Source organism: Dipodomys spectabilis, unplaced genomic scaffold (genome assembly GCF_019054845.1).
Source record: "Dipodomys spectabilis isolate Male_0828 unplaced genomic scaffold, ASM1905484v1 ptg000319l, whole genome shotgun sequence".
NCBI classification, from domain to species: domain Eukaryota; kingdom Metazoa; phylum Chordata; class Mammalia; order Rodentia; family Heteromyidae; genus Dipodomys; species Dipodomys spectabilis.
Genome location: NW_024870996.1, coordinates 2,141,140 through 2,285,318, shown reverse-complemented (window position 1 = coordinate 2,285,318; position 144,179 = coordinate 2,141,140). Strand labels below are relative to the sequence as shown.

General features: G+C 35.7%; 1 protein-coding gene across 1 annotated transcript; it reads right to left on the bottom strand.

The window, feature by feature from the left end:
- Positions 1-28,441: 28,441 nt before the first annotated feature.
- LOC122127995 (gametocyte-specific factor 1-like) lies at positions 28,442-126,421 on the bottom strand. The gene is made up of 6 exons (XM_042702299.1): positions 126,412-126,421; positions 125,869-125,969; positions 117,140-117,266; positions 116,421-116,456; positions 95,184-95,240; positions 28,442-28,599 (listed from the first exon to the last, which is right to left on the bottom strand). The coding sequence occupies exons 1-6, from the start codon at positions 126,419-126,421 to the stop codon at positions 28,442-28,444; spliced, it is 489 nt and encodes a 162-aa protein (XP_042558233.1).
- Positions 126,422-144,179: the final 17,758 nt, after the last annotated feature.

Sequence of the window (144,179 nt, the reverse complement as noted above, 5' to 3'; positions counted from 1 at the left end):
TGTAGAAAACTAAAGCTAGATGCCCATATAGCACTCTGCAATATAAGCAACTGCAAATAGTCAAAGACCATGAAGTCAAAGCAAACACTCGAAAATATTACAGAATGGAATAGGAGAAGCCTAGGTCTCTTTGGCACAGGCTGAAATTTTCTTTATAGAGACACAGAAAAACAACAAATCAAAGAAATTTTGGACAAATGGGATTGCATGAATTTGCAGAGCTTTTGCATGGCAAAGGTCATAGCTAGCAAGATCAATAGAAAGCCCACGAATTAGGAGAAGATCTTCACTAGCCTTATATGGACAAGGGTCTCATATCTAAAATATACTGGGAACTCAAAAAATTAAATCCCCCAACAACAAATCTTCAAAGAAACGACTGCTCAATAAATAAGTAGGCTAAAGACTTAAAGAGAAACTCCTCTGAAGCGGAAAGAAGGATGGCCAATAGACAGATGAAGAAATGCTCAACCTCCCTAGCCATAAAAGAAACTCAAATCAAAACCACATTGAGATACCACCTCAAACCATTTAGAATGGCTAAGAAAGCTAAGAACAAAAGACAGTGGAGGGGATATGGACAAAAGGGAACCTTACTGCATTGTTGGTGGGAGTGTAAACTTGTTAAACCACTTTGGAAAGCAGTATGGAGTTTCCTTAAAAGACTCCATATATAGCTCCCCTATGACCCAGCAATCCTGCTTTTGAGCATTTACCCAAATGTTCACAAACAAGACCACACTAAAACTACCAACACGAGTAGGTTTACTGCAGCAATATTTACCATAGCTAAGACATGGAACCAACCCAGATGCCCATCAGTAGATCAATGGATCAAGAAAATGTGGGATATATACACACTGGAATTCCATACCTCCACCAGAAAGAATGGCATTGCCCCATTTGTTAGGAAATGGATACACTTGGAAAAAATTATGTTAAGTGAAGTAAGCCAGGCCCAAAGAAACATAGGTCCCATGTTTCCCTTATTTGCAATATCTAGTATGAGTCACGTAGAAAAGGTCAGATAATGTGATGTTAGGGAAAGAAACCCTAAGATATGTATTCAATTTTTTTTCTTTCATGTGATTGTTTCTAACACATTTATAAGCTTATTTCTTTGTTGCTTTGCATGTCCCTCCCCACATATAACCCCTGCTTTCACTGTATTTGATGGCGGTATAATTTGCGGAGGGGAAGGGGGAAAAAAATCGTTTAAATAGGGATACAGGGGGACCCATTGCAACAATGAGAAGTATAAGCCCTTATGTCGAAAACGAACTTTACAACTTTGGTGGGTTGGGGGAGGGGAGTATGGGAGGAGTATGGGGGGAGGGACGGGAGGAAGATGTGGAAGCTGTGGCAAGGGGAAACAAAGGAGGAGTCTAAAATTCTTGATAAGAAATGTATTCATTATCTTGCCCATGTAATTGTAACACCTCTGTACAATATTTTCACAATAAAAAATAAAAATTAAAAAAAAAGAATATTGTAATTTTCCCTCACATAAACTTTATAATTTAAGCAGCTAACCATATTCAGTATGAGGTTTAAAGCATGAGTTATCATAGAGTAATGGAATGGTGTAGCCTAAGCTTATAACTTGAAGAATATTGCAATATTACCTCAGGATATTCCAAGATTAAAACTACTAAATTTATTGGAAGTCATATTTTAGCTATGAAGAATTCACAGTATTTCTTCAATATATATTTGATCTTAAAATTGTGTAGTGTTACCAGAAATAATCCAATGCTATTGTATATATGAAGGATAAGCAAACAAATTCACAGAAATATTAAGATGGCATTTACAAGCAAATTTTTATAAAATTTATTTCTATGTATGTATTTTGTTTATTGAATTTCATTGTGGATCACAGTTCAAAATAATGCCTGAAAATTCTCTGGAAGGAATTGAAAATATATTTTTTATGGGAAAGTTCATTGGACCGGATCATGTCATTTTTCCAAAGTATACTTGAATACTTTCCTGCCTTCTATTAAGCACTGCTAGGAAATAGTGGTAAGAGCATCCTAGAAAAGACTACAGTGTAAATTTTGTGAGTTGATAGAATATTCAGACAGAATTTAGTGATTAGTTCTATCATTCCATGATACAAAAAATGCTTCAGAGAATAGTGTCCTGGCATTTCAATTGAACCTGGAAAACTCGATATGACAATAAACTTGAAGGAAGACAACAGCTGATATTCAGAAAAGCTCTGAATATGAGTAATGCTTAGATCTATAATAAAACCATTGACATAAACGGGAAGAGTGAAAGAATTGTGTGCACATTAAAGTATCTGCTAAAGATAAATAGACCCACCGAAGACAATAGGAAGCCCTTCCATCGAATAGACATATCATTTGCAGTGGTCACTTCCATTGTCTCCTCTGTTTGGTTCCATACTTAATGTAACAATGACATAATCATTTCACGTTAAGGATTTCAGTTACTTTATCATCATGCGAGCTGTCTCAATTGAAATGCTTCCTTCTGACCCAAAGACAGAAAGGAAGATTCCATTAATGAGTGCTAGGATTTTCATGAAAGAATTCACTGGAATTGTGCTAGGCTTTGATAGAAGTATAATGCTGGTGTCTTCTTAGCATCTAATCACCAGAACTATGATCTTACTTTTTATAATTATATATGAGTTACTTTATATGACACTTGTTTCAATGGTCTGTTTGATCTAAGGAAATATATATATATCTCTGTGCTCAAAATATTCCCAGCAAAAAATAACAACTGCATTACATTTCAGCCACTGAAATAGGGCTAATGGAGGGCAGTGTATTTTTCTCCTCAATGAAGTTTATCCAGCAAGAAATGAAATAACTGCTTACAAATAAAAATATCTGAAAGTTCGTTTTACCTAAGAAATATGTTACACTCTGTAATGTATTAAACAAGCAGTGAATCCTGTGTCTTAGAGTGTGACATGAGGGAAAACATCCAAGACCTGTGGTCTGGGATTTTCTCACAGGTACTACTGAATAAGCATATTTAAAAACAGGAAAGAAGAAAGCACTCAATATAGGTTTTTATTAAATAGTAAGTCAAACAAAAATAGATATGAAGTGGCCATTACTTTTTATATATTTCCAGGCCTAGAATGTGTTACCCATAGTTTTAGTGATTGTCTTGATAACATATGACATGAAGGATCAATTCACAATTTTAGTTCAAATTTTTAGAAACCTTTTGTGAAATATTCAGTTATGTTAAATATCTGTTAGCAGTTAACAATAATAATCTTTTATTATTCCCTTCTTTGCAACTAGTTCTTTTGATGAATACCAGAAAGTCTTTTGGATAGGTTAATTTACTTGAATTCAGGCCCCTCCCTATATCTCTAAGGTCTTTTTGTTCAAAGCAGGAGCTCTCCTAGTTTGAACCATTGTGATGCTTCTGGTATTCTAGAATGCTCGAGTTCCACTTGAGTGGGTCTGATAGACTAAGCAAAAGTCTCAGCCACCTCAGATTGGAGGTATGAACCACCAACATTTAGGTATGAAATTTTGCACAAGAATACCATAATAGGAGTTCCGGGAAGATGGCGGAGGAGAAGCTGGAATCTGAACAAGCTCTTGCATAGAAAACAGTTTCAGAGTTCCAGTAAACAGTCCCAAGCCAGAGAATCACACCAAGTGTGCCATCACAGGACAGAGAGTTAGTCAAGACAGGGGAAGCCAAGCAGACACATCTGAGCAGCTGCCGCTGCGGTGGCAGGGTCGCAGCGGCGACCACCACCACGGAGGCATACCTGAGACGCAGTCCGGGACGAAGGAGCCAGACTCAGCAGACGAGCGGATTCTACTCAACACCAGCAAGAACCGACAAGGAATGGACAACTTCATCCTGCACTTTGCAGACCAGAGACGACCCGGGATCCAAGACTCCGCGTGAGTAGAAGCCCCGCTTCCTCACTCCTTCTCTGGGAGCAGAGGAGGGAAGGCCACCCCTCCCCCCCCAGCACCAGTGATCTCCATCTTGGATACCGACAAAGCTCGGAGGAGCGGCTAGCTCCAGCTCAGGCCTTGGAATAAAACGAGTCATTTAGCAGGTCACAAGAATTTAACGGCGAAGTGACCTCACAGACTCAGTTCCATCCAGGGAAAAGTCACCCAGCTCAGGCGCCAGCCATTGGAGTTGCTCTCCTCACTGGGTAACCAGAGCCAGAGGCTGCCCCTCCCTCTAGCAGCCACCACAATCAATTGAAAAACAGAAACCCTGAGAATGGCTCCAGGCTGGGTGCTGTGAGTTTTTTTTTCACAAAATAGCCCCAGGGAAAAGCTACTGTTCGTTGAAAGGCCTCAACTCTACCCAGAACCTAGCCTCATCACTGCATCCCCCTCTTTTGTGATTCTCAAAGCAGATCACCCTCCCAGTAAACTAACCTGGGAGGGGGATCTCAAAATCTTGGGTAAAGCAGAGCATTTTTCTGCCTGTTCCAACAAACTGACTTAAGAAACCAATCAAGCCACAGGACCTCAAGCTGACCAGAGACTCCAACCAGACTCTGGTTACAGACAAAAGGGAGATACAGGACTCTTCCCACCCCTCCCAAAAAAAAAAAAATCAAAGAACTTTTTTTTTCTTCTTCCTCTTTTCTTCTTTTTTTCTTTTTCTTGTTTTGTTTTTTTTCATTTTTTGTTACCTTATATATATATATAAAATTTTTTTTTGCTTTTCTAAAACTTTTATTAATCTTTAATTTTTGCCTCTTCTGAAAAAATAATTGTTTTCCATTAACTTTTTTTTTTTTCTCCTCTTATAATTTTTATTTTAGGAATACGTGAATGTGTGTTTTCTTTTCTTTTCTTGTCTTCTTTCTCTTTTTCTTTCATTCTTAATTATCTTTTTGTTTTTTTTTCTAGCTCTACTGAACTTCTGATCTTTTCTTCTCACTTTCCTATCCTTTCCATCTTTTCCTCTTTGTTCATCTTTATGTGACTTAACTCTTGTCCTGCACATCCTCAGATAAACCCGTAGTTAACCAGTAGACCCTATCCCCCATTGTGTACACACTTAATCCACAAACTCATTACTCAATTCAAAACCTCTGAGACTTAAATTCATTAATAGCAGTACTACCTCCTTATACCTATATAATATTTTAAGCATTTTTTTAAAGTTTTTCTCATCTCCTCTATGTCCCTCCCTTTCTCTCAACATATTCATATTCCTCTATAAATAGATGGTCTTTTAATCTCTAAAATAACATTAATTTTTACGTTTCTTTTTTTTTCTGGTCTCTTTTCATTCCCCTTTCCCTTTCTTCTTTTTCTCTCTCTCTCTACTTACATCCTACCCAACCTATTTCCTGCATTGTGATTAGGACATAGTTAACCCTCCCTGTGCCTCCCCACACCAATCTATTCCTATTTTTTACCCACATCTCTCCCTAACACTAATAATTTCTGGTTTTCCAAATTCTTCTCTGCGGTTCGAAGTCCTTTAACATATAGTTGTTTGATGTAGAATAGATGTATCTGTTGAACTAGATTGTATCTGTAGACTATTGACTGTACAAATGCAAACTTTGGTTGATGGTTGCCTTAAGATAGTGTTCTAGCACAAAACTGGTGCTATCTTCATCTCAAATGGGCAGAGTAAGCCGGAAAAACACAAGAAAAATGGCAAATTCAGGTATCTCAATTCCCAATCCTGATAATCAGGGGTTAGAACAGATAATGAATAATCCAGAGGAGAGTTCCCAAACAGCTCTACAAACACTGCTGGCAAACATGATAAATGAAAAGTTTGACAACGTACAAAGGACTCTGTATTAGCGTGATAGGGAGAGAGAGGAGGCATCCCAGAAGTTTATACAGGAATATCATAAGCGTGAGAAAGTTACTCAAAAACTGATACAGGATTTGCGTGAACAACTTGAGAATACTCAAAGAGAAAGGGAGGAATGGCGTGAGCAGGCTGAGAACACTCAAAGAGATCTGCAGGAATCCCACGAACGGGAGGAAGCTAATCAAAGAGTAATACAGGAATTGAGAGACCAGGTAGAGTACACACAAAGATCACTAAAGGCATTCATGGAATCCATTAACAAAGAGCTGAAGGAAGTCAGGGAGACCACAAAGGGAATGCTGAATGTAACCCAACAGAAGAAATGGGAGCCCAAAGAAACCATAACCAATCAACTAAGTGATTTGAGGACAAACACTGAACAAAAAATTAAGGAAGTAAAGAAATTCATACAAGACCTAAACAGAGCTTCAACAAAGAACTTGAAGCCATCAAAGCTGACCAACTAGAAGGAAAAGAGATAAAAAACAAAGTAGAGAGTCTTGACAGCAGGTTAGACCATGCAGAAGATCGAATCTCAGGGATTGAAGACAGCCTAGATATTATAGAGAAAGAACATACAACCATCCAAGACAAGTCCAAAAAATATGATAGATCTATCCAACACCTGGAAGACACCATCAGAAGGCCTAATCTAAGGATAATGGGTGTAGAGGAACACCTAGAAACAGAAGTTAATGGTCTAGGAAATCTGTTTAACAGGATCCTAGCAGAGAACTTCACAAACATGCAAAATACAAGATACAAGATAGCCTTTAGATAGCCTGGATAGCCTGTCCAGATACAAGAAGCCTTTAGAACCCCAAATAGACCAGACCAGAATAGGATATCCCACCGTCACATTATAATCCACACAGGATCACCTCAGACCAAGGAAAAGATCCTTAAAGTTGTCAGAGAGAAAAGGGTAATCACTTATAAAGGGAAACCAATTAGAATCACCTCAGATTTCTCAGCAGAGACAATCAAAGCAAGAAGAGCCTGGAATGATGTATGCCATGCCCTAAAAAAAAACAACTATCAACCAAGAATACTGTACCCAGCTAAACTCTCCTTCATAACTGAAGGCCAAATAAAAACCTTCCATAGCAAAGAAAAATTGAAACAATACATCTCCACCAAACCAGCCCTACAAAAGATTCTTAAAGATGTCCTACACATAGAAAACCAACAAGACCGCAATAAAGGCCAAGAAACTGCACCCAAACTGAGAATCCAAGAACCATAGGAAGAACCCAGTTTTCGCATCCCCCAAGGAGGTAGATAACATGGCAGGAACTCCCAAATACCTCTCAGTCCTATCTCTTAATGTTAACGGACTGAACTCTCCAATTAAGCGACATAGACTGTCTAGTTGGATTAAAAAACAAGACCCTTCTATCTGCTGCCTGCAGGAGTCACATCTTGCCCGTAAAAACAAACACATTTTCAATGTTAAAGGCTGGAACAAAATCTACCAAGCAAACGGACCGCATAAACAGGCGGGAGTTGCAATCCTAATATCAGATAAAATAGACTTCAAATTAAAATTCGTGAAAAGAGATAAAGTAGGTCGCTACATACTAATTAAAGGATCTCTCCTTCAGGAGGATATTACAATTCTAAATATCTATTCGTCAAAAAATGGAGCATCCAAATTTATCCAAGAAACACTACTTTCCCTCAAATCCCAGATAGATACAAAGACATGAATTGTTGGGGATTTTAACACACCACTCTCCCCAGTAGATAGATCAACTCGACAAAAACTCAAGAGAGAAACCGCAGATCTAAACAGCTGCATAGATCAACTAGATTTAAGAGACATCGACTGAATATTTCACCCAACAGCATTAGAATACACATTTTTCTACACAGCACATGGAACATTTTCGAAATTAGACCATATTTTAGGCCACAAAGCATACTTGTCCAAATTCAGAAACATTGAAGTTATACCTTGCATTCTCTCTGACCACAAGGGAATAAAATTAGAACTCAACACCAAAAACCACCAAAGAAAGTCCGGTAACACATGGAGGCTGAACAACACACTGCTGAATCATGAGTGGTTCATGGAAGAGATAAGAAAGGAAATTCAAATGTTCATGCTATTCAACAAAAATGAGCACACAAATTACGAGTTCCTCTGGGACACAGGAAAGGCAGTACTCAGAGGCAAGTTTATAGCTCTGAGCTCCTACATCAACAAATTGGAGAGACCTAAAACCAACAATTTAATGAGACATCTGAACCTCCTTGAAAAAGAGCAGCAAAATAAATCCCGATCCAGTAGATGGAAAGAAATAATTAAAATTATATCAGAATTAAATGAATTAGAATCCAAAAAAACTATAGAAAGAATCAACAAAACAAAGAGTTGGTTCTTCGAAAAAATTAACAAAATTGACAGACTCTTTGCAAATCTTATCAGAAAAAGAAGAGAACACACCCAAATTAATAAACTCAGAGATGAGAATGGAAACATCACCACGGAAACAACCAAGATTCAGAACATTATAAGGGAATATTTCTCAAAACTTTATGCTAATAAGTTTGAGAACTTGACAGAAATGGACTTTTTCCTAGCAAATATTGACATGCAAAAATTAAACAAGATAAGTTAAAGCAGCTTAACAGGCCCATATCAAGCATTGAAATGGAAACAGCAATAAGACACCTCCGAGCTAAGAAAAGTCCAGGGCCAGATGGTTTTACAGCATAATTCTACACAGCCTTCAAAACAGAGCTCACCCAATACTCCTCCAACACTTCAATGAAATTAAACGAGAAAGTTCACTACCGAACACATTCTATGAAGCAATCATTACCCTCATCCCAAAACCAGGTAGGGACTCATCAAAGAAAGAGAACTATAGACCCATTTCTTTGATGAACATTGATGCAAAACTTTTCAACAAACTTTTGGCCAATCAAATTCAACAATACATCTAAAAAATCATAAAACCATGATCAACCCGGATTCATTACAGGGATGCGAAGCTGTTTCAATATACACAAATCAATTAATATTATTCATTTTATCAACAGGTGCAAGGATAAGAAGCACATGGTTATCTCAATAGATGCAGAAAAAGCATTCGACAAGATCCAACATCCATTTATGATGAAGGTTTTGGAAAAATTAGGAATCCATGGAACATTCCTCAATACAATAAAGGCTGTATATGACAAACCTACAGACAGCATTATACTTAATGGTGAAAAACTAAAGCCATTTCCTCTTAACTCAGGAACAAGACAAGGATGTCCACTCTCTCCACTTCTCTTCAACCTAGTATTAGAAAGCGTAGCTACAGCAATAAGACAAGATGCAGACATAAAGGGGATCCAAATAGGGAAAGAAGAAATAAAACTCTCTCTTTGCACATGACATGATCTTGTATTTAAAGAATCCCACAGACTCCACTCCCAAATTACTCAAGCTGATTCAAAATTTTGACAAAGTAGCAGGGTATAAAATTAACCACCAAAATTCAATGGCTTTTCTGTATGCCAGCAATGAGAAAAGTGTGGCTGAAACTAGGAAAGTAACTCCATTTGTAATAGCCCCTCAAAAATTAAAGTTCCTAGGAATTAACTTAACAAAAGAAGTGAAGGACCTCTACGATGAAAACTTTAAAATCTTGAAAAAGGAAATCCAAACAGAACTTAGAAAATGGCAAAACCTCCCATGCTCCTGGATTGGAAAGATTAACATTGTGAAAATGGCAATACTTCCCAAGGCTATCTACAAATTCAATGCAATACCCATCAAAATTCCAACCTCATTCTTCAAGGAAATAGAAGAGGCAATCCAAAAATTCATATGGAACAATAAAAGACCCCGAATAGCAAAAACGCTCTTCAACGGAAAGAACACTGCTGGTGGAATATCAATACCAAATTTCAAACTCTACTATAAAGCCATAGTAATCAAAACAGCTTGGTACTGGCATAAGAACAGACCTCAGGACCAGTGGAATAGAATTGAAAACTCAGAAATGAACCTACAGACCTATAGCCAAATATACTGGAAGAAAGACAGCCTCTTCAGTAAATGGTGTTGGCAAAATTGGTTAACTACTTGTAGAAAACTAAAACTAGATCCTTATATATCACCCTGCACCAGAATCAACTCCAAATGGTACAAAGACCTCGGAGTCAAAGCAGACACTCTGAAAACATTACAGGATGGAATAGGATAAACCCAAGGCCTCCTTGGCTCAGGCAGAAGTTTTCTTAATAGAGACCTAGAAACACAACAAATCAAAGAAAGGTAGGACAAATGGGATTGCATGGCGTTGCAGAGCTTCTGCATGGCAAAGGACGTACCTAGCAAGATCAATAGATTGGGAAGCCCATAGTTTGGGAAAAGATCTTCACTAGCCATACCACGTCCAAGGGTCTCATATCTGAAATATCCTTGGAGCTGAAAAAACTAAATCCCCAACAATTAATGTCTTTGGATCTATGTGGGATTTGAGGGAAAGTAGCATTTCTTGGATAAATTTGGGTGCTCCATTGTTTGTTGAATAGATAGTTAGAATTGTAATATCCTTCTGAAGGAGAGATCCCTTAATTAGTATGTAGGGACCTTCTTTATCTCTTCTCACGAATTTTAATTTGAAGTCTATTTTAGCTGATATTAGGATTGCAACTCCTGCCTGTTTATGGGGGCCATTTGCTTGGTAGATTTTGTTCCAGCCTTTAATATTGAAACTGTGTTTGTTTTTACGGGCAAGATGTGACTCCTGAAGGCAGCAGATAGAAGGATCTTGTTTTTTAATCCAACTAGACAGTCTATGTTGCTTAATTGGAGAGTTAAGACTGTTTATGTTAAGAGATAGGACTGAGAGGTATTTGGGAGTTTCTGCCATGTTATCCACCTTCTTGGGGGTTGCAAACACTGGGTTCTTCCTATGGTTCTTGTATTCTCAGTTTGGGTGCAGTTTCTTGGCCTTTATTTTGGTCTTGTTGGTTTTCTATGTGTAGGACATCTTTAAGAATCTTTTATAGGCCTCGTTTGGTGAAGATGTATTGTTTCAATTTTTCTTTGCTATGGAAGGTTTTTATTTGGCCTTCAGTTATGAAGGAGAGTTTAGCTGGGTACAGTATTCTTGGTTGATAGTTGTTTGTTTTTAGGGCTTGGCATACATCATTCCAGGCTCTTCTTGCTTTGATTGTTTCTGCTGAGAAATGTGAGGTGATTCTAATTGGTTTCCCTTTATAGGTGATTAATCTTTTCTCCTTCACAGCTTTAAGGATCTTTTCCTTGGTCTGAGGTGATCCTGTGTGGATTATAACGTGACTCTGGGATATTCTATTCTGATCTGCTCTGTTTGGAGTTCTAAAAGCTTCTTGAATCTGAATAGGCCTATCTTTTTGCATGTTTGGGAAGTTCTCTGGTAGGATCCTGTGACACAAATTTCCTAGACCATTAACTTCTGTTTCTAGTTGCTTTTCTACACTCATTATCCTTAGATTAAGCCTTCTGATGGTGTCTTCCAAGTATTGGATAGATCTATCATATATCTTGGACTTATCTTGGATGGTTGTATGTTCTTTCTCTCTAATATCTAGGCTGTCTTCAATCCCTGAGATTCGATCTTCTGCATGGTCTAACCTGCTGTCAATACTTTCTACTTTGTTTTTTATTTCTTTACCTTCTAATTGGTCAGCTTCGTTGGCTTCAAATTCTTTGTTGAAGCTTTATTTTAAATCTTGTATGGACTTCTTTACTTCCTTAATTTGGTGTTGAGTGTTTATTCTCAAATCACTTAGTTGATTCTTATGGTTTCCTTGGACTCCCATTCCTTCTGTTGGATTCCATTCAGCATTTCCTTTGTGGTCTCCCTGACTTCCTCAGCTCTTTGTTAATGGATCCCATGAATACCTTTAGTGATCTTTGTCTATTCTCATCCTGCTCTCTCAATTCCTGTATTACTCTTTGCTTAGCTTCCTCCCATTCATGCCATTCTCATAGTTCTCTTTGAGTGTTTCAGACTGTTCAAGCCATTCCTGTGTTTCTCTTTGAGTATTCTGAAGCTGCTCACGTAAATCCTGTATCAGTTTTTGAATAGTTTCCTCACTCTCATGATATTCCTGTATAAACTTTTGGATTGCCTCCTCTCTCTCACTCTCACGTTCATACAGAGTCCTTTGTAGGTTGTAAATCTTTTCCTGCATTGACCTTTTGTTTGCCTCCTCTCTCTCCCTATCAAGCTCAAACAGAGTTCTTTGTATGTTTTCAATCTTTTCATTTATCATGTTTGCCAGCAGTGTTTCTATAGCTATTTCGGGACTCTACTCTGGATTATTCATTATCTGTTCTATCCCCTGATAATCATGAGTGGGAGTGGAGGTACCCGGACTTGCCATTTTTCTTGTGGTTTTTCTGGCATACTCTGCCCATTTAGGATGAAAGTAACACCAGTTTTGTGCTAGAACACTAACTTAAGGCAAGCATCAACCAAAGGCTGAATTTGCACAGCCAATAGACTGCAGACACAATCTATTTCAACAGATACCTGTATTCAACATCACACAACTATATATTAATGCACTACGAACCGGAAAGAAGAATTTGATAAAGCAGTAATTATTAGGGTTAGGGAGAGATGTGGGTAAAAAGTAGGAATAGAGTGTTGTGGAAGGTAGAGGGAGAGTTAACTAAGTCCTAGTCTCGAAGCATATAATAGGTTGGATAGGATGAAAGTAGAGAGAACAAAAACAAGAAGAAAAAGATAGGGAAAAAAAGAGACCAGAAAAAAATAGAAACATAAAAATTAATAATATGCAGATCGACCACAATCTATTCAAAGAACGTGAATATAATGAGAGAAGAGAAGGGATATAAAGGAGATGTGAAAAACTTAAAAATAAAAATACTTAAAATATTATATAGGTATAAAGAGGTAGAACTGCTATTAAGGAATTTAAGTCTCAGAAGTTTTGAATTGAGTAATAAATTTGTGGATTAAGTGTGTATACAATGGGGGATAGGGTCTAATAGTCAACTACGGGTTTATCTGAGGATGTGCAGAAGAACAAGTTAGTCCCATAGAGAAGAACGAAAGAGAGGAAAAGGTGAGAAGGATAAGGAAGAAAGAAAAAAAAAGATCAGAAGTTCAGTCTAGCTAAGTAAAAAACAAAAAGAAATTTTTTTTTTAACATAAGAAAAAAAAAAAAGGAAGAAAAATGCACACACGCATGTATCCCTAAAATAAAGATTATAAGGGGGAAAAAAAGTTACTAGAAAACATTTTTTTTCAAAAAAGGTAAAAATTCAAAATTAAAAAAAAGTTTTAGAAAAGAAAAAAAAATTGTAAAAGGTATAAAAAAAAGAAGAGGATAAAAACTGTTCTTTGACTTTTTGGGGGAGGGTTGGGAAAAATCCTGAATCTCCCTTATGTCTGTAATCAGCCTCTGGTTGGAGTCTCTGGTCTGCTTGTGGTCCTGTGACTTGGTTGGTTTCTTAAGTCAGTTTGTTTGGGCAGGCAAAAAAATGCTCTGCTTTACCCAGAATTTTTTGATCCTACTCCCAAGTTAGTTCAATGGGAGGGGGATGTGCTTTGAGTATCACAAAAGAGGGAGATGGCTTTTTCCTCAAGTTTTGGGGATGCTGTGATGAGGCTAGGTACTAGGTAGAGTTGAGGCCTTTCAGCAAACAGTAGCTTTTCCCAGGGTCTAGTTTGTGAGAAACTCACAGAGCCCAGCCTGGAGCCTGTATCAGGGTTTCTGTTTACTGAATTTCAATTGATTGTCCAGGCTGCTAAAGGGAGGGGCAGCCTCTGGCTCTGATTACCTGATGAAGAAAGTCACTCCTAGGACTGGTGCCCCAACTGGGTGACTTTTCCCTGGTTGGAGCTGAGTCTGGCAGGTCACGCCGTTAAGTTCTTGTGATCTGCTAAATGACCCTAGTTTTATTCCAAGGCCTGAGGCAGGTCACGCTGTTAAGTTCTTGTGATCTGCTAAATGACCCTAGTTTTATTCCAAGGCTTGAGTTGGAGCTAACAGCTCCACCAAAGTGAGCTTTGTCGGTATCCAGGATGGAGATCTCTGGTACTGGGGGTGAAGGAGTGGCCTTCCCTCCTCTGCTCCCTGAGAAGTAGTGAGGACATCAGGCTTCTACTCACGCTGAGTCTTGGTTCCTGGGTCATCTCTGGTCTGCGAACTGCAGGATGAAGATGTCTGCTCCTTGTCGGTTCTTGCTGTTGTTGAGTAGAATCCGCTCACCTGCCGCATCTGGCTCTTTGGTCCCGTAATCTCTGTTTCAGGTATGGCAGTACCGCCACCACCTCCACTGCTGCCACCGCAGCGGCAGCTGCAGACAAGCGCTCTGATCTGTCTCCTTGCCTGGATCTTCCCTCTCTGGCCAACTCTCTGTTCTGTGATGGCACACGTGGTGTGATTCTCTGGCTTAGAACAGTTTATTGGAACTCTAAAACTGCTTTCTATGGGAGAGCTTGTTTTGCCTCCAGCTTCTCCTCCGCCATCTTCCCGGAATCTTCTGGAGAAGTTTCTCTTTAAGTCTTTAGCCCACTTGTTTATTGTGCAGTTGTTTCTTTGAAGATTTGTTGTTGGGGTATTTAATTTTTTGTGTTCCAGGTATATTTTAGAAATGAGACCATTGTCCATTGTATAGCTAATGAAGATCTTCTCCCAATCCATGGGCTTTCTATTTATCTTGCTAGCTATGTCCTTTGCTATGCAGAAGCTCTGCAATTTCATGCAATCCCATTTGTCCAATCTTTCTTTGATTTGTTGTGTTTCTGGGTCTCTATTAAGAAAATTTCAGCCTGTGCCAAGGAGAGTTAGGGTCAACCCAAATTTTTTAATCCAAATATTTACCAAAAATGACCAGATCATAAAGTCCATCTTATAAAGTATGTGATCCTTGAAAATAGAGTAAGAAAATACAATATTGGTTATCTGGAAACTGTTTAGAACTATAAGAAAATAAATTTATTTAACTCACAAAACATAAAAATTAAGAAAACAATACTCAAATATTCACATGTTAAATATTTTGAAAGCAAAATAGATGTATCAAATTAATTTACATGTATTAAAATCATGCAAATTTAAATTAATTCTTCAATTTTGAAAAAATAATTACCCTTGAGAAAGAGAAGAAAATAAATAATGCAGTACAAAATTTGAAATTTATAAAACAAAATGAAATGTGCTCTTTATCTAACCTAGGTAACTGTAAACCCTTTGTACACCAATTTTATAATAAAAATAAAAGTCTATGAAAAAATAAAGCAATATTATCCATTGATCAATAGCAACAGCAAAGCATGAGCATTTTTTTTTTTGAATGTAGCAAAAATTTGAGGCAGGGGATAACAATGATCCATGAGAAATATACTCTTTATCATACTTAGTTAACTGTAACCCCTCTATACATTATCTTTATAATAAAATAATATTAAATTTAAAAATAAACCAAGTAATTTAACACGTAAGAAATTTTAGAAGCCTTTGGTTAAAAACTTTGTAAAATATTTTCCCTACGTACACAAGGAGTATACTTTAATGATAATATTAAATACTTAAACTTCAGCAGAAAAGAAAAAAGTTTTAAAGACTGTTACAAAGTGAAGTAGTAAATCAGAATATTATTAATAATAATAATCATAAGATGAATTCATAGTGTAGTCAAATATGTAAGAAAGGAGACAATTTGCCATTTGTTTGCACTTAATAAGGAGAAAGAATTCTCTATACCGTATTAAATATATCTTAGGTTTAATGAATATGATCATGAGATAAAAATATTAGAGCAAAGAGCAGATGGGATATTAATGAATATACTTATTTTTGTAATTGGAAATCATAGGGATTTTAAATTAGGGTATTGTTCTTGCTAGGCTGGCGTCATATCAATGCTTAATTTTAGAATAGGGTTCCCTTTCCACCAGAATATGCACCTGAACTGTCCTTTTAGTCTTCCCATCATCACTGACATCACAGTTGCACACCCGCTTCCTACCCTAGCTTGCCTGGATTCTGCAGTCCTTCCAATCTTAGCCTCTAAAAGAGTGCAGTATTGTGAAAATGATCCAATGTAGCCAGTTATAGATTGAGAAGGAAGTCCAATAAAATTTGGCCTTGGTTCTGTTCTCAAACCTCCTAAGTAGTGAAGCGTACAGATGTGAACCCTTGGTGACAAGCAGTGACTGTATTTTTGAAGCAATTCGACATGTATGTGACTTAAGGAATAAAAAAAAAAAGAATAGTGGAGGATAAAAACCAGACAGAATTTTAACTAGCTACACAAAGGTTGAGTAATTTGAGCTAACTACTCTGGAAGGTGATGTATGATGACCATGTTCAAAGCCAGCCCAGTTATGAAAATACTTGAGTTTATCTCCTATTAAGCACCAAAAAAGCCAGAAGTGTAGCAGTGGCTCAAGTGGTAGACCTGTAGTCTTGGGCACAGAAGCCTATGGATAGTGCTCAAACCCTTTATTCAAGCCTCAGGAATGATGTATACACGCAGGGTCACATGAACAATTGTGCACATGTGCATGTATGTGCACACAAAAAATGCATACACACATGAGTATTTCAATGCAAAGGTCTTTATTTTTTACTTTCCTGTACATTTTTTTATTTTTATTTTTTATTGTGAAACTACTGTACAAAGGGGTTACAATTACATGGGCAAGATGATGAGTACATTTTTTATTAAGCATTGTAGCCTTCTCCTTTGTTTCCTCTCCCCATCCCTTCCCATCCTCCCCCTCGCCCCCCCACCCAATCCTCCCCGCTCCCCCCCCCAAAGTTGTAAAGTTTATTTCCAGGTATTCACAAATTAACAAAATCAGGTAAAAACCTATTTGCATACATCTCATCATGTTTCTCCAATATCTAGTCGCTTTTTGGAAGCTTGCTTTTATCTGAACCAAAAGTAAATTATTCAGGAGTTCAGTTCACCTTCCCTAAACTCTTTAGTATTAGATGGTTCTTTAGGTTCTTCCTAGCAATATGATTTTGTGAAATTTTTTTAACAAGAAGCATATTTTTCACTAGAAGTAGAACCGCTGTCCAAAAATTATTATTTTTTGCCTCATGGCAAGCATCTGTACTTTTATCTTTTATTATTCCTGACCTGTCTGTGTATGACAGACTGCTATGAAACTGAAAATACTCTACTCAGCGCTTAGCATCTTTATACAATTCATAGATGTGAGGGTACTGAAATATTACTGGAATTGCTTCGCAATAAATAATGTTCATCTTGACTTTCTATAGAAAGAACAATTGGTTTCTCAGCACTTTAGATCAGAAATTAAGTGAAAGAAACAAAAAGGAATGTAAGGAACAACTCAACACATGTGTTCAAATGAACCAAATCAACCCAAGAAAACATAAATTAATTCATTACTCAAAAAACCTGCAGGAAATTCAAAGATTAAAAATTTAAAACTCAGGTATGACAAGCTTTTGAAAATCCTGACTACATGGTAAGCTATTGTTAGGATAGTGGTTAAATGCCAGATTGAAAAAAAAAAAAAAAAAAAAAGATCAGGACACAGTGCCATGCATCTGTTTTTCTAACTTCCAAGAAGACTAACATAAAGTGAACCTTGCCCAAGATCATACACAAGTAGGAAGCAGGATTCTATCTGAAAAATAATCCGGATAATTTAGGGTGGGGGATTTGACAAAGTGATAACACCCATTTAGGAAACACACGGCACTCAATTCAAACTCTAACATTATGGGTAGTAAAGAAAAATCTCTCGCTGAAAATAATTGGAATAATTGTAAGATTTGAGTATTTGAGTGAAGAAAAATCCATGAGAAAGAGAGTGAGCCTGTGTTGCAATGCTTTCTACTTAAGTGATATCTCTGGTACTCCAGAGATAACAAAGTTACCTTGCAAATGAGCATGGATGTGTGGTTGGGTGATGTAAATACTATATTTACAAAGATTTAAATTAAATTCATTTTTCAGTAGATTGTCGTTCTTGAATTCAGGGCCTGAGTGATGTCCCTGAGCTTTTATCTCTCAAGGCTATCACTCTCCTATTTTGAGCCACAGCTCCAATTCTGATTTTCTGTTGGTTGTTTGGAGATAAGAGGCTCATGGACTTTCCTCTCCAGGTTGGCTTCAAATCATAATCCTCAGATCTCAGACTCCTCAGTACCCAGGATTCCAGGAATAAGCCAGTTGATGTTTTTAATACTTTAGTAAATTGTATAGTTACAGAAGTTATAAATTATTCTTATAACCTGTAAAATATATGTATATATATATATATATATATATATATCAATGCATGCTGTTAGAAATATTTTAACATACTTTTTAACTATAGTATGTTTATAAAATCATTCTACATTAAAAATGGATATGAAAATTAATAAGGAACAAAGCAAAGAAAATTGGCACATGCTTCTTGATGTTTAATGGAATAGGAATTGCTAGAATCAGTTTAGGGACACCATTCTTATTTAGCAGAATGGATAATGACTATTAATTCCAATTCATCTATTTGCCCATATTGTGCATGCTTACACACGATTGTCAAAATCAAACCACATTTCTGTCTTTGTATTTAACTCACCTGTTATACATTATGGGATAGGGTAAGTAATCAAATAAAGGTTCAACTAATAAGTGAGGCTGTGATTTAGAGCTGAAAATGCTTTTACATAGCTAATTAAATTGCATTTTTCTTACTTTTATTGTATTGTAAGTCTCTCATTCCCATTAAATTATATGTACAATTATGAAAAAAACTGTATTGAAGCTAAGATATGGAAGCAACTTAGACTTAGATGCCCATCAGTAGATGAATGAATCAAGAGAATGTGGTATATAAACACAAAGGAATTCTATGCTTACATCAGAAAGAATGACAGTGCTCCATATGTTAGGAAATGGAAAATCTTGGAAAAAAGAATATTAAGTGAAGTAAGCCAGGCCCACAAAAACATAGATTCAATGCTTTCCCTTATTTGCTATAACTAGTATATGCCTGAGTAAAGCAGAAACAGATAAATTGATGTTAGTCCAAATGAATCCCAAGTTTTAGGACACAAATGGTTTTTGCTTTCTTGCTATTGTTTCTAACATATTTATAAGGTGGTTTTTTTTTTGTTTGTTTGTTGCTTTGTAGGTTCCTCCCCCACGGTATAACCCCTGTTTTCACTGTATTTAATGTTGGTATAAATTTGGGAGGAGAAGGGAAAAAACAAATTGTTTAAATAGGGATAAAGGTGGAACCATTGGAAAAATGAAATATACAAGACGTTCTGTTGAAAAAACGAACTTTACAACTTTGTTGGGTGGGTGTAGGGGGAGGACAGAAGGGGATTGATGAGAGGGCATTGATGGTAAGGGGCAACAAAGTAGGAGGCAACAATGCTTGATAAGAAATGTATTCATTACCTTGCTAATGTAATTGTAACCACTCTGCATGGTATTTTCACAATAAAATATAAAAAAATAATAAAAAAAGAATATGGGCACAGTGTGGTATTTGCTCATTGTGAGTTGTAGGGAGTAGTGTGTTTCTGAGGAATTGCGAAAAGTTGTGATGGAAATGAAGTGAGGGACACTTTTATTCTGGAAAGCTGGCTAGATAATTGCTTCCAGAAAGATAGTGATTATCTCTTCCAAAAGATGACAGTAAAATCACTTTCACAACCATATTCACTATTACACTGTAGCCAAGTTATTGAAACAGACCAGATGCCCTTTTTTGGAGGGAGGGTTGGAGAGTGTAGCATATATACACAATGAGTTCACACTGACTGTGACATTATTTGCAAAGATATGGATAGATCCAAAAATATGTTAAGTAAGTGAGGCCCAGAGACACAAAGGACACATGTTCTGTTGTGTATGGTGAAGCCAGACCTTTATGCAAGATTACAAAATCTTATTAACCAACAATGCTATTTCCATAGAAGTATTTAAAAGGTGTAATTTCTTATGAAATTGAATTCAAAATCCAACAAGATAAATACCAGGAAACTATCACTTGGAAGATTTGAGGGGAAGTCAAAGGGAAGGCATAAAGAAAGTTAGGGAGGAAGAGAGTGAAGTCATAATATTCAATGCTGATAGTATGAAACTAGAAATACTGAAAGTGGGGTTAGGTTTGGAAATGGTGTGGGAAAGTGCTAGAAAGATCTATTGTAATTATAATCTGATTTCTTGAATGGAAATTCCTTTGTACAACTATTGAAGATACTAAAAATATAATTAAAAAGACTGGAGAAATCTAATCTTAAATTGAGTTTTCTTAAACCATGAGCCAATATAATAATTTCCTTTTCAGAAACTGTCTTTTCAGGTATTTTTCTCACAGTGACAGAAAAATTACCAACCAAACGAATACCAATACATCACAGTGCACATCATAAAGAGACACAATATAAAAATCACAGTAAAAATGTTAGAATTAATTACATGATAAAATAAAAGGTAGAACGTATCAAATGCTGACTGATTATGTTTCCAAGTACTTTACCTATGTTATTTAATTTAATCCTCACAATATTCCTTTAAGGTGGAACTACTTCAATTTTTAATTCTCAGATGATGATATTGACATCTTCAGAGTGGAAATTACTAGTACAACCTTGCACACATGGTAAGTGGTAACCTGGGGCCCATCTCCCTCTGTATCAGATAACTTCATTCTATTTTTATAACGAAATATCAACACTTAGTCTACTAATTCTAGGAAAAATTTCCTGGAATTATTATGTAGATCTAATAATATTTCACCTTATATTTGTTAGAAAATATGTAACTAATATGAAAACTGCAAGTTCATAATCAATTTATACCTCCCTGATGAAAGGAACTGCTAAACTATAACATTCTTCATTTCTAGTTCAAAATAATAGAAATCACATTGTACTCCATGACTCAACACTGAACTGCCTGGGGACCCCATCTCTGCACAACGGAGTCTTACTGAAAGGATGTCCTGCCCAATTCCTGATGGAAATGGACTGCAGGTCTTTTGGACCAATCATTTCCACATTGTAGCTTACCTATGTTGTTTACCATTTTGATTGTTTTGTATACACAATATTTTGAGGGAAATATACTACTTTAAAATGCTGTTAAAGCAAGACTGATATAAAAAATCACCTTTGACACCAGATAAATATTTTCTCTTTCATAAACCCAAAAATGCAATCTGACCTATAATTAAATTTTCCTAGAGCTTAACAATCATAGATACCAAGATCTAAGCATGAATTAAAGATTCTCCAATTATGAATACAGTTGGTTTGGGAAAAAATGAATTGTTTAAATAGGGACACAAGTGGATCCATTGCAACAATGAGATATACAAGACATTATGTGGAAAAATGAATGAGGTGGGGGGAATCCGGAGGGGTAGCTGGGAGATGGGAAGCAATAGGAAGTTGAAATTATGGAGGAGGCAACAATGCTTAATAAGAAATATATTCATTACCTTGCCCATGTAATTGTAACCTCTCTGTATGGTATTTTCCCAATAAAAAAAGAAAAAAGAAAAGATAAAAAAGACATAAAAATTACTGACTTTAAAGAATTTCCTATGATACTGAAGATTCGATCATAAACAATAATACTTGAAGATAATTAACTTCCAGTTATCATGGGTGTTACATTTTACCTGCCTCTCGACATGTGAACAATTAATTTATTTTTATTTATTTAATTCATTCAATAATTCATTTATTTGGTGCTAATACTAGGGCTTGAACCCAGGGCCTGGTTCTGTCCCTGTTTATTTTGTTTTTGTTATTGTTTTTGTTTTCTAAGGATACTGTTTTACCACTTATACCAGAAGTCCATTTCCAGCTTTTTCTGATTACTTTCAAATCAGAATCTAATGGTATAGTTCCAAACCACAAAAGATTTCATCTTTCTGATTAGCAAGGAAGAAGAAATGAACCACCAGTGTTGCCGGAACCAGCCGGCAACGAAAGGGAATCCTGAATTAGGGGATGAGGACGGAAAAATAAAGACATAAGACAAAGGACGGGGTCGAGAGGTCTGCAGCCCAAGACTACAGCACCATTTATTTTTAACTCTCCTTATTATATAATATTAGAAGTCAAGAGGTAACCTAAGGTCACCATAGTGCAGAAAAGCAAGGAAAACTTTACTAAAAGCAAGGTGCAGATTGAAACAAGACAAGGTCAACTGATAGAAAGTGAAACAAACTCTATAGAAAGTGAAACAAACTCTACACACATAGAAAAGCAAACCCGGGCACCTGGTGTTTTTCATGAAAACCAGTTCCTTGTACGTGCCTTCAAGGGTAGAGATGACCTTGGAGTTTTACTCTTGGCTCCCAACATCTCCCCTGTCTTTGTTTGAAGAAGCAAACCCACCTGTCTTAGGTTGGGTGGATCACCTTGTCTGCTTTACCCATCATCGGGAACTTTTTTAGAGTGAAGCTGCAGGCCCTGTCTTAAGTTGGCCAGACTGGCACCCCCTCTTACTGGTCTCTGGCTACAGTTCCTCTCAGGGGGAATTCATTTATATGGAGCTTGATCTTATGTAGCTGGCTGGCTAAACTCATAAGAGAGTTTTGCAGTGCATGTATAATAGAAGGAAGGCATAGAAAAACCATCAGCAAAAGCATTTCCAGGCCAAGCAATGACATTAGCAATCCTTTAACATAAGTCAGGGAAAGGATATAGTGCTGAAATTGTTTAAACATTTTTTTTAGCAGTTTTTGCCACTTTAGAGTCCAGAGGTAGGGCTTGTGTAGTATTATGAGAAAGCTGATTAAGATAATGGGCAGTTTTAACATTTTGTGTTAGTGCCACAGCAGCTGCTGCTGCAGAGGCAGCTAATGAAATAAAGGCCAAAACATCAGCTACAAGTAGCCCAACAAATTGAGGAGGGCGCATTAGTTCTTTCAATTGTTTCAACACCTGAATACCATAATCTTCATACCAAGTTTCAGAAATATTTACAGGAAGCATAACAAAAGATGGTTATCTAACAATAAGTATGGATTCAGTTATGCCCCTATACAAGCAATTAGTAAAAGAACAGTTATAACAGGTAACATTAAAATCATTAGCTCCTACAGAGATATTAAACGGTCCATGCATAATGACATGGGGTGGTTATACACAACTCATAATATTTTTTAAAAGGGATGAATTGGGCCAGGTTATGTTGTTGAGTGCAGCCACCAGCATCCAAACATGATGTTGAGGATGCCCATTCATCCACCACAGTCCTAGTTTGAACTTATTAATAAGATTAGCTCCAGACCAGTCCATTAATTGAGAATTAGTTCCAGAAATATTGGTAACAAATGGCTGCATAAGCCTGCACCTTATTGGATGAGACTCTCCTGTAGATTCTACTACTTATGAAGAATTAATGCAACAGGGTATGCTATAGGATAGAGTAGAATTTGCATAACCTAAGTGCCCAGTTGGCAAAGATGTCATCTGCATATTGTAGATTTGAATTTTTATCTGGGATCCAAATTTTATGACTCATGGATAGCATTATAATATAGCCTGGAATGGAACCTTTAGAGCTGGTGGTAAAGCAAAAAGGAGTTCCAATGTCTGAAGCTGAGATATCTCCCATCTTTGTATATTGGATGAAAGGATAGGGGGCTGTACCATAAGCTGATCTATTGATATGAATGAGTACTCAACTCCCTCCCAAGTTGTAGGGTGCACAATCGGGGGATCCAGCATGTAAGCCCAATGTGTCAGCGTTTGTGTCATCTGAATGAGCCTCCACAATCCTAATGAAATGTTCAGTCAACCAGTGGGATTTATTTTTTTCCTGCAAAAAAACACAAACGTGTCCTCGACCACGTTAAAACTGGATTGGGCCCATGCCAATCACCTGTTAAAGGATCCTTCCACTTAACTTGGGCAAAAGCTCTTTGTTCTCTCTTTTTTTTTTCTTTTTCTTTTTTTCCAAAACCGCAATGCAGTGGAAAGGCCATTATAATCTAAACTTAAACAAATTAAAGCATGAGAAAAATATTAACAGGAGAGAAGGGGTATAATTCCCCCTTTTAATTTAAAATTTTGGTGTTTTAACAGTCCGTTGGCTTGTTTAACAAATTTTTTTTTTTTTTTAACATTTCAAAACACCTTTATTACGAACACCTCAAACATACACAATTGTTGAAATGGTTGCACTAACTTTTTCAAGTTAGCAATTGTTAATATTTTGCTAATCATTTGGGTGTATGCATCTTCTGTAGCTAAGAACATTCTTCAGTATAATCACCTCTAGCTGCGTTAACAGAATTGCTTGAGTATTAGATGATAATTACATTCTAAGTTCCCCAATTATTCCCAAAGCATTTTTATATGTTTTATTTCCTCCACCAGGATTATTTCAAGTTCATACATTGCATTTGGTGTTTCTAATCTCTTTTAATGTGACATAGATCGCACCACTTCTCAGTTCCCCCCCCCCCCATCTCACACTATTAGATGAGAGTAGGCCAGTTATTTTGTAGACCCTCGCTTATCTGGATATTTGTCAGTACTTTCTTGTGATCTAATTCAACTCCCCCGCTCCCTAGGCTAGCTTCAATGTGTTGTGTGTTCTTGTTAAGAGTTCTTCACATGTAATGTTGTACGTATGCAGCACACCAGGGAATACATATGGTTTGGATGCTCTCCTATTAATAATACTGAATTTTTAAGTTTCTTTAACTTCAGTGCTCTGTAAGAAAGAATAAGTTTATATTTTGGGCAGTGGAGAGCAGTTTTGTACTATAATCAAGGTGATTTGTAGTATGCAATATAATTGCAGACAATGGTTTGCAGAAATATTCAAAGTGATGACTCATTGTCCATTATTCTATTTTGGCAAGGGACACTCAAGCAGATGTCAAAGGGGCTTGAGAAATAGTTGAGGTCAGACTATGACTCTCACTGGATTGGCAATTCCCACATGGCCAGGTCCTGGTAGTATTACCCTGGGCCTGGTTGACAGCATGTAAAAGTTGTTTAACAAATTTTTGTCCTTGAGGAATATAGGGAATACCTGTAGAGTGAAAAATCTGGTAAGATTTACAAAAAGTTTGAAAAGCTTGTCCGACATATCCCGGACCATTATCAGTTTTACTATGTTTAGGAAATCCCATAGTGGCAAAGCAGTGTAGGGAATGTTCAATACAATGCTTGCTAGTCTCTCCGGCAAGAGGAGTAGCCATAATAAAATTAGAGTAGGTATATGGTAACATGGACAAAGCGAAGCCATCCAAAAGATGGAATCAGGCAGGAGTTTAGTCTACTTTTTCCACGGTGGAGGTGGTCAGGGTAACGATGTAGATTTTCTCCAGGTGACTGTCAGGCTGTAGCAGCAGCAGTAGCAGGATCCCCCAGTGGCTCCAAGGGACTGTTATAGCTCTTGCTGGGCTATAAATTTCTACACAGACTGGTTAAGGATACAAGTAATACATAGGCTTGGCAGACTGTGGCCCCACAGGACAATTTACTAAGATGACAACTTTTTTAACTAGATAGTGCTTTTAATAAGGCTGATTTTTAAGGCAGCTATAGAGGGCTCAGGCCTGTACTACTATTTTCCATATCGTTTTCTTTTGTCTATTTTGTCACTTTTATTTTATGACTCTGGTCCTTTGTTCTAAATAGGGGATGATGGGTGTAGATTCATCTTCTGTAACTTCTTCAAGCTGACTCAGAAGTGTTGATCCTACCTAGCCAGGAACCTCTAACCTTAGTCTATTTTACAAAGAGGTTACCAGGGTTAGATGTCATTAAGAACAATATTTTAACTTTTTACAATGTACAGACTTTTTTTTCCAGCTACAGCAATGTAGCTTTGTTTAGCACTTTGGTTTGTAAAAGCATCTTTAGGAATGTGACCTCCAGTGACCCTAACAATATCTAAGTCACCTGTGCAGGTCTTTAGACAGATGTTAACAAAAACACAAAAACACACTCTCAGGTTTACAAACCCTTTTTTTTTTTTTTTTTTTGAGCAGATAAATTTTATGTAGCTGGTGTTAGCTCAAAAGTTTTTGCCAATTAGGGCTTTTGGCACATACAGGGGTTGGGATTTAAACCATCCCCCATATTTTATAACTTTAGCTTTTTAGTACTATTACAAGTTTCTGTCCCCAGGAAGTAGATAGTCATGGAAATTAGGCATGCTTACAAACTATCTTCCCATGACCTCCTGGCTCTGACCAATTTTTGAATGGCCACACACATGACTCTAGGATCTGATATTTTTTTCATCCAAGCAGTGGCTTACTGCCTCTGGATGCTCCTCCATTGCTCTTGTCCCAGGAGTATTTTCTCTACACTGAGATAAATGCCTCATTTGCATTTCCCTTAGCTGTTCATTGGACTTGAACTCGGGCCTGAGGCTGTCCCTCAGCTCTACAGCTCAAGGCTAGCACTCTGCCACTATGAGTCCCAAAGCAACACTGCTTGCTCTTTCAGCACTCTTCTGGCTGAGTAGAGGTGACAGTCTCGTAGGGACCTTTTTCTGCCCGGGCTTGCTTTGAACTAGTTTGCAGATCAATGAGTCTTATAAAAGGCCACTTTACTCCAATTAAAAGCAACAAAGTGGTCAACACAGAAGTAGCTTTTAAGCATGCTCTTACCTGAAACTTGTTAAGAGCCAAAGTTACATCTTACAAGCTTATAAGAATCCTCTGTACTTTGCTTTTGGCTTGCTGGAAACTTAAAAAAAAACCTATAAGAGCAAACTGGAATAGCAATTAAGCAATTATTTTGGTAATCCTAATTTTTTCACTTTGAGGCAAATGTTAAGAACAATTTTACTTTTAAACTTTATATCCAAAAATCCATTCCTATTTTTTAAGCCTCCTATTAATCTCTTTTATTATTTTATATTTTAGTTTTTAGTTACATTAAAAAAAATCCCTTAAAATCTTGAGGCCAAGTGTCACTCATTGTCTCTTGGCAGCTTGTTTTAAAACAGATATACATTCAAACTTTTAAACTCAAATGACAATTTTTTTCTTAATGTAAGAATTACAATCACCATCACTGTACCAAGAAGTTAAACTTAACACATTGATGACTTTTAAAAACATCCTAATTGTAGAACATCATTGAAAGCAAGTCACATTATACAGAAAACATTTTTTTAACCCTCCTTTTAAGCCCAAGGGGCAGTTTTAGCAATATTAATCAGACCATCACATCACTAATTTTTACTATCATGTTTCTAGTATTTATCTGTAGAGAAAAAGGACAGAACAAAGCTGGGCCACTTGGCCCCTCCTGTGGAATGGACATTCACCTAATCTCACTCTTTAGATGAACTGCGTTTGTGCCAGCTTGTCCTCTTTCACCATGCGTGGACTCCTATGATGGCCCATCCCACCATGTATGACCAGCTGAACTGCACTTTTGCCTGTTTACCCATTACCCCTAAAGATAGATCTTTTATTGGCTTTTAATTTTTTCCTTTTTATCTCTTGGTTTTTGAATGAAAATACATAGTTTTAGACAGACAGAACAGGTAATGTCTTTGACATTGTTAAACAAACTATTATATTTAAACTTTAATATTTATCCCCAAATTTTAGCCAAGAGAAATAAATTCCAAACTGCCAATGCATTTTTGTTAAGCCAGATAACTTGTTTACAGTGTAAACAGCATTATGCATTTTAGAATACTAGATTTTTTAATTTTCTAAGTTAAAGAATCCTTAAAATGTCATTTAAAACAATGTGAAAATTCTTAAAAATTTTTGGTAATGTCCAAACCTCATAACCTTTTGAATTTTAAACTTAAACTCACCCAATTGTTACAGCATGCTGATAATTTTTATCTTGAACATGTTCACAAACACATACAAAACACACACAGATCTTAAAGCGCACAAAAATCAAAATCAGTTGTACATATATTTAAAGCTGGTACCAATTCTAAAACAGAATTAGACAAGACAACAACCAAAGTCTGAGTGGGCCCCCAGTTTATCCCTACTTCAGAAAACATAAGAGAAAACACACCGAAGTAAACAAGACAGACAAGTGGCCACAAAGACAAAATCAGGTCTCAGTGAATGTGTTAACATCTCACCACCATTCACAAGTGGGACTCAAATCCACTTTTAGAGGACTCGAACCCCCTATACTCACCTCCGGAAGATTTTTCTTTTAGATACCTGCAAATGTTGACCCAGGAGCTTCCAAGGTGGAGGAGAATTCCCAGTCATCTTGGGGCAAGGGAAAGAAGTCCCTAGTGGCCGTCCCCTCAGACTGACAGGTTCTCCCCTATACTCAGATCTCCTGGGCCAAGGCCCGAGGCTAAGATCTTGCTGGTGTCACTTGCAGGTGGTCAGTGGCGGTTTTATCCAGCTGCGAGTTCTCGCTGTTGGCCCTTTTAAGTTATTGTTAGATCCTCTAGGTTTTTTCACCCCCCCTTCCACTCCCCTACTTCTGGATCCAGAGAGGATGGAGGAGGTGGCAGTGAAGAATAGAAAGGGGCTAGAGAGAACCAGATATTGAGGGGGTGATAGCCAGTTTCCTCCCACTTCTCACATCAGGATGAATCTGAGAAGAGAAACATTCCAAGAATTCCAAAATACATACATACAAACATTGAGAAAAAACATATTTACAGCATGTGCAGTGTAGACTGTCAGACAGAAAGTGCTGGACTACAGACGGGCCCAAATGTCCACACTGGTGGATAGTTTACCCTGATGGGGATCCGGGGGACGTCTCCCACTGGCCCAATTGGCTGTCTTATAGCATGTCTGCCAAGATTCTTGACAACCTCAATACAGAACCTGCAGGCTACACGGATATCAAACAATTACAAAGCAGCAATGTTTTAACTTACAGGCCATTTGCATCATAGTGTCCCTGAATCCTTTTTTCCAATTTTTTTTTTTCTAAATTTTAAAACTAATGGTTCCTTCCTCCGGGAACCAGGTGTATACTTCATCAACAAAGTGAAAGAAACATTCTAACTGACTCTGTCTAACTTTCACTCCTTGAGCGTGAAGCATACCCTTGAGAGCCTGCACATATAACATGCGGCTCTTATCTTGCCCCATAATTTCTTACTCCCGACTATACTATCACCTGCTCTCTTTTTCCGGACGTGTCCTCTTACCTTAGCGGGGTCCTCTACCTTAATCCCAGGTTTTCAGGTCCATGTTTGGGCGCCACTTGCCATAACCAGCCGGCAACGAAAGGGAATCCTGAATTAGGGGATGAGGATGGAAAAATAAAGACATAAGACAAAGTATGAGGTCGGGAGGTCTGCAGCTCAAGACTACAGCACCATTTATTTTTAACTCTCCTTATTATATACTATTAGAAGTCAAGAGGTAACCTAAGGTCACCATACTGCAGAAAAGCAAGGAAAATTTTACTAAAAACAAGATGCAGATTGAAACAAGACAAGGTCAACTGATAGAAAGTGAAACAAACTCTACACACATAGCAAAGCAAACCCGGGCACCTGGTGTTTTTCATGAAAGCCAGTTCCTTGTATGTGCCTTCAAGTGAGCACAAGGGTCAAGATGACCTTGGAGCTTTACCCTCAGGTCCCAACAAGTGTGGCTTCTAGTTTTTCCTCTACACTTATCTAATGAACATACTTAGATAGTAATTTAAAGCTGAGTATAGAAGCACAATGAGCAATGATAATATTGTCCTGTCAGAAATTCGAGTTAGTAATTTAAATTCCTTCTTAAGAATAAACAGAAAAATTCCACGATATTATGAGTAATCACTATTGAAAATTTGAGCTTTTAGAGCTTTTTAATAGATCTATTATTTACTCTGCATGGCAAAGGACATAGGTAGCAATAGCAATAGAAAGCCTACAGATTGGGAGAAGATCTTCACTAGAAAAAATGTATAATGAAATGCTAGAAGTCCTTTGTGTAGCTATATAAACTGATTTTTTTGTTGTTGTTGAGATGCTCCCTTTCATCTAAAAGCAGGTAGGCCTCTCTATTGACTTCAGGTGATTTTGATGATTGAAGGTGCTTGTAAGAAGTCAAAATATATTAGTCATTTGCTGTAAATTAAATCTCACTTTTTTTGTCTTGGAGAATATAATGATCAAAGGGAGAATATGAGCAAGCAATAGTTTAGAGTCATGATTCCATTGTGAGTGGAACACTAGTCAGTACTCCTTGATACCATTTTCCACAGTCTTGTCACAAATACAATTGGCCTCCTTCTCTATCTGCTTTCCTAGCCTGGAGCTATTCGTTCATTGTGTAAGAAAATTATGATTCAACTGATTTCAGTTAGACCAGTTACTAGAATTTTGAAGGATTTATATTCTTGTCTGTAATTTGTTGAAAACTATGTCTCTGTATGAAGTCAACTAAAATCGATTTAGCAATTTTAAGTAAATCCATCAATTCTATTTCCATTAAAAAATCCTTATTATAAAAAGAAAATTCTGTTTGACCTATAAATTTATCAGAGGCATGGATTTTGTGGCTAGCTAGCTCATTGTACATCTCTCTCTTTCTCTTTCTCTCTCTCTCTCTTTCAAGGTTCTCCTAGATAATATGATTGCTCCATAATTATCCTATTTGATTTGGCTTTTATACTTTTGTTTGCATAATTTCACTTTCTGCCCTGCCTTTTCCCAAACCACGTATATAATAGGCCGTATTTCATATTTTCTCATTCCTAGAATAAGCTTCACATGCAGAGACCAATGGTCCTCATTTTTAGACTGTATATTCATCAATTCCCTAAACTCCAGTTATAATAATGGAAAATATTATTACCCTTCAAAGTCTTTCATAAATATGAATTTAGCTAGACATTATATGAAAGTACTTTGATACATTCTGAGGAGATTAATGGCAACAAAGTATAAAATATGTATTTGCCCTCCAGGTTTTTACACCCAATTTAGGGACATGTGGAAGAAAAATTACAGAAATGAATTTAAAAAATAACATCATCAGTTGGCTAACACATGTGTCAAACTGTGTGCTGCCACCAAAGTTTACCTAAGGTGCAGAAGGCTAAAGGTTGGTAAGTTGGTAACATTGTATTGGAGGATGTACATATTTCTTGTTTTTATTTATATTCTCCAAATTTGACAGTAAACAGGGTTTCTTGTGTTCTTTATTATTGTTTGCATTTAAAACTATGGATATTTATATATAGAGATAACATAATTTGTTAGAATGGTATTTGCTGCAATTTTAATACAGATTTATATGAGTATTAGGATGTTAAGTTTATTGACCATTTTTAATGAACAATTAAATAACACTCTCAATTGTAGCCAGGTGGTGGTGCTCATACCTGTAATCTGAGCTACTCAGAAGACTGAGTTCTGAGGACTGTGATTCAAAGCCAGCCTGGCCAGGAAAGTCCGTGAGACTTCATCTCCAATTAACCACCAAATAAATAAATAAATGGATAAACCAGGAAATGGTGCTGTGTCTCCAGTGGAAGAGTACTCGTCTTGAGGTGAATAGCTCAGCGATAGAACCCAGGACAAGGATTAAAGCCAAACAACTGACAAAAATAAAAGAAAAAACTTTGAGTTCCTTGTTTTTCTAAATTTTCTGTTGACATTCTTGTACCATACATTTTCTTGTATATATGATCATGTTTTAGGCTCTTTTTGCACAGTAGGTACACTAATGGAGAAAAATACATCAGTAAATCACATCCTTTTGTAGTTATTACCAAGATCAACAATGTGAAGGTGGCAAGAGAAATTCTAATAGATCATGGATAGTCTCTGTGCAGGTTAAGTAATTTAGTTTATATTGCAGTGTGGTTTGAGATGTTAGCTCACAACACAATCAGGAGCTTGTGCCAGCACATAAATGAAATCCTTGTGTTCTTCAACAAGAACATCTCATTATGGAGGGGAAAAAAGTAAATTCAACAATATATTATAGTTAATTTCACATGTGATTTACTTCTTGGCTTAAGTTCTTTGCCTTGCTGCTGACACAATTGTTCACAATTAATTGCCAGGATTCCAGAGCCATGTAGCTAGCACAAGTTATTTCATAGCATGTTTACATGAATATTTGATTTTCCCATTCTCTCCTTTCTCTCTAGAATGTCTGTTAGAAACTATGTACATATTTGTCGGTATTATATATACTAATGTATATATCTTGTTGATTTTGTGATCAGATAGAATCTACTAGGAAAAAGGTCACAACTCTTTCATTCACATCGTTTAAGATGTAATATTCTCCTATAGTCTCCAAAATATCAACTATGAAAAGAGTCGTTAATAATGAGTTGTGGGGTTATTTTTTTGGACTTAAGATTCAATTTCAACATATATACTACCAGGTAAGATATGAGTTAATCCAGAGGATGCTGTATCTTCAGTCAATTATCACCAATAGCATGCTCACTACACTAATTTGTACAATAGACAATCCAGAAGATAAGTTACCATCCCTGAATGCAAGGAGCTAGATATATGAAAACAAGAATAAGAAAGGGTAATATTGACCCAAACTTATTTATAGGATATGTTAAAAGTTATTTATAGGATATTTTAAAAGTTCTAAAAATAAAATGAATGCTACTGAAGAATTTGGGGAAAGCCAATAAAAGAAGCCAAGACTCTTAATTGTGTTAACCTGAGATTTTTTTAAAATACACATCGCTTTTTAGTTTCTCTATTTCAACATCTTTCTTAAAAGTAGATACCACAACTATCTATCTATCTATCTATCTATCTATCTATCTATCTATCTATCTATCTATCTATCTATCTATCTATATTAGTGAATTGCAGTGAATAGCATAGCAGACTAAACATTGTCTTTTCTGAGTGTATTGTTATCTCAGTCATAATCATAATAAGTAGATATTAGGGCTTGTCCTGGTGTGATAAGCCAATAATCTTAGTTATCTAAGAAGTTGACCTAGGAAGGACTGAAATTTGAGGCCAATAGTGGTAAGAATACGTCTCAACCAACAGTCCTAAAAAGGAGTCATGCCTAACACGCAAAGATAGGAGGTTTGAAACCTGAGACGCACCATAAGGTAAAATGTGAGCCTTATGTGAAAACTAATGGGAAAAAAACAAAACAAAAACGTGGCTGGAAGTGTGTTTGAGGTATTAGAGCCCTTACTTAGACAGTGCAATGCTCTGAGTTCAAATCCCAGGAAAAACTCCCTCCTTACCACACACACACACAAAATACACAAAAATATAATTTAATGTATCACCCACAATTTTTTTTCACTTTCTTATTTTATTGTAATGTTGCTGTACAGAGGGTTTACAGTTACATGAGTAAGGTAATGGATACTTTTCTTGTGGAGCATTGTTACCCACTCCTTTGTTGTACTCCCACTATCTCTTTTCTGCCTCACTCCTCCTCCCCCACCAACCCAAAGTTGTAAAGTTCATTTTCACTAAAGTGTCTTGCGGGTATCATTATTCCAGTGGGTTATCCCTGTCATTGTTTCAGTATTTTTCTTTGTTACTTTCAATATACCATGGAATATATTTCATTTCTTTTGTATGTTCTCCCCTATTTTCACTGTACTTCATTTTGTATATACATTTGTCTAATTTGGGAAGGGGTAGGCAAACCTCAAATAATTAACATAATGGTAAAAAGCATCACTCAGATCAGTAAGAACAAATTTATCTAAAAATAGCTTAGTCCTGTTACTATTCTTACTTTGTATTTGCTCATCTTATGGTACATGAGGGTATTTCTTATCTGTGTCCCTATAACAAGACTCTCAAGAAGTTATTTCTTCCCATGTCACTATATTACAATGAAGAATAATGTAAATAATGATGCATTCTTCTTCACAAACACAAACCATTCAACAATGCTGAAAAATAATGTCTATTTTGAAAATTGTTTTGAATTTCTTTCTCTTGGATTGCTTGTTTCTTTTGAACTCTTTTTCTGACTTCAGAGATACCTGTGCTTTTAATATTTAATCACCTTCACTCTTTTTTTTCTGTCACCGTTGTAAAGTCCAAATAACTTTCCTCAGAACTTTTCAGCTTTTATTGCTTTAATGTGGATTATCTTAGTCACCTTACTAACAATTTTCCTTTAGAGGGATACAATTCTAAATCCTTTCCGAGCTTTCCATCTTATCTTTACTGAAGATAAATATCTCTACTAAGTGAAACATACAAACCTTTATTACAGAAGCACTGCCATTTACAGTGAAGGTTTTTCAAAGATTTTATTTACCTATTTTAGACACTGAGTTTTAGGATAGAACCAAGACAAGAGAGGAAAATATAGACCTGTAGTCTTGAAAAGGCACAAAGACTCAACAGGTTTCAACTTTGATTACTCCCTCTTATGCTACAAAGCCACTACTATGCTACTGCCACTCAGCATGGTGTCCATTCTGAGATTCAGACTGACTGTTGGAGGTTCCCAGGGGAAGAAAATAATGTGAAAACCAGAGGACTAAAGCTCAGAAAGGACACATGTCATCACTTCTCACACATCATTTGTCAAGTAAACAGTTTTTCAGGACCAGAACAATGAGGGGAGGATATGGGATGAAAATTGTATCTGTCCTTCTTGTGGTCTGGCAATAGCTTCTCAGAATATTTGAAGAAGAAATAAGACTCCATATTGGCCTAATAAAGGAAGAGACATATACCTGCCACAGAAGCAGTGCCAATGAAGGAAAAATGGGAAAAGTCATTCAGGCTCAGAGCAAAGCAACAGGATGGATTTTTCATGCTTGGAAGAATATTATTTTCATTTTCAAAATACAGAAATGGAGCCATAGGAGAGTTGTTGTGTTTCTGAAGGCTGATGTGTAAATGACAATTGAGACTGAGCAGAAACCAGAATCCATGACTCGAATTCAATTCATAACTTACAAACACCGTGACTATACTAATATCTAAAACTATTCTGCTAGCTGGTTGACATTGGACATGTTTCTTAAAGTTGTCATATGTTGCTTTTTTCTTATAAACAGCTAAAAAATTAGTGTTTTCTAGAATTAAAGAATATAGCTTTTGTAAATTGTTATAAACGGAACATGAAACAAGAATTCAATGAATTCTGAAATTCTTTATGCATTTTTTCTTGGAAGAACCAAAATAGTGAAATTATTCACATTCCTTACATCCCAGAAAGCATTATTTAACACATTTGAGAAGAATTTCTATAACAGTCTTGCAAAGTATCAGTTTTTTTTGCCTTCTCTCTATCATCTTAATTAGGTTATTTATTATCTTTTTCATGTGTTTAACAGTTCTTTATATATTATGAATAAAAGATATTTGTCAAGACAAAAAAAGAAAAGGCATAAAGAAGTAGATAATTCCAGGTTCTAAAGGTTTGGTATTCAATAAAGAAAGTAATTACGCTCATTCCCTGAAGCTTTTTTTGTTCTTTGGTAAAGTTTTACATTTATGTTATGTGTTCAGATACATGTTTTTAATTGTGGCAATCTATAAAAAGAAGACTATGTAGTTAGACCAAGTGTAGTGAACCTAAACAGATATTTGGAAAAATAATTAATTTGAAAGTTGTTTATGTTTGGAAAAGTATACACTTTCTCTAAAAATGGCAAGAGCATGAGATATACTCTCCTTGTCTTTCAAAGTTCAACTCAACTGCTCTTTATTCTCAGACTCAGTTTTCAAAACGTAAATTACAGATATTTCTATTATTGTTAAATACATTATATTTAATCTTTTTTGTTGTTCCAAAAAAAAATGTTGAAAAATATCCAGATGCCAGTGGCTCTCACCTATAATCCTAGCTATTCAGGAAACTGAGATTTGAGTATCTTGGTTTGAAGCCAACCTGGGTAGAAAAGTCGAAGAGATTGGTATCACCAATAAACTACTCAGAAAAAGCCAGAAATGGTACTAAAGATCAAGTGGTGGGACATTAGCCTTGAACAAAAAGAGGCTCAGTGACTGCGCTCAGGCCCTGAATTGAAATCTCTTGGTGGGCAAAAATCAAGCAAACAAACAAAAACAACTTGAAACTTATGCACAATTGTGTGCATCCCATTTTACCTCAGAGATGTTTGTCAGGAGCCTGAAGCTTTTAGGGCAGAAAATTGTCATTTAACTACTATGTAATAAAATTTTCTTCTTTGTTTAAACTAACAAATTATATTAAAATTATTTTTAAAAAAGAAGTACAAGTGATTAAAATAAATATATGAACCTGTAATTGGAATACTTTTAAACAACAGAAATCTAAAAATAGTCCTAAAACATATTAAATATTAAATAAAAACATGTTGGAGTACATTGTATTATCATTTTTGAATTTCTTATCACATATCAGACTTGATGCTCATACCAATCCAGTTTACTCACAAAATTGTTAGTTGGTAAGAAATAAGATAGTCTTGTGTAATATAAGGCGTTTTCAATATATATGAAATGTATTTTGTGTAAAGTATATTTTGTAGTACTTTTGGAATCTTTTGGGAATAAAAAAGCATTAGTAAACTCCTCATGTAAGAAGTAGCCAAGAGCCTCAATGTAGCCCTCGATATGTAACGTAAAGTTTTAAGAAGGTTAACACAGAGGACTAGGGGCACATTATTAATTTGGATATAGATAATAAACCAACATAAGAAGTCAAGGTCATATATTGGACCAAATCTTGGCAAAAATATACAAACTGAAAGATAATTATCTGAGATGAAGTTGGAGACAGGGGCATGGCAGGAAGGTCATATAACTAGGAGTGTTATTCTGTGGCCAGACTTCACAACTTGAACAGAGGTCCCTTAGATCATAATCAAAATGAGGCAACACACACACTTATTAGGTTCTATAGACTTAGATGATACAGAAAAGTTAGTAATTGTAACAATTCGGGAAAGAATAAAAGGCAAAAGAGAAATCTAGAAAATTCTAGACCAAAGGAAGAAAAAAATAAAGAAAAGAAACTCCATTAAACTGATTGCTTACACATGTATATTTTATACTGTTTGTGAAGAATAAAGAGAAAGTGAAGATGAACAACATAGCTATGTACTTGGATAAGAGGACTCATCAGCCCCTTACTATATTTCACACTTTGAAATTGACAAAATGCTTTCTGAAGCCAGGGTCTTTCTTCTAACTTAGTAAATTTCAGATAATGGCAAGTCTTCTTTAGCAGTCATTTTGACCGTGTTTAGAACAGATGAAAATGACTTATGAAATGATAAAACATATGAGAAAGTATATGTATCTGTTTCCATTACTTATAAGTAACAAATGTCTGACACAATTTGAGAAAGTCAAATACATGAGCTTAGTGTGATCTCCAAAAGAACCCATGTAAATTGAGATTCTTGCTACTTTTACCTAGCAACAGAGGAGTCAAAAACTCAATGTTCTCTAATTAAAATTTTTTAAAGATTTTACTGTCTTCAGAATTGTTTCTTTGAATTCCACCTAATCTATTTGAAACGTGCAGAATTTCCCCATCCAATATGTGTAAAGTTTACAATTGCAGGTACATACATGGAGTCAAGAATGCACAGCTCAAGTCCACTGTTCTGATAAGTGGAATTCAGTGTGACTGTCTTGGGGTGCATTCTGCCTGGCAGGTTTGAAAAGATGAATAACTTGTAAGAAGAGGAAAGTAGGAAATGGATGGTAAAGGGACAAGCTGATATATATACATCCTTACTGAAATGTCTATAGTATACCTCCTTCTGTTTTGGAGATGTAAAAACAATCAGAGCAAGGACAGAAATGTAGAGCAAGGAAGATTTGGAAAAAGGGACAAAGATAACTGACACTGCCATTTGTTTATTTCTCCACTGAGGTACTATGAAACTATACAGATATCCAAATGAAATTTAACGATTAAATGACATCACATTTTCCTCAGAATATTGAGTTATATTCAATTATTTTTAGAATAGGAGTTGACAGGAAATTTCCAATAATTTATAGTCATTTTGAGACTACGTAGGGTAGGTTTTATAAACTAATTGCTTGATTGAAAATTAAGTTAAGGTGTTTTTTATAGAATAGGTTGACCCATTGTAACAATATGATGTACAAGATACTATGTTGAAAACGAACTTTACAACTTCCATGGGGGAGGCTGGTAAGATGTGGAGATGGGTGGGAAGGGATTGTGGAGGATAAACAAGGAACAAGGCAACAATGCTAGATAGGAAAGGTACTCATTACCTTGCTCATGTAACAAAACCCCTCTGTATGTCGACAGGAAATGTACTCAGAACCTTGCTCATATAACAGAAACCCCTACAGCGCTGTACAGAAACCCCTACAGCACTGTACAGAGGTGTTCCTGTTATATGAGCAAGCTAATGAGTACATTTCCTATTGAACATTGTTTCTAGCTCATGTTTATATTCTCTTCAGCTGGCCAATAAACTTCACAATCACTTTTCTGCTACTTCCAATTTTTAAGTCTAATACTGTGTCTCATCATTTGATGTACAGGTTCTATGATACTCCAAAATGTTATAGAATCTTTTACAAGAAGTCTGGCATCTGACTGGCATCTGATATTTCAAATTCTTTTTTTTTCACCATAACGTTGAAAATGAAATAATTTCAAGACTATCCTATAAGTTCCTTATGAAAAGTTTCAAAGATATATTTTAAGTGATAAGGAGAGTTATGGCAAATAGTAAGATGAATGAAATTGATTGAATTTATATTTTATTATAGAATACCTGACATATATATGCATATCTATCTATCTATAACCATATATGAAACCTAAATTTACAGAAAGGAATTGACAATATTACCATGGTAGCATTTCACATCAATCTCATGTCACCATGAAAATGACTCAAAAGAATACATTTTTATCATTTTATCTCGGATTTTACTTAATCTTTCCAAATTAATATAAGAATTATATTGTAACTCCTTTGGAAAATGGAAAATAAATCTGACCTGACCTGATAATCCACATATTAGTCACCCATTGCCAATATATAAAGCAATTAAGAAAATGTAAGAGTTTGTTATTTGCTATCTACCAGCTTAGTAAGGCTTTAATAAAAAATAAGTCTAGCATTTATTATTTAGTTGGATCTAATTTGAAATTAGATCTTAATTATAAATCGTATGGAAATTAACATTCTAAACTTGCTAAAAGTTAAAACCCAATATTCGGCTTTAAACATTAAAAATATTCACTCATGGCTTTCAATAATAGCATTCCTTCCTTTTGATATTGGGGTATAGACTTTAGAGGCTTTCTTATTTTTACTTATTTTTTTTGGTATGTAATGTCTTTGGCCCTACCCCATGGCCTAAGGTTAAGTCAAACAGAGAAGAGCTCAGGATACATGTACAAATATTAATTGGAACTTAAATTAAATACAGGTGCTGCTTTCTAAGTTTGATCCTGAAAGTGGTTCACTTTTTCTTCAGCTATGATGACATGATAAGGGTCTCAAGCAAGTGAATTTATATATTTATTCATTTTTTAATTGTTCTAATACCATACAGAAGTGTTACAATTACATGAGCAAGGTAATGAGTACATTTCTTATCAAGTATTGTTGTCTCCTCCTTTGTTTTCCCTTCCCAGCCCTTCCCATCTCCACTCCGCCAACCCCGACAGTCCCGCCCCCCCAACCTCCAGAGTTGTAAAGTTGTAAAGTTCGTTTTTCCACGTAACGTCTTGTACATCTCACTGTTGCAATGGATCCACCTGTATTCCTATTTAAACAATTTGTTTTTTCCCTTTCACTCCACAAATTATACCAACATCAGAAGCAGTGAAAACAGGGGATATACCATGGGGGAAGGACACCTATTTTCATTTAAAAAGAAAATAGAGTTTACTACTACCAGTGGACACCTCATGAAACTTGAAAAGGATATTCACAACCGAGAGTATTAGAGATAAATTTGCTTTTTTGTTACTATTTGTGTTTTTTAAATAAATTTTTATTGTGAAAATGCTGTAGAGAGTGCTTACTAATACACAAACGAATTAATGAGTATATTTCTTATCAAGCATTATTGCCTCCTCCTTTGTTTCCCAATCCCATCCCTTGTCATCCTCTCCTCCCGCCTGCACTATCTCCCTCTCTCCCTCCCCCCTGACAAAGTTGTTTGTGTTTTGACATAACGTCTTTTATATCTCATTGTTGCAATGTATCTACCAGTATCCCTATTTAAACAAATTGTTTTTTTCCCTTCTCCTCTCCAAATTATACCAACATCAAATACAGTGCAAACAAGGGTTACACACGGGGGTAAGGACATACAAAAGAATAAAATAATCATGAGTACCTTATAAATAGAAAAAATAGCAAGAAATAAAACAAAAACACTTGTGTCCTTATCTTGGAGTTCATTTTGATTAACATCATCTTATCTGACCTTTTCTGCTTGGCTCAGACATATACCAATTATTTCAAATAAGCGAAACCATGGGACCTATGTTTCTGTCAGCCTGGCTTACTTCACTTAATATATTTTTTTCCAAGCAGAAAATTTCTTAATAGAGACCCAGAAACATAACAAATCAAAGGAAGGTTGGACAAATGGGATTGCATGAAGTTGCAGAGCTTCTGCATGGCAAAGGACATAGCTGCAATATTAATAAAAAGCCCACGGATTGGGAGAAGATCTTCACTAGCCATACACCGGACATGGGTCTCATATCTACAATATACCTGGAACTCAAAATGTTAAATCCCCAAAAACAAATCCTCAAAGAAACAACTGCCCAATAAGTACGTGCTCTACAGACTTACAGATAAACTTCTCTGAAGAGGAAATGAGAATGGTCAATAGACACATGAAGAAATTCTCAACCTCTCTTGCCATAAATGAAATGCAAATCAAAAGAACACTGAGATTCTACCTCATCCCAGTTAGGATGGCTAGAATCAAGAACTCTAATAACAACAGATGCTGGAGGAGATGTAGACAGAAGCAAACCCTACTGCACTCTTAGTGGGAGGGTAAAGTTTATCAACCACTTTAGAAAGTAGTATGGCACTTCCAGCAATCCCACTTTTGGGCATTTACTCGAATGATCACAAACAAGACTATACTAAAGTAAGAACACAAATGAGTTTGTTGCAGCATTATTTCCCATAGCTAAGATACGGAACCAGCACAGATGCCTCTCAATAGATGAATGGATGAAGGAAATATTGCATATATACACAATGGAAGAAAATGCCTTCATTAGAAAGAATGACATGGCTCCATTTGTTGAAAATGGAAAGAGTATTGCTATGGTTATATCAAACATTCCTTAGGGAAGGTACACACAATGCCATAAGTCACATCTGTGAATTATTAGGAAATTGTAACTAAAATTAATATTTATTCCCTGTTGCTTTCTCTCTTCATATAAGCTTATGTTAGAACATTTGGTATTATTCCATATATTTTAGTAACTGCATACTCCACAATAATAATATAAGATTATTTTATGCAATTAAATTAACACTTTCTCAACAATCATCCACAAAGACAAAACTTGCATTTTTTCTACTACAGATTAATTTGACTAATTTCAAATTTCATATAAATGTACCATACAGAATTTTTTGCTGTCAAAATAAATTATTATTTTCATCCATGCCATTGAAACAGTTAGGAGTTTAATTATTTTACTAAGTACTAATCTAATTTATGAAAATAGCATATCATTTGTCATTTTTCTTTTGGTGTATATTTTCCACTTACTATTATAAATATACATACTATGGGAATTCATATAGAAGAGCTTCAGTGGAAGTTTATAATTTTTCTAAGCATTTTCTTTTAGTTTCTTTTGTATTTTCTTTTAGTTGCTTGTGTTTTGCATTTCAGTAGTTTCTGTTAGCTTTAGTTTATGAGTTTGTCTGATTCTAATTTCTTAGAATATGAATTGTGCTATTTTATTATTATTTTTTATTAGTCATGGGCCTGAACTCTGGGCCTGGGTGTTGTCCCTCTACTTTCCAGTTCAAGGATAGTGCTTTCCCACTTGAGCCACAGTGCCCTTTCCAGATTTTTTCTACTTATATCGTGCTGATGACCTCATGCATGCAAGACAAGCACTCTTTCACTAAGATACCTTCTGAGCTCCAAATTATGCTATTTTACTGGTTGCTCTAATATTCAAAACACAGAGTAACATATTCTAAATCCCTCTATAAATAACAGGGTGCTATTCAACGTTAGTGTCTCTAATTCATAAGAGAGTATTCCCAGTTAATCTCTCATTTCCTTAACAAAATTGCTGTCATTCATTTCCCTGAATCATAACCTCTAATCATTTTATGCATTGTTGCTATTAATATTTTTAATAACATTTTATGGATAGTCTATAACAAACAGGAGGAGAATACTTTATTTTGATATATTGTAAACACCTCAAAATAACTTTCTTTTTGCATGTAAAAAGTGTATTTTGTATATCTCCCATTTCCCTCTTTCTAAAGAAGTCCCAACATTATCTGCACTTCAAGTTCATTGTAAGAAATGGCTTGATTTTACCAGAAACACTCTCTGTCTCTGTCTCTCTGTTTCACTGTCTCTGTCTCTTTGTCTCTCTTTCTCTGTCTCTCTCTCTCCATATATACATATACATATATATATATATGAAATTTTCTGGATTGAATGGGATTTCATTTCTTCCTCTTGATTTACATAATAATCCCAGCAACTTTATAAATAATCTCTCCATTTTTTGCCATTTAATATTTTGCTATTGTAAAAAGGTAGCAAGACCTTCCTGCATGATATATAAACAGACATTTCATTTCATTTTACTTTACAACTAATATAACTGTTACATCAGTTCAGGTTACCCTTCAGATAGAATTTGAAAACAAGGTGTTGGTTTATGTTCTTAATCTAAATAGCTAGTTGCACCTGTTGCAGTAGGTGACATTTTTTGAAAACTCCAGGACCTTTGTAAACACAATAAATTTAGAAATGAAAATAGAAAGCCTCTGTACTGCAAAATTTCAAAATCTCATTGACATTGATAATGTTACCCCACTTTCTCCTATTTGCCACAGCAGAACTTGAGAATTCTAGAGGCTAAGGGTAGAGCTCAGTAGGCTTGTCCTTTTTCTTCACAGATACTAACTCCTCTGTCTATACATGCACAACCAGACTCTTCCTTGTTTGAGAGCACAGAGGTAAAAAAAAAAAAAATTCTTAGACTGATTCTGCTCTTCTGATGCTGTCGCAAACCACTCATCTTTTCCTTTACTACATTTACATTTAAATATTATTCTATGATTTATTATTGTCAAAAACATCCACACATGGTTTCTTTAAGTTGGGTGGTGATTTCTCTTGTGATTTGCCATTTGCATCTCTTTCTGTAGTCTTTGGAGAACAAACAATAACTCCAGCTCGATTAACAAAGTGAAATGGCTTCCTCTTAATGGGATCATGATAAACACACATTTTTCTTGAACAAATTCTTGTGGATGGCAGTTGCTCTCATATCCTTTTATTCTTATTAGTTTTTAAAAATTACTCATATTTTAGGAAGCTATCTATGCCACTTTTCAATTTATTATTCTCTAGATTTTATTGCATCTAAATACGAAAATAATAAATCACCCAAGTCCCATAGAATACTTACAAATATTTCGGGGAAATGTTTTAGAAACTTCTTCCCTGGGCTAATGGTGAAATGATCTCCTATTCCAAACTGTTGAGTAAGGTGAGATTCATAGACCAGTTCTTACAAGTGAATTCAAAATATTTTTTGTTACTATTGTTACTAACGTATTTATTAGGTACCATGTGATTTTTTGTTGTTTTTTATTTCATTCTCCCATGGTATAATCCCTGTTTTCACTGTATTTAATGATGATATAATTTGGGGAGGGGAAGGAGAAAACAGAATAGGGATAGAAGTTGATCCGTTGCAACAATGAGCTGTACAAGACAAATGTTGAAAAACAGAATTACAGCTTAGGTTGGGGATGTTGAGGGGAGTGTAGTTGTGGAGATGGGAGGAAAGGTATTATAGGGGGAAAACAAAGGAGGAAGCAACAATGCTTGATAAAAAAAAAAAAGTACTCATTACCTTTCTCTTATAACTGTTATTCCTCTGTACAGTATTTTCACAATAAAAAACTTATTTAAAAAATTACACCAGTATTTCAGGTCATTCAGCAGTGTGGAAATCATAGGACCACATTTCCAAGCTAGCTCAGGAGAACAGTCTGATAGACTCTAGCCAATAAAACAAGCAGAGTAGGAAGTCCTAAGTTATAATGCTAGTACCACCAAAAAAAAAAAAAAATCTCACTTTCTTTCTTTTGATTCTTTCCTAGTAATCATATTGAAATATGTTTTACATTTGTGGGCTTTGTTTGGGTTTATATTTTGAGATGACTTACAATTCCGGAATACATTTTCAAAATTCTGGTTACTATTAGCAATTCCTTTTTTGAAATTTTATTGTGAAAATGATATACAATGTGTTTACAGATAGGTATGGAGTACATTTACTTTTGAATGGTATCATCCCCTTCCTCATTCCCTCCCACCTGAGTTCTCTCCACTCCCTAGTAATATAGTTCATTTTAACATATTCTTCCATTTGATTTCTTGTTATATTCATATAATTTGTTTTTTCATTCATATACAATTTTAGTTAGAATGAATCAATTCATTTACTTATATCTATCTAAGAAATGAAATGTATCTTAGTTATACTGCTTTTTGGTGACTCTTTTATATTAGCCCATATTTATAAAAAGATATTTCATTGTAGTATTTACCTGCATTTATATAATGTTCTTTAATAAAAAGCATCTTGGTTTACATCATTCTGTTTCCATAAAACTGTACAGAATATTGTGATTCCTCCTTCAATCTACTACATTTGCCCAATGCTCTCTGTAATCTTCACTCCAAAATACTCTTTATTTAGTGTACGATATTATTTTATTTATTTATTTTTTGGGTCCAGTCGTGGGGCCAGAACTCTGGGCCCGGGCACTGTCCCTCAGCTCTTCAGCTCAAGGCTAGCACTCTACCATTTGAGCCACAGCGCCACTTCTGGCTTTCTTTAAAATCTGGTTATGTGGTGCTGAGGAATCGAACCCAGGGCCTCATGCATGCAAGGCAAGCGCTCTACCACTGAGCCAACTTCCCAGCCCTACGATATAATTTTTTAAGGTTCCAAACGCACATATAAAAATCTATGTGATAACATTAAGTAGAAAGACTTTTCTACTTAATTTTACAATGTTTGACATGGATGTGGATGACATTTGTGGAAGAATAATACACTTTCTTGATTAATTCACTGTTTGAACGGATCACCTAGCTTGATTGCATTGCCAGTGTAAATTATGCTTCCATAAATGTTGCTGTGCGCTATGTCTATTGTATCTTGATATACATTCTTTTGGATGTATGCTCAAGAGTGGAATTAAGATATCGTATGTTCTATGTTTAGTTTAATGAGAAACCTCCATTGTGATTTCCATAGTGGCTTTCCTAATTTACATTGTCATAAATAGCATAAGGATTACTACTTTCCCAACATCTTCAATAACAGGTGTTTGGGGTTTTTGTTTTGTTTTATTGCTTTGAGGATAGTTATTCTGATGACAAAGAGATAGAATCTCAGTGTCTTTTGATTTGCATTTTTCTATATAGGAAAGGATGTCAAATAGTTCTTTATATATTTGTCAACCATTTGTACTCCTTTGGAGAAATGACTATGTCACAACATAACCAGACCATATGTTCATATTTTAGTCAGGGAATATTTTTTCAACGGTTTTTGGTAAAACTAAACTTTCCTTCTCTTTCCTTTTCAAATCAGAGTCAAAATATGCTGGTATTTGAAGACTGAGGGACAATGGGACATTTAGCTTTCCTTTACTTTCTAATCCAATTTTCAATGCCTTCCATTGTAAAAGTTGTTACTCTTCACAATTAAATTTTTGTTTGAATTTTGTTCTCTCTTTCTCTTAGTTAAAATTAATAGATATTATTTAACTGGTTTACCTGTCTACTGATGTTATGATAAGTGGCTTTGTTCTGTGTTAGAATACTATCTTATAGAAAGAGATGCAAAACCTTCTACTAGTTGCTTGCCCACGTGAAAGAATATTCTGAACAGAAGCAAAGGGCAGAAAGCTCAGATTCTCATCCAAAGATATGCTTCCAAATTTAATCTTCAATATGGTTTATTAAACTACTTATTCTATACATGATATGAATTAATGGTCAGGTTTATTGTCTCCAAAACTTCCTATATTTTTCTCTGAGTTCAATTCCATTTGGAATCCTAGATTACAAAGGACAGAATGCCTCAGGCAATCACACACACACACAAACACACACACACAAATATATATCCATATGCTACATATCTTAGCTATAGTCAATAATGTGGTGATAAATATAGTTGCTATGTAGCTCTCACATGTTTCAGGGTTTTCCGACCACACATATAATGGACAGCATTTACTGATAAAAATCTTCAGTCCATCTATTTAACTGTAACATTTCTTGTTTACTAACATTGCTGTAAAATCATCCTTGCTGAACTCATTTTCCAAATTTATTCATATTAGTAACTCTACATAATAATTCTATGTGCAGGCTCCCAACTCCCCTCCTATGTTTCATTTTCTCTCAGTGGATCACTCAGATTCTAACTGGTTTGTTTATCTTGTCTTAGATATCTCTTCTTCTAAACTCTGTTAATCCAATAACCTTTATCTTTCAATGGGTTCCTTGTATCTTGTTGATACAAAGACAGTAGACAAATCACAAGAGATTTTGGAAAGGGATAGACTGTGTTAATGAATTATGCACAGGGAATGAATTGTCTGTTGAAATATGGAATATCAGGTTGAATTTGCATTTCAGATGAACATACTTTTACTAAAAATTATACAGTGTTTATCTGAAATGCAAATCCAAGTGTATATTTTGTGGGTTTTTTATTTTTTCTAAATCTACAATCCTATATATTTATTTAACAAGAATTTGGTACTTCAGTTAAACACATTTTATAACTTCCATCATTCTTTCTTTATTCATATTGTATCTAGTCGAATTTATGCCTATCAGATTAAATTCCTATGATTCCTCCATCCCCCATTTAGTTTAATGTGGTTGCTACTACAAACATTTCTCACGGGCAACACCTGCAGAAAATTAAGCTATTGATCTAATATTTAACGAAGTATTGATCTATTTGTTCATCGACCCGCACTGGAGAAACTGGTTCAAGTCCCATCAGTAAAATAGTTGTTAGGTCTTATCTCATTGCCCATTTTACATTACTTTTAAAATTTATTATACTATGGAAAATTCAAATTATTAAATGAAAGTTAATTGAAATTTAAGAAAAAAGATTTACTTAAGCTACCTAGGGTTAGGAGACTGAAAATAGAAATTATTTGTAGTTATGAATATTTCTTTACCTCAACAGAATGGTGCAGAGGCCAGGGAGACTCAAAGAGAAGTCACCAAATGATACCGGAATTAGAGGAAGATAGCGCCTTCTGACCCATTAATGCTTGTAAGAGAAAAATATGGAGAGAACAACAGACTTGTTCCCTAAGTACTAGCAGAAAATACTATGGGGACTCAAAAGGCAAGAAATCTAAGGTAATGCAGATCAAGGAGTTTGTCATACAGGGTGGAAAATTAACTATCAGTAAATAAGAAAGTATGTAAATACTTAAATCTATCCTAAGTAGTAATAGCAAAAAGTTAAAAGTAAATGTCTAATATGAGATATCAAATACATCACAACTATTTAGTAATCAACGTAAGAAATCTTTTCAACTGACAAGTTACTTTTGGATATTTGCAACATCATGATGCAACGTGTAAAAATTACCATCACAGACATACAAGTCCAAGGCACCCAGCAAAAAGCGTATGTATCTGTCCTGTCATGTACCAAATGATTTTGTAGGATATATGCAGTCATTCAATATACCCTACACCTGCCCTTTTCAATGAACTAGGCTTAGTGGTTGAAACTTGCTAAATTAAAAGATACATAAAGATAATATTATTGGGTAAGAATGAAAATAATAATCTAGTATTAATGAAAATGTTAGTGGAAGTAAAATCTTGTATAAAATTTGAAAATAACAATGATTCCGCATGCCATGAAATTTGACTAAACTATGTGCACAGAAGAATTCTTTTATAAACTTAATATAAAAAATAAAAAAATAATTACAAGAAAGTATTGCAGACTTTGTGGAGTGGTGGATAACAGTAGGTGTAAGTAGTGTCAATAGAGAGAAAAAATAAGTGTGAATTTACTTGAAATGCTTTCTATGCATGTAAGAAAATATAAAACTTTATTAGAGTACATTGAATATAAAAATGGAAATGTCACTATGAATTCCTCCCCACATAACTAACATGTATTGATATATAAAAAAATAAATATGCCCAATCAATATTCTGAAAGTTAAAATGCAAAATTTTATTCTAAAAAACAATAGACTACTGTGTTTGGTTTGTAGATATAAAAATTTATAAATGTATATAAGAATATTTATTCATGATTATAAATCCTAAAAGCAATTTAAACATGCGAATAATTATTTACATAAATATAGTGCATCTAATTTGCTCTCAAAGGGATTTTTTATATAGCCATTTATCTGCATGAAACTTACTTAAATGAAGAGATTTATAAAATAAAATATGCACTGCCAGTTAACCTTTGTTAAAAAATTATCTTGATATGCATAAAAACCCTAAAAATGACTAGAAGTAATTTTGATAGCAAGTATCTCTGAGTGTCGAAAAATAAGTGATTGCGGTTGCTTCTATATATTTTTTCTTATAAAATTTAGGTTAAGTGTATTCAGTACAATAACCCCTCTGTACATCACCTTGATAAATAAATATTTAGTTTAATATTATTTTTATTAATTTAATTAATACTTAATGTAATAAGTAAAATGTTCAATTTAATAAAATTAAATTTAAAATTAATAAAATAAAATTAAGTTTGGGTTAAAATTTATTTTTAGTAGAATACAACTTTATCACGTGCTGCAGGCACTTCTTCTGGAGTACCTAAAATCTAAGGATAGGGCTCAAAGCCTAACAAGCAAGAAAGTCCGTGAGACTCTTTCTCCAAATAACAACTGGAAAAACTGAAGTGGTGCTACGGCTAAAAATGGTAGAGCACTAGTCTTGAGCTGAAGAGCTCGAGAACAGCCCCAGAGTTGAAATCCCCTGATTAAGGAAAGAAAGGAGGAAAGAAGGAAAGAAAAGAAAGAAGGAAAGAAAGAGAGAGAGAGAGAGAGAGAAAGAAAGAAAGAAAGAAAGAAAGAAAGAAAGAAAGAAAGAAAGAAAGAAAGAAAGAAAGAAAGAAAGAAAGAAAGAAAGAAAGAAAGAAAGAAAGAAAGAAAGAAAGAAAGAAAGAAGAGAAAGCAAGGAAGGAAGGAAGGAAGGAAGGAAGGAAGGAAGGAAGGAAGGAAGGAAGGAAGGAAGGAAGGAAGGAAGGAAAAATGAATGAAACAACCAAACAAACAAATTTACCTGTTGTTGTCCATGTAAATCTTTTGAGATATAGAACAATTTTATTCTCACAATAAAGTTTGCAAATGTTCTAATGACTCTCTCACTTAATCTAGAAACTGGTGTTTAACTTTTTGTTCTTACAATTTTGACCTCCTGATTGACATTAAAATGGAATCATAGAGGTTGTAGACTTTTAGGAGTGATTGCCTAAATTTGTTTATAATTGTGTATATATTATTAGTTTTACTATCTTTTCTAATAGAGTGATATTCCATTGTATGGTTGTGTCACAAAGTATTTATCCATTCCCTATTAGGTGTAGACATTGGGTATGTTTTAAATTTGAATATTATGAACCAAACAATCATAGCTTGTGTTAGAGAGCATCTTGGTTTTTATTTAGTTTTTGCAATAATTGTTGGTGTTCTTTTTAGAGAATGTCTGCTCAGGTTGACATTAAATTTTGAGCAGTCTACAAATTCTGAGAATACAAGCATGCACTAACATATATACCTCCCTACATGATTTTTTGTGGGCAATTGTCTGTGAAATTCTTGGGTTGAAGATAAGAGTTTTCTTTCTGTGATAAAATAGTGCTGGTGTTGTTGTTTTAATTTGTAATATTATTCATAGTCATCAACATTGTAGTAAAGTTAATATTCCTTTCACTGAATCATTAAACAAGCTTTAAAAAAACCCTTTGGAGAATAAGACTAAAAACAAATATATTAAACTTATTAAAATATACCTGGTCTGCCTATGCTAAGATAAAATGGTTTTCAATAAAGACTATTAGAGTATCTTAATAATTTTTTAAAATTGAATTAATGAACTAAAACCACTCCCTTCTTAGTAGATTATACTTGATGCTCAATCCACTATGATCTCATAGATACAATGATAAATATATCTTATTAAGCATAATAAAGATCACCAGGAGCTTTTCCTAATGTCTGACCTTTAGTGAGGATTTTGTGCTTTCTCATTGTTAGATGCTTCAACTACTGACTTTTGTCTATTTTGGTTGATTTTTCTGCATCAGAAAACCCCAGACGAAGCTCAGGAAGTCTTTACACTAAATCTCTCCAATATTCATAAATTCTAATAATATATTGTCATATCTTTATTTAAGTTATTGGCCCTGCTCTTGTATTTCAAATTACATTTTCTGTCCACCACCCTTCAGAAATGATTCAGATTCGTCAAGCCCGGCACCAATGGCTCACACCTGAAATCCTAGCTACTCATGAGCCTGAGATCTGAGAATTACGGTTCAAAGTCAGCCCAGGCAGGAAACTCCAAGAGCCTCTTTATCTTCAATAAAACTCTAGAAAACGAGAAGTGGTGCTATGGCTCAAGAAGTAGAGCACGCTTCTTGAGCTGAAGAGTATAGGGAAAGCACCCAGGCCCAGAGTTCAAACACCATGACCAATAAATAAATAAATAAATAAAAGAAACGATTCAGAATTCTCATAAATAATGATGAAGTTTGTACGCTGTACACTTAAAAAGTAAAAATTTCTATTATTCTACTTTTCTATGACCTGCTAGTATACATTTCATTTTTTCAGGAGGGAGATAATGATAAATTCTGTAAGACATATTTATTATTTTGGATCTGTTCTTGTGAATATTCTTTTTTCCTAATGTTCACTTATTGATTTTGTCATCTTTTATTGATAATATTATAAACATTTCCTTTTGGACAATATCTCTCCTTTCCTTTCTCTCTACAAAATTTTCTCTCTCAACCAACCCACAGATTATATAGTTCATTTTCAACATAGTGAACAGTGAGCACTGTGGCTACATTTGTTCACTCTTTGTGCCTCCTCTTACACTCCCAAGGACATATAGACAAACTAAGAAGACAAAAATACAAGAAATTTACTCCTCTGTACAGTATTTTCAAATAAAAAACAATAAATACAATAAAATTTTTTCTTTATTTTTTTATAAAAATTTTTTTTATAAAAATATTTTTTATAAAAATATTTCTTTATAAAAAAATAAAAATAAAAGAAATTTTACAAAAAAACTTCTGTCCATTTACTGGAGGATTGTTTGATAAATATTATTTTGTGTGATCAGATGCACATAGGAGTTTTGCCAATGTATTCCTCTCTTTTAGTCTTATTGTGTATGTATGCCTAGAGAACTGTATAATTTATTATGCCCCAGTGTATTTTAGATCTAGCTTTTGCATATAAGAGATTTCTGTAATTATTTTAAATTTTATTTTATTGTAAAGATGCTCTACAAAGGGGTTACAGTTAGATTAGTAAGGTAAATCCTATAATTTTTGAACAAATATAGAATAAAAAGTACAAAAATAAACCATATTTTTATTATTTTACCTTGAATCTGCAACTTACCCTACCAGATGATATGTGTTGCTTTGAACTGTCGTATTAAAAGGTTATTGAAAGTCTTCCTAAGCCATCCTAGAGTGTCCCTGATAATTATTTAGAATAATATAACAAAAGGAATTTTTAGAAACAGATAAAGCGGTAGAGCACTAGCCTTGAGCTAAAGAGCTGAGGGACAGTGCCCAGCCCAGAGTTCAGGCCCCAGGACCAGACCCCTCCCCACAAAAAAAATAAACAGATAAAGCTATCTCATATAACCTAAAACTTAATCTCCAACCCTCAGCTAAGCTCTGGTGTTATAAACTACATTTAATAAGTAGGGTATGCTTATATACGTATATGTACATATATATGTGTATATATATATTATTAGTGCTGTTCTTATTCTGTTTTATTGAATGGGTGTGGCTAATCTATTAAGTAAAATCACTTACAGATATAAATTTTCATTACTCATTGAAGAGTCATAATACGTATGGCTTGTTAAATTTTAAAGTGGTAAATTCTTCCAAGAGCTCATCTGCACTGAATTTCATTTTTTCACCCTCACCATTTAAGGAAAGAATTCATAACATATTTGTCAAGTAAAGATTTTTAGGGACTTGTTGCTTTTACTATAGGATTGAGCAAAATAAAATTATGGTCATTAGAATTAATGTCAAAGCAATCATATTACCACCAATAACAAAGAACTACATATTCCTACCAGGAGATCACACAGAAAATGTTATAAAATGTTAGAGCTATGAATTTCTGCTATTGGTCTAAGTGGCAAATAGCTCGTTAGGTCATTATTCCAGATCTATGCTCCTCTCTATAGGGCTATCTACATTTTCTATTTTTAAAATATTTATTGTAGAAAAATATACTCTATTTTTTTTGTGTATGATAGGCACTCTTGTTCTCACAACTGCTTGTATGACAGCATAAAAATATGAAAACCAAATGAATGAAATAAGTGTCTAGAGAAAAATCTCATAAAAACTTTCAGCACTTAAGGGTCAGTTTAAGATTATCTATAGACTCTTTCAAAAACTACAGATATTTCAATCAATGATTTATATTTAAGATCCCAGATCTTAGCATGTGCATTTAAGACAAAATAGCTGTTATTCCAGACATGTCTCTGATATTTTTGTTTGCCTGTCTTGAGACTTGAACTCAGGGCAATGTCCCTGAGTCTCTTTGTGCTCAAGACTAGCACTATACCACTTGAGTCAAGGATCCACTTCTGGGTTTTTCTTTGTAGTATATTGGAGATGGGAGTCTCATGGACTTTCTTGACTGAGCCTATTTCAAACCAATATCCTCAGATATCAGCATCCTGAATATCTAGGATTACAGGTGTGAGCCTCTTGCATCCTCTATTTACATTTTTATCCCAATGTATAAGTTATGCTGAGGGTAGTTGTAACAATTTCTTTAAGATAATCAGACTATTTTCCAACGTGGCTCTCTAAACCCACTCACATTCCTGCCAAAACTGTAAGAGTTCCTTTTATACACACTATGGCCAACATTTGTTAACTTTATTTTTTTCACTTGAAAATAATATTACTATAATGTGGAAATCTCATTTTGAGATGCAAATTGAAAGGGAATATCAAGTCTCAATGATAATTGAACTAGTAAGGATATTGTATGACCTGATTTCTATGCTGTTTCTGTTTCTGTTTTAATACGGTCTAAATCACCCATACAAATTTTCAAAAGTTAACATACTTATCCCATTTCTAAATACATTTTTATTCTAAAAAGACTGTACAGAGGGGTTACAGTTACGTGAGCAAGGACATAAATATACTTCCTATCAAGCATTGTTATCTCCTCCTTTGTTTTTACCTATTCTCCCTTTCGTCCAACCTCTGCAACTACAATACTCCCTTCCCCCCTCAGCCTAATTTGTAAAGTTTGTTTTTCAACATGTTGTCTTGTACATCTCGTTGTTATAATGCGTCAACCTGTATCCCCATATAAGCATTTTAGTTTTTTTCCTTCCCCTCCCCAATTAGAGAAGTGTATGTACAAATACAGGACATTGACATAAAATCCAGTGAAAACAGGTGTTATGTCATGGGGGAGGAACATACAAAAAATCATATGGTACCTTATAAATAGGAGCAATAGCAAGAAAGAAAAAAAAAACACTTGTGTCTCTATATTGGGGTTCATTGAGCTTAACATTATTTTATATGGTCATACATAAATAGCTTTTAAACTTTTCTGCTTGTCCCAGACATATACTTCTTATTGCATATAAATGAAAACAATAGGATCTATGTTTCTTTGGACCTGACTTACTTCATTTAATAGAATTTTTCAACATTTTTCCATTTCCTAACAAATGGAGTAATGTCCCTCTTTCTGATGGAGACATAGAGTTCCATTTTATTATATATATAATAGAAAATTATCTATAATATAAGGTATATAACTATAATATATATAATGCCATTATATATATTATATAAATCATATTTTCTTAATTCATTCATCTAGATTGAATCTGTATCTTAGTATGGTAAATAATGCTGCAATAAAAATAGTTGTGCGGGTAGCTTTAGTAAGAATAGGAGAAACCCTAGGTCTACTAGGTACAGGCCAAAATGTTCTCAATACAGATCCAGAAATTCAACAAATAAACAAAGGTTGAACAAATCGGATAGTATGAAGCTGCAAAGCTTCTCCATGGCAAAGGATAGGATAGAAAAATCAATAGAAAGCTTATGGATTGGGAGATCTTCCAAATATACTTAAACTCAAAAGACTAAATCCCCCAAGAACAAATCCTCAAAGAAACAACTGCCCAATAAATAAGTGGGCTAAAGACTTAAAAAGAAACTTCTCTGAAGAATAAATAAGAATGTTCTATACACACATACAGAAATGCTCAAACTCTCTAGCCATGAATGAAATTCAGAATAAAACAACAATGAGATTCCACCTCACACGATTAGAATGGCTATAATCAAGAGATCTAATAACAAGTATTAGAAAGGATGTAGCCAGAAGGGAACCCAATCGTTTTGATGGTGGCAAGATAAACTTGTTCAACCACTTTGGAAAGCAGTATGGAGGTTCCTCATGCACTCAACATAGAGTTCCACTAAGACCCAGCAGTTCCACTTTTTGGCATTTACCTAAATAATCGCATGCTTTTATACTCCAAACAACACTCCAAATTTCCCTTTTGCTATACAATAAACTTTCTTTCAAAGTCTACCAAATTTTCCTACACAACTTTGGTTCTTTTATGTTCAAGAGTACAAGATTTGGTCTCTTTCACCTAAAACTATGAATTTTGACCGTGGAAATAAATTTTCAAGCCACTTTTGGTGGCACACACCTGTAATCTCAGCATTCAACTAGTAAAGATAAAATCATCCAAAGTTCAAGGCCAGCCTGAACTACATATAAAAAGGAAAAAAGAATTCCTTTTTCTCTGTTTTAAGTGCTTGCTTTTCCAAAGACTGCCAAATGTGCATTTGATTTCATCCCACAAAAAAAAACAAAAATGACTAGCAGGATTTTCAACATGACTATTTGAAACCAAACCTTAGTATTTGTAAACCCAAGTTTAAATATTCTGACATTTAATCTTTTAACAGTAACAAAAGCTAAACCATAAGCTCTTTCAAGGGTTATAACACCTTTATCTTATTTCACAAATTTCCAGCCGATAATAAGAAAAAATTTAATTCAAAATGGCATTCCTGTTGGTACCTACTGGAAGTTCAAAACAGTCCAAGTCTCATATGAATTAATTTATCAACTCAATGACATTATCATAATTCTTCCATTATTTCATTCTGTCAATTTTAATGCTTTCTTCATCTCAGAGTTTGCAGTAAAATGGTAGTGCCAGTTTAGTTCATGTTATTGCAAAAAGTGATAATTACAGATACAAATAAATTACCCTAGAATTTACTTAAAGACAAGAAAACCATTTATAGAATTGCCAGCTATGTTTTAAAAAAAATCACATCACTTTGAAATAGATGCCACTCTAATGGTTAAAGTTTTCAAAGGAATCAATATAAATACATTGACTTAAACACAATAACAAGAATTTTCTTGTTGCTGTGAATAGAGATAAGTGTACAGCTCCACAACAGATAATTCATGAAACCCAGGACATGTTAACAAAGAGAGAAATACAGAAGTGAGGTAGATTATTAAATATTTGCTACTGTTTCAATATGGTAAAATGTTATGTTAAAGTAATACTTACCAATAGAAACAAAGACTTGGAAAAATTATATATACATTATGTGTATGCTTAACCATTTCTATGTTGATATCAATTTATTTGGGCAATTCTTTCTTATGCATATTTTGAAGTATTTGGTTGGACATGGTGCGATTTTTTTCAACCTATACCTCCTCGGTTTCAAAAACAGAACTTTTTTCTTAATTAGGCAAGCATCCATGTTCCCAATTTTGTAATAGGAATAACCCATATGGCACCTTGCAATAACATTTATAATAAATAATACTTTTACCTAATTCCTGCCTACAGTAGTCGTCCTCAAATATACTCAGATAACCACTATGTTCTCTAATATCTGCAGAGGTTGCAAATATTGATGTCTCTTTTCAGAAGTCAATCTTCTGAAATTCCCCATATTGCCCTGTTGATTTGCTATATTCACATAGAGAGGTGGCATTCATATATTTATGAAAAATAGCTAATTGTATATCATTGTGTATCTTCTCTATTATCATTTAATATTATGGCTGGAACTAGTTTACAAACATTTGCAATGTTCACGCATCCTAAGGAAAAAAGCTTTTCTCTGATTAAACATATCTTTTGAAGATTTTTCTATTTTATCACTTCAAAATTTTGCATATGTTGTATAACTTTTCAGTCCAATTCATGTCAGTCTTCTCATCAAAAGAATACATATCTCTTCACACTTGGATGTGCAAAAGTTTGAGAAATGTGTAAAGGAGTAGGCATGTAAAATCATGAATAATGTACTTCCAAATTTAGTAAAATTCTATTGTATCATTATATCACATCCTGACATAATTTTTCAGTCTGTAATTCCTGATAGTAAACTCATGTTTACGAATGAGATGTATAAGATAAGTGTTATAGACCTTTGTGGAAGATTATTCGCCATAAGGCTAACTTTGAAAAGGTAGAACTAAACTATAGAATTTATGCAATCACTAGTTTTACAATGATATGGTAACAGCATATGTAACACCAATATGCAAAACATAATATGTTGGATATGATTTTTACAAATTGGGTGGTGGGATATTGGAGATGGAAAGAGAGAGCAATGAGGAAGAGGGTAACCTATCACAAGAATTTTATTCAGTCCCTTATTGATTTAATGATACCCCTCTGGATCTCACCTTGAGAATAAAATTGAAATTTAACAAAAGGTAGACCTAAATCATATAACTGATGAAAAGTCGAATGTCACTTATCACATACAGAACTCACTTTGAACATGATGAGAATGACAGCATCTATTAATAATTCTTTTAATTATTTTGCATTTAGTTACCTTTTTGATATACAAGAGAAAGAGAACATAAAAGTATTTTAGACAAATACACCAAGTGCTTTTATTTAAATTCTGTTTTCTACACTAATCCCTTTGATATCCTTGTTAGGTATTAAAATCAAATACAGTGACAACAAGGATCTACAATAGGAAGAAGACAATAAAATAGAAACAAAAATTCACATAGTACAGTATAAACAAGAACAACAAATATAAAAAAACCTTGTGCAAATATTTTGAGTTAATTTCATTTGTCATCATATTTTTAGTTATATATGTGTATATATGTATATATGTGTTTATGTATATATGCATACACATGCATATATGTGTTTACATACATATACATATGTATGCCTATGCATATGTATATGTTTTTGCACTTCTCTGTTCATGTGACAAGGTTACCATAAACATATACTAATTATTGAAATTAAATGACGAGTATCCTATTGATGGTGTAGAAGTCACAATCCAAATAATTCTGAACACAAGGGACATAAAAAGGATTTGAAATTTACTTCACAAGTCCACTAAAAAGAGTTAAAACCTGCCTCAAGAATTACATTCAATATAAGTTTACCTCACATAAAATTATCACCTGACCAATTACAACTGTTATGTAAGTTGGGTCAAGATTGTAAGATCATATTTTTATGCATTTTGATATTCGTTTCCTGAACTTTGGTGATGATTAAAATTGAAGACCTCAACCTTTGTTCAAATAAGTTTGGTTCGAAACTAATTAACGAAACGGACATGAAAAGTATTTGACTGATTCATTGTAGTATGAGATAATGAATGCAACACTATAATAAAAGGCAGGAATTCAAAATTAAGGATCTATATTGAAAGGTCAAATTTTTTTTCAATGATCATTTATTACATTTAATTTTAGGTGAAAGTCATCTTGCCCAATGCTTTGAGATTTTTACTACCCTAGTAATCAAATGATGAAGAAGAGATGGAAATTACTTATTGAATATTAATAACGTAAGCAAACACAATGCATGAAATATGTAGAAGAAAGTGAATCGAGGAAGATTCTGTTTCTTTCTAAATCTTTGAAAGACAGTTGGAAACACAAATATCCAATATCATATTCCTTGAGATCAATGCAATGTTGGTTTTTCAAAAATACTTCTTCAAGAGAATTTTAGAATAATGATTTTGACCATTTTTTCTTGAGTCAAAATTATATTACAATTCTCTATTATTCAATTATGATAAACGCTAAGATATCTACTTCCTGCATATTTTTAAAGTATTGATATGCTATAAGCAAATCCTGTCCAATGTATTACCAATTTTAGATATCAGTTTTACAAATGAGTACAATCATTAAGTACTATTTGTGTTGCACCTAAAATCTTGCATTGTTCATATAAACTGGTGTATTTTCCTTTCTAAAACTACAATTTAGTTTTAGATATTATTACACATGAATAAATAATACACTAACAGCATTGAAGATCTACATTGTGAAAGAAAGTTGGAATATTGTATTTAGGATATAGGTTACTTATGCGAATTCATAATATGATCACCAGCCATGGTAGTTGTAAAAACAGGTTGTTTCTGGTGACGTGCATATTCAGCAGTGTTATTTTTCCTATTGAATAATAAAAAAAATACTGATTGAAATATTTGCAGAAAACTTTTAAAATGAGTACAATTCTTGAGAATGACTCATTCGTAACAATTAATAAAATCCTGCAGAATCTATAGGTAAACTATTGCATTTCTTGCTTCATATTGCAGTATGTCTCAAAGAATCCGTATAAGGAGAAACCTCTCACAGGCATATTAAAAGGGAAAAATGTGAGAATATAGAGATTGTTTTTGCAGTTCCACACAGTGACCAACATAAACTAAGAAACAGATATTTTCTGATATATTTCAACATTTTTGCGTAAGTGTTCATGGCAGGAAATGGAAGCCTGTTTGTGCTGGGTAGAGCAGTTATCAATGACTATGGTTTCAGACTCTTGTGTTAGACTTTTTTCAGGCATACAACACCTGTTTATGGATGTAAGCCAGTATAATCATTGAGAAATAGTTACATTCATGATTTTAGAGAATCCAAATATTCCCTATTGCCAATCAGTTTATAGATGTTTACCTCAGAAAATGGTGATTTTTTTTGTATTCATTTTGTGACAGTTATTCAGATTGTTGCCTGTCATTCTGATTCTACTATTGCCACAATGGATATGTTTTATTAAATCTCTCTTGTTCAAACTGTGTGCACCATTTGACTAAATACTTTTTTTAAATTTTTTAATTTATTTTTATTGTGAAAATACTGTACAGAGGGGTTACAATTACATGGACAAGAGTTCATTTCTTATCAAGCATTGTAGCCTCCTCCTTTGTTTCCTCATCCCATCCCTTCCCATTCTTCCCCTGTCGCCCCACCCAATCCTGCCTGCCCCCCCACCAAAGTTGTAAAGTTCGTTTTCGACATAACAACTTGTTGCAACTGGTCCACCTGTATCCTTATTTAAACGACTTGTTTTTCCCCTTTCCCTCCACAAATTATACCGACATCAAATACAGTGAAAGCAGGAGTTATACTGTGGGGGAGGGACATACAAAGCAACAAAGAAATAATCTTACAAATGCGTTAGAAACAATCACATGAAAGAAAAAAATAATTTGAATACATATCTTAGGGTTCATTTTCCTAACATCACCTTATCTGACCTTTTCTGCTTGACTCATACATATACTAGATATTGCAAATAAGGGAAACCATGGGACCAATGTGTCTTTGGGCTTGGCTTACTTCACATAATATAATTTTTTCCAAGTTTTTCCATTTCCTAACAAATGGGGCAATGACATTCTTTCTGATGGGCATAGAATTCCATTGTGTACAAACATCAGGACAACCCAGAAATCAACCTCCATACCTATAGCCATCTAATCTTCGATTAGGCGGCTAAAAAAAAAAAGAATGGAAAGAAACACAGCCTCTTCAGTAAATGGTGCTGGCAAAATTGGTTAATTACTTGTAGAAAACTAAAGCTAGATCCTTATATATCACCCTGCACAGAATCAACTCCAAATGGATCGAAGACCTCGGAGTCAAAGCAGACACTCTGAAAAAATTACAGGATGGAATAGGAGAAACCCTAGGTCTCCTTGGCGCAGGCAGAAATCTTCTTAAGAGAGACCCAGAAACATAACAAATCAAAGAAAGGTTGGACAAATGGGATTGCATGAAGTTGCAGAGCTTCTGCATGGCAAAGGACATAGCTAGCAAGATCCATAGAAAGCCTATGGATTGGAAGAAGATCTTCACTAGCCATACAATGGATAAGGGTCTCTTATCTAAAATATACTTGGAACTCAAAAAATTAAATCCCCCAACAACAAATCTTCAAAGAAAGAACTGCCCAATAAATAAGTGGGCTAATGACTTAAAGAGAAACTTCTCTGAAGAAGAAAGAAGGATGGCCCATAGGCACATGAAGAAATGCTCAACCTCCCTAGCCATAAAAGAAATGCAAATCAAAACAACTTTAAGATACCACCTCTCCCCAGTTAGAATGGCAAAAATCAAGAACTCTAATAACAACAGATGCTGGAGGGGATGTGGACAGAAGGGAACCTTACTTCATTGTTGGTAGGAGTGCAAACTTGTTCAACCATTTTGGAAAGTAATATGGAGATTCCTCAAAAGACTCCACATAGGAGCTGTGGCTCAAGTGGTAGAGTGCTAGCCTTGAGCTGAAGCGCTGAGGGACAGTGCCCAGGCCTAGAGTTTAGGCCCCACAACTGGACCCCCCCCCAAAAAAAAAGACTCCACATAGAACTCCCCTATGATTCAGCAATCCCACTTTTGGGCATTTACCCAAATCTTTACAAACAAGCCCACACTAAAGCTACCAGCACGACTATGTGTATTGCAGCATAATTTACTATAGCTAAGATATGGATCCAACCCAGATGCCCCTCAGTAGATGAATGGATCAAGAAAATTTGACTAAATGTTTTTTATACAAATTCAAAATGTTCATAAATACATCAATGTTACTGACTAGACTATAACTTCAGTTATTGTTTGCTGTTTCTTTATGAGTCACTCTGTCATGTCAAGTTATATGACATGTACAATGTGCCCTAATTTTTTCTAATTGTCGCTATCAGTAGGCAACTTCTAAGAAGAAAACCAATGGAAATCTACTCGATCCGTACAATTTGAATTCTTTGAAACATTGTGTCTAAATTTATCCCTCTTACTTGTTTTACAAATAGCGTTAACAAAAGTAAATTGTAGGTAGTAGCCTATGGGAACACTAAGGAAGACAGAGAAAACATCACTGGCTTAGGATAACCAATGAGAATAAGGATCAGATTGCAGGCTGGTCAATAACAGGGAAAATCCCATCTAGAATTCAAATGAGCTGAATTTTAGTACAGTTGAAATGAATTTCAGATCATTTCTCCATAAGAAGAAGGAATTGAATACTGTGCTATACATTGACTCAATTGACTGAAGCACATATTGGACTGAAATTTCTGATATCTTGATTCTTACCTGACTTCACAAGTATAATGAACGAACCCAAAATAGAGAGTTAGAAAATCTGACCATTGCTTCTGAGAACCCTTCTGATGGGAATCATTTCCTGCTCAGCTTTGGTGTATCTGATTAATTTTTTTAGTAGATACAAAGTACTCCCATACCATCCCTTCTTTTATCAGGACCTGTGTCCATGTTATTTGGATTGTTTAGATTTGCCAGATTCTCCATTTAAAGACTAAACAGATTTCTAATTCTTCTCTCCCATATCAGTCTTGTTAAAATAGTCTCAAACCATATGCATAACAATATTGAAATGCTTCAGTTCCTTAGGATTCATAAAACAGTAATTCCAAACAGGCAGATTTGGAAACCCACAATAAGATGTCCTTATTATTGTAACACCAAACAGTTTTATTACAAATTCTTTGTTCATATACACTAGATATTTAATGAAGGAACTTGCCACTGAATAATATATACTTCCAATATCCATATTTATTTCTCTGCTCAGTATAAACCCAAAATCTTTGGTAGGAAATTTTCGTATAAAATTGCTTGGTAAATATGAAAAAATAATGATAGACAATGTACCTAATACTAGAACAGTGACATGCACTAGATAAGATCTTCTATATGTCAGTAGACATTCAACTCCCACTTTTAAAAAGCTGGATAATTACATCATATTTTACTAATTCTAATTGACTTTCATGTATTCTACAAAAACCTGTCAACAGAGGTTTTACTGAAAAATTATGCAATTATTATTTATGTTCCAGGATATTTGTAACTCATTTATAAAATTTTGATTAAATGTAATATCAATGCAAAACCTATATGTACATACATAAACCTCACATTCACTGATATATCTCTATATATTCCATGTTTATTTTTTACATTATATAGTAACATTAATATTTGTTTAATTAAATATCCCATATATACATAAAAATCCTTCTGGGGAACTTTCTCTTTCCTGCTTATTTTATTTAACATTTGCTAGTACTTGCTTTGAGAAATTATAGTCTGTTTTACTGCTACTTTGAATCAATATGAATTTAAGAGGTGAATTAAGAAGATATATACAAAGATAAAGCATATATACAACACAGGCAAAACAACATATGTCAGAAACTGGATAATTTTTAAAACTGCCTTGTCTTGAAATTACCCTCTAAGAAACATAAACATAAATGTTGACAGTCTTATAAAAAGAAAAATTCATTCTCATAAAAAGTCTATCCTTAGTAGAATGTTGTCACCTACGTATCAGAATGGGACTGAGAATGTGCATGAAAATTTTATGTAGAAACAACATAAAAATGTAACCCAAATCAATTTGGAATAGAAAATTTGCACTAGAAATATTTGTATTTGTGATGTGTTTGCATCATTGTTAAGTAGGCATTCATGAGCAGAAGAATTTTCTGAAACCCTAAAAAATACAGCCTGTTTCTTTCCCTAAGAAACCATTTTCAATTTTTTTCTAGCTATAACTATGAAATAAAGATACTAAAGAAGTGATAAAAATAATACTGAAAGATTGATTTATTGCAGCTTCTTGGGCCATAGAAAGAATGCTTATATGTAGGCAGAACAACTTAGAAAGAACGAGTAGTTGATATCTAGATGAAAATGTGTGACAAAAAATAAAATACCTAGGAGTAAACTAAAGAAGTGAGGGACCTCGATGATGAAAACTTTAAAAACCCGCAAAAGGAAATTCAATCCTGACTAAGGAAGTGGGAAAAAAACCCTCCCTTGCTCCTGGATTCAGAGGTTTAACATTGTGAAAATGGCAAAACTGTCAAAGGCTATCTACAAATTCAATGTGATACCTATCAATATGCCAACCTCATTATACAAGGAAACAGAAGAAGTAATTCAGAAATTGCTATGGAACAAGAAAAGCATACAAATAGCCAAAAGAACCCTTATCAGAAAGAAGAATGCTGGAACTATACCAATACCAAACTTCAAACTCCACTTTAAAGACATAGTAATCAAAACACCTTGGTACTGGCACAAGAACATATCTGAGGACCAATGGAATAGAACTGAAGACAAAGAAGTATACCCACTGTCCTATAGCCACCTAATCTTCGATAAGGGAGCCAAAAAAATAAAATGGAAGAAAAACAGCCTGGAAAATTTGGTTAAAGCTCTAGAAAACTACTGCTACATCTTTAGATATAACTCTGCACCAGAATCAACTCCAAATAGATCAAAGACAGGAAAGAACAGGAGAAACTCTAGGGCTTCTTAGCATGGGCCAAAATGTTCTTATTTTTTAATGGTAATTTTTCTTTTTCTTTTTGTAATAAGTTTTTTATTGTAAAAAATACTGTACATAGGGATTACAGTTACATGATCAAGGTAATGAGTACATTTCTTATCAAAAATTGAATGACTGAGAAACACAAGTCAAAGAAAGTTTTGCAAAGTGGGATTGTATGAAAATGCATAGCTTCTGCATGGCAAAAGACATAGTAAGCAAGATCTATAGAAATCCAACCGATTGAGAGAAGATCTTCACTACCCATAAAACTAACAAGGGTGCCATATCTAAAATACACTTAGAACTCAAAAAGTTAAATTCTCCAACAGCAAATCCTCAAAGAAACAACCATGATTAACAAATGGGTTAAAGACTTAAAGAGAAACTTCTCTGAAGAAGAAATAAGACTAGCCAATAGACAGGTAATAATTGGTCAATTTCTGTAGCCATAAAAAAATTGCAACACCCAATGTCACTGTATTTGATTCCATTGTCCTGCAATATGTATATACATTATTTTTTTGTAATTTCAGGAGGGGAAGAAAACAACAAAATGTTGAAATAAGTATATAGGTTGACTCATTGTTACAACCATATGTAAAAGACACTACATTGAAAATTAACTTTAAAATTTGCAAAGAAGTTGAAGGGAGGAATTGGGGAGGGTAGAGACTAAAGGAATGATAGGGAAAAACAAAGGAAGCAGGGAAAAGACTGATATGAAATAAATATACATATATATGTATGTATATATGTATGTATGTATGTATGTATGTATGTATATATATATATATATATATATATATATATATATGAACAAAAACTAAAACAGGAAAACACAACATTGAGATTACATTTTACACAGTTATATTCAATTATAATGAAGAAATGTACTACCGACAGATGCTGGAGGGGATGTGGTAAAAAGCGAACACTACTGCATTATAGATGGGAGTGTAAACTTGTTCAAACACTTTGCAAAGTATAGAGGTTCCTCAAAAATTACACATAGAGCTCCCCTATTAACGAGCAATCCCACTTTTATTCATTTACCCAAATGATCACAAATAAGCTATACTAAATCTACCAGCACAAGTATGTTTATTGCAACGTTATTCACCATAGCTAAGATATGGAACCAACTCAGATGCCCCTCAGTAGATGAGTTGATGAAGGAATATATATGAATTCTATGTCTGTATCAAAAAGAATGGCATGGTAGTATTTGTTAGGAAATGGAAAGAATTAGAAAAAAATTATATTAAATGAAATAAATCAGAACCAAAGAAAAATAGGTCCCATGGTTTCCCTTATCTAAAATAACTAGTATATGTTTAGGATAAGCAAAAGAGTTCTAAAGCTATGTAAATATCACCATATAACCTGATGCTAAGTATAATAAACCCCATAAAGAGATAGAAGTTTTTAACTTTCTTACTCTTCTTTTTAATGTACTTATAATTTACTATGTAATTTTTCTTGTTCTTTTTTCTTTGTATGTTCTTCCCCCATGGAATAACCATGGTTGTCACTGTATTTGATTTTAGTATCCTGCATTTTGTATATATATTTTTCTAATTTGGGAAGGGGATTAGAAATATCAAAATGCTGGATGACCCATTTTAACAATGAGATGTATAATACACTATGTTGAAAACGAACCATACAACATTGGGTGGTGGAGGGAAGAGTTGGGGAGGTAGGGAGGAAAGGGATGGTAATGAAAAATCAAAAAGGGTTAACAATGCTCAAGAGGAAATGGATTCATCATCTTGCTCATGTAACTGTAATCCCTCTGTACAGTATCTATACCACACACACACACCCTCACAGGAAAAGTGTTCGACTACTGAGTGCTCACGCATTTTCTCTTCCACAGAATTATAATTCAAGAATGCATACTAAGAGAAAGTGAGATGTTGTCTCTGGGTTCAGAACGACAGGAACCATTTCTGTTTTAATATACGGAAAGAGGGCTGAGTTTCCTCTGATGGTTAAAAAGAAATGAGGATTATTGGCTACATCACAGTAACCGTGACCCCACCCAGAGAAGGCTCTACTCCGGAATATCAATTGCTGTAGAAAACTACGAGTGGAATAACTTACATCATTAGGAGAAAGGGATGCTGAACTTTTTTGGTGAATCCAGTTAACTTTAGAAGACAAGAAATAGCTCCTGGCTCTCATGTCCTTCTTTCATATCTTCCATATACATGATACCTATTTGGCTCTTGGACATCACTGGGACATTCAGAAAAATAGCACTTTCCATTCTGGCAATCTTGAAATTTACTTCTATCCCCATCACATTGTGTGGGTCCTCTGTTTAAATGTCTTCTGGCTCTCCTTCATGGTCAACTAGACATTGTTCTACTGAAACTTACTACTTATTGAACAATAGCCCCAACCTCAAATTTTGTCATGATTCCCAATGATTCCTTTGCTTTGTGCTATATATCATCTCTAAGAAGCAGTTACCTGAATGATTCTTCCTACTGATCCCATAATCCTAGTAGGAATCAAGATATATGGAAAAGAATGGCAAGTCCTCCTTCAGATGAGTGTATATTTTAATAGGTGTTTGATTTTTTTAAATGGTTAATGGAATTGGTTAATTCGGACATCCATAACTTAGAAAACCTTTTCCAAATTCGCTCAAACATTGTGCTTCTACTCGTTGTTCCTTTACTGGTTGTCCATGATGAAGAAAAAAAGCCTGAAAATTATGAAACTTCTGGAGTACAAAAGCTTTAATTTCTGTTGCTTGCTATATGTGACCTTAAACTGTGAAATACAGAAATCAATGTATTTCAGTTCACATGTGTCTAGCTACAAAAAGATTTAGAAATGAAGATATTCTAATGTTAGCTTTTCTTCTCATTAAAAAATCATATTTAAGATATCTAATTTTGAACATGTAATCATGATTTTTTCTTGAAAAATTTTGCTCCCTACCAGACTTGCTGACATTTACTTGCCTGTCACAAGTAAGGAAGAAGGTACATGTTTTAAGAATTTATTTTCTTCGGACTGGAAAAGTGGCTCAGTGGTAGAGCGCTTGCCTTGCATGCGTGAGACATTGGGTTCAATTCCTCAGCACCACATAAGCAAAAATGAAAAAAGCAGGAAGTGGCACTGTGGCTCAAGTGGTAGAGCGCTAGCCTTTAGCTGAAGGGACAGCGCCCAGGCCCAAAGATCAAGCCCGATGACAGGACTCCCTCCCCCCAAAAATAATTTATTTTCTTGGTCAAGTTCACCTTATTTCTCCATTTATTGATTCACGGAATTTATATTCACAGGAGCAGGCAGTACAGGTTAGATAGTATTATTCCTGATGGACTCTGAAATTTTAAACATGGGAGAGTACATCAGAAGATAATTTCCACAGTAATACGCTGTGCCATAGTTTAATCTTCATTCTCCTCATAGGGATTCCTAAGGTCTAAAGTGAATAACAACAAAGATTTGTATTTTCCGCAATATATTGCTCTTTCTCTAATAGGGTTTTTTTTTTTTTTTCATTTTCAGAGGAATCTGTTGATCATGAGATTTTATTGCAATGTCCCTATGACCAAAATCTTAAAATTAGGTCCCGCTGGTTCTTATACCATCTGGTGAAATGTAGAAAGTTAAGGTTTCAGTGGAAAATGTTGGTATCACATAAAGTCTTCATTTCATGGATAAATTTTGGTATCTTTCAGGTAAATGCTGGAAAAGTATGTCAATTATGTGAGAGATTGTGTGGGAAGAAATATCATGGACAGATTTTTGTATATCTTCTGAAATCTTCAGAATTCAATTGAAAGTATGACAGTGGAAGTTCAACTTGTGTATTTCTAGGGAAGAGCATAGGTGAAATGCATGTGTTGGACAATTATTTTAAACTGTTTGCCTGATTTCTAAACTTTGGAGGTGCTTTTTACTCATCATTACTTAATGGAGTAAATGTAAATTACTGACATTATTAAAGGTTAAATTTTAATATGTGAAGACATCCACTCTATTATCATATGACCTGAATTTAGCCTGAAACATTTAGAGTTCAGGCCATGGTTATAAACTGATAACTTTGAAAGATTCATTATGTCTCTTTCTATATCTAGCGTAATGATTACAAAATTGCTCTTAGTTTGATTAAAAAAAAAAACTTCACAGTATTTGAAGGTACACATAACTATGTGTACAAATTATTTTTTTTTTAAATTTAGCATTGCTACAGTAATTTCTAGAGTAGTAGGAGAGACAGTTTTTGCTGTTGTGTTTTGTAAAGAAGACACCTGGTATGTCCCAACATTTTGGATTTTTTTTAAATATCCTTTTCTATCACCTTCTGCGCACATTCATAATATACATATATATATATAAATAAACATTATTTGCATAAACAGAGGCTAAAATTTTGACTATATGTATGTTTCTAAAGTCTGATAAAAAAAATTCATGGCGCTTCTCACTGGTTCTCCATGTATGAAATTATATCAGTGAAGGAGTTTGATATCCGAATATCATTTTTTTTTTTTTTTTGCCAGTTGCGGGGCCTGGGGACTGACCTCTGGGCCTGGGCACTGTCCCTCAGCTCTTCAGTTCAAGGCTGGCATTCTACAACTTGAGCCACAGTGCTACTTCCGGCTTTTTTTTCCCTTCTGTTTATGTGGTGCTGAGGAATCGAACCCAGGGCCTCATGCATGCAAGGCAAGCGCTCTACCACTGAGCCACCTTCCCAGCCCCGAATATCATTTTTTGAAACGAGCCTGGACACAAGTTTCATAGAGACTCTTATATGAGCAATCAAGTGAGAAAAAAGAGTTTCTCTTGCTAAATAACCAACCTACTAAGCGAGCTACCAACCAACCAATCATTCCAACAACCAACCAAATCAATCAACCCATCTTTTCTGAGTGAGGTCAGATCTTTGCCATAGGTCATCACAAACAGAATTTTTTACTGGGATGTGATCCAAAGCCCTAAATCTCTGTGAATGCCATCTATTTCTTAAACTCCCTACTCCCTGCATCTCCCTCCACCCTTCTTCCCCAGCGATTCTGGATACTGGTGATCCAGTTCTCTCTGGCCTACTATGGCTGAACTGGATGGTGCTATGCCTTTCCCCAATGGTAATCCAATGGTTGTCCTTGCCCTCCTTGGGGTCAAGGGAGGTAAAGGAAGAGGATGAGGAAGACAAGGAGGAGGGCAGTTGCTCTGGGTTCCCTCGTCTCACAAACATCTACCTGGGGCACCATGGATAATTTAAATGAGGCTCGAAGCGCACTGTGGAGAAGATAACCAACAAACGCTGACCACTAGCAACCTATTTCCCTTTCCTCTCCTTGGAATTTATGTAAATATAGTCTGGCCACCCTCAGACCTAGAAAGTGTGGGGGCTGGATCGAGCCCTGGCTGGGCTTGAACTGGCAGTACAGAATAGACTGGAGTTGAACATGTGATCTGTTTCCTTTCAATTCCCTAACACAAATACACAGCCAAGATAACAGTTATTTGCCATACACTAGCCCTCCCCCCTCCACTCCAAGATCAGAATCCAGGTCCCTGTACATCCTGCATGGCTAGTGAGACCCACCAAATCAGTTCAGACACCCCAGCTCTGAGGGATGTGTGAAGAAAGAGCTCCCTTCACAGTGTAACATGATCACAACTCCTCTATTTCCCTTCTTTCTTACTTTCAGCTTACCCTTATTTTCCCCTTCTTCCTCCCTTCCTTTCTTTTTCCTTCCTCACTCTTTTTTATTCCCTCCTTCCTTATCACTTACCTCTCTCCATTACTACCTTCCTTTTTCCTTTCTCTTCCTCATTCCTACCTTCCTTGTTCCTCGCTTCTTTCTTCTCTTCTTCCCGTTTTCTGTCCTCCTTTTCATACTTCTTCTCTTCTTTGCTGCCTACTTTCCTCCTTTCCTCCTTTTATCCCCTCCTTCCTCTCTCTCTTAATTCCATTCTTACTTCTTCCTCCCATCCTTTCCTCCTTCCTTCTTCTCTCTTTCCCTTCTTCCTTCTTTTCTCTCTGCCCCCCTTTCTTTATCTCGGCCTTCCTTCATTCCTTCCATGCTCCCTCCCTTCATTCCTTCTGCTTTCTCTCCGCCTACCTTTCTTCCTTGCCCTTTTCTATTCCCTTTATCCTTTCTCCCTTCCTTCCTTCCTTACCCCTTTGCCAACTCCACCTTCCTAGCCTGGTCCATACTTCCTTTCATCTTCCATTTTCCCTCCCCCTTCCCTTCCCTCTTCCTTCTCTCATTCTCTGCATCTATTTTCCCTTCAGGCCTCCTTTTTCCCCACCTTCATTGCCCCGCTCCCTCCCTTCCCTTTACCACCCTCATCCCTCCTTCCCTCCCCTCCATCCTTTCTCCCTTCATCCCTCCCCCTTCCCTTTTCATTTACTTCTTCCCTCTCTTTCCTTCAGTTCCTTTCTTCTTCTTGACTGGGTTTTTCTTTTTCTCTCCCTCAGTCTCCATTACCCTAGGAAAGAAAGGGACAACCATGCCAGGCCTGACCCATGTCCTGAAAAGGAATCTAAGATAATATAATTATCCTGCCACTATCGGTTTCCACTATTCACTCAGCTCCACTAAGGGAGGAACCTGGGTGTTACATGGAAGAAGAAAATCCTTAGGAAAACAGTTAAAATAAACAAACAAACCATCATGTTGAGGCCATTCTACCCAGAGTGCAGCAGGACAAAGAAGAAGAGGGGAAGCAGGGGAAGAGGAGGCAGAAAAAGAAGCAAAGAAAGTAGGAGATTCTTCTACTTCACAAAAGGCCTGTCTCATGGAAACCATGGTCTTTCTTGATATTGCACAAAACAGGTAACAACAACAACAAAAACAACAATATAACAAATCCTGTTGTTTAATTTTGGGAGCTGTTTGATCTCCCTACACCAGGGCAGGTTGGCCTCTGGACATGGGAAAGGTGAAGTGTATGTGGAAAAGATTTTGGGGTCAATATCAATCCCTCAACCCTAACCTGAAGGAAAAAGCAGCTGGCCTGGTATAGAACACCTTATGCAAATCCAGGTCTGGTTCTAGAAAATTCTCTCAGCTCTGTGTGTGTGCCGATGTGTGCAACTCTAATCCTATGTGGTTCATACTTTGGCCTTGCCACTATTTCTTTTTTTGTGCATGCCTGTCTCTGTACTCCATCCACCTACTTATCACCCGACAGGCTGGAAAGCCTGCTAATGCCTTCTCCTGCCTTTCTGTGGAAAGCATACAAGTGTAGACCGCCTCCCCCCACACACACATTACACACTCCTTGCCACTCAGCACAGCCCCTCTACTTTCAAATAATGGAAATATTTACACATAATGGGGAAGCAAACAAACCAAATGTGAGAAATATGGAACCAGTTGGATTGAGCACTCGTACAAAAAAAATAGATTAGTGATTCATAAACTAAACTAAAACTACAAATCCTTCTCTAGCCATGGAACAAACACAGAAAAACCATTGAGTCTTCAGTAGTTGAGCAGCATCGTTGAGCACAGAGAAGCTCAGGAACATTGTCGTGTCTCCAAATTCAAGGCCCCGGACCCATATTTATAGTTTAGGTCACTTGTTCAAGGCACAGAACTGAGTTCAAGCCCCAGGCTCCTATTCAAGACACAAGCTGTGAATTCAATTCTCAGGCCCCATATTCAGGGCCCAGGCCACAAATTGAAGGCCCAGAGATGAGTTCAAGTTCCTGGGCCAAGAGTCAAGGCATGGACAGTAGGTCATGGAACCAGCTTGGAGTTCAAGACCCAGGCTGTGAGTTGAAGGCCCAGGAACCAATTTCAAATCCCAAGCTGTGAGTTCAAGTCCCAGGCAATTAGTTCAAGGAAAGGATCCCAGTTCAGGTCCTAGATCCCGATTTCAATCCTAGGTCACAAGTTCATGTCAGGACATGAATTCAAAGCCCAAGCTGTGAGTTTAAGGCTCACATCTGACTTGAATACCAAGCTATGATTTAAATGCCTAGTATCAGAGTTCAGGTCCTAAGTGCTAGTTCTAGAAACAGGCTGTGAATTCTATTCCCAGGCTACCAAGTCAAGTGCAGGCCCTGAGTTCAAACCCCACATTGTGAATTCAAGCTCAGGTGCAGAGTTTCTGGCCCAGGATATGAGTTGAAATCCAACTCAAGAGTACAAGTCCAGGCCTTTGAGTTTAAGGCCCAGAGTATTATTAGTTCCAATCTCAACCACAATTTTAAGTCCCAGGCTATGAGTTAAACTTCAAATCTTCCTGCTTATGTGAGTCAGAGCGGGTAAGGTGAAAGTAAAGAAGGAAAGGAATGTATGTGGATGGATGCTAAGAGATAGAGTTTAAATAAGAGTAAGAAGAAGGAAGGAAGTATAGAAAATGAGAAAAAAACAGGAAGGAAGGAAGGAAGGACGAAAGGGAGGGAGGGACAGAGGGAAGGAAGGAAGGAAGGTAGGAAGGTAGGAAGGAAGGAAAAGAGGGAGAGAGGAAGGGAAGAAGGGAAAAGGGAAGAATGGGAAGAAGTAAGGCAAGAAGGAAGAATAGGAGGAGGGGGAAGAGGAGGAGAAACAGTGAAAGGAAGAAGAGGAAGAGGACTAGGAACAGGAAAAGAGTGGGAGGGTGAGGAGGAGGAGGAAGAGGAGAAGGAGAGGGATATTTTCCAGGATTTCATGTATTAGTGTTGAATCAATCCAAAGAAGTTTATTCATGTTCAAATTTTGCTGCAAAAATTGGAGGGCATTCTATTTTTTTTAGCACCCTTATCAAAGATTAGATGGCTATATGTGTGTAGTTTCATTTCTGGGTTTTCAATTCTATTCCACTGGTCCTGAGGTCTGTTCTTGTGCCAGTACCAAGCTGTTTTGAATACTATGACTTTCTAGAAGAGTTTGAAATTTGGTATTGATATTCCTCCAGCAGTGTTCTGTCTGTTGAGGATCGTTTTTGCTATTCGGAGTCTTTTGTTGTTCCATATGAATTTTTGGATTGCCTCTACTATTTTCTTGAAAAATGAGGTTGGAATGTTGATAGGTATATCATTGAATTTGTAGCCTTGGGAAGTATTGCCATTTTCATGGTATTGATCTTTCCAATGCAGGAGCATGGGAGTTTTTGCCACTTTCTAAGTTCTGTTTTGATTTCCTTGTTCAAGTTTTTAATGTTTTGATCATAGAGGTTCTTCACTTCTTCGGTTAAGTTAATTCCTAGGTATTTTATTTTTTGTGGGGCTATTACGAATGGAGTTGCTTTTCTAATTCAGCCACACTTTTTCTCATTGTTGGCATATAGAAAAGCCATTGATTTTTCAGGGTTAATTTTATACCCTGCTACGTTGCCAATGTTTTGAATCAGCTTGAGTAATTTGGGAGTGGAGTCTATGGGATTCTTTAAATACAAGATCATGTCATCTGCAAAGAGGGAGAGTTTTACTTTTTCTTTCCCTATTTGGATCCTCTTTATGTTTTCATCGTTTCTTATTGCTGTAGCTAGGCATTCTAATACTAGATTGAAGAGAAGTGGAGAGAGTGGACATCTTTGACTTGTTCCTGAATGAAGAGGAATTGGCTTTAGTTTTTTACCATTAAGTATAATGCTGGCTGTCAGCTTGTCATATACAGCCTTTATTATATTGAGGAATGTTCCATGGATTCCAAGTTTTTCCAAGACCTTCATCATAAAGGGGTGTTGGATCTTGTCAAATGCTTTTTTTTTTTTGGATCTATTGAGAACCATGTGGTTCTTATCCTTGATCCTGTTGATGTGATGAATTATATTTTTTGTGTATATTGAACCAGCTTTGCGTCCCTGAAATGAGTCCTGTTTGATCATGGTGTATGATTTTTTGAATGGATTGTTGAAGTTGACTGGCCAAAATTTTGTTGAGAAGTTTTGTATCAATTTTCATCAAAGAAATGTGGCTATAGTTCTCTTTCTTTGATGAATCCCTGCCTGGTTTTGGGATGAGGGTTATGATGGCTGCATATAATGTGTTCGATAGTGAACTTTCTCTTTCAATTTCATTGAAGAGTTGGAGGACTATATACCTGGAACTCAAAAAAAATTAAATCCCCCCAAAACAAATCTCCAAAGAATCGACAGCCCAGTAAATAAGTGGGTTAAAGACTGTCGCGACCACCTCGACCCGCAAGGATGATGCGACAACAGGTTCTTCTTTCAGGTGGTTTACTCAGGACCTTTTACAACATCTTCTCTCTCGCTTCTTCTGCCCGCTTCTTCCCGCTTCTCCTTCCCTCCACCCCGTGCTTCCATTATAAGCCTCCTGGATGGCCAATCCCGAAGCGCCACATGGCATATACCGATAGGGCTGCAAACACGGAAGCAAACTAGGAGCCAAGTCATAGCCATATAAGGAATTGTTTTTTACAGAGAGCACTCGTCACTGGGAAGACGGAAGGCGGGAACCAGCGCCATCTTTGGTCGCAGCCGCGCCATTTTTGAGGCCGCGCCTTACGGCTGCGCCGTCTTTGATCATGGCTCCCGCAGCTCTCCACAAAAGACTTCAAGAGAAACTTCTCTGAAGAAGAAAGAAGGATGGCCAATAGACACATGAAGAAATACTCAACCTCCCTAGACATAAAAGAAATGCAACTCAAAACAACATTAAGATACCACCTCACTCCAGTTAGAATGACTAAAATCAAGAAATCTAATAACAACAGATGCTGGAGGGGATGTGGACAGAAGGAAACCTTACTGCATTGTTGGTGGGAATGTAAACTTGTTCAACCACTTTGGAAAGCAGTATGGAGGTTCCTCAAAAGACTCCACAAAGAGCTCCCCTATGACCCAGCAATCCCACTTTTGGGCATTTACCCAAATGACTATGAAGAAGACCACACTAAAACTACCAGCAGGACTATGTTTATGCAGCATTATTTACAATAGCTAAGATATGGAACCAACCCAGATGCCCCTCAGTAGAGGAATGGACCACGAAAATGTGGTATATATACACAATGCAATTCTATGCCTCCACCAGAAAGAATGTCATTGCCCCACTTGTTAGGAAATGGAAAGACATGGAAAAAATTATATTTAGTGAAGTAAGCCAGGCCCAAATTAACATAGGTGCCATGGTTTCCCTTATTTGCAATAACTAGTATATGTCTGAGACAAGCAGAAAAAGTAAGTTAAGTTGTTATTAGGTGAAATGAACTCAATGATATGTATTCAATTTTTTTTTCTTTCATGTGATTGTTTCTAATATATTTATAAAATGATTTTTATTTGTTGCTTTGTATGTCCCTATCCCACGGTATAACCCCTGCTTTCACTGTATTTGATGTTGTTATAATTTGTGGAGGGGAAGGGTAAAAACAAATAATTTAAATAGGGATACAGTTGGACCCATTTCAACAATGAGAGGTAAAAGATGTTATGTTGAAAATCGAACTTCACTACTTTGGCCGGGGGCGGGAGTGACAAGGGGTACAGGGTAGAGGGGTGGGATGCTGGGAGTTGGGAAGGGATGTGAAGGGGAAACAAAGGAGGAGGCAAAAATGCTTGATAAGAAACGTACTATTATCTTGCCCAAGTAATTTTAACCCCTCTATACGGTATTTTCACAATTAAAAAAAAAGAACACAGGATGATCCATTGGAATAATGATATTCACAAGACACTATGTGGGAAATAAACTTTGCAGTTTGGGGTGGAGGAAGAGTGGTGAAGATGGATGGGGGAAAGAATAGAAGAATAAAAGAAAGAAGGAATAACAATGCTTACAAGAAATTCATTCATTAGGGGCTGGGGAGGTGGGTCAGTGGTAGAGTGCTTGCCTTTCATGCATGAGGCCCTGGGTTCGATTCCCCAGCACCACATAAGCAAAAAGAAAAAAGCCGGAAGTGGCGCTGTGGCTCAAGTGGTAGAGCGCTAGCCTTGAGCTGAAGAGCTGAGGGACAGTTCCCAGGCCCAGAGTTCAGGCCCCATGACTGGACCTCCCCCAAAAAGAAATTCACTCATTAGTGACATGAATGTAGGTTTTTTTTTATAAAGCATCTTTTGAAGAAAGTGATTTTTAAGAAAAAGAGTCAAAAATACCAATAGAAAACAAAGAAAAAAAACTGATTATGGTATCCAAATGCCCTACTAATCTGTATGAGTTAGAGATATCTTTATCACATGTGACTATCATTGCATTATGAATTTTTATTCTTTTTAAGATCTCCAAAGAAATTAGCATTTCATGAAGGATACTGAAAATATGAGCAGGAAGTAAATTTAATATAGACAATATACTGTTTGACATTATACTGTATTACTTAGTAAATGCTAATTCAACCAAACTGTGTTAAAGAATGATGATCATTTTTTATATTCTCAAGCGTGGAATTTGATATATGTAGAAAAGTGAAAAGCAAATAAGTCAAGTGTAATGTTAACTTCACCTGTACTCATATTCAGAATGACAATCCCATGAAAACTTTTTGTCAAATACATTCTGATTTGAAATACGAAAAACAAATGTTATGAAATGAGAAGATTACATTGTGGTTTGGAAACAAAAGTGCTCTAAGGCAAAGAGAAAAAATAAAAACAATAATAATACTAACAACATCAACACACTTTTATTATAGTGGAATGTTCATCCAAAATTTGGTATAGCTTATTAACTTTAATATAAGTAGTAATTCATTCAAGTGACAATAAAATGAAAGAAATTAACAGAGATTGTGTTAAAATTGTGATTCATACTTGGCTAAAGAACTTCTCAGTAACTTTGCTTTGTATACCACGTTTTTTTGGTGGTGTGTGTGGGTGGATTTTCAACTTGCATATAGATGTTTGGGTTGTAGAATATTTTCTAAAATTTATGAGTTTCACCACACAATATAATTATATGTATTGCTAGGTTCAATAGAAGTTTTGACAAATCACGATCTTAAAATATTGGACATGTTTTCTCTCTATTTGTAGCTCGTATTTTACTACAGGTAACTACTGCCAATCTAAAGCTATCATACAACTTTCACCCATTTACTCATTGGTCACCTAGGTTAGAATGATTCTGTCAAAACTCTGGCAGTAGTTTGTTCATGTTTAAAAATTGTGGTGAATGTTCTCGTTCCATTATCAGTGTGTATCCTGAGTGGAGCATATCCACATGAAATTTCTGTAGAACATCAAATTTCACAATCATTTATTGGGCACTAAAAAATAATACATAAGTGGAAGAATATTATTCACTGTTTACAAAACCATATTTTTTTGTGCAAAAGACCTTACCATAACTTTTGTAATCTGGAAATAACTGACAAGGATATTCATAGAGATTGTTATAGATACAAGAATTCAAAAAATAACGGTTCTTTTCTCCTCTGTTCATTTTGTATATGCAAAACGAAGTTAACTGCAAAATTAAAATTCAAAGAATTGATATATATTGTCATAATCATGTCTTTCAAAGTGTGAAGATATAATATGTAACACTAGTGTTTCCATCATTTCTATTACTTGCATCGAATTTTTCTTTTTTATTTAAATTTTATTGTCATAGTGACCTAGGTTGGGGTATAGTTACACAAGTAATGAGTCCAATCCTTATTGAAATTGTTACCTCCTTCCTTATTTTTCTCTCTTTCCCATTAACCCACAATCTTGTACAGATCCTATCCAATATATTGTCTTGTGAGTGTTGCTGTCATGCAGGATCCTGCACTTTTATTTATCATACAATATTATTTTCACACTTGTCATTGCATAAAATCTATGTTTTAGGTCGAACTTTTCACACTACTATCATGGTGAACACACAAGCCTCCACATAGTTTTATAAAACGTATGGAAATACATCAGATTGATAAAACTGTGTTTACTATCAGGAATTACAGACTTTCAAAAATCAGGATGTGTTGAAGAAATACAACTTTACTAACTTTGGAAGTACTTTATTCATGATTTTATGTGACTTCTGTACTCATTTGCTCATTTCCTAACCTGTTGCATATCACAGTGTGAAGTGATCTGTGTTCTTCAATAAGAAGACTAAGATGAATTCATTCAAGAGTTATATCAATATTCAAAATATTTTGAAGTAATATGATTCAAAATCTTTAAAATAATAATCAAAGATATGTCATGTAAAATGCTTCCCCTACATTTAATCATTGTAAGTGTGAAACATGAAAATTTTTTTATTTTTTTTTTATTTTTTTTAATTACTTTTGTTTATTAAGACTTATTAACTAATGATGAATCAGTATGAACTAAAATGCTTTCAAGAACTAAATCAAAGAAATGTAAACACTTTTATAATTTTGAATACTTTCTTTGGTTTGTTTTTTGTTCAGCATATAAAAAAATGTAAGAGACTAATGAGAAAATTACCCTTACTGCTATCAATTCCTAATTATTCAACTTACAACTTACTTTGAAAATATTTTTGGAGATAAATGAGAATGGTCAGATTATTCTCTTAAATTGAGTTTATAACTATCATTGTTTTAAAAAACCAAATGAACAGGATGGTAACTCCTTTGTATAACTACTTAGGGATAATAAAAATATAATTAAGAAAAATCGAATTTCCATTACTGGCAGCACATACTTTACTTAAGTACCTGTTTGCTTCCTAATTGTTCATTATTTGAGAATTAATTACAATTTACTTCTCTGCCTCTCATTATTATGATAGCCATTAATTCTTTTTTTTAATGTAATTTTATTTTATTTGTGAACATACTGTACAGAGGAGTTACAGTTACATGGGCAGGATAATGCGTACATTTCTTACCAAGCATTGCAGCCTCCTCCTTTGTTTACCCTTCACATCCCTTCCCAGCCTCCTCCTTCCCCCCCAATCCCAATCCTTCTCCTTCCCCCCCTTCCCCGCCTTCAACCCCCCCCCCGCACCAACGATGTAAAGCTCGTTTTGGACATGACAACTTGTACTTCTCATTGTTGCAACAGGTCCACCTGTATCCTTAAACAACTGGTTTTTCCCCATCTCCTCCACAAGTTATACTGACATCAAATATAGTGAAAGCAGGGGTTATACTATGGGGGAGGGACATACAAAGCAACAAAGAGATAATCTTATAAATGTGTTAGAAACACATGCATGAAAGAAAAAAACATTAAAATACACATCTAAGGTTTCATTATCCTGACACCACATTATCTGACCTTTTCCGCTTGACTCATACATATACTAGATATTACAAATAAGGGAAACCATGGGACCTACGTTTCTTTGGGCCTGGCTTACTTCACTTAATATAAGTTTTTCCAAGTTTTTCCATTTCCTAACAAATGGGGCAATGTCATTCTTTCTGATGGGCATAGAATTCCATTGTGTATATATACCACATTTTCTTGATCCATTCATCTACTGAGGGGCATTTGGGTTGGTTCCATATCTTAGCTATGGTAAATAATGCTGCAATAAACATAGTTGTGCTGGTAGCTTTAGTGTGGTCTTGTTTGTAAACATTTGGGTAAATGCCCAAAAGTGGGATTGCTGGGTCATAGGGGAGCTCTATGTGAAGTCTTTTGAGGAACCTCCATACTGCTTTCCAAAGTGGTTGAACAAGTTTACATTCCCACCAACAATGAAGTAAGGTTCCTTTCTGTCCACATCCCCTCCAGCATCTGTTGTTGTTAGAGTTCTTGTTTTTTGCCATTCTAACTGGAGTGAGGTGATATCTCAATGTTGTTTTGATTTGCATTTCTTTTATGGCTAGGGATGTTGAACATTTCTTCATGTGTCTATTGGCCATCCTTCTTTCTTCTTCAGAGAAGTTTCTCTTTAAGTCTTTCGCCCACTTATTTATTGGGCAGTTGTTTCTTTGAGGATTTGTTGTTGGGTGGTTTAATTTTTTGAGTTCCAAGTATATTTTAGATATGAGACCCTTGTCCGTTGTATGGCTAGTAAAGATCTTCTCCCAATCCGTGGGCTTTCTATTGATCTTGCTAGCTATGTCATTTGCCCTGCAGAAGCTCTGCAACCTTATGCAATCCCATTTGTCCAACCTTTCTTTGATTTGTTGTGTTTCTGGGTGTCTATTCAGAAAATTTCGGCCTGAGCCAAGGAGACCCAGGGTTTCTCCTATTCCATCCTGTAATGTTTTCAGAGTGTCTGCTTTGAGTTCAAGGTCTTTGATCCATTTGGAGTTGATTCTGGTGCAGGGTGACATATAAGGATCTAGCTTAAGTTTTCTACATGTAGTTAACCAATTTTGCCAGCACCACTTGCTGAAGAGGCTGTCTTTCTTCCATTCTATTGTTTTAGCTCCCTTATCGAAGATAAGATGGCTATAGGTCTGTGGGTTCATTTCTGGGTTTTCAGTTCTATTCCATTGGTCCTGAGGTCTGTTCTTATGCCAATACCAAGCTGTTTTTATTACTATGGCTTTATAGTAGAATTTGAAGTTTGGTATTGATATTCCTCCAGCAGTGTTCTTTCCATTCAGGAGCGTTTTTGCTATTCGGGGTCTTTTATTGTTCCACATGAAATTTTGGATTGCCTCTTCTATTTCCTTGAAGAATGAGGTTGGAATTTGGATAGGTATTGCGTTGAATTTGTAGATAGCCTTGGGAAGTATTGCCATTTTCACGATGTTAATCTTTCCAATCCAGGAGCATGGGAGGTTTTGCCATTTTTTAAGTTCTGTGTTGATTTCCTTTTTCAAGATTTTAAAGTTTTCATCATAGAGGTCCTTCACTTCTTTAGTTAAGTTAATTGCTAGGTATTTTATTTTTTGTGGGGCTATTACAAATGGAGTTGCTTTCCTAATTTCAGCCACACTTTTCTCATTGTTGGCATACAGAAAAGCCATTGATTTTTGGGGGTTAATTTTATAACCTGCTACTTTGCCAAAGTTTTGAATCAGCTTGAGTAATTTGGGAGTGGAGTCTATGGGATTCTTTAAATACAAGATCATGTCATCTGCAAAGAGGGAGAGTTTTATTTCTTCTTTCCCTATTTGGACCCCCTTTATGTCTGCATCTTGTCTTATTGCTGTAGCTAGGCATTCTAATACTAGATTGAAGAGAAGTGGAGAGAGTGGGCATCCTTGTCTTGTTCCTGAGTTAAGAGGAAATGGCTTTAGTTTTTCACCATTGAGTATAATGCTGGCTGTAGGTTTGTCATATACAGCCTTTATCGTATTGAGGAATGTTCCATGGATTCCTAATTTTTCCAAAACCTTCACCATAAAGGGGAGTTGGATCTTGTCGAATGCTTTTTCTGCGTCTATTGAGATAACCATGTGGTTCTTATTCTTGCTCCTGTTGATGTGATGAATAATATTAATTGATTTGCGTATATTGAACCAGCTTTGCATCCCTGAAATGAATCCTGTTTGTTCGTGGTGTATGATTTTTTGGATGAATTGTTGAAGTCGATTGGCCAAAACTTTGTTGAGAAGTTTTGCATCAATATTCATCAAAGAAATGGGTCTATAGTTCTCTTTCTTTGATGAGTCCCTGCCTGGTTTTGGGATGAGGGTTATGATGGCTTCATAGAATGTGTTCGGTAGTGAGCTTTCTCTTTCAATTTCATTGAAGAGTTGGAGGAGTATTGGTGTGAGCTCTGCTTTGAAGGCCTTGTAAAATTCCGCTGTAAAACCATCTGGTCCTGGACTTTTCTTAGCTGGGAGGTCTCTTATTGCTGTTTCTATTTCAATGCTTGATATGGGCCTGTTAAGCTGGTTTAACTCATCTTGGTTTGGTTTTGGCATGTCAATATTTGCTAGGAAAAGGTCCATTTCTGTGAAGTTCTCAAACTTATTAGCATAAAGTTTTGAGAAATATTCCCTTATAATGTTCTGAATCTTGGTTGTTTCCGTGGTGATGTTTCCATTCTCATCTCTGAGTTTATTAATTTGGGTGTGTTCTCTTCTTTTTCTGATAAGATTTGCTAAGGGTCTGTTAATTTTGTTAAGTTTTTCAAAGAACCAAATCTTTGTTTTGTTGATTCTGTCTATAGTTTTTTTTGATTCTAATTCATTTAATTCTGATTTAATTTTGATTATTTCTTTCCGTCTACTGGATTGGGGTTTATCTTGCTGCTCTTTTTCAAGGAGGTTTAGATGTGTCATTAAATTGCTAGTTTCAGATCTCTCCAATTTGTTGATGTAGGAGCTCAGAGCTATAAACTTGCCTCTGAGTCCTGCCTTTGCTGTGTCCCAGAGGAGCTGGTATTTTGTGTGTTCATTTTTGTTGAATAGCATGAACATTTGAATTTCCTTTCTAATCTCTTCCATGACCCACTCTTGATTCAGCAGTGTGTTGTTCAGCCTCCATGTGATACCGGACTTTCTTTGGTGGCTTTTGGTGTTGAGTTCTAATTTTATTCCCTTGTGGTCAGAGAGAATGCAAGGTATAACTTCAATGTTTCTGAATTTAGACAAGTTTATTTGTGGCCTAATATGTGGTCTATTTTAGAACACGTTCCATGTGCTGCTGAGAAAAACGTGTATTCTGATGATGCTGGGGGAAATGTTCGGTAGATGTCTGTTAAGTCTAGTTGATCTATGCAGCTGTTTAGATCTGCGGTTTCTCTGTTGAGTTTTTGCCAAGTTGATCTATCTAGTGGGGAGAGTGGTGTGTTAAAATCCCCCACAATTAATGTCTTTGGATCTATATGGGATTTGAGGGAAAGTAGTGTTTCTTTGATAAATTTGGGTGCTCCATTGTTTGGCGAATAGATATTTAGAATTGTAATATCCTCCTGAAGGAGAGATCCTTTAATTAGTATGTAGCGACCTTCTTTATCTCTTCTCACGAATTTTTATTTGAAGTCTATTTTATCTGATATTAAGATTGCAACTCCCGCCTGTTTATGGGGTCCGTTTGCTTGGTAGATTTTTTCCAGCCTTTAACATTGAAAATGTGTTTGTTTTTACGGGCTAGATGTGACTCCTGCAGGCAGCAGATAGAAGGGTCTTGTTTTTTAATCCAACTAGAGAGTCTATGTCGCTTAATTGGAGAGTTCAGTCCGTTAACGTTAAGAGATAGGACTGAGAGGTATTTGGGAGTTCCTGCCATGTTATCCACCTTTTTGGGGGCTGCGAAAACTGGGTTCTTCCTATGGTTCTTGGATTCTCAGTTTGGGTGCAGTTTCTTGGCCTTTGTTGCGGTCTTGTTGGTTTTCTATGTGTAGGACATCTTTAAGAATCTTTTGTAGGGCTGGTTTGGTGGAGATGTATTGTTTCAATTTTTCTTTGCTATGGAAGGTTTTTATTTGGCCTTCAGTTATGAAGGAGAGTTTAGCTGGGTACAGTATTCTTGGTTGATTGTTGTTTGTTTTTAGGGCATGGCATACATCATTCCAGGCTCTTCTTGCTTTGATTGTCTCTGCTGAGAAATCTGAGGTGATTCTAATTGGTTTCCCTTTATAGGTGATTAACCTTTTCTCCTTGACAGCTTTAAGGATCTTTTCCTTGTTCTGAGTTGATCCTGTGTGGATTATAATGTGACGGTGGGATGTCCTATTCTGGTCTGGTCTATTTGGGGTTCTAAAAGCTTCTTGTATCTGAATAGGCCTATCTTTTTGTATGTTTGGAAGTTCTCTGCTAGGATCCTGTTAAACAAATTTCCTAGACCATTAACTTCTGTTTCCAGGTGCTCCTCTACACCCATTATCCTTAGATTAGGCCTTCTGATGGTGTCTTCCAGGTGTTGGATAGATCTATCATACTTCTTGGACTTGTCTTGGATGGTTGTATGTTCTTTCTCTATAATATCTAGGCTGTCTTCAATCCCTGAGATTCGATCTTCTGCAATGTCTAACCTGCTGTCAAGACTCTCTACTTTGTTTTTTATCTCTTTTCCTTCTAATTGGTCAGCTTTGATGGCTTCAAGTTCTTTGTTGAAGCTCTGTTTTAGGTCTTGTATGAATTTCTTTACTTCCTTAATTTGGTGTTCAGTGTTTGTTCTCAAATCACTTAGTTGATTGGTTATGGTTTCTTTGGACTCCCATTCCTTCTGTTGGGTTCCATTCAGCATTCCCTTTGTGGTCTCCCTGACTTCCTTCAGCTCTTTGTTAATGGATTCCATGAATGCCTTTAGTGATCTTTGTGTGTTCTCTACCTGGTCTCTCAATTCCTGAATTACTCTTTGATTAGCTTCTTCCCGTTTGTGGGATTCCTGCAGTTCTCTTTCCTCCCGTTCGTGGGATTCCTGCAGTTCTCTTTGAGTGTTCTCAGCCTGCTCACGCCATTCCTCCCTTTCTCTTTGAGTATTCTCAAGTTGTTCACGCAAATCCTGTATCAGTTTTTGAGTAGCTTCCTCACGCTTATGATATTCCTGTATAAACTTTTGGGATGCCTCCTCTCTCTCCCTATCACGCTCATACAGAGTCCTTTGTAAGTTGTCAAATTTCTAATTTATCATGTTTGCCACCAGTGTTTGTTGAGCTATTTGGGAACTCTCCTCTGGATTGTTCATTATATGATCTGACCCCTGATTATCAAGATTGGGAATTGAGATACCCGGATTTGCCATATTTCTTGTGTTTTTTCGGCTTACTCTGCCCATTTGAGATGAAAATAGCACCAGTTTTGTGCTAGAACACTATCTTAAGGCAACCATCAACCAACGTTTGCATTTATACAGTCAATAGTCTACAGATACAATCTAGTTCAACAGATACATCTATTCAACATCAAACAACTATATGTTAATGGGCTTCGAACCGCAGAGAAGAATTTGGAAAACCAAAAATTTTTAGGGTTAGGGATAGATGTGGGTAAAAATTAGGAATAGATTGGTGTGGGGAGGCACAGGGAGAGTTAACTATGTCCTAATCTCAATGCAGGAAATAGGTTGGGTAGGATCCAAGTAGAGAGGGAGAGAAAAAGAAGAAAGGGAAAGGGAAATGAAATGAGACCAGAAAAAAAAATTAGAAATATAAAAATTAATATAGTTTTGGAGATTGAAAGACCATCTATTTAGAGAGGAATGTGAATATAATGAGAAAACAGGAGGGAGATAGAGGAGATGTGAAAAACTTTAAAAATCCTTAAAATATTATATAGGTATAAAGAGGTAGTACTGCTATTAAGGAATTTAAGTCTCAGAGGTTTTGGATTGAGTAATAAATTTGTGGATTAAGTGGGTACACAATGGGGGATAGGGTCTACTAGTTAACTATGGGTTTATCAGGATGTGCAGGACAAGAGTTAAGTCACATACAGAAGAACAAAAGAAAGGAAAAGGTGAAAATGATAAGAAAGGGAGAAAAAAAAAGATCAGAAGTTCAGTAGAGCGAGACAAAAAACAAAAAGATAATTACGAAAGAAAGAAAAAGAGAGAGAAGACAAGAAAAGAAAGGAAAACGTACATTCACGTATTCCTAAAATAAAAATTATAAGAGGGAAAAAAAAGTTACTGGAAAACAACTATTTTTTTCAAAAAAGGCAAAAATTAAAGATTAATAAAAGTTTTAGAAAAGGAAAAAATTTTTTTATATATATAAGGTACCAAAAAAAAAAGAAAAGAAAAGAAAAAAGAAAAGAAGAAAAAAAAGTTCTTTGATTTTTTTTTTTTTATTTTTTTGGGAGGGGTGCGAAGAATCCTGTATCTCCCTTTTGTCTGTAACCAGCCTCTTGTTGGAGTCTCTGGTCAGCTTGGGGTCCTGTGGCTTGATTGGTTTCTTAAGTCAGTTTGTTGGAACAGGCAGAAAAATGCTCTGCTTTACCCAAGATTTTGAGATCCCCCTCCCAGGTTAGTTTAATGGGAGGGTGATCTGCTTTGAGAATCACAAAAGAGGGGTGATGAGGCTAGGTTCTGGTAGAGTTGAGGCCTTTCAACAAACAGTAGCTTTTCCCTGGGGCTATTTTGTGAAAAATTCACAGAGCCCACCCTGGAGCCATTCTCAGGGTTTCTGTTTTTCAATTGATTGTGGAGGCTGCTAGAGGGAGGGGCAGCCTCTGGCTCTGGTTACCCAGTGAGGAAAGCCACTCCAATGGCTGGTGCCTGAGCTGGGTGACTTTTCCCTGGATGGAGCTGAGTCTGGCAGGTCACTTCGCCGTTTAGTTCTTGTGACCTGTTAAATGACTCGTTTTATTCCAAGGCCTGAGTTGGAGCTAGCAGCTCCTCCGAGCTTTGTCAGTATCCAAGATGGAGATCACCGGTGCTGGGGGGGGAGGGGTGGCCTTCCCTCCTCTGCTCCCTGAGAAGGAGTGAGGACGTCGGGCTTCTACTCACGCCGAGTCTTGGATCCTGGGTCGTCTCTGGTCTGCAAACTGCAGGATGAAGATGTCCGCTCCTTGTCGGTTCTTGCTGGTGTTGAGTAGAATCCTCTCGCCCGCTGCGTCTGGCTCCTTCGTCCCGGACTCTCTGTGTGAGTGCTCAGGTATGGCCGCGGCTGTGGTCGCCGCTGCGACCCTGCCGCCGCTGCGGCGGCTGCTGGCAGGCGCTCAGATGTGTCTCCTTGTCTTGGCTTCCCCTCTCTTGTCTAACTCTCTGGCCTGTGATGGCACACTTGGTGTGATTCTCTGGCTTAGGACTGTTCACTGGAACTCTGAAACTGCTTTCTATGCGAGAGCTTGTTCAGATTCCAGCTTCTCCTCCGCCATCTTCCCGGAACTCTCCGAAACATGAAAATTTTTGTAAAGTATTAACTGTCACAGTACATACTGATAATAGGGAAAGATATACAACAGTGTAGAATTAGTTTTATTTTCATAAATGTATTAGTATCTGTCGATGTGACTATCGCAATTGAACAATGAAACTTTAGGAGTTTTTAAAGACTGACTCTTGTTAAAAATTGTTTTTCACTTACCTGTATCATCAGAATTCTAGTGAAAGGGAATGCCAGTATTTGTAAGCTCTCTATATGTTAGAGAAATTAATAGCTATCCTAATTGTATGATAAGAAGTGAGGAGTATAGGCAGGAGTCATGCAAAAATGATTTATTTTAAACATTATGGCAATGTGCCAAATTACACATATATATGTTTTGGTTGATCACTTTAAAATAATGGGAACATTGATGCTTCCCTTGTTTTCCAACCAAGGAGGCCTAAGTTGAAACAAGATTGCACCATGACAAACCAAATACTTCAGAAACATGCATAAGAGAGAATTACATGAAGAAACTGACACATAGAAATCAGAAACATGCATAAGAGAGAATTACATGAAGAAACTGACACATAGAAAGGTTTGAGTATGTACACATTAACACAGTTCATCACAAAGAAACAAATCAATGATTTAAGAAATATTTGATAAAAAACAGAAAACATTAATTTGGGCTTTTTTATTTTCTCATGTTCTCTCAACACAACTATCTGAACTATTGTTATTATTCCCCCCTAAAAAATTATATTTGAGCTGCCAATTATATTCAGCAGCAGGAAAATATTTGAATTATCATGGAGTCACATTAAATGGTGGTGCCTAAGATTATCATTGGGAAATTTTATGAAAAAAATATATATGTATGATCCCCAAGCAAACTGCCTTTGGGGATTTTCTTTCTTGGAATTTCAGAGATATATTATTTCAGATTCGGCAAATGTGGTTCTGCCTCAAATTTAACAACTCTTAGAAGTTTGAATAAAATTTCATGATTAAATTTACCTTGATCTGAAAATAAAAGTAGCTGGTGATTTTGTATCCACTCATATATTGTTGTTCTTGTTAGGTCAGATGTACATAACATGTATACCTAGAGAGAGAATATGTGAGTATAATTGCTATTGACTGCATGAAATGTTGATCCTATTGGAGGACATACCGTTAATCCTTACCCATTCCCAGGGAAGAAATTAATTGAAAGGATAAATAATTCAATTGAAAAAATAGTATAGTTAATGTAAAATATCACTCATTTTCCAATATTTAGTTAACACGAGATAATTTGGGAATTTTTTTCTCATATCTTGTTTATACTTGAAGTATCTTTCTTTTTTCAGAATTGGCAGTTACTAGTTAGTTTTTGATTAAATAGTTTTTCACAAATTAGGTGATTGTGAATCCCTAGTCATTTTCAATCCTACTTGACTTTTTCTTCATTACTGTTTTTTGTGTCCTACTTTTTTGTTTTCCACTTTATTTCCCACATGATTGCCAAATAATGTGTTTGCCTTCTCTACTCCTATTCCCAGAGTTGTTACAAGCATGATAGGACTGATTATTGCAGAAGATGCTTAAATGCTATCCAGTTTTTCTCAAATCAAAGCCATGCTTAGTCTCCTCTAGGTCCATATGTTGACATGAAGAAAATTAAAATATTATCTCAGAGCACAGTGCCTATATATAGTTTTATTTTTTGAAATCCTATATTTTTGAAATCTTGTTTTAAACATGAAGATTTCCCAATATAGCTTCAGTATACATTTTGACCTAACAATTTAGTAATATTTGCTCAATTAATCCAGTGCTATTAATTGGTGCATAGCATATGATGATAAGCAGCCAAATTCACAGAAATATGAAGATGATTGACAAATTATTAACAAAAGTTTAATAGTATATTTTCTTTAGTGAATTTGGTAAAGCATTTGCACATTGTGGCACATAGTAGGAATTATACCTGAAAATTCTCAGAAAGTTACTGAAAATTCATAGTTAAAGGAAACTTCATGTGCCTGGATAATATTATTTTTCCAAAATATAATTTGATATGTATCTGCCTACTATACATAACTGCTAGGAAATATTTTTGGGGGGGTCCATTAGCAAGGCCTGAAATCTGGGCCTGTGCACTGTCCCTCAGCTCTTCAGTTCAAGGCTAGCACTCTACCACTTGAGCCACAGTGCCACTTCCAGCTTTTTTTTACTTTTTGCTTATGTGGTGCTGAAGAATTGAACCCAGGGCCTCATGCATGCAAGGCAAACACTCTACCACTGAGCCACATTCCCAGCCCTGCTAGGAAATATTTCTAAAGAGTTTCTTAGCAAAGATTAATGTTGACAAGAACTGAGAGAAATTGGGATAGAAATTTAGGTATTGTTATAATGCCATGATAGTATCAACACTACACTTCAGAGTGTAGTGGTCTGGTCTTTCAATCAAAACTAGAAAATAGGATGTGAGAATGAATTTTTAGGGGATAGCAGCTGATGTCCAGAAAAGCTCGGAATATGTTTAATGTTTAGATCCAAGGGTAAAGTGAATAACATAAATGAGTTCACATGGGAAGATTGATAACTGATGTGGGCACATTAAGTTGTGTGTGAAACATAAATAAACACTACAAAGGTAGCATGAAGCCCTTGAATCAAATAGACATGTTATTTGCACTGGTCAAATCCACTGTCTTCTCTATGTGAGGTGTTAATTATTGTCGTACTGACAAATCATTTTCCTTTTCATGATCTCAGGTATTTCATCAGCAAGCCAGCCTATGTCAAGTGAAATTACTTCTTCTGAATCAAAGAAGGAAGGGAAGATTCCACTTCTGAGTACTCTGATTTTCATCCCAAAATTCACTTGAATTCTGTTTCAACAGAAGGGTGCTGCTGGTGTTTTCTTCACCTCTAACTCATGTGAACTATGTAGAAGTGCTTTACATCATTCTTATTTCAAAGGTTTCTTTGTTCTCAAGAATTAATTATTCTCTTTCCTACACATATTCCCAGCCCCCAAAGGAAATACCTGGATTGTAACATTTCAGCCACTAAAACATGGTGATTGGAGCGCAGAATATTTTCATATCTATATATGTGTGTATATCTTAATAAATATATTTTAATTAGGATATATATATTAATAAAGGTATCTTTCGTTTGGAAATATTTTATGATGTGTAACATGTATAAAAGTATGTGCCTTAGACTATCACATCGAGGAATATAATATACTTTTATGTGTAAAACTTTTTTCAGAAATTAAGAATTGTAAAGGAAAAATGATGTCATGTTCTCATATAATGTTAAACCTCCTGTGGTTTTGTCAAACTACTACTGAGTAAGAGCAAGACAGAGGGAATGACACAATATAGGTGTTTATTGTATCGTAAATCAAACAAAAAGAGATATAAAGTGGCAGTAATTTCTTAAAACTTTCCATGCCTAGAATGTATTACCCATATTTTGTAGACCTTTTCTTATAATAGCTGAAAGAAGAAAACGATTCACTCGCATATTTGAAATAGTCTGAAACTGTGAAATGCTTACTGATGTGTAATAGACACTAGCCATATGACTTTTTTCCCCCAAATTCTCTTTTTGCAACTGGCATCTTCTGATACATACAAAATAGGCTTTTGCAAAGGTCATTTGGCTTGAACTTAGGGCCTTTCCAATATCTGTAATGTCTTTTAGATCTCCATTTCAACATTCGTGAGAAATGCATAAAAACAAAGCACAAAATGTTATTATTTCATTAGATGTATCCTAAAAAAGATACATGCTTAATGTTAGACAAGTATTATATGAGGAGATAGGATAAATACCTTCAGGTTCAATTAAAAGCAATGTGCTATTGCTTAAAACAATAATTTTTTTTATTCTTTTTTATAGACAAAACAAACTTCACTGTGCAGTGACAATCACATTGTGAAGTGTTATCAGATAAATATGTTCATCTGGCCAGAAAAATAAATAATATTTAAGAATATATGCATGTCATCTGCCAATATGAAAATGGAAATATTGGACTTTGCTATGAATATTGAAAATATTGCCATAAGCATTTCTTTAAGATTATTTTCTCAAATATGTTTGACTTAGAGAATTTTATACCGGAGATACACCAACATTTGGAATATTGGCTGGTATCAAGACCAGGGTAAGAGGTTGAATCCAATCATGCAATCATGGTTTCAATTTTCATTACCATGGAAGAAATATAAGAAAAATATCCTGGACAAACTGTGATTAATGTTTATCATGATTGACTGAAATCAAGAACTGTAGGCAGGCAAAATCTCCTCAGTTTTAAATTAAAGAAAACCATAGATATTTGCCATGCTTCACTTTATGGGTGCTGAAACAGAGGAGGGAAAACTTGTGACATTCTAATTTGTACACATACACATACACACACACACACACACACACACACACACACACAAAGATTTGTATCTACAAATGGACAGTCAACAAAAAAGTATCTGATTACACATACAAATCTGCTCATATATATATATATATATGTATACATTTGTTTATATGTATGTATATATATATACAAACATATGGTTGATTAAAATTTTGAGACAAATCAGCCAGTAACATGGTCTCCTATATTGCCACAGATTTTCTCATTAATTCTAAGGTTCTCTAGTATCATCCACTTTTGAGAAGCCAGAAAAAATTATGATTCTGTTAGTTATATAAGCAGGAAACAGGACTCATATTACCATGGAGTCATATTCATAAATCCCAGAGTTCAAATCCCAGGCCAAGATTTCAAGTACCATACTATGAGTAAAAATTCCAGGCTAAGAATTCAAGTCACAGGCCCTGAGCTCAAGGGCCAGCCCTTTATTTGAATGTCCATGGCCCACCGTTTAAATTCCACATCATGAGTTCAGGGCCCAGGTCCTGAGTTAAATGGCAAATATAGGAGTTCCATTCCTCAGCCTGGAATTAAAGTTTCAGGCTGATAATTCAACACCCAGACCAAGAGTTCAACTCCTAGGCACTAAGTTCAAGGCCGAAGCCCTGAATTAAAGTTCTATGCTGAGAGGTCAAGTTTGAGGAACCAAATTCAAGTCTCAGTCTGACATTTCGAAGCCCAGACCAGGACTTAAAGATAGAGGCTGCAAATTTAAGTCCCAGCCTAAGTTCAAGACATATGACCCAGTTCCTGTGGGAAGATGAAAGTTCAAGTCCCAAGCCCCAAGTTCAAGGATCGGTCTGCATGCAATTCCGAGTCATGGATTTCAAATCCTGGGTGCAAGTTTAAGGCCCAGGCTGTGAGTTTAAGTCCTAGGCCCCATGTTGGAGTCCCAGGTCCCCCCTTCCTCCTGTAGTTCAACATTTTGGGATCAAGGCCCAAGCTGTGAGTTCAAGGACTACTCTGTGAGTTCAAGACCCAGGCCCAGAGGTTCAGGCCCAGGCTATGAGTTCAAGTCCAGGTCCCAGTTCAAGACTGAGGCACATAATTCATTACCCCATCACAATTTGAAGGTCAAGACATTGAATTCAAGGCTCAGGCCCAGAGATCAAATCCCAGGCTTTCAGTTCAAGGTACAGATCATGACACTAAGGCCCAGACTATGAGTTAAAAGCCTAGGCCCCAAAATGAAGTCTCAGTACTCACTTCTTGTCAACTTCAAGGTGTAGGGACCCAGAACAAGAATCAGGAAATAAGATCAAGGCCCAGGCTGTGAGCTGAAGACACAAGCCAGGAATTTAAGGCACAGGTTGTGAGTTCAAGGCCAGGATGTGAATACAAGGTCCAATTTGTGAGTTCAAGGACCAGCCCAGAGTTTTAGCCTAATATGAGTTCTATTCCCAAACTCCAAGTTCATGGCCCAGGCACCCAGTTCAGGACCTGGGTTGTGAATTCAAAGCCCAGGCTTTGTCATGCTCAGAGTTCAAGGTCTAGGGCAACATTCCACACACCACCCCATGAGTTCGAGCCCCAGGCTCTCAGTTCCAGTTCCAGTCTCTGAGTTTAAGCCTGGACGATGATGTAAAGTCCCAGATCCTGAGTTCAAAGCCCAGGCCAAGTTCATGTCCCAGGCTTTGTAATATCTCTGGCTCCATGTTCAACTTACACATTGTGATTTAAAGGCCTGCACACTAAAGAACAAGGTCCGGGGACCAGTTCAAATCCAAGTTTGTGAGTTCCAGTCTCAACTTTGAGTTCCACTCCCAAATTCCTCGTACAACTCCCAGGCAGAATTCATGTCCCAGGCTGTGTTAATATCCCTGGCCCCATTTCAAAATTGAACACTGAGTTCCAGGCCCAACACTGGGGAAAAGGTACAGGCCCCCAGTTCAATTCCCAGGTGGTGAATTCAAGGCCCAGCATGCAAGCACCAGCCTTAAGCCTTAGTTCAACTCCCAAGCTCAATTTCAAATTCTAGGCCCCAATTTTAAGGCCCAGTCCTCAAATTAAATGCCACTGATGTGACTTTAAGTTCCAGGCCCCAAAATCAAGTCCCAGGCCGATAGTTAAAAGCCCAAGCCCCAAGTTCAGTGATCATGCTGTAAATTAATTCCTAGGTGCTGAGTTCAAGGTTCAGACCCTGAGATCAAGTCCTAAGCTGAAAGTTCAAGTCCTAGTCCTACATTCACAGCCAGGCAGAAAGGTGAAGGCCTAGGTACTGAGTTCAAAGCTCAGGCTAGCAATTCATTTCCCAGACCTGAATTCAAGACCTAGGCCCCGAGTTTAAGGATTAGGAAAAAAGTTTAAGTCCCAGGCCCTGAGTTGAAAGTTCCAGCTACATTCCAAGTCCCAGCTCTTGATTTCAGAGCCAGAGCACAAGTTAAGGTTGTGAATATAAGTCTTAGATCCCCTCTTACTCCTGTAATTCAAAGTCCAGGGCCCCAGTTCACATTTTAAGATGAAGCCTCAGGCTATGAGTTCAAGGTTCAGTGTGTGAATTCAATGGTCAAGCCTATAGTTTCATGCCCACACAATATGTTTACATCCCAGGCCCCAGTTCAAGGTCTAGGAACCCAGTTCAAAAACCAGTTTTGAATGCTAGGCCAATGCCTTGAATATAGTCCCAGGCCAAGTGTTCAAGTCCCAAGTCATGGATAAAAATCCCTGGTCCCAAATTGGAATTGTAGGCTCAGAGTTCAAAGCCAAGGCCACAATTTGAATTCCCAGACCACGAGTTGAAGATCCAGGGTCCCTTGGGCTGGGAAGGTGGCTCAGTGGTAGAGCACTTGCCTTGCATGCCTGAGGCCCTGGGTTCGATTCCTCAGCACCACATAAGCAAAAAAGCCAGAAGTGGCGCTGTGGCTCAAGTGGTAGAGCGCTAGCCTTGAGCTGAAGAGCTGAGGTACAGCCCCGAGGCCCAGAGTTCAGGCCCCAAAACCGGACTCAGAAAAAAAAAAAAAAAGATCCAGGGTCCCAGTTCATATGCCAGGTGTTCAAGAACCAAGCCATGAGTTCAGAGCCATGGCCAAGAGTTTCTGGCCAAAATATGAGTTCAAGTCCCAGGACCACAGTTCATGTCCCAGGCACCGAGTTCAACATCCAGGGCCTCAGTTCAACTCCTAGATCCTGAGTTTAAGGCACAGTACAAGTTAAGGCCCTGCTGTGATTTCAATTTCTGGGAGGTGAATTTAAGACCCAGGTCCTATTTTCAAGGCCCATCCTGAGTTCAAGAGTCAGGCCATTGTTTGAAGGCCCAGGCAATGAGTTCTGGTCCCAGGCATTGAAAAAAGGTCCCAAGTCATGAGTTCATTTCCCAGGACTTCATTTCAAGGACAGGTCCACAAGTTAATTGCCCAAGCCTCATATTCAAGGCCTATTTGTTATTTCTTCTGCCTATACAGCATTATACATTGTATAGTCCGTATGCCCACAATTAATCAATTTTTAAGTATTATGTTCTTCACTCCTTTATTTCTCTATTTTCCTATTGAGAGCTATGAAAGCATTGAAAATCTTACCTTATGTTAGGAAACAGGGTGAATCATTTGAGCCTTAGGACAATTCTCGTGGTCATAAATGGGGCCAGAGACACAATTATAATAACACATCACAAAAATAAATCTTACTTGTGCAAAGTTACTAAAGCAAATTGATTAAGGTTATGTTTGAATGCTGTTTATACATAAAACCTTTCCAGGTGATTCATGTTCTGTGATTCCATTTGACATGAAATTGGGAATATTGTTGTAAGGATAGAGTTTTTCTCAGAATGACAGTGCCTATTTATTTTGATAAACAGGAATGCCAATTATCAATATGTTTATTAGAAGGTAGTTTCAAAACAAAACATTTTCAGAATGTATTCAACTTATGCCAAAAATGTTCCTCTGCCTCCCTTGATGTGCTTCAACTTTCTAAATGCCTTTTTAATCCACATGATAAATTCATATTCATATGAAGTACAAGTTAAATGGGCTTAGATTTCTGAAAGAAACTAACTTCAAATGTAAAGTTAAAAGAGCGGGGGTGGGGAGAGGAAGGGAAGGAATGGGAAGGGGAAAAAATGAGGAGGCTAAAATGCTTGATAAGAAATGTACACCTATCCAGTTCTGGGAAGATGGCTGAGGAGAAGTTGGAGGCTAAACAAGCTCTTCCATAGAAAGCAGTTTTAGAGTTCCAGTGAACAGTCCTAAGCCAGAGAATCACACTAAGTGTGCCATCACAGGACAGAGAGTTAGGCCAGAGAGGGAAAATCCAGGCAAGGAGCAGATCTGAGTTCTTGCCAGCAGCAGCTGCCGCCGTGGCAGCAGGGGTAGTGGCAGTGGCCGAACCCGCCATACCTGAATGACAGGGAGTCCAGAACAAAGGAGCCAGCGGGTGAGCTCAAGACTGACCAAATAGAAGGAAAAGAAATAAAAACAAAGTAGAAAGTCTCGACAGCAGGATAGACCATGCAGAAGATCGAATCTCAGGGATTGAAAACAGCCTAGATCTTATAGAGAAAGAACATACAATCATCCAAGACAAGTCCAAGAAATATGAGAGATCTATCCAATACTTAGAAGACACCATCAGAAGGCCTAATCTAAGGATAATGGGTGTAGAAAAGCAACTAGAAACAGAAGTTAATGGTCTAGGAAATTTGTTTAACAGGATCCTAGCAGAGAACTTCCCAAACATGCAAAAAGAGAGGCCTATTCAGATACAAGAAGCTTTTAGAACTCCAAATAGACCAGACGAGAATAGGACATCCCACCGTCACATTTTAATCCACACGAGATCAAGTCAGACCAAGGAAAAGATCCTTAAATCTATGAAGGAGAAAAGATTAATCACCTATAAAGGGAAACCAATTAGAATCACCTCAGATTTCCTAGCAGAGACAATCAAAGCAAGAAGAGCCTGGAATGATGTATGCCATGCCCTAAAAACAAACAACAATCAACCAAGAATACTGTACCCAGCTAAACTCTCCTTCATAACTGAAGGCCAAATAAAAAACTTCCATAGCAAAAAAAAATTGAAACAATACATCTCCACCAAACCAGCCCTACAAAAGATTCCTAAAGATGTCCTACACATAGAAAATCAACAAGACCACAATAAAGGCCAAGAAACTGCACCCAAACTGAGATTCCAAGAACCATAGGACGAACAGTTTTCACAGCCCCCAAGACGGTGGATAACATGGCAGGAACTCCCAAATACCTCTCAGTCCTATCTATCAACATTAACGGAATTAACTTTCCAATTAAGCAACATAGACTGTCTAGTTGGATTAAAAAACAAGATCCTTCTATCTGTTGCCTTCAGGAGTCACATCTAGCCCATAAAAACAATCACAGTTTCAATGTTAAAGGCTGGAACAAAATCTACCAAGCAAACTGCCCTTATAAACAGGCGGGAGTTGCAATCCTAATATCAGCTAAAATAGACTTCAAATTAAAATTCGTGAGAAGAGATAAATAAGGTCACTACATACTAATTAAGGGATCTCTCCTTCAGAAGGATATTACAATTCTATCTATTCGCCAAACAATGGAGCACCCAAATTTATCCAAGAAACACTACTTTCCCTCAAATCCCACATAGATACAAAGACATTAATTGTTGGGGATTTTAACACACCACTCTCCCCACTAGATAGATCAACTCAGCAAAAACTCAACAGAGAAACCGCAGATTTAAACAGCTGCATAGATCAATTAGATTTAACAGACATCTACCGAATATTTCACCCAGCAGCATCAGAGTACACGTTTTTCTAAGCAGCACATGGAATATTTTCTAAAATAGACGACATTTTAGGCCACAAGGCAAACTTGTCTAAATTCAGAAACATTGAAGCAATACCTTGCATTCTCTCTGACCAAAAGGGAATAAAATTAGAAATCAACAGCAATAGCTTCCAAAGAATGTCCGGTAACACATGGAGGATGAACAACCCACTGCTGAATCACTAGTGGGTCATGGAAGAGATTAGAAAAGAAATTCAAATGTTCATGCTATTCAACAAAAATAATTCACACAAATTACCAGCTCCTCTGGGACACAGGAAAGGCAGTACTCAGAGGCAAGTTTATAGCTCTGAGTTCCTACATCAACAAATTGGAGAGATCTGAAACCAACAATTTAATGACACATCTCTCCTTGATAAAGAGCAGCAAGTTAAACCCCAATCCAGTAGATGGAAAGAAATAATTAAAATAAAATCAGAATTAAATGAATTGGAATCTAAAAAAACTATAGAAAGAATCAAAAAACAAAGAGTTGGTTCTTCAAAAAAAATTAACAAAATTGACATACTCTTAGCAAATCTTATCAGAAAAAGAAGAGAACACATCCAAATAAATAAACTCAGAGATAAGAATGGAAACATCACCACGGAAACAACGAAGATTCAGAACATTATAAGGGAATACTTCTCAAAACTTTATGCTAATAAGTTTGAGAACATGGCAGAAATGGACCTTTTTTTTTTTTTTAGCAAATATCGACATGCCAAAACTAAACAAAGATGAGTTAAATCAGCTTAACTGGCCCACATCAAGCATTGAGATAGAAAGGGCAATAAGAGACCTCCTAGCTAAGAAAAGCCCAGGGACAGATGGTTTTATGGGAATTCTATAAGGCCTTCAAAGCAGAGCTCACGCCAATACTCGTCCAACTATTCATTGAAATTGAATGAGAAAGTTCATTACCGAACACATTCTATGAAGCCATCATAACCCTCATCCCAAAACCAGGCAGGGACTCTTCAAAGAAAGAGAACTATAGACCCATTTCTTTAATGAACATTGATGCAAAACTTCTCAACAAAATTTTCGCCAGTCGACTTCAACAATCCATCCAAAAAATCATACACCACGATCAAGCAGGATTCATTTCAGGGATGCAAAGCTGGTTCAATATACACAAATCAATTAATATTATTCATCACATCAACAGGACCAAGGATAAGAACCACATGGTTATCTCAATAGATGCAGAAAAAGGATTCGACAAGATCCATCAACCCTTTATGATGAAGATTTTGGAAAAATTAGGAATCCATAGAACATTCCTCAATACAATAAAGGCTGTATATGACAAACCTACCCAGCATTACACTTAATGGTGAAAAACTAAAGCCATTTCCTCTAAACTCAGGAACAAGACAAGGATGTCCACTCTCTCCAATTCTCTTCAATCTAGTATTAGAATGCCTAGCTATAGCAATAAGACAAGATGCAAACATAAAGGGGATCTAAATAGAGAAAGAAGAAATAAAACTCTCCCTCTTTACAGATGACATGATCTTGTATTTAAAGAATCCCATAGACTCTACTCCCAAATTACTCAAGCTGATTCAAAACTTTGGCAAAATAGCAGGATATAAAATTAACCCTCAAAAAGCAATGGCTTTTCTGTATACCAACAATGAGAAAAGTGGGGTTGAAATTAGGAAAGTAATTCCATTTGTAATAGTTCCACAAAAAATAAAATACCTAGGAGTTAACTTAACCAAAGAAGTGAAGGACCTCTGTGATCAAAACTTTAAAAACTTGAAAAAAGGAAATCAAAACAGAACTTAGAAAATGGCAAAACCTCCCATGCTCCTGGATTGGAAAGTTTAACATCATGAAAATGGCAATACTTCCCAAGGCTATCTACAAATTCAATGCGATATTTATCAAAATTCCAACCTCATTCTTCAAGGAAATTGAAGAGGCAATCCAAAAATTCATTTGGAACAATAAAAGACCCCGAATAGCAAAAGCGCTCCTCAACGGAAAGAACACTGCTGGAGGAATAACAATAACAAATTTCAAACTCTACTATAAAGTCATAGTAATAAAAACAGCTTGGTACTGGCACAAGAATAGACCTCAGGACCAATGGAACAGAATTGAAAACCAGAAATGAACCTAGAGCCATCTAATCTTCAATAAGGGAGCTAAAAATGTAGAATGGAAGAAAGACAGCCTCTTCAGTAAATGGTGCTGGAAAAATTGGTTAACTTCTTGTAAAAAAAACTACAGCTAGATCCTTATATATCAGCCTTCACCAGAATCAACACCAAATGGATCAAAGACTTTAGAGTCAAAGCAGAAACTCTGAAATCATTACAGGATGGAATAGGAGAAACCCTAGGTCTTCTTGGCGCAAACCGAAATCTTCTTAAGAGAGACCCAGAAACATAACAAATCAAAGAAAGGTTGGACAAATGGGATTGCATAAAGTTGCAGAGCTTCTGCATGGCAAAGGACAGAGCTAGCAAGATTAATAGAAAGCCCAAGAATTGGGAGAAGATCTTCACTAGCCATACAACAGACAAGGGTCTCATATTTAAAATATACTTGGAACTCAAAAAATTAAATCCCCCAACAACAAATCCTCAAAGAAACAACTACCCTATAAACAAGTGGGCTACAGACTTAAAGAGAAACTTCTCTGAAGAAGAAAGAAGGATGGCCAATAGACACATGAAGAAATGCTCTACCTCCCTAGCCATAAAAGAAATGCAAATCAAAACAACATTGAGATACCACCTCACCCAAGTTAGAATTGCTAAAATCAAGAACTCTAATAACAACAGATGCTGGAGGGGATATGGACAAAAGGGAACCTTACTGAATTCTTGGTGGGAGTGTAAACTTGTTCAACCACTTTGGAAAATAATATGAAGGTTCCTCAAAAGACTTCACATAGAGCTCCCCTATGACCCAGCAATCCTACTTTTGGACACTTACCCAAATGTTTACAAACAAGACCACACTAAAGCTACCAGCACAACCATGTTTATTGCAGCATTATTTACCATAGCTAAGATATGGAACCAACCCAGATGTCCCTCAGTAGATGAATGCGTCAAGAAAATGTGGTATATATACACAATGGAATTCTATGCCTCCATCAGAAAGAATGACATGGCCCCATTTGTTAGGAAATGGAAAGGCTTAGAAAAAATTATGTTATGTAAAGTAAGCCAAGCCCAAAGAAACGTAGGTCCCATGGTTTCCCTTATTTGCAATATCTAGTATATGTATGAGTCAAGCAGGAAAGGTCAGATAATGTGATGGTAGGAAAATGAACCCTTAGATATGTATTTAAATGTTTTTTTTTTCTTTCATGCATTTGTTTCTAATGCTTTTATAAGATTATCTCTTTGTTGCTTTGTATGTCCCTCCCCCATAGTATAACTCCTGCTTTCACTATATTTTATGTCGGTATAATTTGTGGAGGAAACAAGTCATTTAAGGATACAGGTGGACCTGTTGCAATAATGAGAAGTACAAGTTGTCACGTTGAAAACGAACTTTACAACTTTGGTGGGGAGGGAGGATTGGGTGTGGGGGCGGGGAGAGGATGGGATGGGATGGGAAGGGTAAACAAAGGAGGAGGCTGCAATGCTTGATAAGAAATGTACTCCTTATCTTGCCCATGTAATTGTAATCCCTCTGTACAGTATGTTCACAATTAAAAAAAAAAGAAATGTACTCCTTATCTTGCCCATATAATTGTAACCTTTCTGTACAGTGTTTTCACAATTAAAATAAAAAATAAATAAAATTAAATTAAAAGAGCAAAAAAAGAAATAAGTTCCAAAAATGTTTGTCTCATGTATATAAGTATATATATATATTTCTATATATTCATATATATGTAGATATACACACACATATATATTTATATAGATATTAGAGTTAATATATAACACAAAAACATTCTGATAGAAATTATTTTGATATTTCCTGGAATATAACTTTAGGTTGTATGATTTTAACGTAGAGCCTCTGTTGACAGGCTCATCCCAAGCACTTGAAATTAAAAATTCAATTAGGTATTAATAAAAATAGCTGTTATTCAAAGCGCTTAAAAGTAGAATTACCACTTGTAATGACATATAGTAGGTGGTCCATTGTATATATCACTTTTATAGTATTAGGTAGATTCCCTAGCCATTGTTTTCATAAATACCAGTAATTTTATTTAAAAAATCTCCTACCAAATATTTTTAGGTTATTATTCAGAAAACCTTGAGAGTAGAAAAATTTAAGGATATTGGTAGTATGTATGCATTCTCATGTCAAGTTCCTTTGTTAAATATCTAGTGTATATGAAGAAAGTACTGAAAATATAGTAGTTAGTATGAAAATAATAATGAAAGGAAAATTTTGATTTTCAAATCTCTGTGCTTGGAACTGCTGTTTTGTGAATCTGAAGAACTAAAGAATTTAAATGTTGCTAAGTATAAAACAACATTTTTGAGACAATTTTAACCAAACCACAAAGGGAGAAAAGTATTACAAAGCCATGATTTGACTTTAAATGGAGAATCTGGTAACATCCCTAAGCAAAAACAAAAAACATGGAAACTTAGGAAATGATAAAAGAAAGGATGGTATGGGAGTGCTTGATATCTCATGAAGTAGAACATGAGCCCCCTCTGTAGTAGATAGAAATGATTCCTATCCGATGATGTCTCAGGACTTTTTATTGTGGATGTGTTCATCATTCTTGTGACTGGAGAACTCGAGTTCATGTAAGAATCAGGACCTCCAGACTTCCAGCCAATATGGGCTCTCAATTGAGTCAATATGTAATAAAACATCCAACTTTTTTTAATGCTTCAATGAAGTACAATTTACTTCAACTGTATTAAAATTAAGGACTTTGATGTGTAGATGGATTCCTTACTGTTATTGACAAGCCTGCAATCTGATCCTCAATCCAATTCCTTCTAAGGCAGTGCTGTTTCTTCTGTCTCTATTGTGTAGGCTACTGTGTAGGGTACTGCATAATACACACCTTTGTTAAAACCATTTTCAATGAAAATAATAGAGATAAATTTATACACTTCATTTGAAATAACTAACCACCATGCACATATGGGATAGGCTTCAACTGGTTTTCTTCATAAAAGTAATCTACTGATCACTACTAATAGTGTACATAGTATGTGATGGTAAAATTTAATTTGATAGGACAAAGTGACTCATGAAGAAATAGATAAAAATCACTGTAGTTGTATTCTAGTCAGTAAGATTCAAGGGTTTATGAACATTTGGAATTTTTTCTAAGAACATTGGGGAAAAAGGGGAATACAGGATAAGTAACAAGAAAATGATTCTAATAACTGTTTCATTCATGGCAATATTGTAGTTGGAATGGTAAGAAACAATCTCATAAACTATCCCAAAATGTATTCTTACAAATCACAGTGTTCTGAGGTGAAAAATCTATGAATTGATTGATTATAGAGAAATTATGGTACTTCTAAAATTGAGGAATTTATGCAATTCTCCATGACTATAGTGGCTTTAACTGGTTTTTCAGGTGATTCATGTCTGGACATGAACCTACACAGTATCAGAAAATGTAAACATTAATAATTGTTCTGCTCAGCACAAACAGGCTTCCATTTTCCTAACCCGAACACTTATGGAAATGCATAGAAATTTATAGAAAATGATTTATTGCTTGGTTTGTGTTGGCCACCGTCTGCAAGGGCAGAATTACTCAGTCTCTTTATAGTCTCACATTTTTTTTTTCATTTTAATATGCCATGTGATAGGTTTCTCCTTCATTGATTCCTTGCAATATAAATAGAAAATGCTTAAAGTTTCCCATAGACTCTCTTTTCCATGATTCCAAATATTATTTTTAATCAATGCTAAGAATCGTACTCACGTTCAAAATTTCTGCAGATTGCAGTCAATATTTTATATTATTCAATAGGAAATATACTGATGACTAATTAAGCACATCACCAGAACCAACCTGTTTTCAAAACCATCATATCTGGTGATCATATTCTGAATTCACATATCTAACCTATACCCAATTTCTTTCACAAGTAGAACTTCATAAAATATGCTTGAAGAAACAGTACAATTATCAATAGGAATGTTTCCATTGTATTATATTATTCATGGGAAATACTGTCTGAAAACTGAAAATTGTAATTCCAGAAAAAAAATGATAGGCACAACACCGGTTAATATGAACAATGAAATAATTTATATGGAAAACAAATAGTAATTAGTGGTTCAACCCAGGTGAAAATTGCTAAAATTTGTCTGAACTGTGGTAGCATATGCTTCTGGCACTTCAGTACTTCCAAAGTATACAGGTCATGGAATTCTTAGTGTTTATCCTAATTGTATATTAGAAGCCTGTAATTTTCGGGGTCTCAAGTAAGAACTAATGATGAAAACATTTTTTTCTGAAATCTCAGTGAAGAAATATTTTGGAAAAACAAGATTGCATTAATCTCAAGCAAAATGTTGCTGGGTATTTATTTATCCCGTTGCTCTATGAAAGAGATAGAAAGATAAAGAGCCTTCCTTGATTACCTTTCTTCTTCATATTTCATGTATTTTGTTTGATGGCATATTTTGTTAATATTCAATAAGCAAATTCCATTTCATTTTTAAGCATTTATTACTAGGGTACTGGAAATCTGAGAGTATTGGCACTGATGACCATCTCATGTAATTAAGTTAAACGAAATGTATTTGAAATGAGACTTTGAACTTTTAATATGGTTTTGAGTTCCTGACAGTTTGCAATCCATCAGTCAAACAATGTTTGTGTCCTTTTAGTTTTTGAACACAAGTCCAAGTCTCCAATTTTAATCATCCCAAAAGCACAGGAAAAATTGATATCAAAATTAATGAAAATATGTCAAAATGTATGATTTTGCAATCTTCAACAAAATTGTATGAGGTTGTATTTGGATAGGTAATAATTTATCTCACTATACCTGAGCAATATCTACTGAATAATTTAGGAGACAAGTTTTATCTCTTCTTTTTTGGGGGGAGGGTCCGGTCTGGGGGCCTGAACTCTGGGCCTGGGCACTGTCCCTCAGCTCTTCAACTCAAGGCTAGTGCTCTACCACTTGAGCCACAGTGCCACATTCGGCTTTTTTCTTTTTGCTTATGTGGTCCTGAAGAATGGAACTCAGGGCTTCATGCATGCAAGGCAAGCCCTCTACCACTGAGCCACCTTCCCAACCCAAGTTTTATCTTTTCTTGATGTGACTGGTAAAGTAAGTTTCAAAATCCTATTACAGTTACTTCTGTTCAGATTTATTTGGATTATCCCTTCCAAATGATCAACACAAACTTATCATTTATTTGCAACAAATTGCATCTGTCTATGCTAATTTTATCAGAAAAGATTAATTTTATCAGAAAAGCTTAAAAGTGACATAGATTGATATAGGTAGACAGAGAGATAGAGATAGAGAGAGACAGACAGAGAGAAATAACTAAACATAGTTACTTTATTTCTATACAAAGTAATGTTATGTGAAATGAGCCACAAGTTATGGACAGAAGAGGTTTGTTTTGTTTTACCTTGATTTCATTATACTACATGATTTTGTGTTTCTACTTTATTTTCTTCCTCCTATGGTATATCCCTGTTACCACTCTATTTGATTTTAGTATGTATTTTGTTTACAAATTTGTCTAATTTGGGATGGGAAGGATGATGACAAAATATTGAAACAAAACTCAGGATGACCCATTTGAATAATGATGCTCAGAGGACACTATGTTGAAAATGAACTTTACTGCTCTGGCGTGGAGGAGGAGTAGTGGAAATGGAGGAGGGAAAGTATAGTAGAAGAAAACAAAGGAGACGTAACAATGCTCCTCAAGAAATGTCCTCATTATTGATGTAACTGTAACTCTTTTGCACAGTATCTTTTCAAGAAAATGTTTTTTTTGAAAAAAAAAGGATAAAAATTACCAACAGCAAATATAAGCAAAATGATTATTCCATTCAAATATCCAATTACTCTGTATGTGGTAGAGGTAGCTTTATCACGTTACAACATTTGATTGTGAAATTTTTGCTCTTTCTGAGTTTTCAAAGGAAAACAGAGTTTGCAGAAAGGTACTTAAAATATCAGGATATAAGGTTGTTATAAACAATATGCCATTTGACATTAAACTGTATTATTCCTTGTGTGCTAAATCCAAAATACTGGGTGAAAAAAGATCATTTTTTTTCTATTAAGGGTGGAATACGATGAATTTAGGCAAAAAAGTGAAAAGCAATTAAACTAAAGTGAAGTATAATGTTTAACTCATATTGATGGATATTTAGAATGACTTAATTCCTCGAAAAATTCTTGTCAAATACATTGTAATTTGAAATCAGTGAACAAACATCATGAAATAAGAAGCATACATTGTGGTTTGGAAATGAAACTTCCTTAAAAGAAAGAAAGAAAAAGAAAACAAAATGAAAACTAAATAAAACAACAATTAGACACCACTCTTTCATTATAGTGCAATGTCTAACCAAGAGATGGGATAGTTTATCAACTTTATTATACGTAGTAATTCATTCAAGTGACAAAAAAATGAGAGGAAGTACCTTAGAGTTAAAAATGGGATTTGCATTTGGCTAAATGAACTTCTCTGCAACTTGGCTTTTTATAACATTTTTGGGGTGGTGTGTGTGTGTGTGTATGTGTGTGTGTGTGTGTGTGTGTGTGTCTAGGTGTAACTTGCCAATAGTTGTAACATACTGTGGAATATTTCTTAAAATGTATTAATTTCATCATATCAACATGTAGTATAATTTTACATATTGCTGGTTTCAATGAAGTTTTTGACAAATCACGTGCTTAAAATATTCAGCTTGTGCTCTTTCTTTTTGTAGTTCTTTCTTCAATAGGAGTAACGGAGTAACTACTACAATCTAAAGAGTTCATACTACATTAATCATTTTGCTCAGTGATCACCTGTGTTAAAATGATTCTTTCAAAATTCTGGCAATAGTCAATTCTTGTCTAAAAGTATTCTTGAATGCTCTTGTTCCATTGTCAGTGTATATTCCTGTGTTTGGAACATACATATCCTTATGGAATTTCTGGAGAATATAAGATTTTGTGATTTTTTTGGTACTAAAAAGCAATAGCTGAATTGGAGAATACTGTTCACTGTAACAACACCATATTTATATATTTTCTGTGCAAAACACCTTCTCATACATTCTGTAATCTGGAAATACCTGGGATTGTTATAGATACCAGAATTCTGAAAATATCACTTGTCTTGGGCAGGGTAGTTTCCTCAGTGATAGAGTTATTGTTTTGCATGCATGAGGCCCTGGGTTCGATTGCTCAGCACCACATAAATAGAAAAATGTAGAAGTGGTGCTGTGGGTGAAGTAGTAGAGCACTAGCTTTGAGTTGAAAATGTGAGGGACAATGCTGAGATCCAGATTTCAGAAACCACAACTGACAAAAAAAAAATCTCTTCCTCATCACAGTGTAAAGGGATGTATATCTATGATGAGGAGACTAATAGTAATTGATTCAAGAATTATATCAACTTACAAAAATTTTTCAAGTAATATAATAAAAAAATCTTGAATATAATTTAAAAAGGCCTCTCAAGTACAATGGTTCCCATATGTTTAAAGAGAGAATCAGTGTGCTTCCCTTAAGAAGTGTACAATGTTTTCATCATAGAAGCCCTTCACTTCTTTGGTTAAGTTAATTCCTAGGTATTTTATTTTTTATGAAGCTATTCCAAAAGAAGTTGCTTTCCTGATCACAGCTACATTATTCTCATTGTTGGCATACAGAAAAGCTATTGATTTTTGAGGATTAATTTTATACCCTGCTACTTTGCCAAAGTTTTGAATCACCTTGAGTAATTTGGGAGCAGAATCCATGGGATTCTTTAAATACAAGATCATGTCATCTGCAAAAGGGAGAGTTTTACTTCTTCTATCCCTATTTGGATCCCTTTTATGTTCGCATCTTATCTTATTGCTGTAGCTAAGCATTCTAATACTACATTCAAGAACAGTTGGGAGAGTGAACATCCTTGTCTCATTACTGAGTTTAGAGGAAATGGCTTTAGTTTTTCACCATTGAGTACAATACTTGCTGTAGGTTTGTCCTATAGTCTTTTTTGTATTGAGAAAGGTTCCATGGGTTCCTAATTTTTCCAGATACTTCATCATAAAGGGGTGTCAGATCTTGTCAAATGCTTTTTCTGCATCTATTCAGATAACCATGTGGTTCTTATCCTTGCTCCTGTTGATGGGATGAATTATATTAATTGATTTGTGTATATTGAACCAGCTTTGCATCCCTGAAATGAATCCTGTTTGATCATGGTGTATGATTTTTTGGATGGATTGTTGAAGTCGACTGGCCAAAATTTTGTTGAGAAGTTTTGCATCAATGTTCATCAAAGAAATGGGTCTATAGTTCTCTTTCTTTGATGAGTCCCTGCCTGGTTTTGGGTTGAAGGTTATTATAGCTTCATAGAATGAATTCGGTAGTGAACTTTTTCTTTCAATTTCATTGAAGATTTGAAGGAGTTTTGGCCTGAGTGCTGCTTTGAAAGCCTTGTAGAATTTCACTGTAAAACCATCTGGCCCTGGGCTTTTCTTAGATGGGAGGTCTCTTATTGCTGTTTCTATTTCAATGCTTGATATGGCATTGTTAAATTTGTTTAACTCATCTTGGTTTAGTTGTGGCATGTCAATATTTGCTAGGAAAAGGTCAATTTCTGCCAAGTTCTCAAACTTATTAACATAAATGTTTGAGTAGTATTTTCTTATAAAGTTCTGAATCTTGGTTATTTCTATAGTGATGTTTCCTTTCTCATCTCTGAGTTTATTTGGGTGTGTTCTCTTCTTTTTCTGGTAAGATTGGCTAAGGGTCTGTTAATTTTGTTAATTTTTTCGAAGAACCAACTCTTTGTTTTGTTGATTCTTTCTATGGATAGAAACTTTAAAAACGTAAAAAACAAATTAAAACAGAACTTAGAAAGTGGCAAAAACTCCCATGCTCCTGGATAGCAAAAATCAACATCGGGAAGATGGCAATACGTCCCAAGGCTATCTACAAATTCAATGAGATACCTATCAATATTCCAACTTCATTCTTCAAGAAAATAGAAGAGGCATGGGGGCTGAACTCTGGGCTTGAATGCTGTCCCTCAACTCTTCAGCTCAAGGCTAGAACTCTACCACTTGAGCCACAGCACCACTTCTGGCTTTTTTCTTTTTGCTTATGCGGTGCTGAGGAATCGAACCCAGGGCCTCATGCATGCAAGGCAAGCACTCTACCACTGACTCATCTTCCCATCCCCCCATATATCTTGATTCTTAACAATGTGTTATGTAATATCAAGAGTCTTCCATGAACATCTTATTGACAGTAGATATTTACCAATGTACACAGGAATCTTTGGGAATATTGAGATGCCAACATGGAATTTGGAATTAAGTCTCTCCTGAGAATACAAAAATTATATCACTGTTTTGTTTCGCAATAACTTGGACATGAGTTACAGGGAATTGTCAAGGCAGATATAAAAGAATCAGCTATTTTTTACCTTAGGGGAATCAAGAAGCTTGACTATTTCATACAATGAATAATTGTGCCTAATTGGAGAACATTCAATCAAACAAAATGTGGGATTGAAGCGCATAAAAGCCATAAGCGAGTGTTTCAGGCACACCTTAGATTTAGCCAAGTGCCCATTACTTAGCATGCCTAGGTTGTTGGGTGAAGAAAGAAACCTGAAGAAAGGACTGTTTCCTAACTTCTAAATGTAAGTTGACTTCTTAAAATAATTTGTCTGGGAATAATATGTTCCATTTCACTTATTAATAATGTAGAATATAATAAAAATATAAGAAAGCTAAAATAACATGTGGTTCCTAATACAAATTTCCCATTAATTCCTGTGTTCCAAAAAGAACAATGGGTAGAAAAATTTTATGGATTTTTAAACCACCTTATTTTGCAACGTATTTCTCAAGATACAAGATTCTAAATCATCTCAATATTTTTCATGTGTCATCGAATCTGCAGAAGAAATCTGTGATGTCTTCCCATTGTGATAAGGAAAAAATAGATTCTTGCTGGAGTATAAACAACTGACATTTATTAGTTTGGGGGGACATTTTTTACTCTTTGAAGATACATATTTTGTACAGAGAATCTGTGACTTATCAGACAAGAATTTGTTCATCGTTTGAGAAATTTTCCACTATATTACTAAAAAGTTACGGGTAGATAAATTTGTAAGTTTGGATTGTAATTCAAGATCAGTTCATGAAACCACATCTAATGAATGTTTGTTTTCGACTTGTGTATAAATTGCCCCTCATATTTATGCACACACATTCCCACCGTTTTATAGTTCATTTGGCATGCCTGGTCCACATCATTTCTATTGCTAAATGGAATAAACTTTCAAGTATATTTTAGGAAGATCTCCCTTGCCAAAAAATATTTATTACTGGTTAAATTCTTGTGTAATCAAGAGTTGAAGCATTTGACTACACATTAGGAAGTTTCACATGGAAGAGCTTTGCTTACATTTATGATAGATGTGAAAATTTGATGGTTTTTTATTTGGAGCATATTTGGGCATCAGGATCTCCTGGTTTGCAATTTCAAAAGACTATTTGGATTCCTACAGTGATATTTGAACAAAAATTATTTCAACATTAATTTGTCAATGTTGGCTTGAAACCTGGTGACCTAGGGAACGGATTTGTTAAACGTTTTAGGAAGGTCAAGAAATCAGAATTATTTTCACATGTATGTATGTGTAATACAAACACATCGCCTTAATTATCTACATGTAAACTTATGAGAATTGAGAAGTGGCTATGTATCAATACTCTTCTTTTTGATGGAATCTTGTCAACGTGATGTAAGGAGGGATTTGGATGACATATGTAAGCAATGAATGAGTACTTGTCTCATCATATGTTTTTACGCATTGTTCACTTTTACTGTTTTTTGACCTAAAATCTATCCTTTCCCAAAAGGTGTAAGGTTTATTCCTAACATGTAGTTTTGTTGGGATTATTCTTGTATGGTTTGCCCATTATCCTTTGTCTCAGATTTGGTTATTGCCCTTCCTGTGCATAATTCCCATTAACTTACTTATAATTCCCATTAACTTACTTGGAATACAGCATGTACCAAAATCAAATACGGCGATAATATTGTACAAAATGTAGGAAAATAAAGGAAAAAGGCAAGTAAAGAGAAATACCTTAACATAGTACTTTTTTTTAAATTCAAGAAAGAGAAACCAACTGTTTTTGTATTTGTTTATTATGATTAGCCTAATATTCTATGGTCATATGGACATTACTATTAAGCTATTGCAATCCTTTTCTAGAAATAAAATGGGCAAATACCAGTTTTTAGAAATAAGAGAAACCATGGAGCCTATGTTTGTTTGGGTCTGGTCCCTTTTAATTCATGTTATATATTTAACTTTTTCCTTACAAATGGCACTATTTCATTATTTCTTTTGGCAAATAGAATTCCATTGTATTTATACCGCACATTTCCTGATCCATTACTCTACTTTCAGGCACCTGGGGTGGTTCCTGGTTTTCCCTATGGAATGAACATAACTTTGCCATTCTAATGAAATGTGGTGGAATTTCAGTACTGACTTTATTTGGCTTGATTTTATTGTCAGAGACATTGAGCATTTCTTCATATGTTCTTTGGCCATTCTCAGTTTGCCAACAGAGAAGTCTCTCTTTAAATATTAAGACTTCTTTTTGTAGAGTGTGGGTATTGTTCAGGTTTTTCTTTGGGCAGAGCCATTTGACTTTTTGAATTTTGATTATATTTCAGCGTTATAGCCATATTCTCTTTCTTGACTAGTGAAGATCTTTTCCCAATCTTTTGGCTATTTATTTACCTATTTAGTTATGTCCTCTGTTATAAAGAATCTGTGCAGGTTCAAGAACTATAGTTGGTCTAAGGTTTCTTTGACTTGATGTGATTGTGCATCTTTAATGAAAAAGTTTCAACCTCTTCTATGAGACCTAGCATTTCTCTGTTGATTCCATTCTGAGTATTTTCTTTAACCTCGAGGTCTGATTCATTAGGAAAATGTTTTGACACGGTGATGTATAATCTAACTTGAAGCTTTTATAGGAATTTAATGAGTATTACAACGCTATTTATTGAATATTGATTTTTCATTTTACTGCATTTACACTGCTTCTATTTAAACTTACCTAATGAAGAGACATAATGTTTTCTTTAGAAGTGTCATTTAAAATATTGGTGACATATTTTCTCTTTTTGTCTCAATTTGTATATGTCCAGTTTCATCCAAAGAGGATTGCTATTATATATGAACAAGAAGATTCGGATAAGAAAAATGTACTCCAAGAAGCATGGAGTTTATCATGGCTGGTGTTTTTAAAAAAATACTATGAAAAACTATTTCTTTTTTCTTGCTTTTTTTCCTTTATTTTCTATAGGGTTTCTCCCTTCTTGTCACTATATTTGATTTTCATAGCATATGGACTGTAAACTTTAATCTGAATAGGGCAAAGAAGAGTAATCAAAAACATTTGAGATAGAGGACAATGGGTGAACCAATGCTACAAAATTCCTCACAAGACAACGTGTTGGAAATGGCATTTACAACAGGGGCAGGAGGAGTTTTGAAGCAGAATAAAGTGTATACATACTTATAATCACTCTTTATATAACACTGACAATAAGTTTAACGAAAAAGAAGAGTATTGATACATACATATAATTTTCATAAGTTCACACATGGATTCGTATGTAGACTGGTTTTCACTCTATACACAGACATGTGTTGATAGCTCTGTTCTCTTCATATCCCTACTAGAAAAGGCTCAGGTTTCCCTGAGTCTACAGGTTCCAAACTATCCTCCACAAATTAATGTTGAACTCATTCCTGCTCACAATTTCTGAAGAAAAACCAAGAAACATTTGCAATTATACACTAGGTGTACAAATAAGCCCATAATCAGAAAGTCTCCTATTTCAACACCAATAATAAATATGAGCCATATTCTCACATCTTTAACTTCCTCATCTGTATTCAACTGTATTTATTGCATAGGAGTCCTACCAACAATTTTTACAAGGTTGGTCTTCCTAAAATATGTTTCAAAAATTATTCCATTTTGCATCAGGATTGTTTTGGGCCACAGTGCCAAATCAACTATAAATATGTGTGGTCATATATATCTATATCTCTATATCTATATATAAATGTGGGACACATTACACACAAATTGAATATGAAGATAGTCTTCGAAGGTGATTCCATGGAAGTGTTTTTGTTACACTACAGATACAGTCCACTCTTTCTTGGAACATTTTAGAATGTCAAAAGATACAAATCCTCTTGCCCTAAAAATATCACATTTTTAGCATACAATCATGCTATCTTCACAAATTGCAATTTACCCCATCAAAAGAATAAGTTTTGAATGTTATTTTGTGTATACACACATCAACTTGTTTAGATGAGGTAATCATTGAGATGGATGAGAAGCATTTATAGTAAAAAATATACTTCAGAATGTTGGCTGAAAAATCCCTTTGAAATTTTAACGACCGTTCTATATGGGAATACATAATTGGTGTAAGATTTGCATAAGAGGTCTAAAATCATTACAGTTTTAAGTATTTAATAGGCTCTGTAATTATATCAATATATGAAAGGAAGATGATATTCACAGGCAAACTTAAGGACAGAGAATAATGAAGTATGATTTGTTCTCTATTGGGAAACACATGTAGATTTTGATTTGAATATTGAAGTTTCTATATTCCAACCTTAACATATCTATGTGGATAATGACATGATGAATTCCAATAAGGTCATAAAAACCCGGTGGGGCTTCTGGATTCAAGGTAATAGGGATTGAATAGGTAGTAGAAATTAAAATGAATTCATATGATTGAGTGAGCATCAACAATATATTAATAAATGTAAGATATAGATGAAACAATGAGAAATGATTTGAACTCATGGTTTGTTCATAGAATGATTCCTGCAAAGAAATAGAAAAAAATATTATTATACTTTCTGTGAAAAACACTAGAATATATGTTTCTATATTCTGCATATGAACAAGGACTTTACTAGCACTTTGAGAGATATTCAAAAACTAATGAGAGTACATCATCAGTTATTTTCAAAAAAGTTCATACTTACTTCGACTTTCATTTTCCATTAAAATTTGATCATTGTATAAACACTTCACAAATTACACTTGGACACTCTCTGACTCAACACATTCAAACTTCATTGAACATTTGAAGTGTGACCCTACTCAATCTATTAATTCAGCGATTATTTTCCAATTCTTCAAAATTTACTCTAATGTCACCTATTCAGGCTCAGTCAGGCCTTGGCACCGTTTTTGAATTAGGTCCTTTGCAATATATCTATGATGTATCATGCATGCAGGAAAGTAGGAAGAAATACTTCACATGGTTTTACAGAAAAGAAAATCCAGAGTAGTTTTACTATATAATGTTATTGCAATGAACTTAAGCCAAAACTCCATTTCAATATTTGTGAATGGATGCATAAAAACAAACCACAAAGAGTGATTGTTTTATGAGATGAGAAGGATACTTGCTTTATAGTAGGCAAGTAAAATTGAAGGAATACCATGCAAATACCTTCAGGTACAATTACATGAAAAATTCCATGGCTCAAACAAATAAACGGCTTTTCCATTCTTACGTGTGGTCAAAGCAAATGCTATTGTGAAGTCACAAGTACATTGTGACATGGTATCAGCTAAATATATTCAGCAGTTTGGAAAAATAATTAACCTTTAAGACACATATGCATGTCACCTCTCAATATGAACACTGAAATATTGGACTTTGAAATGAACATAAAATTTCCATTAACTTAGGGTAACGTTCGTACATTAACACTGTTTTCTCAAATATGTATGGTTATGAGAAATATATGGAGACATACCAACATTTGGAAAATATCACTTGGATCAAACCCATGGTAAGAGGCTTGAATATCAATGAACAAATAAAGGATTCAATACTCATTGCCAAAGAAGACATATAAAAAATCCATGATAACCTGTGATTAATTTTTATCATGACTGTGTAAAATCAAGAATTGAAGGCACAAAAAATACCCTCACTTTTCAATTCCAAAAAAACATAGTAATGTGCCCAGCATCGACTTATGGGTATTGAAACAGAGTAGGAAAAAATTTCCACCATTTCATTTTGTACACACACAGACACAAAATTTGCATCTACAAATGGACAGGTAACAGAAATATCTGATCACAAAAATCAGCTCACATATATATGTGTGTGTGTGTATATATATATATATATATATAATGGCAATGCTAGGGTTGGATAAATCTAGAAGAGACAAATCAAAGTAACATGGTCTCCTATGCTGTCACAGATTCTCTCATGAGTTTAGAGGTTCTTTATTATTATCCACTCTCTAGATGCCAGAAAAATTATGATTCCATAAGAAAGACATATTAGCATAAGGGAACAGAATTAGTAAAGATTTTGGGTCACATTAATGTTCTAATAATCAATGAAGTAAGGAAATATCATTGCCCCATTAAATATTACTCTCTGAAATTCAGTAAATATATGTTATTATGAGTAGGGAGTGAATTAAATTAAATAACTGGCCTCTGGAAGGAAAAAAATTCAGATATTTTGGAAATACCAGTCAGTATGGGGCATTGTTGATGAATATTGCATTACATTCCTATCTTTGGTATTGTTCTTCTTGGTTATTGGCTTGAACGTTAGGCTTGGGCAAGGTCCCTGAGCTGCTCAGAGCTCTACTGCTCTATCACTTGAGCTACAGAGACACTTCCAGTTTTGAGGTGGTTAATTGGTGATGAGAATGTGACAAATATTCCTGAGATCTGATCCTCAGATCTTAGCCTCCTACAGATCCCTAAGCAACCTGTACCAGGCTTTTTTTCTCTGTTATCCAGAGTGTGTTTATGATTTTTGAGCTTTTCTGTTCCCAACCTTCATGCATACTACTTGTCTACGAGTAACCATGGTTTTCATTAAGGAGAATGCTCTCTACAGTGTTAAATTGTGAGGGGATTAATTGCCAGAAATGAATCTGAAAAATATCCTTCACTTCATTAATCTATAATTAGATCCTTATAGGTCAAACGTGTGAGATGATAGAATTAACATTATCACCTGGCCTGACTCAAGAATGGTTTTCTACCCCAAAAATTGTTTCTCATGACATATTCCTTTTCCTCTGCATGACAGAGGGTGAGAAACTCCCTAGCCCCAAGAATAAATGTATTCTGTTGATCAAATACTAAATTGATCTGTTAAGTTTGTAAACAAAGTGAGTTTTAGTCCTCGCTATAATCTTCATGAATTAGCAAATTATCATCAGATGCAAGGGTGAATTTATTTATTGCTATTACTCTTCCTCAGCAGTTTCTTCACAATATAAAGGGCCAATTCATCCTTTAAATAATATTGTAATAAGTTTGACATACAGCAGATATTTTAATACAAATTCTTAGTATGCTTACTACCTTTTCACTGGAATAATATATGAGGCCAGACCATGAGGAGAGGCTCACATACATTCACCTTGTTCTAATGTTGAATCAGCTTTTTTTGTCCTAGACTGATCAGAGAAGAAAATTCTTAACAATATCAATACATCTAGAATCTATTGTCTCACTATAAAAAAGAAGAGGTCTCATACTGGCAAACAATACAAATTACATGATTCCAAATTAAATAAATGCTCATGAAGAATTCCAAACAAAAACCAATTACTGTTCATTTTTTCCTGTATTTGCCATCTTACCATGTCAAAAAGACTTGATGTTTTCAAATCCATAAAATCAAAAATATAATCTATTTTGTGACTCTAGAAGGATAAGTTAATTCTAGCAATTAAAATTCTTTAAAAAAATCATAACTATTCACTAAGACATAGAATACCTTTTGTACTTACACATCTAATTTTGAATTTGCAATCTATACCATATCCAATGTGTATTTACACTTTAAACAGGAATGTGAAATTTGAAATCCATGTATGTATTGCTGCTTAAAAATAGCACTAACTACATTTTATTAATATGTACCTTTACAAAGTTCAAATTGTAAATCATCTCATGAATCTCTTCAAATGTTTTATACTAATTTGTGGAGAAATTTTAAATTAGATTGTCATTCCTATAATATTCATTAATCAGTTTAGGAAGGAAGACTTGGAAACCCAACCAGAAGTCTGTAGTGTATGAATTACCAGTTGAAGATACTGCCATTTACATTATCATAATTGATGTGATGAGTGAATCCTGAAATCATGAAAATGGTTATAAACAGATTGGCCCAACATAATAATGTTATCTATAGCTTCCCTGATTTAAATTTATTTTGAGAATGAGAAGAGCATTCAGTTAAGGTAATTCTGATTTGAAGTAATTTGGTTGATTGAATTTCTTATCGGTCTTAGTGAAACTATACTTGACTTTTGTCACCAATCACAGGTTCATCAGTTCAGACAGCAATCCAAAACTTCATTTCTAGTGAGCAAAATATATGAGTATATAGAATGAGAGCTTGTTATTCATTTATCCTATTTCTATACTTTGAATTTTAACAGAAAATAGGACATCATAAGAAAACCATTTTCTTTACCTGTTGCCAGATGATTTGATTGTGCCCCAAACAAAACTTGGGCTAGGGTCTTCCAAGGATTCTGCCAAAGGGAGAATGACATACTTGATTGAGTTGCAAGATTAGATTGGCTCTAACATTATACATTGATAAAGAAGAACAACAAGATTGATGGCCTTAACAGACTTCCAAGAAACTTTTAGCTGGATAATAAAGATTGAAAAGTATGTATTATTACCCATGTGCAAAACATATCATCTAAATATTTGACATGATTTTTAATCAGCTAAGACTGCATTTTTTTTTCTTTTTTTATTGGGAAAATACTGTACAGAGCGGTTACAATTACATGAGCAGGATAGTGAGTACATTTCTTATCAAGCATTGTATCCTCCTCCTTTGTTTACCCTTCCTATCCCTTCCCATCCTCCGTCCCCTCCCCACCCATATGTTATTGATATTAGCATACAAGACAATCCAAGTTGAACAAAGAATTTTTAATTTCACTCCTAAAGGAAGAAATCGTACAACAACGCAAGGTAAGTTGAGATTCAATAACGGAAAATGCAGAAAGTTCAACAAACTTTTTACCTTTATCCCAGTCTTCCTCAGAGGAAACATATTGCCATGTACTTTCAGAACTCTTGGATTGTTTCTCGCTTCATATGATGTTATCTACAAACCAAGAGAAAAACAACATCACAGTAAGATACAGGTCCAAATAGCCTACATTGATTAGGATTGTGTTTTAGTTATCAGGCTTACCTACATCATCTTCAAGGGAAGTTTTGTCCATACAAGTTGCAATATGTTCAGTGAGTTGATCTCGTGGAACCAGGTGACGAGCATTAAAGGGACAAGTAGCCAATTTGGCAGCAATTTCAGGATGATTCTGTATAACAAAAATTCAAATATGAGGAAACTTTTTCAAATTTTCTCTTTTTAGGTTACTTTGTGCAAGATATCTACCATGGGATTGACACCACGGTATAGATACTGTGCTAATACATTCATATATATATATATATATATATATATAAAAGATATTGTATAGAGGGATTACAGTTATATGAATAAGGTAATGAGTACATTTCTTACAGAGCATTGTTACTCCCTCCTGTGTTTTTCCCCTAAGATCTCTTCCCTCCGCATCTCTCACCTTCTCCCTTCTACCCTTCCCTTCCTGCAGCTGAAGTTGTAAAGTTCATTTTCAACATAGTGCCTTGTATATCTCATTCTTACAATGGGTCAACCTGTATCCCAAAGCAGTATAGAGGTACCTCAAAAGACTCCACATAGAGCTCCTCTATGACCCAACAATCCCACTTTCATGCATTTACCCAAATGATCACATACAAAACCATACTGAAAATAGCAACATTATTTGCCATAACTAAGATATGAAACAAAACCAGAAGCCCCTCAGTAGATGAATGGATTAAGAAAATGTGGTAAATATATACAAAATGGAATTCTATGTCTCCATTAGAAAGAATGATATTGGTCAATTTCTTGGAAATGGAAAGACTCAGAAATATTATATTAATTGATATAAACCCGGCCAAAACAAACATAGGCCCATTGTTTCCCTTATTTGGAATTATTAGTGTATATTTAGGACAAGCAGAAATGTTCAAAAGCAATGCACATAGGATCATAAAAAAATGAAATTTACAATTAAAGATGGGGATTAAGGCAGGGGTGGAGTGTAGTTCAGGAGGTAGAAATGAGGGGATGGTAGGGGAAAAATAAAGGAGGAGACAAAAATGCTCAATTCTTCGATCAGAAACAATGACATTGCCCCATTTGTTAGGAAATGGAAAGATTTGGAAAAAATAATATTAAGTGAAGTAAGCCAGGCCCAAAGAAACATAAGTTCCATGGTTTCCATTTTTCTAACAACTAGTATATGTCTTGAGACAAGCAGAAAAGTTCAGATAAGATGATGTTAAGATAAATGAACCCCAAGATAAGGACAGAAGTGTTTTTTTTTTTCTTGCTACTTTTTCTAATGTATCTATAAAGTACTGCATGATTTTTTATTGCTTTGAATGGCCCTCCCCCGCAGTATAACCCCTGTATGTCGGAAGACCTGAGGAAGGTGTCAGAAGAGAAGCTGGAGGAGATACAAGCTCTCACATACAAAGCAGTTTTAGTGTTCCAGTGAATATCCAAGGGTAGAGAATCACAGCAAGTGTGCCATTACATTACAGAGAGTTTGGTCAGAGAGGGGAAGTCCAGCCAGGAGACAGATCTGAGCACTTTCTGTTAGATGCACCTGCATTGGCTGTGGTGGAGGTGGTGGCTGTGACCACCATACCAACAGATTCTGAGATATTATTGACAGATGCTGTGGGCAGTGGTTTCTACTCACCACTAGTAAGAACTGAAAAGGAACAGAAATCTTCATCCTGAGGATCGCAGACCAGTGACTGCCCAGGAACCAAGAGACTGGCATGAGTACAACCATGACATACTCTCGTCTCACAGAGCACCTGTGAGAAGGCTGCCCCCGCAAGAGGGGTCTCCATCTTTGATACTGACAAAGGCCCTGCCAAGCAGCTAGCTCCAACTCAGGATTTCCAAGAATACAAAAACAGCCATTTAGCAGGTCCCAGGAACCTGACCTGACCTTCAAGGCTGTGCTCCACCCAGGTGAAAGTCACTGAGCCCAGACAGCTATAGCTCTGCCCCAGGAAGAGTGGTAAACAGAGCCAGAGCCTGCTCCTCCCCACAGCAGCTTAGACAAACAGTTGCAACTCAGTAAACAAACCATGAGAATGGCTCCAGGCTGGGCTCTGTGAGTTTTTCAGTAGCTTTTCCGTCTCAACCCTACCCAGAACCTAGCCTTATCACATCAACTCCAATCTAGAGGAAATAGTCATCTCCTTCTTTTGTGATACTCAAAGCAGATCTCTCAGTGAACTATCTTGGGGGAGGATCACAAAATCCTGGGTAATGCAGAGCATTTTTTACCTGCTCAAACAAACTGACTTAAACCAATCAAACAACAGGAAAAACAAACACCACAAGCAGACCCAAGACTACACCAAGACACTAGTTACGGAAATAGGGGAGATACAAGATCTTCCTCCACCCTCCCCCCCACCACACACACACAAACTCACTGAAGTCTTTTGTCTACCTTGTTTTCATTTTATTTTCTTTAAAAATATTTTCTATTATTTTTTTCTCTCATAATTTTTATTTTTGGTGTTTATGTGTTTGTATGCATTTTTTTTGTAATCACTTTTGACCTTTTGGTCCTTTTTTGTTTTATTTTTCTCCTTTTTTCTTTTGGATTTCTTCTTTTCTTTCTTTTTTACATGACAATTTCTGTTCTGCTTATCCCCAGATAAATACTCGATGAATATTAGACCTTATCCCCTATTGTGGTCATACTAAATGCAGAAATGATTTACTCAATTCACAACATCTTAGGCTTAAGTTTATAATAGTAATTCATATATTACTCTTTGTACCTATATTACTCTCAAGTATTCCAATTTTAAGAATTATTATTTTTTAGTTTTTCATGTTCCTTTTTATTTTTCCCCTCGTCTCGTACTACCATTTTCTTCTACCAATATTATTTCTTTATATTTACATATTTGAACTTGTTTTATTTCTTAATTTTAATTTGTTTTCCATTTTTCTTGTTTTTTTTTTATATCTCGTTCCTATCATTCTGTCCCATCCATTTCCCCTCTAAGTTTAGGACATCTTTAAATTCACTCTACTTTTACCTCTCCATATACCTCTAATCATTCTCCCTAAGACTAATTTCTGGTTTGTTGAATCCCTCATGGTTCTTTTTAGTTCTTTAATCCATAGTTGTTTGATGTTGAATAGATTGTATCTGTTGAACTAGATTGTATCTGCAGCCATTTTGACAGTGCAACTACAGGACTTTGGTTGATGCTTGCCGTAAAATAGTGCTCTAAAACAAAATTGTTGTTACTTTATTACAAAAAGGGCAGAAAAAGCCAGAAAAATACAAGAAAAATGGCAAGTCTGGGTATCTCAACTCCCACCCATGGTAATTAGTTGACAAAATAGTGAATGAATAATCCAGAAGAGAGATCGCAAAAAGCTCTACAAACACTACTGTTAACCGTGGTGAATGAAAAGACTGAAAACCTGCAATGGACTTGGTAAGATAAAGAGCAAGAATAGACAAATCTGAGATTAATACAGGAATCTCCAGAGTATTAGAAAGCCACTCAAAGTTTAACACAGGAATTGCATGAACAGGCTCAGAATAGTCAAACAATAATATAGGAATTTCATGAGCTGGCTGAGAACAGTCAAAGATAAAGGACTTGTGTGAACAGTTGAGAACACCAAAGAGAAAGACAGTGATTGTGTGATTAGGCTGAGGACACCCAAAGAGAATCACAGGAAGTGTGAGCTTGAGGAAGCCCATAGCGTAATACAGGAACTAGGTGAGCAGGATGAGAATACACAAAGATCAATAGAGGCATTCATGGAATCATAAACAGACAGCTGAAGGAATCTAGGGAGACCAAAAAGGGGATGCTGAATGGAGTCGGTCAGAAGGAAAGGGAATCCAAGGAAACCATAATAAATCAAATAAGTGATTTGAGAGTAAACACTGAACTCCAAACAAAGAAAGTAAAGAAGATCATACAAGATCAAAAGTTAAACAACAAAGAATTGGAAGCCATCAAAGTCAAACAATTCGATCAAAAGACAATAAAAACAGAGTAGAAAATCTGGACAGTAGATTAGACGAAGCAGAAAAACAAATCTCAGGAATTGAAGACAACCTAAATAACAGAGAGAAAAACATACAACTAGCCAGGAAAAATACAAGAAACATGATAGATCTATTCCACATTTGGAAGACACCATCAGAAGGTTTAATCTGAGGATAATGGATGTAGAGGAACACCTAGAGACACCTAGGAACACCTAGAGAAACACCTAGAGAAGTTAATAGTCTAAGAAATTTATTTAACAGTATCCTAGAAGATAACTTCCCTAACATGCAAAAAAGACAGGCCTATTTAGATACAGGAAGCTGTTAGAAGCCCAAATAGACCAGACCAGAAGAGGATATTGCCCAGTCACATTATAATCTGCACAGGACCAATTCAGACCCAGGAAAGGATCCTTGAAGTTATCAAGGAGAAAAGATCAATTACCTATAAAGACACACAATTAGAATAACCTCAGATTTCTCAGCAGAGACAATCAAAGCAAGAAGAGATTGGAATGATGTATGCCATTCCTTGAAATTAAACATCTATCAACCAAGAATACTGTACCCAGCTAAAATCTCCTTCATAACAGAAGGGCAAGTAAAAACCTTCCATAGAAAGACAAACTGAAACAATAGATCTCAACCAAACCAGCCCTACAAAAGGTACTTAATGTTGTCCTACTCATAGAAAACAAGCAAGACCAAAATGAACTCAAAAGAAACTGCACCCATACTGAGAATCAAAGAACTATAGGCAAAAGCCAATTGTCACAGCTCCCAAGAAGGTGGATAACATGGCAGGAACTACCAAACATCTTTCAGCCCTAACTCTCAATATCAATGGACGTAACTGTCCAATTAAGGGACATAGACTAAGAAGTTGGATTCAAAAGCAAGAATCTTGTATTTGCTGCCTTCAGGAGTCACAACTTGCTCATAAAAATAAACATAGTTTGAAAGTGAAAGGCTGGAATAAAATCTACCAACCAAAAGGCCCGCCAAAACAGACAGAAATTTCAATACTTACATCAGATAAAATAGACTTAAAATTAGTAAGAAGAGATGAAGAAGGTTGCTATGTACTAATTAAGAGATCTCTCCTTCAGGAGGAGAATATTACAATTCTAAATGTCACTTCACCAAACAACAGAGCAACCAAATTTATCCAAAAAACACTACTTTCCCTGTAGCTAGGATACCTAGCTACAGCAATAAAACAAGATGCAAATATAAAGGTGATACAAATAGGAGAAAATGAAATAAAACTCTACCTCTTTGCACAGGACATGATCTAATATTTAAAATATCCAATGGGCTACACTCCAAATTACTCAAGCTGATTCAAAACATTGGCAAAGTAGCAGGTTCTAAAATTAGTCTTCAAAAATCAATGACTTTTCTGTATGTCAACAATGAGAAGAAACCAGCTGAAATAAGGAAAGGAACTCCATTCGTAACAGCTCCACAAAAAAATAAAATACATAGGAATTAACCAAAGAAGTGAAAGAACTCTATGATGAAAACTTTAAAAATCTGAAAAAGAAAATCAATACAGAACTTAGAATGTGGATAAACCTCCCATGCTCCTTGATTGGAAAGATCAACATCGTGAAAATGGCAATACTTCCTAAAGCTATCTACAAACTCAATGTGATAGCAATCAATATTCCAACCTCATTCTTCAAGGAATTAGGAGAAACAATCCAAAAATTTATATGGAACAATAAAAGACCCGAATAGCAAAAATAATTCTTAACAGAGAGAACAATGCTGGAGAGATATCAATACCAAATTTGAAACTCTACTACAAAGCCATAGTAATCAAAATAGCTTGATAATGGCATAAGAAGAGACCTCAGGACCAATGGAATAGAATTGAAAACCCAAAAATCAACCCACATGCCTATAGCCACATAAACTTTGATAAGGGACATAAAAATAATACAATGGAAGATTATCGACTTTTCAGTAAATGGTTCTTGCAAAATTGGTTAATCACCTGTAGAAAACTAAAGCTAGATCCGTATATATCACTCTGCACCAGAATCAACTCCAAATAAAGACCTTGTAGTAAAAGCAGACACCCTTAGAACATTATAGGATGTAAAGGAGAAACCTTAGGTCTCCTGGCACAGGCTGAATTTTTCTTAATAGAGAAATCATCTTATCAATGTGTTAGAAACAGTTGCATGAAAGAACAAAAACATTTGAATACATATCTTAGGGTTCATTTCCCTAACATCAATTTATCTGACCTTTTCTGTTTGACTTTGACATATACTAGACATTGCACATAAGGGAAAACATGGGACCTATGTTTCTTTGGGACCTGACTTACTTCAGTTAATATAATTTTTTCCAAGCCTTTCCATTTTCTAACAAATGGGGCAATGTCAGGTGGATCCATTGCAACAATCAGATGTACAAGTTGTTATGTCAAAATGAACTTTACAACTTTTGTGCAGGCGAGGAGGTTGCGGAGCAGAAATGGGTGGGTGGACAGGGGGAGGATGGGAAGGGATGGGAAAGGGAAACAAAAGAAGAGGCTACAATGCTTGATAAGAAATGTACTTTATCTTTACGAATCTTTCCCTCTGTACAGTATCTTCACAATGAAAAAAAAAAGAAATACAACAAATCAAAGAAAGTTTGGAAATATGCGATTGCATGAAGCTGCAGTGCTTCTGGAAGGCAAAGGACATACCTAGTAAGATCAATAAAAAGCCCAAGCATTGGGAAAAGATCTTCATTAGCCATACTATGGATAAGGGTTTCATATATGAAATATACTTAAACTGTAAAAATTAAGTCCCCCAACAACAAATCCTCAAAGAAACAACTGCCCAATTAAAAAGTGGGCTAAAGACTTAAAGAAAAACTTCCCTGAAGGGGAAATAATAATGGCAAATAGACACAAGAAGATATGCTCAATCTTTCTAACTATAAAGGAAATGGAAACCAAAACAACATTGAGATTCCCCCTTACCCCAGTTACAATGGTTATAATCAAGAATTCTAATAACAACAGATGCTTTAGGGGATGTGGCCAGAAGGGAATCCTACTGCATTGTTGGTGCGAGTGTAAACTTGTTCAACCATTTAGGAAACTAGTATGGAATTTCCTGAAAAGACCACATAGAGCTCCCCCTATGACCCAGCAATCCCACTTTTGGGCATTTACAATTTAGGCAGGGGTGGGGATAGGGGTAAGGGGTTGTACTTGAAGAGTTGGGAGGGACAAGAATATAAGGGAAAAACAAAGGAGGAGGCAACAATTTTGGATAAGAAATGAAGTGATAAATGGTAAGGTCTCTGTACAATATTTGCCCAATAAAAATTATTTAAAAATTCGCTATGTCAAAAATGAACTTTATAATCTAAGCAGGGCAGATGGGAGTATAGTTCTAGAGACAGAGGAAGTGATGGCAGGGGAAAGTCAAAGGAGGAGGCAACAATGCTTGATAAGAAAAGTACTCATTATCTTCCTCTGTACAGTATTTTCACAATAAAAAAACACTTTTTAAAGATGCTAAATGAAATAAACAAGATAGTGATACAACTGTTTTTTTTCTTCTTTCTTGCTATAGGTTTTAACATATTCGTAGTGAAATATATGATTTTTTTTTCCTTTGATGTATTCCTCCCCTATGGTATAACCTCTGTTATCACTGTATTTGATTCTAGTGCACTGCATCGTGTATATACATTTATATAATTTGAAAAGGGAAGGGAAAAAATTAGTGCATCCTTTTGCAAAGGGTTAGACTTCTACAATTTTCTCCATAACAATTCTTCTATTGTCATTTGATAGTGGAGATAAGAAAATTTATGACTATTTTGAATGGTATGGCATTTGAATGGTATATCATTAAGAAATGATATACAGTGATCTCTAACTCCTGGGTTGATATTGTTTCTTTAATGAGGAAACAGTGCCAGGATACATAAATTGTGTATGGAACTTTAGAAAACATATGTGCTCAATATTGGCCTATGTTTACTCAAATATGGGTTATTTATACACAATTTACAAATGCATAGGGTGATTGAAAATATATTTGAAAATATCCAAAATGGAGGGTCATCACATGTGTCTTTTTTACAAAGAAAATAGCAGAAAATATGCTTCTCCTTCAGCTCTGGAACTTATTTTAGCAGTATTATATGACGAACAAAAGAAATTTTCTACCCACGGTTCAGTGAACCTTAAATATTGTGAAAATTTTGATGAAAATAAGAGCTATTTTGAAATAAATACCTTCAATATAGAAAAGAAACACAATGCATCTTCCATGTTTTGTTTATAACCATGGTATGAAAAGTAAAGTACCCAAACCGAATTCTAGGCCATATGATAATGCAGTGGGTGTTTTAGCAAAATAAATCAATGTTTAAATTATTTTGCTAAAACACGTACATTTTGACCATCAGGGCAATTGGGAGGAAAAGGAAACCACCTCTAATGCTTGTGAAATATGGAACATACAGTTTGACATAATTACCCACACAAAACATATCGCCTTTGGTCTGCTTTGAATAGGGATCTAGAAATACGTCTCTAGAAAAAAACAAGTTGGACTACGATTGTCACTCTTTCCATTACATGCTGCAGAGATTTCCAAAGAAATACAAAAATCTCACGATGTCATATATGCCTAGAGTCTCTCTCACATTTTCACATACATTTCCCACAATTTATTATTAAAAATACTGAAATTTATCCATGAAATAAATTATTTAAAATCAACATGTTCCAGTGAAACATTACCTCTTTGCACTTCACAAGATGGTGTGGGAACCTGCATGATCTGATTTTGTGATTTTTTTCATAGGGACACTGCAATAACCTCTCAGGATCCACAGATTCCTCTGAAAGAGAAGAAATACCTCGGGAAAATCAATATATTGGAGAACATGCAAGTCTTCAATGTGGTTTCCATTATTAACTATACCTTAACTCAGGAATCCCTATTTGGGGAATACAGATTCAAAATATGACAGAGTATTACTCTGGAATTTAACTTCTGATGTACTCTCAGTTCTTATTAGGTAAGGCAAAGCACCTACCACTAAGCCACCTTCCCAACCCTCCATAATTTACATTCTTTTTCACTTTTCAATCTAGCACATCAAAAGTCAAAGTTATAATTATCAAAATGTCTAAAGTTTCAGATTCATATCATGACGAATCCTACTATCCTATTCTCTCAGTTCCTGTCAATATACTTTCTGTGATTTCAAACAAGAAAAAAAATATCATGAACTAGACCATTTAAAATAATTTCCAAAACAAATGTTTAAACATGTTTACCTTTTTCCATTGTGACAGACAAACTTAAGCAAGTCCTGCAGATAAAAAAAAACAATTCTCTGAGAGAAAACAAGACTAAATACTCCAAAACCACATGTCTTAAATGTTGTGATTTTTGTCGGTGATATGAAAAACAACTAGGTAGAACCTATCCATCTCTAATACTTTTTGTTGCTAGACACACTTTTATTGAAGCATATTGATAACTGTCTTCTTCACAAATTATGGTCACTTATAATAAGCTATAGAAATATATAACCTTTGAACTCAAAATTAATTTCATATTTTTCATACATTTTTCTTCAACATACAAAAACAGAGGATAATGCATCATGACAACTTTTAAGCGAATGGGGAAAAGGTTTTCTAAATTATTGATGCTTGAATTAACAAATTACAAATTCCATTTTACAACCATCCAATATCTATTGAAAATAGGCACTTGTCTGAAGGAGGATTTGCCCTTCTCATAGATATATTGTGATTCCTATTCAGATTATAAGAACAATATGGAGTATTATTCAGGTAACTGTTCTTAGATAATATATTTATAACAAAGCAAAGGAATAATTGAGACTCGTTAGTGTCAAAGTTTGAGATGGGTGCTGTCCTAGTAAGTTTCAGTAGTACAGTGTCTAGTGGCCATGAAGCAGAGCCAGAAGACATTACACTATGACTCTCATAAAAGTGACGGTAATAAAAGTAAATTTCAAATTCCCCAAAATGGAAATATGTGTTTTCTTAAGTCTAAGGAAGTAAAGAATTTTCATTATTTTACCAATGAAACAATACTGTCTAGTTGGAGAAAACTATAAGAACTACATTTGGGATGGCAGCGAGAAATGTCCCAGTCACATACAAAAAGATGATTTACATGTCTAAGTCAGAAAAAATCGGAAAAAAGTTCTAGGGACTGTTACCTGTCTCCTTCAGCTAATTGGATTCACCAAACAATCAGGATGTCTTCCTCCCCACGTCAGACGATGTCCCAGTAATAGGTTTTCCACAGCAACAGCTACTTCTCAATAATGACTTCTCTACATGGGGCCACCGCTATTGTGATGTAGTTCATGAATCTCACTTCCTTTTTACCAACTGATGGAACGCAGCCATACTTCTGCATATGACAACGAAAGTGCTGATTTCCGGCCTGAACCCAGAAGACAATGTCCCATTTCTTTTTCATATGAATTGGTGGACTCCAGTATAATAGAAATGTGTGAGTATTCAGTAGAGCAATAATGTGAACTGATGTGTCATAATTTTTATCTACAAACCAACTACTGGTTCTGTGTAAATTGTCCTGCCCACACATCTGTAAACTTACTTTGGTTTATATAGCCACAATAAGTCATTCTTTATGTATTATTCTTTCCTTGTTTAGTTTCTTTACAAATCAATATTTTTATTAGGAGACAGTTTCACAAAATGACCCTTATAGAAATTAATCACCTTCTGCCAAAAACGTTCCTTAGCCTTCCTTGTAGATAACATTGGTCTTTGTACGTATTTTTTAACTCACATTTTTGATTAAAATTAATGTAACATTAATGTTCTCTACGATTTCTCAAGACAAATAGTCACAAATATTAAATGAAAACAGCAAGAGAGAAACAAGTTCCCAGATGAATTCCTTAATTTATATATCATATATTTTACTTATACAAATATTAATGTTACTAAATACTATACAATAAAAATATCAAAGCTATACAAAAATACTTGTGAATGTATGGCTTTAGGAATGCCTTTGCATTATTTAACCACCAATAACATAAACTACATTCAAATTTCCTGCACTATAACGTTCAATTACATTATTTGCAATTCAACAATGTATTGATGGGATTACGCTGGACTAAATAATTCTGTTAGATTTTAATAAAATAGGAAGTTATTATGCCAGGTTTTGGAAAGGTGGATTGAAGCATTTCTGATATATAAAAGGTGGTACATCATATATGTCACATATTATGTACATTTCGTATCATCATTTTTCATAAACACCAAGTCATATTATTTAAAAATATGCCAAAGATTTTTTGTTATACCCTAAGGAAACTTTGAGAATTATGTATTCGTACTGGCAAGGATCTTCATTAACAAGTAGACAATTGGTGCTAGGGGCTCACAACTGTAATCCTATATTTGGATTGCAGTCCAAAATTCAGTAAGACCCAAGTGATTCAACTCCAATAGCTTAGAAAACCCGAGAGTGCACTATCATAAAACTGGTATGTATATGAACAAACTACTGTAAATTAAAATATTTGATGATATAATAATGAGGACAGGATGTTTTTGGTCTATATATTTGTCTGTTTCGAATAGCTGTTTTATGAATTCTGAGAAACTGAAACATTTCAGTATTTCTATCGGTAGAAAAATATAATATGGTTAAAGATAATTGAAACAAAGACAGGCACTGTGGCTCATGCCTTTAATCCTAGCTATTCAGGAGGCTGAGATCTGAGGATCACAGTTCAAGGCAAACCTGGGCAAGAAAATCCATGAGACTCATCTCCAACAAAGCATTAGAAAACCGGAAGTGGTGCTGTGGCTCAAGTGGTAGAGTGCTTGCCTTGAGCTGAGGAGCTCAAGGACAGTGCCCAAGCAAATACTTCATGCCCCATGACTGACCAAAAAAAAAAAAAGATAATTGAAACAAGCCAACATGGGAGAGAAGAAATAAAAGACCATGATTTGTCATTAAATGGAGGATCTGGAAACATCTCTAATTAAAATAAAAAAAAACATGGACACCTTGATACAGATAAAAGAAAGGAAGGTGTGGCAGTGCTTGATATCTCAGGAAGTTAATCAAAAACACCAAAGCAAAGCAGGAAACCTCTCTGAAGTAGATACAAATTATTCCTATCAGAAGGCGCCTCAAAAGTAATGATGAAGTTTTGTAAGATCTACCATTTGTATGTTCATCATGCTTAGGATATGACAAACAATGTTCATGTAAGAATCAGTATCTTAGTACTCTAAGGAAATCGTGTGCTTCTGTCAATTGAATCAAATTCTAAAACATTATCCCACTTCTTCCTATGCATGAATGAACTCCAATATATTTCAATTGTATTAAATTTCAGTAAATTTGATTTCTATACAGAATTCTTCCTGGCATTGACCAGCACACACCATGATGCTCATTGGCATACTTTCTGTTAAGCCAGCAGGGTTTTCTCTGTCTTCCATATGTTCCAGTATGCTACTATGCACAAGACACTTTTACTGAAAACATGTTCAAGTACAAGTAACAAAAATAAATTTAGAGACAAGGTCTGAAGGAATTAAGCACATCGTACAGATGGAGCAGACTTTGACTGGTTTTGTTCATAGAATTTGCCTAATGATAATGACAATTAAAAATGGTACACATTCCATGCATTTCTACAATATAACTAGATTATTATAGTATGGCTATTGAAGAAATGGGAAAAAGTCACTGAATTTTTTTTCTAGTGATTGACATTCAAGCATTTATGAACATTTTCAATGTGAATTAAAACATTTGAACCAAAAGTGCACACAGCCTTAGCAACAGGGAAAATGAATTAATGAACCATTTCCTTTGTGGCAATACTAGACTCAGAATTACAGGGAGCTATGTGATACATTGTCCCAAACTCGATTCTCAACAATCACAATTTTCTGAGGAAAACATCCATGAACTGATTTATGTTAGAGAAATTATGTTCCCTCTAAAATGGAGACATGCAAATAATTCTCAATGAGTATACTGACATTCAGTTTCTTGTAAGGTACTTTTGTGCCTGGACAATAGTAGTGCACATAGTCACAAAATATAGTCATTGATAATTCCTCTACTTGTGATACATAGGCTCCCATTTTCCTGCCATGAACCCTTTTGGAAAATGGAGAAATTTACAAGCAAGGATTTGTTTCCTTATTTACATTTATTACTGTCTGAAAGGGCAGAAATAATATCTTCTATTGTCAGAAATTTCCACTATAATATGCCATGTGACAGTTTGCTCGTTCTTGCATTGATTCCTTGAGACTTTTACACTCTCTACTCAATTCAATATGAATTGAAAATGCTGAGATTCACACTTAAATTCTCTTTACCAGTATTTCATGTAAATATTCGTGTTGAATCAATCACAAGAATTGTATTTACATTCAAATGTTTCTGCACAGATTGCACATAATGTTTTACATCATTCATTACCAAAATCACTGCTATCTAAATATACACATCTTCAGATACAATTTGGTTTCAAAACCACCATACCTAGTGACCTCCTTCTGAATTCACGTATCTAACCAACATCCTAACTACATAGTTCCAACTTTTTCCAAAGATTACTTGTCATAATATGGGCTTGAACCACGAGCCCAAATTACAACAGGAATGTTTCTAGTGCATTATTCATTCATGTGCAATACTTTCTGAAAATAAATTGAGTTCTCAGAAAGGAAGATAAATAATACCGGCTTGTATGAACAACGAAATACCTTCTGGAAAAAACAAATATTGATGATTGCACTATGAATATTTGTATTGTGTGTTTTTGGCACATGAGTATTTGCAAAATGTAAAGTTATTAGATGGCTTAGCCTCAATCCCAATATAGAAGATTGTAGATTGTAGTAGAAGATTGTAATTTATCTTTGACTCAAGTAAGAAAATTTATCACATCAATTATTCTAAAATTCTCATGAAATCCAGGAGCCAGTGGCTCACAACTGTAATCCTAGCTTTTCTACTGAATGAGATCAGAGGATTGCAGTTCAAAGGCATCCAATGCAGGAAAACACATGTGACTCAATTCCAATTACCTCTAGAAAACCCAAAGTTGCATTGTGCCTCAAGTAGTGAAGGGATCTCCTTCAGTGAGTGCAGGGATAGAATTCAAGATCCAAAACCAACAAAAAAATTTTCTCAGGAAGAAGCATTTTTGAAATTGCATTCTTGCAAAATAATATCATAGCCATATTCCTGTTGCATTCTGAAAGACATAGAATGACAGCTTTCCTTGACTCTCTTTCTCCTTCATATTTCTTGCCCTTTGTTTGTGCTGGCATGTTTGTTAATATTCAATAAGCAATTTTCATTTGTTAATTATGCTTTTATTACTACGGTTGTACAAATTTCAGTGTATTGGCACTGATGACTCTCACATCATATGAAGCATAGAGAATATCTGAAAGGAAATGTTGACATCTTAATATAGATGCTTGGATTCAAATTTGTTCCTGTTATTACATTGTCGAATTCATTATTTCATACTACAATCAGTCAAACAATGTTTGTGTCCCTTTCGTTAATTTATTTTGAACCAAACCGATTTGAACCCATATTAAAGAATTTCACGACTTCTAGTAGCATCCAGAGTAAATAAAACTTTAGGACATATTATGTTTTAATACCATCATTTGACAATACTCATAAAAGTACTGTGTATTGAATGTTTATCTCCACTCATTCCTTTGGACTCTAAACTATGTTAAAACTTATTTTGCTTTTCTTGCTCTGAGAAATGCTACTATCATACTGTACAATTACCTCTGATTTTATTACAACACAGAAAATGGAAGAGAATAAAACAGTGTTATAGATACATAAGCAAAGAATGAGAAGAAAGATAAAATATCCATTTGGAGAATTTTGAAGAATACAAAAAAATACACCAAGTTATATATCTTCTAATCCTAAGATAATTTTCAGGAATTTTCTTATATAAAAGAATAGTAGAAGTATGTTAAACCTTCTGGGTAGTTTGTGCCCTTATTATCTGATTCAGTTGACAAAAGCACAAGTTGATCTGAGAGTTCTGGCATCAGGAATTGAAATTGAGCAATCTTTGCCCTATCACATTAACAGAGACCTATATCAAGGGAGGCATTCTAAAAGGTGACAATTGTTGGTTAAAAACCCAACTAGTGGGGTTGTTTTCTTCCTTCTTATGTAAGGTATCCAGCTGTGTTTTACTGACTCCGATTTACTTTAGAAGATACACAAGATATACCGATTTTGTCCACCTTCCTTACACTTTCTGTAGGTTTGTCTCTTGTATGTCTCTGAGTCAAGCAGAAAAGGTCACATAAGTTAACATTAGGGAAATGAACCCTAATATATGTATTCAAATGTTTCTTTTCTTTCATGCTATTGTTTCTAACACATTTACCAGATGATTTCTTTGTTGCCTAGTATGTCACTGACCCACTGTATAACATCTGCTTTTACTGTATTTGATGAAGTTATAATTAGTGGAGGGGAAGGGAAAAATCACATTGTTTAACTAGGGATACAGGTGGACCCATTGCAACAATGAGATGTATAAGTTATGATGTGGAAACGAATTTTACAACTTTGGTGGGGAAGGGAAGAGGGTTCAGTGAGGGGGGATGAGAAGGGATCGGAAGGGGAAACAAAGGAAGAGGCTACAATGCTTGATAAGAAATGTACTCATTATCTTGTCCACATGATTGTTTCCCCTCTGTACACTATTTTCACAGTTAGAAAAGGTATATATATATCTATATATATTTCTATATATCTATCTATAAAATTGAAAGAGGGATTTGTTTTTGGCTAATCATACTTCTCAGCAACTCTATTTGTACATCAGGATTTTTTGGATAGTGTGGGTTCATGTGGTGGGTTACTGTGCCACTAGCTGAAACATTCTATAGCATGAGGCTTTCAAGTTCAGAGACAGACTGGAGTTTATCAAAAGATAGAAGGAGAAAAGAAAGGAAGGAAGGAAAAAAGGAAGGAGAGAAGGAAGGAAGGAATTCAAGAAGAAAGGAAGCAATTAAGGAAGGAATTAAGGTAGGAAGAAAGAAAAGAAGCAAGGAGATCTAGATTCTGATGCTGATTGCTTACACATATATGTTACGTGAAAATTAAAATAGCAACAATAAATATTAAGAAACCAGGCATAGTGGTGATTGACTATAATCACAGCATTTGAGAATTAGACAGGAGAATCTTTGGTTTAAGTGAATCTTGGCTATTGGTAAAGTTCAAGATGAACCTGGCATATGAAATGAAGAGTGTGTTACCCCCAAATTATACCTGAATACCCCTGTTACCTATTATCCAAGTTTCTTTGAAGGCATAGAATTTAAGAATCAAAGTTCAATGCCAGTCCAGACAGAAATGCCCTTGAATCACTCCATTGACCAAGGGAAAGTCGAAGTGATGACCTGTGCCTGTCATCTCAGCAACAAAAGGAGCCTATAAAATATAAAATTGTGGTCTCTAGGTGTGTGTCTGGATAGGAAACAGAATCCTCTCAAAAATAAATAGGAAAGCACAGAGTGAGATCAACCAGAAAACAATCAGTGGAAAAAAAGGCTGAAGATGTGACTGAGCACATACATATTAAGGGAAAGTGGCAAAGAACTTGTCAAGTAAATGTGAGGTTCTGAAATCACACACCAGAAGCATCAAATGAAAACAAAAGAAAGCTGAAACAGGATGCAAAATATTTTATAAAATTGATGAATTTCACCATTTCTCAATGTATTATCATTATTATTATTATTATTATCAGTCATGGGCCTTGATGAGCACTGTCCCTCAGCTCTTCAGCTCAAGGCAAATGTACTACCACTTGAACTACAGCACCACTTCTGGTTTTCTGGTGGTTTATTGGAGATAAGTGTTTCACTTTCCTGCTAGCGTGGCTTTGAACCTCGATCCTCAGATCTCAGCCTCCTGAGTAGCTAAGATTACAGTTGTAAGCCACTGGGGCCCAGCTGCAGTACAATTTTTTGTATTGCTAGTTCCAATGGAGTTTTGAACAATCACATTTTAAAATGTTCAGCATACGTTTCCTCTTTACACAGGTCCTTCAGTAAGAGTATCTACTGGAAAATAAATCTTTCATACTACTTGAATCACTTTACTCAATGACACCTCTTACAGAATGATTCTGTCACAACTCTGGACAGCAGTGTATGCATTTCTAAAATTTTTCTCAAAAGTGATCACTCAATTGTCATTGTGCATGGAGCATATAGATCTCTATGAAAATACTATATGATACCAAATCTTGTAATGATTTATTTAATATTAAAATGATATATAAAGTGAAACATATAATCACTGGTAAATCTAAACTAGTGAGTAATTATGATGATATTTACTATATCTCAAAGCATACATACATTACAGTAATTTTATTGAGGATTCATTACCCTTACCTTACAATTCCTATGAACAATGAAATAACTTATTGTGAGAAAAAAAGAAACGATTTTTGTTTTGAAGCAATTATAAAGAACCATTTTTTTGGCTCTCTGCAAATGAGAAACATGCCCTTTCAAAAACTTGTTCAAATTGAATGGGAGGAAAAAATAAAAATTTTCTGATCTTAATCATCACCTATTTATTTACTAAAACTCAATTTTGGACATTAGAAATGTTTCAAAAGGACTAGAGGTGTTTATGAGAAAGACTATGACAAAATCCTATTTATATATTTCCTAAGCAAAAGACCTTAACATACATCCTGTAATGTGGAAATAAGTAACAAGGATACTCAGGATTGATCTAGATATCAGAATTTTAAAGGAAACCTTTTCTAATTAGCCTAAAATTCTTTTGGTCTCTGTTTTGTATATCCAACAAAGAGCTAATTGCACCAGTAGTATTCAAAGAAGTACTAATAGATATTATCATTCTCATTTGTTTCAAAGGGAATTAAATATGGGATATGTACCACTAGTCATCCCATCTTTTGTAGGATTTAGGTCTTCCTTTTCTTTTTTATTTTAATTTTATGGTCACAGAAAGATAGAGAGGGGGTATAGTTACATAAGAAAGCTAATGAGCACAATTCTTGATGAACATGTTACTCCTTCCCTCATTTATCTCTCTCTTTCCAATCCATAATCCCCTCCCTAAGTTTTACAGGTCATATCCAACATATTTTCTTGTTAGCGTTTTTAATACATATGTTCCTCCATTTTCATTTCTTACCATATTCTTGTTATGCGAACCATTGCACAAGTTCTATAGTTTCAGTTTACTTTCTCCAATTTAATGTTACGGTGAATGAATAATCTCCACAAATTTTTGTAACACTTTTGGAAATACATCTCATTTATTAAACCATGTACTATTGGGAATTACAGATATTCAAAAATTATCACAGGATGTGATATAAAAATACAATAAAATATATAATGTTCGAAGTAGTTTATTCATTTTTTTATGAATTCATTTCCAATTCTGTTGTCTGTTGCTGTTGACCTAAACTCTTGCATCTCACAGTGTGATGTGATATGGCTTGTTCTCTTGTGAAGATTAACATGAATTTACTCATAAAATTATAGCCATATATGCAAAATATTATAGCGATGTAATAAATTATCTTCAGTACAATTAAAAAAGAAGTATCATAGACAAAACTTCACCTATGTTCAAACAGACTAGTTTTGATTCCATTACGAAGTGTGAATATGAAAATGTTTGTGACATAATAACAGTCACCTTAGGTAGGATTATTAGGGACAGATTCAGAATGATGTGGGATAATTAGTTAACTTTTCATATCTATATGAATTATTGATGTCTGTGTGCATGTTCAATTCTACACATCAATTGTAGGAGATTCTAAAGACTAACTCCTGTTAAAAATTGCTTTATCATATCTGTATCATGAGAGCTCTAGTGTTGGGGGACATCAATATTTGCCATCCATGCAGATGATAGAGCACTTTGTGGGTATCCAAATTAGGTGATAGGAAAGCAATAGTGCAGTATGGCGTGGGGTAAAAATAATTTATTTTAAATAGTAGTGCCAGGTTCCATATTGCACTTGTCTGTGTTTAGGTTAATCCCATTAAAATAATGGGACCACCAATGATTCCCTAATTAATCAAAGAAAATTTTTGTTTGTGCAAGTGTGGAGGTATAAGGTGAAACAAGACTGCACCATGTCAGAACAAATATTTCAGATGCCTGTATACGAGACACAAATAAATAAGCATGAACATAGAAAGGTTTAAGCATGCACATATTAACAGAGTTCATCACTAAGAAGCAAAACAATGATTTAAACAGTATTTGGAGACAAAACGGAAAGTATTGATTTGACCTCAATATTTTCAAATGTTCTAAGACAAATTCTGGAATATTGTAATTTTCCAAGTCTTTCCTTTTCCTAACAAATGGGGCAATGTCATTCTTTCTGATGGAGGCATAGAATTCCATTGTGTATATATACCACATTTTCTTGATCCATTCATCTACTGAGGGGCATCTGGGTTGATTCCATTTCTTAGCTATCGTAAATAATGCTGCAATAAACATAGTCGTGCAGGAAGATTTAGTGTGGTCTGGTTTGTAAACATTTGGGTAAATGCCCAAAAGCGGGATTGCGTGGTCTTAGGGGAGCTCTATGTGGAGTCTTCTGAGGAACCTTGCTACTACTTTCCAAAGTGGTTGAACAAGTTTACACTCCCAGCAACAATGCAGTAAAGTTCCCTTCTGTCCACATCCTCTTCAGCATCTGTTGTTTTTAGAGTTCTTGATTTTATCCATTCTAACTGGTGAGGTGGTATCTTAATGTTGTTTTGATTTGAATTTCTTTTATGGCTAGGGAAGTTGAGCATTTCTTCATGTGTCTGTTGGCCGTCCTTCTTTCTGCTTCAGAGAACTTTCTCTTTAAGTCATTAGCCTACTTATTTATTGGGCAGTTGTTTCTTTGAGGATTTGTTGTTGGGGATTTAATTTTTTGAGTCCCAAGTATATTTTAGATATGAGATCCTTGTCCATGTTATGGCTAGTGAAGATCTCTCCCAATTTGTGGGCTTTCTATTGATCTTGCTAGCTATGTACTTTGCCATGCAGAACTCTGCAACTTCATACATTCCCATTTGTCCAAACTTCCTTTGACTTGTTGGAAAAAATTATATTAAGTGAAATAAGCCAGGCCTAAAGAAACTTAGGTCCCATGGTTTCCCTTATTTGCAATATCTAGTATATGTCCGAGTCAAGTAGAAAAAGTCAGATAAGGTGAAGTTAGGGAAATGAACCCTAAGATGTGAATTCAAATGTTTTTTTTTTTTTCTTTCATGCGATTGTTTCTAACACATTTATAAGGTTATTTCTTTGTTGCTTTGTATGTCCCTCCCCACAATATATCCCCTGCTTTCACTGTATTTGATGTTGGTATAATTTGTGGAAGGGAAGGGGAATAAGTCGTTTAAATAGAGATACAAGTGGACCCATTGCAACAATAAGAAGTACAAGTTGTTATGTCGAAAACGAACTTTACAATTTGGTGGGGGGAAGGGGAGGACAGAGTAGAGGGGCGGGAGGTGAAATGGAAGCAGTGGCAAGGGGAAACAAAGGAGGAGGCTACAATTCTTTTTTTTTAATTTTTCGTGAACATACTGTACAGAGGATTTACAATTACATGGGCAAGATAATGAGTACATTTCTTATCAAGCATTGCAGCCTCCTCCATTGTTTACCCTTCACATCTCTTCCCAGCCTCCCCCTGCCCCTCACTAAATCTCCCCATCCCCGCACCAAAGTTGTAAAGTTCGTTTTTGACATGACAAATTGTACTTCTCATTGTTGCATCGGGTCCACCTGTATCCTTAAACGACTTGTTTTTCCCCATCTCCTCCACAAATTATACCGACGTGAAATATAGTGAAAGCAGGGTTATACTGTTGGGGAGAGACATACAAAGCTACAAAGAAATAATCTTATAAATGCATTAGAAACAAATGCATGAAAGAAAAAAAAATCATTTAAATATATATCTAAGGGTTCTTTTTCCTAACATCACATTATCTGACCTTTCCTGCTTGACTCATACAAATACTAGATATTGCAAATAAGGGAAACCATGGGACCTATGTTTCTTTGGGCTTGGCTTACTTCACTTAATATAATTTTTTCCACGGCTTTCCATTTGCTAACAAATGGGGCAATGTCATTCTTTCTGGTTGAGATATAGAATTCCAGTGTGTATATCTACCACAGTTTCTTGATCCATTCATCTACTGAGGGACATTTGGGTTGGTTACATATCTTAGCTATGGTAAATAATACTGCACTAAACATAGTCGTGCTGGTAGTTTTAGTGTGGTCTTGTTTGTGAACATTTGGGTAAATGCTCAAAAGTGGGATTGCTGAGTTTTAGGGGAGGTCTATGTAAAGTCTTTTCAGGAACCTCCCTACTGCTTTCCAAAGTGGTTGAACAAGTTTACATTCCCACCAACAATAAGTAAGGTTCCCTTCTGCCACATCCCCTCCAGCATCTGTTGTTGTTAGAGTTCTTGATTATAGCCATTCTAACTGTGTTGAAGGGGTATCACAATGAAGTTTTTATTTGCATTTCTTTTATGGCTAGGGAGGTTGAGCATTTCTTCATGTGTCCTTCTTTTCTCTTCAGAGAAGTTTCTCTTTAAGTCTCTAGCCCACTTATTTATTGGGCAGTTGTTTCTTTGAAGATTTGTTGGTGGGAGATTGAATTTTTTGAGTTCCAGGTATATTTTAGATATGAGACCCTTGTCCATATAAGGCTAGTGAAGATCTTCTCCCAATTTGTGAGCTTTCTATTGATCTTGCTAGCTATGTCCTTTGCCATGCAGGAGCTCTGCAATTTCATGCAATCCCATTTGTCCAAACTTTCTTTGATTTTTTTGTGTTTGTGGGTCTCTATTAAGAAAATCAGCCTGTGCCAAGGACACCTGGGGTTTCTCCTATTCCATCCTGTAATGTTTTCGAGTGTTTGCTTTGACTTCATGGTCTTTGACTATTTGCAGTTGTTTATATTGCAGAGTGATATATGGGCATCTAGCTTTAGTTTTCTACAGGTGTTTAATCAACTTTGTCAGCACCATTTACAGAAGAGATTGTCTTTCTTCAATTTTTTTTTTTTTTTCTCTGTCAGGGAAATTTAGTTGGCTATAGGTCTGTGAGTTCATTTCTGGGTCCCAGGTCTATTGTATTGGTCATCATGTTGGTTCTTGTGCCAGTACCAAACAGTTTTCATTACTATGGCATTGTTGTAAAATTTGAAATTTGGTATTGGTATTCCTCCAGCATTGTTGTTTCTTCTAAGGAGTGTTTTTGCTATTCAGGGTCTTTTATTATTCCATATCAATTTCTGGGTTGCTTCTTCTATTTCATTGAAGAATGAAATGAAGTTGGAACATTGACCAGTATTGCATTTAACTTGTAGTTAGTCTTTGAGAGTATTGTCATTTCACATTAACTTTCCCAATCCTGGGGCAAGGGAGGCTTTTTTCCCAACTCCTTACTTATGCTTTAATTTCCTTTTTCAGGTTTCTAAAGTTTTCATCATAGATGTTCTTCACTTCTTCATTTAACTCAACTCCTAGGTACTTTATTTATATGGGGCTATTACAAAAGGAGTTTTTTTCTCCTGATTTCAGCCGGACTCATCCCATTGTTGGCACATAGAAAAGCCATTGATTTTGAGGATTAATTTTGTATCCCAGTACTTTGCCAAAATTTCTGATCAGCTCAAGTAATTTGGGAATAGATACTATAGGATTCTTTAAATACAAGCTCATGTCATCTGCAAAGAAGGAGAGTTTTACCTCTTTTTCCCTATATAGATCCCCTTTATATTTGCATCGTTCTATGCCTTGTAACTAGAGAAGTGGAGAGAGTGGACATCCTTGTCTCATTTCTGAGTGCATAGGAAATAACTATTTTTTTTGCTATTAAGTATAATCCTCACTGTAGGTTAATCATACACAGGCTTTATTATATTGAGGAATGTTCAATGAATCGTAGAATGTCCATGGCTGAGTTCAAGGCCCTGGCCTAAAGTCCAAATTCTACACTGAGTTCAAGGCCCAGACCATGAGACTAAGGTTAAGGCCATAAGTTTAAAGCTTAGGCCATGACTTCAAAGCCCAGGCCTCCAATTGAATCCCAGACTCCCGCTATCTCCCCAACGTCAACATCTAATCACCTAGTTCAAGTACCAGTCAGTGAGTTCAAGACCCAGGCTATGAATTATATTCCCAGACTCCAGGTCAATGCCAAGGCACCCAGTTCAAGACCCAGATTGTCAGTTTGAGGTCCAAGGCCCAAGTTGAATGCCCCTGCACCAAAATCAAGGTCCAGGGCCCCAGTTCAAGTCCCTAGTCAAGAGGTCAAGGCTCAGTGTATGAGTTCAAGTCCCAGGTTTTGAGGTAAAGGCCCAGGTTATGAGTTCAAGGTCCAGACATGAATTTAAATCCCAGGCCATGAGTAAAATTCCCAAGCCCTGAGTTGAAGGCCCAGTTCCAAATTCTATTCCCAGGCCATAAGTTGAAGGCCTAGGCTATGAGTTCAATAACCAAGCTATAAAGTACAAGTACATGTCCCAGGTCCCCATTTTAAGGCCTGGGTTGTGAGATCAACGCTGAGGCAACTAGTTCAAATCACAGGCCACCAGTACAAGGTCCAGGGTCCCAGTTCAAGTACCTCACTATGACTTCAAGGCCCAAGCTGTGAGTTCAATGCCCACCCCTGAGTTTCACCTTTGGGCCTAAAGTTCAAGTCCCAAATCCTGAGTTCAAGGCTCGAAGGAGAATTCAAGTCCTATGCTATGAATTCAAGGCCCAAGCCCTGAGTTCAAGAATCAGGCTCCAAACTCAAATTACAGTCTCTTCATTCAAGGCACAAACCGTGAGTTCAAGGCTAGCCCTGTGTTCAAGGTCCCAACTGTGAGTTCAAGGTCCAGGCTTCACTTTCAAGCCTCCTTGTTCAAGGTCCAGGGTCACAATTGAAGTCCCAAGACATGAGTTTAAGGCCCAGACCCCAAGTTCAAGCCCCAGGCCACATGATTAAGTCCTAGGTCCTGAGTTCAATGTCCAGGCACTTCAAGTCCCAAGGCACTAGCTTAAGGCCCATTATGAGTTCAAGTCCTAGGCTTTGAAGAAAAGGCCTAGGCCTCATTTAAACTCTCAGGCCTCAAATTCCAGGTCCAGTCTCTGATTTCAATTCCTAGGCAATGAGTTCAAGGTCCATGGCCCTAGTTCAAGTCCTAGGCTGAATGTTTAAGGACCAGTCTATAAGTTTTAGTCCCAGGACCCTTTAAATCCCAAGCCCCATGTCCAAACCCCAGATCCCAAGTTCAAGCCCCTGAGTTAAATCCTTAGGATGTGAGTTCAAATCCCAGGCCCAAATTCAATACAAGGCCCAAGACGTGAGTTCAAGGCTCAGGCTGTGAATCCAAGTCACAGGTCCTTTGTTCAAGCTTCAGGGTCTTAGGTCAAGGTCCAGGCCCTGAGGTAAAGGTCCAGGGACCCATTTGAAATCCCAGGTCCTGAGTAGAAGGACCACGTCCTGAGTTCAATATCCAGGATATGAGTTCAAATCCCAAGCCCTGAGTTCAAGACTCATGCCATGAATTCAGGGCCCAGGACCTGACTTCAATTCCAGGTCCTAGTTCAAGGTCTACAATATGAGTTTAAGGTTGAAGCCCCAGGTATCAAGTTCAAGGCCCATGTCCCAAGGTAAATGCCAGTATATAAGTTCTAATCCCAAGCCCCAAATTCAAGTCCCAGGCCAATGGTTCAAGGCCCAGGCCAAGTGTTCAAGATTCACGTGGGGAATTCAAGTGCCAGGCACTGAATTCAAGGCCTAGGCCTTGAGTTCAATTCCTATGCTGAATGTTCAAGTCCAAGCCCTGAATACATGTCTCAGGACAATAGCAAGGGCCCAAGTTCAAGCCTCCAAACTCAAGGCTCCAATTTCAATTCCAAGTCCCTAAGTTCAAATTCCTAGGTTTTGAATTTAAGGCTTAGACCCCAAGTTGAAGTCCCAGGTTCTCTCTTCCTCCATGAGTTCAAGGTCTAGAACCCCACATCAAATATCAGGCCATGAATAAGTCCCAGACTATGAGTTTAAGTCCTAGGCGCACTTCAAGGCCCAGGCCACCAGTTCTTGATCCAGACCTCAAGACCAAATCCCAAGCCTAAAGTTCAAGTCCCAGGCCATGAGTAAACATCCTAGGTCCTGATTTTAAGTCTCACACCCCAAGTTCAAGGTCCAGGTACTGATTTCAATACCTAGGCACCAAGTTCAAGCTCCAGGTCTCCATTACCAAGACCTGGGTTCAAGGCTCAGGCTGTGTGTAAAAATCGCAGTTCCTGAAATCAAGTTGAAGGCCATGAGTTCAAGGCTCCAGCCCATATTTCAGCATAGGCTGTTTTTTCAAGGATCAATCTGTGAGTTCAAGGCCTTGGACCTCAGTTACTGGCCTAGCTATGAATTCAAGTCACAGGCCTCCCAGTTCAAGGTCCAAGCACCGAGTTCAAGGCCTGAGTTGTGAATGAAAATCCCAGGTCCCCCATTCAAGTCACAAGTCACAAGCTTAAGGTCAGGCCCCCAGGTCAAATACCAGGCCATGACTTCAAGACACAGTGTGTGAATTCAATGCCCATGCCCAGAGATTGAGGCCTAGGCTGTGAATATAGATGCCAGGTCCACAAGGCCCAGGTCAGGAATTCAAGGCTCAGGCTCAAAATTCAAATGACATTCACTCTTAGTCTAGGAGTTCAAGTCCCGGGCTATGGGTTTATGGTCCAGGCAGTGAGTTCAAATCCCAGACCCAGACTTCAATCCACTGGCAATGTGTAAACATCTCCAGTCTTGAATTCAAGTTTCAGGCCCTGAGTTCAAGGCCTAAGCCCTGATTTCAATTCCTTGGCCCTAAGTTCAAGGTCCAGGGACCCAGTTCAATAACCAGGTCATGAGTTAAAGGCCCAGGCTGTGAATACAAATGTCAAGTTCCAAATCCAAGTCTCAGGCTGTGATATCAACTCCTTGTCTGTGAATTCAAGGCTGTGCATAGATTTTCATGCCTAGCTATGAGTTCAAGTTCCAGTCCCCCAGTTCAAGGCCTAGGAACACATTCAAGGCCCAAGTTGTGAGTCCAGGCCCCGAGTTCAAGTCACAGGCCACAAATTCTAGGTCCAGGGTCGCAGTTCAAGTCCAAGGCTGTGAGTTCAAGGCCAAAACTATGAGTTCAAGGGTCAGGTCTTCAGTACAAGGCACAGGTTGTTAAAGGCCCGGGCCCCAAGTTGAAGTCCCAGGTCCCAAGTTCAAGGTTCACGGCCTGTTCTTGTACCATACAACAAATTGAAGTCTCAGGATCCAAATTCAAGTCCCAGTCACTGAATTTTAGTCCTAGCACTGAGTTCAAGGTCCACAGCATCAATTCAAGTACTGGGTTTAAGGTTCAATGCACAGTCTATGAGTCAAGTCCCAGGTTTTGAGTTAAAGGTCCAGGCCATGAGTTCAAGATCCAGACCACAGGTTCTAATCCCAGGCCCAGAATTCAAGTTCCAGGCCATGAATAAAATTGTCAGGACTGACTTCAACATTACCTTAGTTAAAGGCCCAAACCTGGATTTTAATTGCCAGACTCAAAATTTAAGGTCCAGGGCACCAGTTCAAGTCCCAGGCCTATTGTTGAAAGTTTAGTCTCTGAGTTCAAGTCCCACACTTTGAATTAAATGCCAAACTATGAGTTCAAGGCCCAGTCCATGACTTTAAATCCCATACCCCGAGATCAAGTAGCAAGCCATGAGTAAAAATCTCAGGCCCTAAGTACAACTTCCAGGTCCTGAGTTAAAAGCTTAGGATGTGAGTTCAAGTTCCAGGTTGCATATTCAAATTCAGGCAAATTCAGGCCCAAGCCCTGAATCTAAGTCTCATATATGAATTGAAGTCCTAGGCTCTGAGTTCAAGGCCTAGGTCCGATTTCAAGACCAGAGGTGTGAATTCAAGGCCCAGG

Excerpts from the sequence above, each read along its gene's own strand:
- LOC122127995 (XM_042702299.1), bottom strand. Across the intron at positions 117,267-125,868 it reads ATCTTGTGAAGTGCAAAGAG|AATCATCCTGAAATTGCTGC; the intron begins GTAATGTTTCAC and ends TTTGTTATACAG. Across the intron at positions 95,241-116,420 it reads TAGCCCAAGTTTTGTTTGGG|GTATGGCGGGTTCGGCCACT; the intron begins GCACAATCAAAT and ends CCTGTCATTCAG.